The 136937-nt window shown below is 49.8% G+C and overlaps 5 protein-coding genes, 3 long non-coding RNA genes, 34 other non-coding genes and 1 pseudogene across 46 annotated transcripts; 16 read left to right on the forward strand and 27 right to left on the reverse strand.

Annotated features, from left to right (window-relative positions):
- Positions 1-2587: 2587 nt before the first annotated feature.
- Positions 2588-3526, forward strand: LOC137863222 (olfactory receptor 5V1-like; the record flags this gene model as incomplete). The annotated part of the gene is made up of 1 exon (XM_068696204.1): positions 2588-3526. A coding segment is annotated over one exon (939 nt), but the record flags the coding sequence as incomplete, so codon positions are not given.
- Positions 3527-4654: 1128 nt separating this feature from the next.
- On the forward strand, positions 4655-4726 carry TRNAQ-CUG (transfer RNA glutamine (anticodon CUG)). The gene has a single exon. It is a non-coding gene; the product is annotated as a tRNA-Gln (tRNA).
- Positions 4727-10098: 5372 nt separating this feature from the next.
- Positions 10099-10170, forward strand: TRNAQ-CUG (transfer RNA glutamine (anticodon CUG)). Its single transcript has one exon. It is a non-coding gene; the product is annotated as a tRNA-Gln (tRNA).
- Positions 10171-14860: 4690 nt separating this feature from the next.
- On the forward strand, positions 14861-14942 carry TRNAS-AGA (transfer RNA serine (anticodon AGA)). The gene has a single exon. It is a non-coding gene; the product is annotated as a tRNA-Ser (tRNA).
- Positions 14943-22998: 8056 nt separating this feature from the next.
- Positions 22999-23070, forward strand: TRNAQ-CUG (transfer RNA glutamine (anticodon CUG)). Its single transcript has one exon. It is a non-coding gene; the product is annotated as a tRNA-Gln (tRNA).
- Positions 23071-28124: 5054 nt separating this feature from the next.
- On the forward strand, positions 28125-28206 carry TRNAS-AGA (transfer RNA serine (anticodon AGA)). Its single transcript has one exon. It is a non-coding gene; the product is annotated as a tRNA-Ser (tRNA).
- Positions 28207-30062: 1856 nt separating this feature from the next.
- TRNAG-UCC (transfer RNA glycine (anticodon UCC)) lies at positions 30063-30134 on the forward strand. Its single transcript has one exon. It is a non-coding gene; the product is annotated as a tRNA-Gly (tRNA).
- Positions 30135-31222: 1088 nt separating this feature from the next.
- Positions 31223-31294, forward strand: TRNAQ-CUG (transfer RNA glutamine (anticodon CUG)). Its single transcript has one exon. It is a non-coding gene; the product is annotated as a tRNA-Gln (tRNA).
- A 4348-nt stretch (positions 31295-35642) lies between these two features.
- Positions 35643-35714, reverse strand: TRNAQ-CUG (transfer RNA glutamine (anticodon CUG)). Its single transcript has one exon. It is a non-coding gene; the product is annotated as a tRNA-Gln (tRNA).
- A 1088-nt stretch (positions 35715-36802) lies between these two features.
- TRNAG-UCC (transfer RNA glycine (anticodon UCC)) lies at positions 36803-36874 on the reverse strand. The gene has a single exon. It is a non-coding gene; the product is annotated as a tRNA-Gly (tRNA).
- A 338-nt stretch (positions 36875-37212) lies between these two features.
- On the reverse strand, positions 37213-37284 carry TRNAM-CAU (transfer RNA methionine (anticodon CAU)). The gene has a single exon. It is a non-coding gene; the product is annotated as a tRNA-Met (tRNA).
- A 1446-nt stretch (positions 37285-38730) lies between these two features.
- TRNAS-AGA (transfer RNA serine (anticodon AGA)) lies at positions 38731-38812 on the reverse strand. Its single transcript has one exon. It is a non-coding gene; the product is annotated as a tRNA-Ser (tRNA).
- Positions 38813-43854: 5042 nt separating this feature from the next.
- Positions 43855-43926, reverse strand: TRNAQ-CUG (transfer RNA glutamine (anticodon CUG)). Its single transcript has one exon. It is a non-coding gene; the product is annotated as a tRNA-Gln (tRNA).
- Positions 43927-50661: 6735 nt separating this feature from the next.
- TRNAG-UCC (transfer RNA glycine (anticodon UCC)) lies at positions 50662-50733 on the reverse strand. Its single transcript has one exon. It is a non-coding gene; the product is annotated as a tRNA-Gly (tRNA).
- A 323-nt stretch (positions 50734-51056) lies between these two features.
- On the reverse strand, positions 51057-51128 carry TRNAM-CAU (transfer RNA methionine (anticodon CAU)). Its single transcript has one exon. It is a non-coding gene; the product is annotated as a tRNA-Met (tRNA).
- A 1446-nt stretch (positions 51129-52574) lies between these two features.
- Positions 52575-52656, reverse strand: TRNAS-AGA (transfer RNA serine (anticodon AGA)). The gene has a single exon. It is a non-coding gene; the product is annotated as a tRNA-Ser (tRNA).
- Positions 52657-55645: 2989 nt separating this feature from the next.
- LOC137863322 (uncharacterized) lies at positions 55646-56689 on the forward strand. The gene is made up of 2 exons (XR_011100867.1): positions 55646-55836; positions 56204-56689. It is a non-coding gene; the product is annotated as an uncharacterized lncRNA (long non-coding RNA).
- A 344-nt stretch (positions 56690-57033) lies between these two features.
- Positions 57034-57105, reverse strand: TRNAQ-CUG (transfer RNA glutamine (anticodon CUG)). The gene has a single exon. It is a non-coding gene; the product is annotated as a tRNA-Gln (tRNA).
- Positions 57106-58193: 1088 nt separating this feature from the next.
- TRNAG-UCC (transfer RNA glycine (anticodon UCC)) lies at positions 58194-58265 on the reverse strand. Its single transcript has one exon. It is a non-coding gene; the product is annotated as a tRNA-Gly (tRNA).
- A 338-nt stretch (positions 58266-58603) lies between these two features.
- Positions 58604-58675, reverse strand: TRNAM-CAU (transfer RNA methionine (anticodon CAU)). The gene has a single exon. It is a non-coding gene; the product is annotated as a tRNA-Met (tRNA).
- A 2265-nt stretch (positions 58676-60940) lies between these two features.
- On the reverse strand, positions 60941-61022 carry TRNAS-AGA (transfer RNA serine (anticodon AGA)). Its single transcript has one exon. It is a non-coding gene; the product is annotated as a tRNA-Ser (tRNA).
- Positions 61023-64064: 3042 nt separating this feature from the next.
- On the forward strand, positions 64065-65055 carry LOC137863255 (uncharacterized). The gene is made up of 2 exons (XR_011100780.1): positions 64065-64202; positions 64570-65055. It is a non-coding gene; the product is annotated as an uncharacterized lncRNA (long non-coding RNA).
- A 344-nt stretch (positions 65056-65399) lies between these two features.
- Positions 65400-65471, reverse strand: TRNAQ-CUG (transfer RNA glutamine (anticodon CUG)). The gene has a single exon. It is a non-coding gene; the product is annotated as a tRNA-Gln (tRNA).
- Positions 65472-66559: 1088 nt separating this feature from the next.
- Positions 66560-66631, reverse strand: TRNAG-UCC (transfer RNA glycine (anticodon UCC)). The gene has a single exon. It is a non-coding gene; the product is annotated as a tRNA-Gly (tRNA).
- A 338-nt stretch (positions 66632-66969) lies between these two features.
- On the reverse strand, positions 66970-67041 carry TRNAM-CAU (transfer RNA methionine (anticodon CAU)). Its single transcript has one exon. It is a non-coding gene; the product is annotated as a tRNA-Met (tRNA).
- Positions 67042-68485: 1444 nt separating this feature from the next.
- TRNAS-AGA (transfer RNA serine (anticodon AGA)) lies at positions 68486-68567 on the reverse strand. The gene has a single exon. It is a non-coding gene; the product is annotated as a tRNA-Ser (tRNA).
- A 5051-nt stretch (positions 68568-73618) lies between these two features.
- Positions 73619-73690, reverse strand: TRNAQ-CUG (transfer RNA glutamine (anticodon CUG)). The gene has a single exon. It is a non-coding gene; the product is annotated as a tRNA-Gln (tRNA).
- A 6720-nt stretch (positions 73691-80410) lies between these two features.
- On the reverse strand, positions 80411-80482 carry TRNAG-UCC (transfer RNA glycine (anticodon UCC)). Its single transcript has one exon. It is a non-coding gene; the product is annotated as a tRNA-Gly (tRNA).
- Positions 80483-80820: 338 nt separating this feature from the next.
- On the reverse strand, positions 80821-80892 carry TRNAM-CAU (transfer RNA methionine (anticodon CAU)). Its single transcript has one exon. It is a non-coding gene; the product is annotated as a tRNA-Met (tRNA).
- A 1446-nt stretch (positions 80893-82338) lies between these two features.
- TRNAS-AGA (transfer RNA serine (anticodon AGA)) lies at positions 82339-82420 on the reverse strand. Its single transcript has one exon. It is a non-coding gene; the product is annotated as a tRNA-Ser (tRNA).
- Positions 82421-85432: 3012 nt separating this feature from the next.
- Positions 85433-86453, forward strand: LOC137863278 (uncharacterized). The gene is made up of 2 exons (XR_011100832.1): positions 85433-85600; positions 85968-86453. It is a non-coding gene; the product is annotated as an uncharacterized lncRNA (long non-coding RNA).
- Positions 86454-86797: 344 nt separating this feature from the next.
- Positions 86798-86869, reverse strand: TRNAQ-CUG (transfer RNA glutamine (anticodon CUG)). Its single transcript has one exon. It is a non-coding gene; the product is annotated as a tRNA-Gln (tRNA).
- A 1088-nt stretch (positions 86870-87957) lies between these two features.
- TRNAG-UCC (transfer RNA glycine (anticodon UCC)) lies at positions 87958-88029 on the reverse strand. The gene has a single exon. It is a non-coding gene; the product is annotated as a tRNA-Gly (tRNA).
- Positions 88030-88367: 338 nt separating this feature from the next.
- TRNAM-CAU (transfer RNA methionine (anticodon CAU)) lies at positions 88368-88439 on the reverse strand. Its single transcript has one exon. It is a non-coding gene; the product is annotated as a tRNA-Met (tRNA).
- An 825-nt stretch (positions 88440-89264) lies between these two features.
- TRNAS-AGA (transfer RNA serine (anticodon AGA)) lies at positions 89265-89346 on the reverse strand. Its single transcript has one exon. It is a non-coding gene; the product is annotated as a tRNA-Ser (tRNA).
- Positions 89347-95223: 5877 nt separating this feature from the next.
- Positions 95224-96198, forward strand: LOC137863223 (olfactory receptor 6B1-like). Its single transcript, XM_068696205.1, has one exon. The coding sequence runs from the start codon at positions 95224-95226 to the stop codon at positions 96196-96198; it is 975 nt and encodes a 324-aa protein (XP_068552306.1).
- Positions 96199-98570: 2372 nt separating this feature from the next.
- Positions 98571-103324, reverse strand: LOC137863220 (olfactory receptor 12D2-like). Of its 3 annotated transcripts, XM_068696200.1 has the most exons (3): positions 103142-103265; positions 102071-102216; positions 98571-101556 (listed from the first exon to the last, which is right to left on the reverse strand). In XM_068696200.1, exons 2-3 carry the CDS (start codon positions 102072-102074, stop codon positions 100586-100588), a joined length of 975 nt encoding a protein of 324 aa, XP_068552301.1. In that variant the 5' UTR covers positions 102075-102216; positions 103142-103265; the 3' UTR covers positions 98571-100585. The 3 variants fall into 3 exon arrangements, with proteins under 3 accessions (XP_068552301.1, XP_068552303.1, XP_068552302.1); XM_068696202.1 differs by lacking the exon at positions 102071-102216 and having other exon boundaries at positions 103251-103324; XM_068696201.1 differs by lacking the exon at positions 102071-102216 and having other exon boundaries at positions 103142-103276.
- Positions 103325-106678: 3354 nt separating this feature from the next.
- Positions 106679-107676, forward strand: LOC137862801 (olfactory receptor 10A7-like; annotated as a pseudogene).
- Positions 107677-118681: 11005 nt separating this feature from the next.
- On the forward strand, positions 118682-119644 carry LOC137863224 (olfactory receptor 10A7-like). The gene has a single exon (XM_068696206.1). It carries the CDS (start codon positions 118682-118684, stop codon positions 119642-119644), a length of 963 nt encoding a protein of 320 aa, XP_068552307.1.
- Positions 119645-124296: 4652 nt separating this feature from the next.
- On the forward strand, positions 124297-124368 carry TRNAM-CAU (transfer RNA methionine (anticodon CAU)). Its single transcript has one exon. It is a non-coding gene; the product is annotated as a tRNA-Met (tRNA).
- A 129-nt stretch (positions 124369-124497) lies between these two features.
- TRNAI-AAU (transfer RNA isoleucine (anticodon AAU)) lies at positions 124498-124571 on the forward strand. Its single transcript has one exon. It is a non-coding gene; the product is annotated as a tRNA-Ile (tRNA).
- A 271-nt stretch (positions 124572-124842) lies between these two features.
- On the reverse strand, positions 124843-124914 carry TRNAM-CAU (transfer RNA methionine (anticodon CAU)). The gene has a single exon. It is a non-coding gene; the product is annotated as a tRNA-Met (tRNA).
- Positions 124915-127176: 2262 nt separating this feature from the next.
- LOC137863379 (mitotic-spindle organizing protein 2B-like) lies at positions 127177-136719 on the reverse strand. Of its 3 annotated transcripts, none has more exons than XM_068696480.1 (3): positions 136533-136715; positions 136276-136421; positions 127177-127427 (listed from the first exon to the last, which is right to left on the reverse strand). In XM_068696480.1, exons 1-3 carry the CDS (start codon positions 136664-136666, stop codon positions 127270-127272), a joined length of 438 nt encoding a protein of 145 aa, XP_068552581.1. In that variant the 5' UTR covers positions 136667-136715; the 3' UTR covers positions 127177-127269. The 3 variants fall into 3 exon arrangements, with proteins under 3 accessions (XP_068552581.1, XP_068552582.1, XP_068552580.1); XM_068696481.1 differs by lacking the exon at positions 127177-127427 and adding an exon at positions 127434-132670 and having other exon boundaries at positions 136533-136718; XM_068696479.1 differs by lacking the exon at positions 127177-127427 and adding an exon at positions 135501-136200 and having other exon boundaries at positions 136533-136719.
- Positions 136720-136937: the final 218 nt, after the last annotated feature.

The following is a 136937-nucleotide window of genomic DNA, read 5'->3' on the forward strand; positions in this document are numbered from 1 at the left end:
TACATAACCAGGAGCCAGGAGAAGCATTTATTTTCCTGCGGTAAACTGTATTGCATGTTTTTAAGTACAATGTTAGACTTAAAGACACAGAGATTGACAGGGAAGTTGAAGACTAGATAAGTAGATCAGAGACAAGAGAGAGAACATCAAGATTTTTTGTATGTTGTCTTTTTGGAAACATTAACTTATAATTTCTGTCTAACAGTTCTATTAATATAAGAAGTAGTAAAGAGGAAGGAACTGTATCAGTTTAATGTATACTCTTTAGTTCAATCTCCCCAATTGTGTGTGTCTTTGTCAATCTGTCTACTCAGTTTTAATTTGTTCATGATTTTAATATTAGAGGTAGGTCAGTTCACTGTTATTTTTCTCTTTTCTATGGATTTAGGAATATACATGTATGGACATAATTTTATTATTATTCCATTATGGTATTTTGTACTGACCTACTCATTCTATACATTTTAATATACTTTGCAGGGAGAGGATACAAGAATTTGAAACAGGTAAAGAAATCCTAAGAAATTAGTTATTCCTTTGGTGTGTAAATAAATCCTAAAAGAAATAATTCAGTAAAGGTGCAATTTTTTTTTTTTTTTCCCAGTACCATGAGTCAGTGAAGGCTTCTGGGCAGGACAAAACACCACATAATCATGTCTCTGCATGTGTATGTAAAATAAAATAAAATAATAATAATCCAATGTAAGCCTGCTATGGCTCTGTACACTTAGCAAAGCTCTTTTCAGTTTAACTTTGCAGAAATTTTGAATGAGGATGCACACCATGCTTGTGACTCAAAGCAGCTCAGCATTCCACTACTGTTATTGCCACCAGTGAAAAACGAATAAAAAACCAGCAGTTTATATTCATTTTTAAGAGGTTTTTATTTGTTTATGGATAGTTTTTTTTTTAGATTTTTAGATTCTTTAGATTTAATGGACTGGTTTTATTGCCTTTTGTATTGAATAACAGTGTCAATCTATTAAAAATATAGTTAAAGAAAAAAAAAATCAGAAACTTTTGCTAAAATTTGAAGGTAGATATGGAATCAATTTTCTATGTGTCATCTGTTCATGTTCAGCATTTAGACTCTTTGTGTAGCCAAAGAAATCAGCCTGCCCATTCCAGGAGTGACTCAGAATGTATATCTGAGACAGGTGGAATGAATTTGCTATTAAAGGTGCTAGTGTCCACTTTCTTACCTACTGTCTGCTACAACTAAACTGCAGTATTCTTTTAAAATTCACAAAGAAAAAGATAAATTATCGTGGTACTATGATTTTTGTTCAAGTCTTATATAGATGTGGGAATAATATAAATGTAAAAGTAATGCTATTGCATCCAATATAACCCAAGTGAATAACACTACAAAATTTCTCCTAATGGGTTTCAAATGACAGTCTGCAAGTGTTTACTAGTATTGTCAATGTTGCAGAAGACTGAAAGGGTATAGACCATTGATATCAAATTGCAAAATCAATTTTACTCTGCTGACCTAACTCTCTCACTGTACCATTCTGTTTGTTTTTTTCATGTTAGCTTTCAAAATAGGAATGGTTGAGCAAAATATGGTTTTAATTTGACATACTGTGAAGCTCTTTGAGCTCAAAGAGCTTCACGGTATATAACACGTTCTACAACACAGCAGTGTTTTGTTTGTTTGTTTGTTTAAAAAAAACACTGTCAGGCATTCCAGAAAATGTCAAAATGTCAAAGTGTCATGATAGCTCTGGGATAAAGCTCACACTTTGATATAATATCCCTGAGTGCCAAAAGTATGGCTTAATTCTGCCTGAACTCAGGAGTAATCCATCTGTCTCTTTAGAGAGACAAACTAAAGGAAAGGACCGAGGTGGAAGAAGTGGGAACTCAGTCATAGAGTAGTTCTGCTTCTTCAGATGTTAAAGATGCAAAATGGATGAGGATACTTGGTTCTAAGAACTTGAGTCTGAACTCTACAAGTTACCAAAGATTTAGAGCTTAGTGATGTGGTTTAGTGGAGGACTTGTTAGTGTTAGGTCAGAGGTTGGACTAGGTGATCTTGGAGGTCTCTTCCAACCTAGATGATTCTGTGATTCTGTGAAAAAGAACTAAGAAGTGAAACAACCTTGCATAAAGTCTCTAGTTCAAAGTTAAGGTCATGAGTTGTGCAGAACAGACTGGTGCAACTGGTATCGCTGCTGTGTTTGGTCATGGGCAAATCTGGGATTTAAACCTGTTTGTCAAGAGGAAAACATACCGTAAGGAAGTGAGTGCATTGTAAGGACGTCCTCTTTCCCAGGTTTAGCTGTTAAGGCCTCCCCCTTGTGTGGAATCTGAAAGGCACTCTGAGCAGGAAATTCCTGTTGGACTCAGTGGGGAGGACAGCTTACATCAAAACCTGTCTGCATACCTCTGTTGGAAATTTTTCTTCTCAGCTAGGACTGAAACTGACTGCACCCCACCCACTGCTGCTAACACTCAAAACTGCACTGAGTTGTCTGTTTGCCTTTCTTTATTACCTGAGTGTCAATTAGTGTAACTTTAATCCTGATTCTGCTTGCTGACGTGATTATTTATTTCTGCTCTTACAGGCCACATACTGTGAATGGCAAACCAAACAAGTGCAAGTGAGTTTGTTCTATTGGGACTTACAAGTGACCCACATCTTCAAAGCCTCCTCTTCTTTGTCTTTTCCGTTATTTATTTTATTACTCTTTTTGGAAATATGTTGATCATGATTGTAATAAGTACTGATTCCCACCTTCACTGCCCTATGTACTTCTTCCTTTTTCACTTAGCCTTCATAGACATCTGTTATGCCACCACCACTGTTCCTAAGATGCTGGTGAATTTCCTAGTGAAGCAGAAAAGCATTGGATTCGGTGCCTGTATTACACAGATGTCCCTTATCCTTCTTTCAGCTGGTAGTGAAATTTTCATGCTCTCAGCAATGGCATATGACCGATTTGTTGCTGTCTGTAACCCGCTGCACTACCAAGAGGCTATGAACAAGCTTTTCTGTAACCAGCTGGTGGGGAGTGCATGGGCAATGGGATTCTTACATTCCATTATAAACACACTGCCAATGTTAAATGTACAATTCTGCAACTACACAGAAATTAAGCATTTCAGCTGTGAGTTGCCCCCTCTCCTCTCTGCAGCATGCTGTAGAACCACCCTCAATAAAGTTGTTCTTTTGTCTTCTGCGGTGATCTTTGGGTCAAGCTCCTTCCTGCTCACCCTCACCTCCTATATCTATATCATCTCTACTGTCCTGAAGATACAGTCTTCAAAGGGAAGGCAGAAAGCATTCTCCACTTGCAGCTCCCACCTCATCATAGTGGTTTTGCTATACACAACTGCTCTGTTCCAGTACACAAAATCCAGCTCAAGTTCTTCACTCATTCTAGATCAACTGTTTTCCATCCAGTACAGCATTTTAACTCCCATGTTAAATCCCATAATCTACAGCCTGAAAAATAATGATATGAAAACAGCTTTGGGCAGAATGTTAGGGAAAATTAAAGTTTCACAATCACTGTAACTACCTTTAAGCTATACATTCCAAATAAATGCACTTTTTAAAATGGAGCTATAAGGAAACAATCTGTCCTATATGTTAAAAGACGGTAAGAGCAGCCTTCACCTCCCACAGCTTTGGACCCAAGACTCCTTCCATCCCGGCTTCTGGAGCTCAGTCTGGTGCCCTTGGGATGTGGGGTCTCTACTTAGGGCAAGGAACACAGCTGTTGCTTTCCTGTTTGCAAGTGTAACTGGTAGCAAAGCTAACCGCTTATCTCAAAGAATATTGACACAGTCACACAGACTTCCGCAGGCAATGTTTGCCTCTCAAGTTTGTTTCTCTGTATAATTTATTTATCATTTCCCTCTTTTCCTTCATATTGCATTTGACAAGGTCCTCAATCACACCATCTCACTGAAAGTAGCATTTCTACATTTCCACAAATCTTTATGAATTAGCATGACCCACAATGTTTGTTCTTGTCATTGATTCTTATCACTGATATCATTTGTTGGCCAGGTTTGTGTCTGTATGTTCTTATTTATTTCTGCTTCCTTTTTTTATTACCCCTTTTTGAACTGAACAGGTCCTACAACTGATAGCCTTTAAAGGAGCAGGCATCCTGTTTCCACAATACCATTACACTGTAGAAATCAGTTGTGTCTGTAGTAGCAGATCACTTGTTTTTTCACTTCATGCATTTATTCACATATTGCCTTTACTGCATTCCTACTCTTGCTACTGGAATCTTTCCAGAGAGAAAAAACTAAGATGACAGATGAAATCTAGAACCAATTCAGTGCTCCATTTCTCTAAGAGTTCCCGTCTTTCTGTTGTGCACCTGTTTATGGTAGTTGTTATGGAATGAGGTCAGGGAAGTCCATATAGCCGTGGCAGCGCACCAAGCGTGGGGAATGACTGGCAGGCATGGGAGAGGGCAGGTTTTGCCTGCTGTGTTTCCAGTGGAAAGAGTTAGGATGTCAGGAGAGAGGGCACCTGAGTGCCATGAGAGGAAGAAGGCATTGCACGTTGTGCAACACATAGGAAGGTGTGTTGTGTGTTGTGTCATCGTGGCAGCTCTTTGTTTTGTTGAACCTCGTGCTATGCCCCATGCCTTGCTGAGGGCAGGGCCACAGCAGGTGTCCAGGAGGTCCCATGGTGTAATGGTGAGCACTCTGGACTCTGAATCCAGTGATCTGAGTTCAAATCTCAGTGGGACCTCTTCTCTGACTTTTATTCCAATCTTCCAAGTTCTTGCCTTCCTCCCTGCCCTGTGTTACCAGCCCCAGAGCACCGGTATCGGTGCCCCTCCTCCTACCCTGGGCCCCACTGCCCGCAGGGTCTTGCTTATGGAAACCCGTCACGTGCTCGGGTAGAGGAGACTGTTGAAACCCATGGCCCGTGGCAACTTGGTCATCTCCAAAGACTCCACAACATCCAAGAACGGTACATTGCCATTTTGACCACTCTCAGATCCGTAGTAGAGGGTTACTGTGCAATGCTTTCCTTGAGCAGTGAGGAGCTAATGGAGGCAGGAAGAGAACAGACCACCACGAGTCTCCAGCTGTGCTGCACAAGGTCTTTAATGAGAACGAGGAAAGGCAGTGGAGCAGTACAGAGACCAAGAAGATCGTTTGCAGGGTTCAGGGAGGCAGAGAGAACGGCCCATCCATCTCAGGGATGTCTGCCCCAGATGGGATGATCCATGTGCTTCAGCAGTTGAAGCGGCAGAGTGGGGAAGGCAGACACAGCCCTGACCCCCCCAGACCAAGGGAGCCCCCAGAAGAGATGGGAACCCCCCCACTGCTGAGGGAGCTGCCAACAGCAGCTGACAGAGAGGATCCCACGGCGGTGCTCTGAGGGAAGGAGGTGAGGATGGGGCCCGGCAGGGTCACCACGACCGGGGAGGGCTGGATGGCAACCGTTGAGTCAGCGCACCGGGCAACACACGGCTCACTGCAGCTGCTGGCAAGTGGGGTTGGGCCAGAGGCACCGCAGGAGGATGGGACACAGGGTCTGCAGCAAGACATCTCTCGTCGAGGGAGGCGAAGCTGAAACACAGAGTAGCAGGGAGGGGACACACCCCCCAAGGTCAGCCTTTGTCATCTCCAAAACAGAAATGGCTGCACTGAAGATTGGGCAGGATGCACCGGGCTATTTGCTAAGGGTCCATCTCTTTTCAGGCACTTAATTCTTGCAGAGAGATATCCCTGCAGCTGAGCCCCATCAATCTCCCTCTGCTAGAGAGGTCCCCACAGTCCCCAGCTCTCCAAATCCACCCCTTCAAAAGGGAGAAAAGTCACAGGCCCGAACCATCTGTATTGCAGTGCCAATCTGAGGCAGCCCAAGTACCAAACAGAGTCGCCAGCGTGACAGCAATGGGGCCCTCAGGGAGAGCTGGAGCGAGCGCAGGCTTACCTCGTTCCTCAAGGAAAGGGAGAGAGAAGAGAAGTGGATGCAGAGCCTGCAGCAGCATGGTCTTTTATACTGCATCCCAGAGCCCCACGGGAACAGAAGCATTCCTTGCTCATGAAGCATCAAAACACCTCATAGTTGCTTCCTTCAGAGGCCTTGGTGGTGGTTAAGAGCTTGCTTCTTTCATCTGCCAGCTTTTGTTCCTGCCTCATACCACCCAACACTGAAATGATGTATCTGTGTTCCCAGCTCCTAAGGCCAATTACAACAGAGGTCTTAGGTTGCCTGTGTGGGATTGTGTGTTTCCGTCATACAAACGTCCTTTGGACTATCATCCACTTTGTGGTGAGCATGGCCACCAGTCCTGGTGATACTCAGCCACAGAGGACACAAGGTGTCACCACACAAGGGCATTCAGTGCTGAGACTGGAGCTAATTCTGTGAGACATTTTTCCCTGTGGTTTGTCACAGATATGGAGGAGACCTTGGACTAAGGGCAGGTCAAGATGATCAAGACAGCACACGTGGAGGAGACATGGGCCATGTTTCCAAGACGTTTCAGTAAGGATGGAGTGTTCTGAAGTAGAGGAAGTCTCCAGACTGGAGAGGAGAGGACATCAAGTTCATTGCTGACACTCGTCATGCTCTGACAGAGCCCAAAGACAAAGTTCAATGAAAGCAGAGTCAAATGGAGGAAGGGTACACCTGAGGCCAATGCAGTTCTCTCTCAAGTCATCTCTCTGAAGCAGTGAGACCTTTCTCTGTGCCTTCACAGAAATGCAGCAGGTCAAGGCATAGGAATGCAATGCAAGAGATGCCCGCGTCCTTTCCTGAACTTGACGCACTCTCCAATTGACCTGATTTGCTCAACACATTTGTCCCACTGGCCAGACGTCTGCCTAGTCTGCTTTTGGGTTGAGGCTTGCGGCAAGGAGCCTTAACCTGAATTCATTTTCTCCTGGACCAGGGATGGAGCAGCCCCTTCCATGCATTTCCATGTATAAAGTGACTGGGATCTGCCTCCCAGCACACCTGACAGTCATCCTGATGTGGAAGAGCTGGGAAAATCCCTGAGCTGCAGGCAAACATGAGTCACCCAGCTGTGGACAGCAGTGGCCATGGCTTTTTGGCCTCAGGCGTGCCAGGAATAGCAGAGCTCTTAGCTTGACTCCTACCTACCTGCTGCTTTCCTCACCAAGGGAGTTTCCAAGGGGCTCTGTACCCTTCCTGAAACACCAGGTGCTTTTACGCATTCTTGTGCTGCTGCCTCCAAGGCATTCCCTCTGTGTGGTTGGTCTGGGGCCCATCTGATACAGAGCACGCCAGAGTACTCAGGGTCTTAAGGACCCTCTGGATCCTTTTGGCTGAAGATCTGGCCTCAGCTGGCCAAATATCCCATTTATCTCAGGGGTTTCTGGGCCTTATCTGGTTGCCATCTGAGCACTGCATCCCCCTCAGGTCGCAGGCTCTTGGTAGCTCTTCCAGGGCTCCACCATGCCCACTGTGACCTGTTTTCTCCAAAGGACAGCTGGCGATTTCCTTGTGGCAGCTTGTGAGCATTGCTTCTCTCTTTGCCCATGGTGATGTGACAGGAAGGGATCACGATGTGAGAGGGAGGGATAGGAAAATCACCCAGCTGGGGCTTAAGGCACTTTGAGCACTTGCAAATAGGGAAGGAAGTGCCTACAAGGCAGCATTATGAAGTCATCGCACATATCCTTTCTGGAAAATATGGGGTGCTTCTGTTAGAGGACCAGAATCCTGATGCACGCAGGATGGGGAATAAACAAGATGAGCTAGAGATGTGCGTGTGTAAGGTGTCTGGCTGTGCAGGAGTTAACTTTCCCCACAGCAGCCCATATAGCGTTGTGCTCGGCACTTGTAGCTAGAACAGCACTGATATGGCACCAGTGTTTTGTCGATTGCTGAGCAGTGCTTCCATGCCATCAGAACTCTCTCCAATCCACCCTAAGGCCAGTAGGCAGGGGGTTGGCAAGAGCTGGGGAGGCGGCCTTGGCAGAACAGCCGATCTGAAGTGACCAAAGGGATATTCCCTACCATATGATGTCAGACTCGGCAAGAAAAGCTGGGCAGGAAAGGAGAAGGCGGTGCTCACATTAGGAACACATCTGTCCACCCACGCGACCACTATGCATTTTGAGACCCCGCTTCCCAAGATGTGGCCCAACAGAACTTCCCGATGGGAAGTAGTGTATAATTGTTTTCTCTCTCTTTGCTTCCGCACAGCATTTGCTTGTTTTGTCTTCTGGGGTATGTTCTTGGTTGTTGTTGTGTTTAGTTTTGTTTTTGAAGCAGTGTGATCAAAGCGATGCCCACATTCTTCCCTATAAGTGACCCACAATCAAATGTCCGTGTGCTGCTCAGCAGCTTCATCCCATTGGCCAGAGGTCTGGCTGGGCTGCTTTTGAGGACAGGCTCATGGCATGAGGGCAAATCAGCCTCCCAGCGCACCTGGCAGTCATCCTGACGAGGAAGAGCTGGGAAAATCCCAGAACTGCAGGCAAACATGAGTCACCAAGCTGCAGACAGAGTAGACTTGGTGTCCTGGCCTCAGTCATGCCAGGAACAGGAGAGCTCCTACCCCATTCCACCCAAGTGCTTCTTTCTTCACCAAAGGCATTTCCAAGGGTCTTTCTACCATTCCTGAAACAACGTTTGCTTTTGCACATTCTGGAGCTGCTGACCTTCAGGGAACTACCTTTGTGCGGCTGGTCCATGGCTCATATGACTTGTGAGACTTAGACTTGAAAGGACCTTTGGATGTGAGCCACTCCAACCGCCTCCCCAGAGCATGGTGCTGCGTGGTTTCTCTCCCAGGGACGAGCACCCCCATGACGAAGGTGCTGAGAACTGCTGAAGCAGTTTGGTTCTGCAGCAGGTGGATGGCTGTCCTTTATGTCTCAAAGACTCCTAGGCCTGTCTGGGTGTTCTCAAGTCACACCAACTTGAGTGTATTTGCTCTCTTCGTCCTCCTCTATATGTGGCATCTCTGTGGTGCTGGATGATCTAAGGTGGGGTTTCCTCAGCTTCAGAGAGTATGCTGGTGTGTACAACGCCAGTGTTCGGAGCACAGCGTTCTTTCCTCTGAGGTTGGCTTTGAAATGCTCTTTTACACAATCGTAGCCAGGACTGCGCATCTCGGCATCCCTGTGTCCCCAGGCTGCGTGCAGAGCCACTGCCATACTACACTGAGACTCGGTCATTTTGGAGATGTTCTGAATATAACTGGAAGTGGATGCAACAAAGTTCCTGGGAAGAAGGAAGTGAGGTACACACTCCGCTCTCTGGAAACACTACTCTGCCACCTTTCCAGGCACATTCCTTTGAATCCAGATCCCCGACCTGTCCCTGTCCTTCCCCATCCACAAGATTACAGCAAAGAGTAGAAGCCATGCGTACGTGTCAGCGGTAGGATATAGGAGCTCATTTTGGAAGCCTGTGGAATCTGCTAGACACAGAAATAAAGTATCTAGTAGGAAAATGCAAGATAAGGTACAAGACAAGTAGCACAAGGTCAAAGAAGAAGTAACAATTGAGGAGTTGAGAAGACAACCAGCACGAGAGGTCCGCATGACAATAAATCAATGAGCAGAATAAGAACGTGATAGTTGCATGAACACTACTATAGCCACCAACGAGCGTGCTTCCCTGGTAGCATAACCAGCACGTGTAAAGATGCTAAGGGTATAAATGTAAGAATGTATACTCAATAAATGCTTCAGCTGCACACCAGCCTGGAGTTGTGTGATCAATTCCCTTCAGTAGGAGGGCTCCAACCTCACGTCCATCCTGCGATCACCAGGATGGAGACTCACTTCTCTAAGAAATTTCCACCTTTCTGTTATGCACCTGTTTATGCTAGTTGCTGTGGAATGAGGTCGGGGAAGTCCATATAGCCGTGGCAGCGCACCAAGCGTGGGGAATGACTGGCAGGCATGGGAGAGGGCAGGTTTTGCCTGCTGTGTTTCCAGTGGAAAGAGTTAGGATGTCAGGAGAGAGGGCACCTGAGTGCCATGAGAGGAAGAAGGCATTGCACGTTGTGCAACACATAGGAAGGTGTGTTGCTTGTTGTGTCATCGTGGCAGCTCTTTGTTTTGTTGAACCTCGTGCTATGCCCCATGCCTTGCTGAGGGCAGGGCCACAGCAGGTGTCCAGGAGGTCCCATGGTGTAATGGTGAGCACTCTGGACTCTGAATCCAGCGATCTGAGTTCAAATCTCAGTGGGACCTCTTCTCTGACTTTTATTCCAATCTTCCAAGTTCCTGCCTTCCTCCCTACCCTGTGTTACCAGCCCCAGAGCACCGGTATCGGTGCCCCTCCTCCTACCCTGGGCCCCACTGCCCGCAGGCTCTTGCTTATGGAAACCCGTCACGTGCTCGGGTAGAGGAGACTGTTGAAACCCATGGCCCGTGGCAACTTGGTCATCTCCAAAGACTCCACAACATCCAAGAACGGTACATTGCCATTTTGACCACTTTCAGATCCGTAGTAGAGGGTTACTGTGCAATGCTTTCCTTGAGCAGTGAGGAGCTAATGGAGGCAGGAAGAGAACAGAGCACCACGAGTCTCCAGCTGTGCTGCACAAGGTCTTTAATGAGAACGAGGAAAGGCAGTGGAGCAGTACAGAGACCAAGAAGATCGTTTGCAGGGTTCAGGGAGGCAATGAGAACGGCCCATCCATCTCAGGGATGTCTGCCTCAGATGGGATGATCCACGCGCTTCAGCAGTTGAAGCGGCAGAGTGGGGAAGGCAGACACAGCCCTGACCCCCCCAGACCAAGGGAGCCCCCAGAAGAGATGGGAACCCCCCCACTGCTGAGGGAGCTGCCAACAGCAGCTGACAGAGAGGATCCCACGGCGGTGCTCTGAGGGAAGGAGGTGAGGATGGGGCCCGGCAGGGTCACCACGACCGGTGAGGGCTGGATGGCAACCGTTGAGTCAGCGCACCGGGCGACACACGGCTCACTGCAGCTGCTGGCAAGTGGGGTTGGGCCAGAGGCACCGCAGGAGGATGGGACACAGGGTCTGCAGCAAGACATCTCTCGTCGAGGGAGGCGAAGCTGAAACACAGAGTAGCAGGGAGGGAATTCGCACCCGAAGATCAGCCTTTGTCATCTCCAAAACAGAAATGGCTGCACTGAAGATTGGGCAGGATGCACCGGGCTATTTGGTAAGGGTCCATCTCTTTTCAGGCACTTAATTCTTGCAGAGAGACATCCCTGCAGCTGAGCCCCATCAATCTCCCTCTGCTAGAGAGGTCCCCACAGTCCCCAGCTCTCCAAATCCACCCCTTCAAAAGGGAGAAAAGTCACAGGCCCGAACCATCTGTATTGCAGTGCCAATCTGAGGCAGCCCAAGTACCAAACGGAGTCGCCAGCGTGACAGCAATGGGGCCCTCAGGGAGAGCTGGAGCGAGCGCAGGCTTACCTCGTTCCTCAAGGAAAGGGAGAGAGAAGAGAAGTGGATGCAGAGCCTGCAGCAGCATGGTCTTTTATACTGCATCCCAGAGCCCCACGGGAACAGAAGCATTCCTTGCTCATGAAGCATCAAAACACCTCATAGTTGCTTCCTTCAGAGGCCTTGGTGGTGGTTAAGAGCTTGCTTCTTTCATCTGCCAGCTTTTGTTCCTGCCTCATACCACCCAACACTGAAATGATGTATCTGTGTTCCCAGCTCCTAAGGCCAATTACAACAGAGGTCTTCGGCTGCCTCTGCGGGATTGTGTGTTTCCGTCATACAAACGTCCTTTGGAGTATCATCCACTTTGTGGTGAGCATGGCCACCAGTCCTGGTGATACTCAGCTACAGAGGACACGAGGTGTCACCGTACAAGGGCATTCAGTGCCGAGATTCGAGCTAATTCTGTGAGACATTTCTCCCTGTGATTCATCACAGATATGAAGGAGACTTTGGACTAAGGGAAGGTAGAAGATCAAGACAGCACACGTGGAGGAGACATGGGCCATGTTTCCAAGACGTTTCAGTAAGGATGGAGTGTTCTGAAGTAGAGGAAGCATCCTGAATGGAGAGGAGAGGACAAGGTCATTGCTGACACTCGTCATGCTCTGACAGAGCCCAAAGACAAAGTTCAATGAAAGCAGAGTCAAATGGAGGAAGGGTACACCTGAGGCCAATGCAGTTCTCTCTCAAGTCATCTCTCTGAAGCAGTGAGACCTTTCTCTGTGCCTTCACAGAAATGCAGCAGGTCAAGGCATAGGAACGCAATGCAAGATGCCCGCGTCCTTTCCTGAACTTGACGCACTCTCCAATTGACCTGGTTTCCTCAACACATTTGTCCCACTGGCCAGAGGTCTGCCTGGCCTGCATTTGAGGCGAGGCTTGCGGCAAGGAGCCTAAACCGGAATTGTCTTTGTTCTGGGCCAGGGATGGAGCAGCCCCTTCCATGCATTTCCACGTATAAAGTGACTGGGATCTGCCTCCCAGCACACCTGACAGTCATCCTGATGTGGAAGAGCTGGGAAAATCCCTGAGCTGCAGGCAAACATGAGTCACCCAGCTGTGGACAGCAGTGGCCATGGCTTTTCAGCCTCTAATGTGCCAGAAATTACAGAGCTCCTCCCAACGTGCTGCTTTCCTCACCAAGGGTGTTTCCAAGGGGCTCTGTACCCTTCCTGTAACAAGATGTGCTTTTATGCATTCTTGTGCTGCTGCCTCCCAAGGCATTCTTGTGTTGGACTGTAAAGTACCTTTGGAGGTGAGCCACTCAAACCCCCTGTGATCTGCAGGCTCACCTAGATGAGGTTTCTCAGGTTTGAAGTGTATCTAGGGCCAGGACTCACCTGAGAACTCCTTGAGGTGGGCAAGATCTAGAAAGGGTGATGAGTCCTCAAGGAGCTCTCAGGTGAGTCCTGGCCCTAGATGCACTTCATTGGTACCTTAATTTCCCCTGCTGACTGGTTCAGCTGATGGCTGCTTTTATAAGGTAAGAGGCAGGAATCCACCAAAGAGGAACACTTTCACCTGAGAAGGGGCTGGCATGCTGGACCCCTCTGCCAGCCGGGGGATCTCCAAGCTGACTTTCCCGGCAAATAAGCTGGCAACCAGGAAGGAAGTGGCAGAGAGGATGCCAGCAGTGTTGAGCAGATCTCAGGGTCTGCAGATTGAGAGGAAATAAATACTGGAATTAAGCATGAAGCCTCCGTCCAGGATTGGCAGGAAACTCTGTGCTGGGACACACTTCCCCTCATCCTTTCAGCACTGCTGCACAGGAGACTTTTCTAGTCACTGGTAAGCAAGGAAAATTAGGGCAGATGGCGTTCAATGCATGTACAGAGCCCTCATGTTCTCTGTGGTGCCAATGAGCATGTTCAGACCCCGTGTCTCATGGAGATCAAACCTCAATTAGCTGTGGGCTTTCACACCCAGATGAAAGAACAAAAAAAGCTCACAAAAGCTCTTCAAACAACAGCCCCATCTCCTGTGTATAACCAACACCACCCAAAAAAAAACCAACAAACCAAGAAGCACAAGGACAATATTTGATCCCAGGCCCTACTTAGGAATTTTCCCAGGGAATCAAAGGCATGAGGGCATTTCCTGAGATGAGGCCCTACCCCAGGAGGTGGGACACCTTAGGTGTGGAAGCCCAACAGCACAGTCCTCAGAGGAGCATGTACAGGAGGACAGGCTTGGCCTGAGTGTACTCCCCTGGAGTTGGGCAAAGGGCAGAGGAAAGAAGCTGCTCGGGAGTGGGACTCGAACCCAAGAGTCCCTGGCACAGGGGCAGCACACTGCTAACGCTTCTTCCTAAGGCTGAGGCAATCCTGCACAGCGGCAACCAAAGGAGGTGCCAGCAAGTGATGGCTTTGCACATTCAACGTGCTGCCAAAGGGCTCTAGGCACACGTGTACTCTTCCCCTGACTCCCTGCATTGCCTCCAGAGCCTGTGGAAATGCAGAACCAACCACTCGGCCAACAGGGCTGTTTCATGGCCTGTTCATTGGCGGAGCAAGGGTGCTTCCTTCTGCCCTACGTGGGCCCCAGCCAGCTGGCTACAGAGGGCTCTATGACATAAAGCCCTGAGGGGAAGGCTGTGACAGTCTCATGGTGTCAGTGCACAGGAAAAGGCTTGGAGAGTCAGCGAGAAGTGAGAGGATATGGGCCGAGTGCTGAGCAATGACTGAGATCCAGTGTCACAGGGATGAGGCTCATTTGCAGCCCATGCAGCAGAAGAGGAGAAAGAAACAGTATCTTAGACTTGAGGATTCAAGTCTTTCTTTCTTCTTTCTTGCGGCTTTGCGGTGGAACAGGCTGTCCCCCTGCAGCCTGTGTAGCGGACCATGGTGGAGCAGGTAGATACGGCCCGAAGGACATTGCAGACCATTGTTAGCCATCAGAGGAGCAGACTCTGGGCCAGAACGGCAATCCCTGGAGAGGAGCTCCTGGTGGAGCAGGGTGTCTGGTGGGAGCTGCAGCCTGTGGGGGACCCAATCTGGGAGAGTCTGTTGCTGAAGGGCTGTACCCTGTTGTAAGGAGCATGTTGGAGTGGTTCTTGAAGAACTGCGTTCTGTTGGAAGGTCACATTGGATCAGTTTGGGAAAGACTGCATCCCATGGCTAATATCCCATCCCACAGCTTCCGCTGTCAGGGTCTGTCTCCACACAGGTTGTCTCCACGCTTTTTCCATGGAAGCAGCTGAGATGGCAGGTGAGCAGATACGATTCTGTGTGTCAGGATATGCCGTATGGCAGTGTGAGGCCAAGGTGCAGGAAGGTGCGTCCTTATCCGTGGGCTTTGAGCAGTCAAGGGGCCAGGAAGCGTGTCAGCAGGTGGCAATTTGGGCTGCTGGTGCAGGTCCCTTGTGCAGCGGCTTTGGGTGCAGCCTGTCGTTGAGAGTGGCAGGGAGCTGGTGGTCATTGCCCAGAGCACTTGATGATGCCATCAGAGCTGGCCGGAGCAGGTAGTTGTGGCCGAGTGGTGAAGGCGATGGACTAGAAATCCATTGGGGTTTCCCCGCGCAGGTTCGAATCCTGCCAACTACGGCATGCAGTCCCCTTTTGGTCTGCCTGCAGCGACCGTGCTGCTGCCATGGGATGCAGGCCCCCAGGGGCCCAGGCACAGCCGTGTTCCTCCAGCTGCACAGGGCCTTGCCAGGGAACACAGCAGCTCCCCCTTGCTCACTTTGAGTACTTGTCCTCGCCTCCGCCCCAAAAGTGCCTGGATGGGCAAGTAATGCTGATGCCATTTACCGGGCAGGCAAGAAGTGGACACAGAAAGAGCCACAGAAAGGGCCACTGATGTCCAGGGGCTGTAGAAGAAGTCCTTCTGTGAGCAGAGTGGCCTCACCCTGAAGGGAAGACACCTCCTAGCTCTGAGAGCAGTGGATCCTCGTGGATCTTGTCTAAAGGCCATGGGGTCCTAACAGCTGACCCTCTCTCTCTCCAGCCTTTGCACACACAGCAACAACCTTTCCCAGGGGTCTTTCCCAAATTTCCAAATGCAGGTACCTGGATTGTCCCCTGCAGTTGTCCCACTGACGGTCACAGATCAGCAAAGCTTGAAGGGTCAGCTCAAAGGCTCTGCCCTGAGCTATTCGCACTGCAGAAGGCAGGCAGTCTCCAGCAGCACTCTTTGACCTCCTATCTGCATGCCCAGCCATCTGTGTCCTTTTTGTTTGTTTGTTTGTTTGTTTTTTGTATGTCTGTCTGCTGTGTGCCAGGGCACGTGGACGGGCCGGAGAAGCAGTAGGCAAAGGCAGAAACATACAGGCCTGAGCATGGACACCTCAGCCCTTGTCTCCCATGACAGCGTCTACCTGCAGAGCCTGCCCAGCACCTTCCCGGGAGGGCTGGCAGCAGCTAAGGCTGGCCCTCAGGCAGGCTGGGTGGATGGCCCTGCCCTGCCCTGCCCTTCCCTGCCCTGCCCTTGGAGGCTGGGAGACACCACCCGACAGCAGAGCTGCAAGGGTCAGGCCTTGCTTCAGGGCTGGGGCAGAGGGCTTTCCGTGTGTGCCTGGCAGGCCCCAGCCCGGTGTTGGGCACAGCCCTGCAGCTGTCAGGGAGCAGCGAGGGCTGGGCTGCGTCAGGCGGTCGGAGGAGCCCTGCTCTGTGGGGGTGACTTGCGGAGAACGGGTTCCAGTCAGTAAGACTGTAAAGTAGCTATGTTTATTCAGCGCTGGGCAGCATGCGGGGTAGTCCCACCGAAGTCGTGTGCACCTGACACGGCAACTTGCCTTGGTTATATGCAGTAAAGGGTTTACATATACATGAAGTTTCACAATACGCCTATACATATTCATAAGCTGTCCCCGCTTCATATTAAAATTAGTTCCAATGAGTCATTTCCATAAATTCCTTCCATCTGTGCTTGTGCAGTGTATCCTGATGGTGGTCGTCGGGGGCCGAGGGGATGAAGGTTGGTGACTCTTCCTCGTCACCGCTAGCTACCTCTTGTCTTTGTGCAGACTCGGTTGCTCCGTGGCTCTTGTCCATCCACAGGACCAGCTTCTAGTAGCTTCTTAAGATAGGCTCACCCTCTTCTCAGGAGACTGACCTTGGTAAGGGACCCAAGGCTTCTTGCTTTAGTTAATTTGCACAATGCACCATAGTTAGCAAAGACACTAAGTAGCACTAAGTAGTTTAATGCCATCAGTGCCCTCGAATCATAGAATGTCCCGAGTTGGAAGGGACCCATAAGGATCATCAAGTCCATCTCCTGGCACCGCACAGGTCTATCCAGACGTTTAGACCATGTTACTAAGTGCACAGTCCAATCGCTTCTTAAATTCAGACAGGCTTGGTGCAGTGACTACATCCCTGGGCAGCCTGTTCCAGTGTGCAAGCACCCTCGCGGTGAAGAACCTCTTCCTGATGTCCAGCCTAAACTTCCCCTGCCTGCCTCAGCTTAAGACCGTTCCTGCGGGTCCTATCACTGGTGTTTACGGACAATAGGTCACCTGCCTCTCTGCTCCCCCTCGCGAGGAAGTTGTAGACCACGATGAGGTCCCCCCTCAGCCTCCTCTTCTCCGGGCTGAAGAGGCCCAGTGATTGCTCAGCTTCTCTTAAGTCCCTCTCTCAGGGGAGCGCAGCACAGGCAGGGGCAGGGCGCTGTCTGTGAGGGGAGTCACTTTCCTTGTGGAGTGAGGAGCTAATGGAGGCAGGAAGAGAACAGACCACCACGAGTCTCCAGCTGTGCTGCACAAGGTCTTTAATGAGAACGAGAAAATGCAGTGGAGCAGTACAGAGACCAAGAAGATCGTTTGCAGGGTTCAGGGAGGCAATGAGAACGGCCCATCCATCTCAGGGATGTCTGCCTCAGATGGGATGATCCACGCGCTTCAGCAGTTGAAGCGGCAGAGTGGGGAAGGCAGACACAGCCCTGACCCCCCCAGACCAAGGGAGCCCCCAGAAGAGATGGGAACCCCCCCACTGCTGAGGGAGCTGCCAACAGCAGCTGACAGAGAGGATCCCACGGCGGTGCTCTGAGGGAAGGAGGAGAGGATGGGGCCCGGCAGGGTCACCACGACCGGAGAGGCCTCAATGAACACCGTCGAGTCAGCGCACCGGGCGACACACGGCTCACTGCAGCTGCTGGCAAGTGGGGTTGGGCCAGAGGCACCGCAGGAGGATGGGACACAGGGTCTGAAGCAAGACATCTCTCGTCGAGGGAGGCGAAGCTGAAACACAGAGTAGCAGGGAGGGGACACACACCCCAAAGTCAGCCTTTGTCATCTCCAAAACAGAAATGGCTGCACTGAAGATTGGGCAGGATGCACCGGGCTATTTGGTAAGGGTCCATCTCTTTTCAGGCACTTAATTCTTGCAGAGAGACATCCCTGCAGCTGAGCCCCAACAATCTCCCTTTGCTAGAGAGGTCCCCACAGTCCCCAGCTCTCCAAATCCACCCCTTCAAAAGGGAAAGAAGTCACGGGCCAGAACCATCTGTATTGCAGTTCCAATCTGAGGCAGCCCAAGTACCAAACGGAGTCGCCAGCGTGACAGCAATGGGGCCCTCAGGGAGAGCTGGAGCGAGCGCAGGCTTACTTACCTCGTTCCTTAAGGAAAAGGAGAGAGAAGAGAAGTGGATGCAGAGCCTGCAGCAGCATGGTCTTTTATGCTGCATCCCAGAGCCCCACGGGAACAGAAACATTCCTTGCTCATGAAGCATCAAAACACCTCATAGTTGCTTCCTTCAGAGGCCTTGGTGGTGGTTAAGAGCTTGCTTCTTTCATCTGCCAGATTTTGTTCCTGCCTCATACCACCCAACACTGAAATGATGTATCTGTGTTCCCAGCTCCTAAGACCAATTACAACAGAGGTCACAAGGTGTCACCACACAAGGGCATTCAGTGCTGAGACTGGAGCTAATTCTGTGAGACATTTCTCCCTGTGGTTTGTCACAGATATGGAGGAGACCTTGGACTAAGGGCAGGTCAAGATGATCAAGACAGAACACGTGGAGGAGACATGGGCCATGTTTCCAAGACGTTTCAGTAAGGATGGAGTGTTCTGAACTAGAGGAAGCATCCTGAATGGAGAGGAGAGGACAAGGTCATTGCTGACACTCGTCATGCTCTGACAGAGCCCAAAGACAAAGTTCAATGAAAGCAGAGTCAAATGGAGGAAGGGTACACCTGAGGCCAATGCAGTTCTCTCTCAAGTCATCTCTCTGAAGCAGTGAGACCTTTCTCTGTGCCTTCACAGAAATGCAGCAGGTCAAGGCATAGGAACGCAATGCAAGAGATGCCCGCGTCCTTTCCTGAACTTGACGCACTCTCCAATTGACCTGATTTGCTCAACACATTTGTCCCACTGGCCAGACGTCTGCCTGGCCTGCTTTTGGGTTGAGGCTTGCGGCAAGGAGCCTTAACCTGAATTCATTTTCTCCTGGACCAGGGATGGAGCAGCCCCTTCCATGCATTTCCATGTATAAAGTGACTGGGATCTGCCTTCCAGCACACCTGACAGTCATCCTGATGTAGAAGAGCTGGGAAAATCCCTGAGCTGCAGGCAAACATGAGTCACCCAGCTGTGGACAGCAGTGGCCATGGCTTTTCGGCCTCAGGCGTGCCAGGAATAGCAGAGCTCTTAGCTTGACTCCTACCTACGTGCTGCTTTCCTCACCAAGGGAGTTTCCAAGGGGCTCTGTACCCTTCCTGAAACACCTGGTGCTTTTACGCATTCTTGTGCCGCTGCCTCCCAAGGCATTCCCTTTGTGTGGCTGCTCTGGGGCCCATCTGATACAGTACACGCCAGAGTACTCAGGGTCTGAAGGACCCTCTGGAAATCCTTTTGGCTGAAGTTCCGGCGTCAGCTGGCCAAATATCCCATTTATCTCAGGGGTTTCTGGGCCTTATGTGGCGTCCCCCAGGGCTCGGTGCTGGGGCCGGTCCTCTTTAACATCTTCATCAATGATCTGGACGAGGGCATTGAGTGCACCCTCAGTAAGTTTGCAGATGACACCAAGTTAGGTGCGTGTGTCGATCTGCTCGAGGGTAGGAAGGCTCTGCAGGAGGATCTGGATAGGCTGCACCGATGGGCTGAGGTCAACTGCATGAAGTTTAACAAGGCCAAGTGCCAGGTCCTGCACCTGGGGTGCAATAACCCCAAGCAGAGCTACAGGCTGGGAGATGAGTGGTTGGAGAGCTGCCAGGCAGAGAAGGACCTGGGAGTGATGGTAGACAGTCGGCTGAATATGAGCCAGCAGTGTGCTCAGGTGGCCAAGAAGGCCAACGGCATCCTGGCTTGTATCAGAAACAGTGTGACCAGCAGGGCTAGGGAGGTGATCGTCCCCCTGTACTCGGCTCTGGTGAGGCCGCACCTCGAGTACTGTGTTCAGTTTTGGGCCCCTCGCTACAAGAAGGACATCGAGGTGCTTGAGCGGGTCCAAAGAAGGGCGACGAAGCTGGTGAGGGGCCTGGAGAACAAGTCCTGCGAGGAGCGGCTGAGGGAGCTGGACTTGTTCAGCCTGGAGAAGAGGAGGCTCAGGGGCGACCTTATCGCCCTCTACAGATACCTTAAAGGAGGTTGTAGTGAGGTGGGGGTTGGCCTGTTCTCCCACGTGCCTGGTGACAGGACGAGGGGGAATGGGCTAAAGTTGCGCCAGGGGAGTTTTAGGTTAGATGTTAGAAAGAATTTCTTTACTGAAAGGGTTGTTAAGCACTGGAACAGGCTGCCCAGGGAGGTGGTGGAGTCCCCATCCCTGGAAGTCTTCAAAAGACGTTTAGATGTAGAGCTTAGGGATATGATTTAGTGGGGACTGTTAGTGTTAGGTTAGAGGTTGGACTCGATGATCTTGAGGTCTCATCCAACCTAGAAATTATGTGATTCTGTGATTCTGTGATTATCTGGTTGCCATCTGAGCACTGCATCCCCCTCAGGTCGCAGGCTCTTGGTAGCTCTTCCAGGGCTCCACCATGCCTACTGTGACCTGTTTTCTCCAAAGGACAGCTGGCGATTTTCTTGTGGCAGCTTGTGAGCACTGCTTCTCTCTTTGCCCATGGTGATGTGACAGGAAGGGATCACGATGTGAGAGGGAGGGATAGGAAAATCACCCAGCTGGGGCTTAAGGCACTTTGAGCACTTGCAAATAGGGAAGGAAGTGCCTACAAGGCAGCATTATGAAGTCATCGCACATATCCTTTCTGGAAAATATGGGGTGCTTCTGTTAGAGGACCAGAATTCTGATGCACGCAGGATGGGGAATAAACAAGATGAGCTAGAGATGTGCGTGTGTAAGGTGTCTGGCTGTGCAGGAGTTAACTTTCCCCACAGCAGCCCATATAGCGTTGTGCTCTGCACTTGTAGCTAGAACAGCACTGATATGGCACCAGTGTTTTGTCGATTGCTGAGCAGTGCTTCCATGCCATCAGAACTCTCTCCAATCCACCCTAAGGCCAGTAGGCAGGGGGTCGGCAAGAGCTGGGGAGGCGGCCTTGGCAGAACAGCCGATCTGAAGTGACCAAAGGGATATTCCCTACCATATGATGTCAGACTCGGCAAGAAAAGCTGGGCAGGAAAGGAGAAGGCGGCGCTCACATTAGGAACACATCTGTCCACCCACGCGACCACTATGCATTTTGAGACCCCGCTTCCCAAGATGTGGCCCAACAGAACTTCCCGATGGGAAGTAGTGTATAATTGTTTTCTCTCTCTTTGCTTCCGCACAGCATTTGCTTGTTTTGTCTTCTGGGGTATGTTCTTGGTTGTTGTTGTGTTTAGTTTTGTTTTTGAAGCAGTGTGATCAAAGCGATGCCCACATTCTTCCCTATAAGTGACCCACAATCAAATGTCCGTGTGCTGCTCAGCAGCTTCATCCCATTGGCCAGAGGTCTGGCTGGGCTGCTTTTGAGGACAGGCTCATGGCATGAGGGCAAATCAGCCTCCCAGCGCACCTGGCAGTCATCCTGACGAGGAAGAGCTGGGAAAATCCCAGAACTGCAGGCAAACATGAGTCACCAAGCTGCAGACAGAGTAGACTTGGTGTCCTGGCCTCAGTCATGCCAGGAACAGGAGAGCTCCTACCCCATTCCACCCAAGTGCTTCTTTCTTCACCAAAGGCATTTCCAAGGGTCTTTCTACCATTCCTGAAACAACGTTTGCTTTTGCACATTCTGGAGCTGCTGACCTTCAGGGAACTACCTTTGTGCGGCTGGTCCATGGCTCATATGACTTGTGAGACTTAGACTTGAAAGGACCTTTGGATGTGAGCCACTCCAACCGCCTCCCCAGAGCATGGTGCTGCGTGGTTTCTCTCCCAGGGACGAGCAGCCCCATGACGAGGGTGCTGAGAACTGCTGAAGCAGTTTGGTGCTGCAGCAGGTGGATGGCTGTCCTTTATGTCTCAAAGACTCATAGGCCTGTCTGGGTGTTCTCAAGTCACACCAACTCGAGTGTATTTGCTCTCTTCGTCCTCCTCTATATGTGGCATCTCTGTGGTGCTGGATGATCTAAGGTGGGGTTTCCTCAGCTTCAGAGAGTATGCTGGTGTGTACAACGCCAGTGTTCGGAGCACAGCGTTCTTTCCTCTGAGGTTGGCTTTGAAATGCTCTTTTACACAATCGTAGCCAGGACTGCGCATCTCGGCATCCCTGTGTCCCCAGGCTGCGTGCAGAGCCACTGCCATACTACACTGAGACTCGGTCATTTTGGAGATGTTCTGAATATAACTGGAAGTGGATGCAACAAAGTTCCTGGGAAGAAGGAAGTGAGGTACACACTCCGCTCTCTGGAAACACTACTCTGCCACCTTTCCAGGCACATTCCTTTGAATCCAGATCCCCGACCTGTCCCTGTCCTTCCCCATCCACAAGATTACAGCAAAGAGTAGAAGCCATGCGTACGTGTCAGCGGTAGGATATAGGAGCTCATTTTGGAAGCCTGTGGAATCTGCTAGACACAGAAATAAAGTATCTAGTAGGAAAATGCAAGATAAGGTACAAGACAAGTAGCACAAGGTCAAAGAAGAAGTAACAATTGAGGAGTTGAGAAGACAACCAGCACGAGAGGTCCGCATGACAATAAATCAATGAGCAGAATAAGAACGTGATAGTTGCATGAACACTACTATAGCCACCAACGAGCGTGCTTCCCTGGTAGCATAACCAGCACGTGTAAAGATGCTAAGGGTATAAATGTAAGAATGTATACTCAATAAATGCTTCAGCTGCACACCAGCCTGGAGTTGTGTGATCAATTCCCTTCAGTAGGAGGGCTCCAACCTCACGTCCATCCTGCGATCACCAGGATGGAGACTCACTTCTCTAAGAAATTTCCACCTTTCTGTTATGCACCTGTTTATGCTAGTTGCTGTGGAATGAGGTCGGGGAAGTCCATATAGCCGTGGCAGCGCACCAAGCGTGGGGAATGACTGGCAGGCATGGGAGAGGGCAGGTTTTGCCTGCTGTGTTTCCAGTGGAAAGAGTTAGGATGTCAGGAGAGAGGGCACCTGAGTGCCATGAGAGGAAGAAGGCATTGCACGTTGTGCAACACATAGGAAGGTGTGTTGCTTGTTGTGTCATCGTGGCAGCTCTTTGTTTTGTTGAACCTCGTGCTATGCCCCATGCCTTGCTGAGGGCAGGGCCACAGCAGGTGTCCAGGAGGTCCCATGGTGTAATGGTGAGCACTCTGGACTCTGAATCCAGCGATCTGAGTTCAAATCTCAGTGGGACCTCTTCTCTGACTTTTATTCCAATCTTCCAAGTTCCTGCCTTCCTCCCTACCCTGTGTTACCAGCCCCAGAGCACCGGTATCGGTGCCCCTCCTCCTACCCTGGGCCCCACTGCCCGCAGGCTCTTGCTTATGGAAACCCGTCACGTGCTCGGGTAGAGGAGACTGTTGAAACCCATGGCCCGTGGCAACTTGGTCATCTCCAAAGACTCCACAACATCCAAGAACGGTACATTGCCATTTTGACCACTTTCAGATCCGTAGTAGAGGGTTACTGTGCAATGCTTTCCTTGAGCAGTGAGGAGCTAATGGAGGCAGGAAGAGAACAGAGCACCACGAGTCTCCAGCTGTGCTGCACAAGGTCTTTAATGAGAACGAGGAAAGGCAGTGGAGCAGTACAGAGACCAAGAAGATCGTTTGCAGGGTTCAGGGAGGCAATGAGAACGGCCCATCCATCTCAGGGATGTCTGCCTCAGATGGGATGATCCACGCGCTTCAGCAGTTGAAGCGGCAGAGTGGGGAAGGCAGACACAGCCCTGACCCCCCCAGACCAAGGGAGCCCCCAGAAGAGATGGGAACCCCCCCACTGCTGAGGGAGCTGCCAACAGCAGCTGACAGAGAGGATCCCACGGCGGTGCTCTGAGGGAAGGAGGTGAGGATGGGGCCCGGCAGGGTCACCACGACCGGTGAGGGCTGGATGGCAACCGTTGAGTCAGCGCACCGGGCGACACACGGCTCACTGCAGCTGCTGGCAAGTGGGGTTGGGCCAGAGGCACCGCAGGAGGATGGGACACAGGGTCTGCAGCAAGACATCTCTCGTCGAGGGAGGCGAAGCTGAAACACAGAGTAGCAGGGAGGGAATTCGCACCCGAAGATCAGCCTTTGTCATCTCCAAAACAGAAATGGCTGCACTGAAGATTGGGCAGGATGCACCGGGCTATTTGGTAAGGGTCCATCTCTTTTCAGGCACTTAATTCTTGCAGAGAGACATCCCTGCAGCTGAGCCCCATCAATCTCCCTCTGCTAGAGAGGTCCCCACAGTCCCCAGCTCTCCAAATCCACCCCTTCAAAAGGGAGAAAAGTCACAGGCCCGAACCATCTGTATTGCAGTGCCAATCTGAGGCAGCCCAAGTACCAAACGGAGTCGCCAGCGTGACAGCAATGGGGCCCTCAGGGAGAGCTGGAGCGAGCGCAGGCTTACCTCGTTCCTCAAGGAAAGGGAGAGAGAAGAGAAGTGGATGCAGAGCCTGCAGCAGCATGGTCTTTTATACTGCATCCCAGAGCCCCACGGGAACAGAAGCATTCCTTGCTCATGAAGCATCAAAACACCTCATAGTTGCTTCCTTCAGAGGCCTTGGTGGTGGTTAAGAGCTTGCTTCTTTCATCTGCCAGCTTTTGTTCCTGCCTCATACCACCCAACACTGAAATGATGTATCTGTGTTCCCAGCTCCTAAGGCCAATTACAACAGAGGTCTTCGGCTGCCTCTGCGGGATTGTGTGTTTCCGTCATACAAACGTCCTTTGGAGTATCATCCACTTTGTGGTGAGCATGGCCACCAGTCCTGGTGATACTCAGCTACAGAGGACACGAGGTGTCACCGTACAAGGGCATTCAGTGCCGAGATTCGAGCTAATTCTGTGAGACATTTCTCCCTGTGATTCATCACAGATATGAAGGAGACTTTGGACTAAGGGAAGGTAGAAGATCAAGACAGCACACGTGGAGGAGACATGGGCCATGTTTCCAAGACGTTTCAGTAAGGATGGAGTGTTCTGAAGTAGAGGAAGCATCCTGAATGGAGAGGAGAGGACAAGGTCATTGCTGACACTCGTCATGCTCTGACAGAGCCCAAAGACAAAGTTCAATGAAAGCAGAGTCAAATGGAGGAAGGGTACACCTGAGGCCAATGCAGTTCTCTCTCAAGTCATCTCTCTGAAGCAGTGAGACCTTTCTCTGTGCCTTCACAGAAATGCAGCAGGTCAAGGCATAGGAACGCAATGCAAGATGCCCGCGTCCTTTCCTGAACTTGACGCACTCTCCAATTGACCTGGTTTCCTCAACACATTTGTCCCACTGGCCAGAGGTCTGCCTGGCCTGCATTTGAGGCGAGGCTTGCGGCAAGGAGCCTAAACCGGAATTGTCTTTGTTCTGGGCCAGGGATGGAGCAGCCCCTTCCATGCATTTCCACGTATAAAGTGACTGGGATCTGCCTCCCAGCACACCTGACAGTCATCCTGATGTGGAAGAGCTGGGAAAATCCCTGAGCTGCAGGCAAACATGAGTCACCCAGCTGTGGACAGCAGTGGACATGGCTTTTCAGCCTCTAATGTGCCAGAAATTACAGAGCTCCTCCCAACGTGCTGCTTTCCTCACCAAGGGTGTTTCCAAGGGGCTTTGTACCCTTCCAGAAATAACACTTGCTTTTATGCATTCCTGTGCTGCTGCCTCCCAAGGCATTGCCTTTGTGTGGCTGGTCCAGAGTCTGCATTACTCGTGTTGGACTGGAAATTACCTTTGGAGGTGAGCCACTCCAACCCCCTGTGCACTGCAGGCTCATCTAGATGAGGTTTCTCAGGTGGGACTCATCACCCTTTCTAGACCTTGCCCACCTCAAGGCGTTCTCAGATGAGTCCAGGCCCTAGATGCACTTCATTGGTACCTTAATTTCCCCTGCTGACTGGTTCAGCTGATGGCTGCTTTTATAAGATAAGAGGCAGGAATCCACCAAAGAGGAACACTTTCACCTGAGAAGGGGCTGGCATGCTGGACCCCTCTGCCAGCCGGGGGATCTCCAAGCTGACTTTCCCGGCAAATAAGCTGGCAACCAGGAAGGAAGTGGCAGAGAGGATGCCAGCAGTGTTGAGCAGATCTCAGGGTCTGGAGATGGAGAGGAAATAAATACTGGAATTAAGCATGAAGCCTCCGTCCAGGATTGGCAGGAAACTCTGTGCTGGGACACACTTCCCCTCATCCTTTCAGCACTGCTGCACAGGAGACTTTTCTAGTCACTGGTGAGCAAGGAAAATTAGGGCAGATGGCGTTCAATGCATGTACAGAGCCCTCATGTTCTCTGTGGTGCCAATGAGCATGTTCAGACCCCGTGTCTCATGGAGATCAAACCTCAATTAGCTGTGGGCTTTCACACCCAGATGAAAGAACAAAAAAAGCTCACAAAAGCTCTTCAAACAACAGCCCCATCTCCTGTGTATAACCAACACCACCCAAAAAAAACCCAACAAACCAAGAAGCACAAGGACAATATTTGATCCCAGGCCCTACTTAGGAATTTTCCCAGGGAATCAAAGGCATGAGGGCATTTCCTGAGATGAGGCCCTACCCCAGGAGGTGGGACACCTTAGGTGTGGAAGCCCAACAGCACAGTCCTCAGAGGAGCATGTACAGGAGGACAGGCTTGGCCTGAGTGTACTCCCCTGGAGTTGGGCAAAGGGCAGAGGAAAGAAGCTGCTCGGGAGTGGGACTCGAACCCAAGAGTCCCTGGCACAGGGGCAGCACACTGCTAACGCTTCTCCCTAAGGCTGAGGCAATCCTGCACAGCGGCAACCAAAGGAGGTGCCAGCAAGTGATGGCTTTGCACATTCAACGTGCTGCCAAGGGGCTCAAGGCAAAAGTGTACTCTTCCCCTGACTCCCTGCATTCCCTCCAGAGCCTGTGGAAATGCAGAACCAACCACTCGGCCAACAGGGCTGTTTCATGGCCTGTTCATTGGCGGAGCAAGGGTGCTTCCTTCTGCCCTACGTGGGCCCCAGCCAGCTGGCTACAGAGGGCTCTATGACATAAAGCCCTGAGGGGAAGGCTGTGACAGTCTCATGGTGTCAGTGCACAGGAAAAGGCTTGGAGAGTCAGCGAGAAGTGAGAGGATATGGGCCGAGTGCTGAGCAATGACTGAGATCCAGTGTCACAGGGATGAGGCTCATTTGCAGCCCATGCAGAAGAAGCAGGAGAGCACAACTCTGTTGGCCTTGCCGCTTGAAAACTTTTCTGGAATGTCGGGTTGACTCCTGATGCTGTGACACGATGTTGGACTGACTCCTAAAGTGTGTGACAGTTCATGGCAGAGAAACACCACCCCCTCTACACTGACAATCCAACACCATCTTCCCAATATTGCTGCTGCATAGCCAGTTTCAGACATCTCAGAAAGGGACCCACGACTGTCCAAAGCTGAGCCAATACGCAATGTTAGTTGTGCCTTTTTTATAGCATATATCAGAAAGGGGGGGAAAAAGAAAAACACTGTGCAACAGCATCTGGGAGAGAGGTGTGAGGAAAAGTAGAAAGTAGCAACCCTGCAGACACAAATTTCAATGAAGAAGGAATGGAAGGAGATGCTCAAGGTCTGGAGAAGAAGTTGCCCTGTGGCTCGCGTTGAGGACAGTGGAGGAGCAGGCTGTCCCCCTGCAGCCTGTGTAGCGGACCATGGTGGAGCAGGTAGATACGGCCCGAAGGACATTGCAGACCATTGTTAGCCATCAGAGGAGCAGACTCTGGGCCAGAACGGCAATCCCTGGAGAGGAGCTCCTGGTGGAGCAGGGTGTCTGGTGGGAGCTGCAGCCTGTGGGGGACCCAATCTGGGAGAGTCTGTTGCTGAAGGGCTGTACCCTGTTGTAAGGAGCATGTTGGAGTGGTTCTTGAAGAACTGCGTTCTGTTGGAAGGTCACATTGGATCAGTTTGGGAAAGACTGCATCCCATGGCTAATATCCCATCCCACAGCTTCCGCTGTCAGGGTCTGTCTCCACACAGGTTGTCTCCACGCTTTTTCCATGGAAGCAGCTGAGATGGCAGGTGAGCAGATACGATTCTGTGTGTCAGGATATGCCGTATGGCAGTGTGAGGCCAAGGTGCAGGAAGGTGCGTCCTTATCCGTGGGCTTTGAGCAGTCAAGGGGCCAGGAAGCGTGTCAGCAGGTGGCAATTTGGGCTGCTGGTGCAGGTCCCTTGTGCAGCGGCTTTGGGTGCAGCCTGTCGTTGAGAGTGGCAGGGAGCTGGTGGTCATTGCCCAGAGCACTTGATGATGCCATCAGAGCTGGCCGGAGCAGGTAGTTGTGGCCGAGTGGTGAAGGCGATGGACTAGAAATCCATTGGGGTTTCCCCGCGCAGGTTCGAATCCTGCCAACTACGGCATGCAGTCCCCTTTTGGTCTGCCTGCAGCGACCGTGCTGCTGCCACGGGATGCAGGCCCTCAGGGGCCCAGGCACAGCCGTGTTCCTCCAGCTGCATAGGGCCTTGCCAGGGAACACAGCAGCTCCCCCTTGCTCACTTTGAGTACTTGTCCTCGCCTCCGCCCCAAAAGTGCCTGGATGGGCAAGTAATGCTGATGCCATTTACCGGGCAGGCAAGAAGTGGACACAGAAAGAGCCACAGAAAGGGCCACTGATGTCCAGGGGCTGTAGAAGAAGTCCTTCTGTGAGCAGAGTGGCCTCACCCTGAAGGGAAGACACCTCCTAGCTCTGAGAGCAGTGGATCCTCGTGGATCTTGTCTAAAGGCCATGGGGTCCTAACAGCTGACCCTCTCTCTCCCCAGCCTTTGCACACACAGCAACAACCTTTCCCAGGGGTCTTTCCCAAATTTGGTGTAAAGCTGAGATGCTGAGGAGTGCGGAATATCCTGTGTGCTTCTCCTCTGAGGAGGAACAGCAAATGCTAAAGGACGTGTGGTGGGATCTTTGGCATCCATCAGACTACTCCCGTCTGTCTCAGGTGCTGACCCGTGTGCTAGAAAAGAGCAGGAGGCTTCAGAGAGGCCTTCTTTTGGTCCCATGGCCAGCTGCTCTGGCAGCAAAGGCCCTGGGAGGAAGAGGGGCTGATGCTGGTAGCCTGGCTGTGTTTGTGGAAGCGGGAAGGGATAGGACAAGGGATAATACCCTGAGGTATTATCACAAGGAGAGTGCCCCGAGAAGGAGAGTGTGTGACAGGCCCAGGCTGGTACCTGCCTTGTCCCCTGTAGTTGTCCCACTTACGGTCACAGAGCCGCAAAGGGCTAAGGGACAGCTCAAAGGCTCTGCCCTGAGCTATACCCAGTGCAGAAGGCAGGCAGACTCCAGCAGCACTCCTTCTGTGCCCAGCCCTGTGTGTTGTGTTTGACCTTTATCTCGTGTGCCTGCATGCTGTGTGCCGGGGCGTGTAGACGGGCCAGGGAAGCAGCAGGCAGAGGCAGAAACATGCAGGCCGGAGCATGGCCCCCTCAGCCCCCACAACAGACTTTCCCTGCGCTTCAGGGCTGGGGCAGACGGCCTTCCCTGTGTGCCTGTCAGGCCTCAGCCCAGCGGTGGGCAGAGCCCTGCAGCGGTCAGGCAGCAGCGAGGGCTGGGCTGCGACAGGCAGTCAGAGGAGCCCTGCTCTGCGGGGGAGCGCAGCACAGGCAGGGGCAGGGCGCTGTCTGTGAGGGGGCGCAGCCGCATCACGGGGCAGCGTGATTTGCGGGCATGGTGGCGGCCCTGGTGAGCTGTGTGGAGAGCAGGTGGTGGGAGCCTGCAAAGCAGGCAGGCAGGTGCCCCATTGCTGCGGGTTTGGCTCAGGGCACCGCAGGCAGGGCTGGGCGAGGTGGGGGCAGCAGGTCTGGGGGAGAGCAGAGTGGCGCAGCGGAAGCGTGCTGGGCCCATAACCCAGAGGTCGATGGATTGAAACCATCCTCTGCTACAGCCTTTACTTGCAGGCTCCTGTGCCAAGCTTTTGTGCCTCTGCTGCCGTTCGTTCGCTCCTCTCTCATGCCATGGCTGGGGCTGGTATGGCTGTTGCACTCCCTCGGCTCTGCACCCTTCCCCTTTGCTTTCTTGCCAGTCAGCACTCCAAAAGGGCCCCTGAGCAGCGCAGGCTGCTGTGCAGCAGCAGACACACCACAGCCTAACTCTTTCCACTGGAAACACAGCAGGCAAAACCTGCCCTCTCCCATGCCTGCCCGTGTGGGCAGGTGGCTGGAAGGAGGAGGCCCCTGAGGTGGTGAGCTGCAGGAGCCTCAGGGAGGCATGCAGCCAGATGCGTTGGTGGTATAGTGGTGAGCATAGCTGCCTTCCAAGCAGTTGACCCGGGTTCGATTCCCGGCCAACGCACACCAGCTTTTCTTCAGCCAGGCAGCAGCAGCAGCCGTGTGTCGGGCTCCAAAACCACCCAGTTTCTGTCCTGACATTTGAATGCAACATGCTTAGGGGCATGGTGCTGCTGGATTCCTCTCCCAGGGCACCCCCATGACCGAAGTGCTGAAGCAGTTTAGTGCTGCAGCAGATGGATGGCTGTCCTTTAAGGCTCAAAGGCCTGTCTGGCTGTCTGAAGTCACACCAACTTGACTGAATTTGCTCTCTTCATCCTGCTCTGTATTCGGCATCTCTGCAGAGCTGGCTGCTAAAAATGGTGTTTCTTGAGCTTCAGAGAGTATGCTGGTGTGTACAACGCCAGTGTTCGAAGCACAGTGTTCTTTCCTCTGAGGTCGCCTTTGAAATGCTCTTTTGCACAATCGTAGCCAGGACTGCGCATCTCGGCATCCCTGTGTCCCCAGGCTGCGTTCAGAGCCACTGCCATACTACACTGAGACTCGGTCATTTTGGAGACGTTCTGAATATAACTGGAAGTGGATGCAACAAAGTTCCTGGGAAGAAGGAAGTGAGGTACACACTCTGCTCTCTGGAGATACCACTCTGACGCCTTTCCAGGCACATTCCTTTGAATCCAGATCCCCGACCTGTCCCTGTCCTTCCCTGTCCACAGAAGTACAGCATGGAACAGAAGCCATGCGTACGTGTCTGCGGTAGGAGGGCTCCAACCTCACGTCCATCCTGTGATCACCATGATGGAGACTCACTTCTCTAAGAAATTTCCACCTTTCTGTTATGCACCTGTTTATGCTAGTTGCTGTGGAATGAGGTCGGGGAAGTCCATATAGCCGTGGCAGCGCACCAAGCGTGGGGAATGACTGGCAGGCATGGGAGAGGGCAGGTTTTGCCTGCTGTGTTTCCAGTGGAAAGAGTTAGGATGTCAGGAGAGAGGGCACCTGAGTGCCATGAGAGGAAGAAGGCATTGCACGTTGTGCAACACATAGGAAGGTGTGTTGCTTGTTGTGTCATCGTGACAGCTCTTTGTTTTGTTGAACCTCGTGCTATGCCCCATGCCTTGCTCAGGGCAGGGCCACAGCAGGTGTCCAGGAGGTCCCATGGTGTAATGGTGAGCACTCTGGACTCTGAATCCAGCGATCTGAGTTCAAATCTCAGTGGGACCTCTTCTCTGACTTTTATTCCAATCTTCCAAGTTCCTGCCTTCCTCCCTACCCTGTGTTACCAGCCCCAGAGCACCGGTATCGGTGCCCCTCCTCCTACCCTGGGCCCCACTGCCCGCAGGCTCTTGCTTATGGAAACCCGTCACGTGCTCGGGTAGAGGAGACTGTTGAAACCCATGGCCCGTGGCAACTTGGTCATCTCCAAAGACTCCACAACATCCAAGAACGGTACATTGCCATTTTGACCACTTTCAGATCCGTAGTAGAGGGTTACTGTGCAATGCTTTCCTTGAGCAGTGAGGAGCTAATGGAGGCAGGAAGAGAACAGAGCACCACGAGTCTCCAGCAGTGCTGCACAAGGTCTTTAATGAGAACGAGGAAAGGCAGTGGAGCAGTACAGAGACCAAGAAGATCGTTTGCAGGGTTCAGGGAGGCAGAGAGAACGGCCCATCCATCTCAGGGATGTCTGCCCCAAATGGGATGATCCACGTGCTTCAGCAGTTGAAGCGGCAGAGTGGGGAAGGCAGACACAGCCCTGACCCCCCCAGACCAAGGGAGCCCCCAGAAGAGATGGGAACCCCCCCACTGCTGAGGGAGCTGCCAACAGCAGCTGACAGAGAGGATCCCACGGCGGTGCTCTGTGGGAAGGAGGAGAGGATGGGGCCCGGCAGGGTCACCACAACCGGAGAGGCCTCAATGAACACCGTCGAGTCAGCGCACCGGGCGACACACGGCTCACTGCAGCTGCTGGCAAGTGGGGTTGGGCCAGAGGCACCGCAGGAGGATGGGACACAGGGTCTGAAGCAAGACATCTCTCGTCGAGGGAGGCGAAGCTGAAACACAGAGTAGCAGGGAGGGGACACACACCCCAAAGTCAGCCTTTGTCATCTCCAAAACAGAAATGGCTGCACTGAAGATTGGGCAGGATGCACCGGGCTATTTGCTAAGGGTCCATCTCTTTTCAGGCACTTAATTCTTGCAGAGAGACATCCCTGCAGCTGAGCCCCATCAATCTCCCTCTGCTAGAGAGGTCCCCACAGTCCCCAGCTCTCCAAATCCACCCCTTCAAAAGGGAGAAAAGTCACGGGCCCGAACCATCTGTATTGCAGTGCCAATCTGAGGCAGCCCAAGGACCAAACGGAGTCGCCAGCGTGACAGCAATGGGGCCCTCAGGGAGAGCTGGAGCGAGCGCAGGCTTACCTCGTTCCTCAAGGAAAGGGAGAGAGAAGAGAAGTGGATGCAGAGCCTGCAGCAGCATGGTCTTTTATACTGCATCCCAGAGCCCCACGGGAACAGAAACATTCCTTGCTCATGAAGCATCAAAACACCTCATAGTTGCTTCCTTCAGAGGCCTTGGTGGTGGTTAAGAGCTTGCTTCTTTCATCTGCCAGCTTTTGTTCCTGCCTCATACCACCCAACACTGAAATGATGTATCTGTGTTCCCAGCTCCTAAGGCCAATTACAACAGAGGTCTTCGGCTGCCTCTGCGGGATTGTGTGTTTCCGTCATACAAACGTCCTTTGGAGTATCATCCACTTTGTGGTGAGCATGGCCACCAGTCATGGTGATACTCAGCCACAGAGGACACAAGGTGTCACCACACAAGGGCATTCAGTGCTGAGACTGGAGCTAATTCTGTGAGAAATTTCTCCCTGTGGTTTATCACAGTAATACAGGAGACCATGCAGTATGGTCAGGTAGAAGATCAAGATACAACAGGTGGAGGAGACATGGGCCATGTTTCCAAGATGTTTCAGCAAGGATGGAGTGTTCTGAAGTAGGGGAGGTCTCCTGAAGGAAGAAACTAAGGTTTTTTCTGGGTGGTGACAGTTATTCAATGGATAGGGGACTGTTCTTTGCAAAGCTTTTCTGAGCCCTGTTCTTTCATCAGCACAAGCATGCGTAAAAGCACCTGGTATTTCAGGAAGGGTACAGAGCCCCTTCAAACAGTTTAGGTAAGGAAAACAGCACACAAGAGGCAGGGAGGAGTGAGGCTAGGAGTTCTGATATTCCTGGCACGCCTGAGGCCGAAAAGCCATGTCCACTGCTGTCCACAGCTGGGTGACTCATGTTTGCCTGCAGCTCAGGGATTTTCCCAGCTCTTCCACATCAGGATGACTGTCAGGTGTGATGGGAGGCAAATCCCCACTGACTTTGAACTTCAACTCATAGAAGGGCCTCCTCCCTCCCTGGTCCAGGAAAAAATGATTTCAGGTTAAGGCTCCTTGCCGCAAGCCTCAACCCAAAAGCAGGCCAGGCAGACCTCTGGCCAGTGGGACAAATGTGTTGAGGAAACCAGGTCAATTGGAGAGTGCGTCAAGTTCAGGAAAGGACGCGGGCATCTCTTGCATCACCTTCCTATGCCTTGACCTGCTGCATTTCTGTGAAGGCACAGAGAAAGGTCTCACTGCTTCAGAGAGATGACTTGAAAGAGAACTGCATTGGTCTCAGGTGTACCCTTCCTCCATTTGACTCTGCTTTCATTGAACTTTGTCTTTGGGCTCTGTCAGAGCATGACGAGTGTCAGCAATGAACTTGATGTCCTCTCCTCTACATTCTGGAGGCTTCCTCTACTTCAGAACACTCCATCCTTGCTGAAACATCTTGGAAACATGGCCCATGTCTCCTCCACCTGTTGTATCTTGATCTTCTACCTGACCATACTGCATGGTCTCCTGTATTACTGTGATAAACCACAGGGAGAAATGTCTCACAGAATTAGCTCCAGTCTCAGCACTGAATGCCCTTGTGTGGTGACACCTTGTGTCCTCTGTGGCTGAGTATCACCATGACTGGTGGCCATGCTCACCACAAAGTGGATGATAGTCCAAAGGACGTTTGTATGACGGAAACACACAATCCCGCAGAGGCAGCCGAAGACCTCTGTTGTAATTGGCCTTAGGAGCTGGGAACACAGATACATCATTTCAGTGTTGGGTGTATGAGGCAGGAACAAAAGCTGGCAGATGAAAGAAGCAAGCTCTTAACCACCACCAAGGCCTCTGAAGGAAGCAACTATGAGGTGTTTTGATGCTTCATGAGCAAGGAATGTTTCTGTTCCCGTGGGGCTCTGGGATGCAGCATAAAAGACCATGCTGCTGCAGGCTCTGCATCCACTTCTCTTCTCTCTCCCTTTCCTTGAGGAACGAGGTAAGTAAGCCTGCGCTCGCTCCAGCTCTCCCTGAGGGCCCCATTGCTGTCACGCTGGCGACTCCGTTTGGTCCTTGGGCTGCCTCAGATTGGCACTGCAATACAGATGGTTCGGGCCCGTGACTTTTCTCCCTTTTGAAGGGGTGGATTTGGAGAGCTGGGGACTGTGGGGACCTCTCTAGCAGAGGGAGATTGATGGGGCTCAGCTGCAGGGATGTCTCTCTGCAAGAATTAAGTGCCTGAAAAGAGATGGACCCTTAGCAAATAGCCCGGTGCATCCTGCCCAATCTTCAGTGCAGCCATATCTGTTTTGGAGATGACAAAGGCTGACCTTGGGGTGTGTGTCGCCTCCCTGCTACTCTGTGTTTCAGCTTCGCCTCCCTCGACGAGAGATGTCTTGCTTCAGACCCTGTGTCCCATCCTCCTGCGGTGCCTCTGGCCCAACCCCACTTGCCAGCAGCTGCAGTGAGCCGTGTGTCGCCCGGTGCGCTGACTCAACGGTGTTCATTGAGGCCTCTCCGGTTGTGGTGACCCTGCCGGGCCCCATCCTCTCCTCCTTCCCACAGAGCACCGCCGTGGGATCCTCTCTGTCAGCTGCTGTTGGCAGCTCCCTCAGCAGTGGGGGGGTTCCCATCTCTTCTGGGGGCTCCCTTGGTCTGGGGGGGTCAGGGCTGTGTCTGCCTTCCCCACTCTGCCGCTTCAACTGCTGAAGCGCGTGGATCATCCCATCTGGGGCAGACATCCCTGAGATGGATGGGCCGTTCTCTCTGCCTCCCTGAACCCTGCAAACGATCTTCTTGGTCTCTGTACTGCTCCACTGCCTTTCCTCGTTCTCATTAAAGACCTTGTGCAGCACAGCTGGAGACTCGTGGTGCTCTGTTCTCTTCCTGCCTCCATTAGCTCCTCACTGCTCAAGGAAAGCATTGCACAGTAACCCTCTACTACGGATCTGAGAGTGGTCAAAATGGCAATGTACCGTTCTTGGATGTTGTGGAGTCTTTGGAGATGACCAAGTTGCCACGGGCCATGGGTTTCAACAGTCTCCTCTACCCGAGCACGTGACGGGTTTCCATAAGCAAGAGCCTGCGGGCAGTGGGGCCCAGGGTAGGAGGAGGGGCACCGATACCGGTGCTCTGGGGCTGGTAACACAGGGTAGGGAGGAAGGCAGGAACTTGGAAGATTGGAATAAAAGTCAGAGAAGAGGTCCCACTGAGATTTGAACTCAGATCGCTGGATTCAGAGTCCAGAGTGCTCACCATTACACCATGGGACCTCCTGGACAGCTGCTGTGGCCCTGCCCTGAGCAAGGCATGGGGCATAGCACGAGGTTCAACAAAACAAAGAGCTGTCACGATGACACAACAAGCAACACACCTTCCTATGTGTTGCACAACGTGCAATGCCTTCTTCCTCTCATGGCACTCAGGTGCCCTCTCTCCTGACATCCTAACTCTTTCCACTGGAAACACAGCAGGCAAAACCTGCCCTCTCCCATGCCTGCCAGTCATTCCCCACGCTTGGTGCGCTGCCACGGCTATATGGACTTCCCCGACCTCATTCCACAGCAACTAGCATAAACAGGTGCATAACAGAAAGGTGGAAATTTCTTAGAGAAGTGAGTCTCCATCATGGTGATCACAGGATGGACGTGAGGTTGGAGCCCTCCTACCGCAGACACGTACGCATGGCTTCTGTTCCATGCTGGACTTCTGTGGACAGGGAAGGACAGGGACAGGTCGGGGATCTGGATTCAAAGGAATGTGCCTGGAAAGGCGTCAGAGTGGTATCTCCAGAGAGCAGAGTGTGTACCTCACTTCCTTCTTCCCAGGAACTTTGTTGCATCCACTTCCAGTTATATTCAGAACGTCTCCAAAATGACCGAGTCTCAGTGTAGTATGGCAGTGGCTCTGCACGCAGCCTGGGGACACAGGGATGCCGAGATGCGCAGTCCTGGCTACGATTGTGCAAAAGAGCATTTCAAAGGCGACCTCAGAGGAAAGAACACTGTGCTTCGAACACTGGCGTTGTACACACCAGCATACTCTCTGAAGCTCAAGAAACACCATTTTTAGCAGCCAGCTCTGCAGAGATGCTGAATACAGAGCAGGATGAAGAGAGCAAATTCAGTCAAGTTGGTGTGACTTCAGACAGCCAGACAGGCCTTTGAGCCTTAAAGGACAGCCATCCATCTGCTGCAGCACTAAACTGCTTCAGCACTTCGGTCATGGGGGTGCCCTGGGAGAGGAATCAAGCAGCACCATGCCCCTAAGCATGTTGCATTCAAATGTCAGGACAGAAACTGGGTGGTTTTGGAGCCCGACACACGGCTACTGCTGCTGCCTGGCTGAAGAAAAGCTGGTGTGCGTTGGCCGGGAATCGAACCCGGGTCAACTGCTTGGAAGGCAGCTATGCTCACCACTATACCACCAACGCATCTGGCTGCATGCCTCCCTGAGGCTCCTGCAGCTCACCACCTCAGGGGCCTCCTCCTTCCAGCCACCTGTCCACACGGGCAGGCATGGGAGAGGGCAGGTTTTGCCTGCTGTGTTTCCAGTGGAAAGAGTTAGGCTGTGGTGTGTCTGCTGCTGCACAGCAGCCTGCGCTGCTCAGGGGCCCTTTTGGAGTGCTGACTGGCAAGAAAGCAAAGGGGAAGGGTGCAGAGCCGAGGGAGTGCAACAGCCATACCAGCCCCAGCCATGGCATGAGAGAGGAGCGAACGAACGGCAGCAGAGGCACAAAAGCTTGGCACAGGAGCCTGCAAGTAAAGGCTGTAGCAGAGGATGGTTTCGATCCATCGACCTCTGGGTTATGGGCCCAGCACGCTTCCGCTGCGCCACTCTGCTCTCCCCCAGACCTGCTGCCCCCACCTCGCCCAGCCCTGCCTGCGGTGCCCTGAGCCAAACCCGCAGCAATGGGGCACCTGCCTGCCTGCTTTGCAGGCTCCCACCACCTGCTCTCCACACAGCTCACCAGGGCCGCCACCATGCCCGCAAATCACGCTGCCCCGTGATGCGGCTGCGCCCCCTCACAGACAGCGCCCTGCCCCTGCCTGTGCTGCGCTCCCCCGCAGAGCAGGGCTCCTCCGACTGCCTGTCGCAGCCCAGCCCTCGCTGCTGCCTGACCGCTGCAGGGCTCTGCCCACCGCTGGGCTGAGGCCTGACAGGCACACAGGGAAGGCCGTCTGCCCCAGCCCTGAAGCGCAGGGAAAGTCTGTTGTGGGGGCTGAGGGGGCCATGCTCCGGCCTGCATGTTTCTGCCTCTGCCTGCTGCTTCCCTGGCCCGTCTACACGCCCCGGCACACAGCATGCAGGCACACGAGATAAAGGTCAAACACAACACACAGGGCTGGGCACAGAAGGAGTGCTGCTGGAGTCTGCCTGCCTTCTGCACTGGGTATAGCTCAGGGCAGAGCCTTTGAGCTGTCCCTTAGCCCTTTGCGGCTCTGTGACCGTAAGTGGGACAACTACAGGGGACAAGGCAGGTACCAGCCTGGGCCTGTCACACACTCTCCTTCTCGGGGCACTCTCCTTGTGATAATACCTCAGGGTATTATCCCTTGTCCTATCCCTTCCCGCTTCCACAAACACAGCCAGGCTACCAGCATCAGCCCCTCTTCCTCCCAGGGCCTTTGCTGCCAGAGCAGCTGGCCATGGGACCAAAAGAAGGCCTCTCTGAAGCCTCCTGCTCTTTTCTAGCACACGGGTCAGCACCTGAGACAGACGGGAGTAGTCTGATGGATGCCAAAGATCCCACCACACGTCCTTTAGCATTTGCTGTTCCTCCTCAGAGGAGAAGCACACAGGATATTCCGCACTCCTCAGCATCTCAGCTTTACACCAAATTTGGGAAAGACCCCTGGGAAAGGTTGTTGCTGTGTGTGCAAAGGCTGGGGAGAGAGAGGGTCAGCTGTTAGGACCCCATGGCCTTTAGACAAGATCCACGAGGATCCACTGCTCTCAGAGCTAGGAGGTGTCTTCCCTTCAGGGTGAGGCCACTCTGCTCACAGAAGGACTTCTTCTACAGCTCCTGGACATCAGTGGCCCTTTCTGTGGCTCTTTCTGTGTCCACTTCTTGCCTGCCCGGTTAATGGCATCAGCATTACTTGCCCATCCAGGCACTTTTGGGGCGGAGGCGAGGACAAGTACTCAAAGTGAGCAAGGGGGAGCTGCTGTGTTCCCTGGCAAGGCCCTATGCAGCTGGAGGAACACGGCTGTGCCTGGGCCCCTGAGGGCCTGCATCCCGTGGCAGCAGCACGGTCGCTGCAGGCAGACCAAAAGGGGACTGCATGCCGTAGTTGGCAGGATTCGAACCTGCGCGGGGAAACCCCAATGGATTTCTAGTCCATCGCCTTCACCACTCGGCCACAACTACCTGCTCCGGCCAGCTCTGATGGCATCATCAAGTGCTCTGGGCAATGACCACCAGCTCCCTGCCACTCTCAACGACAGGCTGCACCCAAAGCCGCTGCACAAGGGACCTGCACCAGCAGCCCAAATTGCCACCTGCTGACACGCTTCCTGGCCCCTTGACTGCTCAAAGCCCACGGATAAGGACGCACCTTCCTGCACCTTGGCCTCACACTGCCATACGGCATATCCTGACACACAGAATCGTATCTGCTCACCTGCCATCTCAGCTGCTTCCATGGAAAAAGCGTGGAGACAACCTGTGTGGAGACAGACCCTGACAGCGGAAGCTGTGGGATGGGATATTAGCCATGGGATGCAGTCTTTCCCAAACTGATCCAATGTGACCTTCCAACAGAACGCAGTTCTTCAAGAACCACTCCAACATGCTCCTTACAACAGGGTACAGCCCTTCAGCAACAGACTCTCCCAGATTGGGTCCCCCACAGGCTGCAGCTCCCACCAGACACCCTGCTCCACCAGGAGCTCCTCTCCAGGGATTGCCGTTCTGGCCCAGAGTCTGCTCCTCTGATGGCTAACAATGGTCTGCAATGTCCTTCGGGCCGTATCTACCTGCTCCACCATGGTCCGCTACACAGGCTGCAGGGGGACAGCCTGCTCCTCCACTGTCCTCAACGCGAGCCACAGGGCAACTTCTTCTCCAGACCTTGAGCATCTCCTTCCATTCCTTCTTCATTGAAATTTGTGTCTGCAGGGTTGCTACTTTCTACTTTTCCTCACACCTCTCTCCCAGATGCTGTTGCACAGTGTTTTTCTTTTCCCCCCCCTTTCTGATATATGCTATAAAAAAGGCACAACTAACATTGCGTATTGGCTCAGCTTTGGACAGTCGTGGGTCCCTTTCTGAGATGTCTGAAACTGGCTATGCAGCAGCAATATTGGGAAGATGGTGTTGGATTGTCAGTGTAGAGGGGGTGGTGTTTCTCTGCCATGAACTGTCACACACTTTAGGAGTCAGTCCAACATCGTGTCACAGCATCAGGAGTCAACCCGACATTCCAGAAAAGTTTTCAAGCGGCAAGGCCAACAGAGTTGTGCTCTCCTGCTTCTTCTGCATGGGCTGCAAATGAGCCTCATCCCTGTGACACTGGATCTCAGTCATTGCTCAGCACTCGGCCCATATCCTCTCACTTCTCGCTGACTCTCCAAGCCTTTTCCTGTGCACTGACACCATGAGACTGTCACAGCCTTCCCCTCAGGGCTTTATGTCATAGAGCCCTCTGTAGCCAGCTGGCTGGGGCCCACGTAGGGCAGAAGGAAGCACCCTTGCTCCGCCAATGAACAGGCCATGAAACAGCCCTGTTGGCCGAGTGGTTGGTTCTGCATTTCCACAGGCTCTGGAGGGAATGCAGGGAGTCAGGGGAAGAGTACACTTTTGCCTTGAGCCCCTTGGCAGCACGTTGAATGTGCAAAGCCATCACTTGCTGGCACCTCCTTTGGTTGCCGCTGTGCAGGATTGCCTCAGCCTTAGGGAGAAGCGTTAGCAGTGTGCTGCCCCTGTGCCAGGGACTCTTGGGTTCGAGTCCCACTCCCGAGCAGCTTCTTTCCTCTGCCCTTTGCCCAACTCCAGGGGAGTACACTCAGGCCAAGCCTGTCCTCCTGTACATGCTCCTCTGAGGACTGTGCTGTTGGGCTTCCACACCTAAGGTGTCCCACCTCCTGGGGTAGGGCCTCATCTCAGGAAATGCCCTCATGCCTTTGATTCCCTGGGAAAATTCCTAAGTAGGGCCTGGGATCAAATATTGTCCTTGTGCTTCTTGGTTTGTTGGTTTTTTTTGGGTGGTGTTGGTTATACACAGGAGATGGGGCTGTTGTTTGAAGAGCTTTTGTGAGCTTTTTTTGTTCTTTCATCTGGGTGTGAAAGCCCACAGCTAATTCTAGGTTTGATCTCCATGAGACACGGGGTCTGAACATGCTCATTGGCACCACAGAGAACATGAGGGCTCTGTACGTGCATTGAACGCCATCTGCCCTAATTTTCCTTGCTCACCAGTGACTAGAAAAGTCTCCTGTGCAGCAGTGCTGAAAGGATGAGGGGAAGTGTGTCCCAGCACAGAGTTTCCTGCCAATCCTGGACGGAGGCTTCATGCTTAATTCCAGTATTTATTTCCTCTCCATCTCCAGACCCTGAGATCTGCTCAACACTGCTGGCATCCTCTCTGCCACTTCCTTCCTGGTTGCCAGCTTATTTGCCGGGAAAGTCAGCTTGGAGATCCCCCGGCTGGCAGAGGGGTCCAGCATGCCAGCCCCTTCTCAGGTGAAAGTGTTCCTCTTTGGTGGATTCCTGCCTCTTACCTTATAAAAGCAGCCATCAGCAGGGGAAATTAAGGTACCAATGAAGTGCATCTAGGGCCTGGACTCATCTGAGAACGCCTTGAGGTGGGCAAGGTCTAGAAAGGGTGATGAGTCCCACCTGAGAAACCTCATCTAGGTGAGCCTGCAGTGCACAGGGGGTTGGAGTGGCTCACCTCCAAAGGTAATTTCCAGTCCAACAGGAGTAATGCGGACTCTGGACCAGCCACACAAAGGCAATGCCTTGGGAGGCAGCAGCACGGGAATGCATAAAAGCAAGTGTTATTTCAGGAAGGGTACAAAGCCCCTTGGAAACACCCTTGGTGAGGAAAGCAGAACGTTGGGAGGAGCTCTGTAATTTCTGGCACATTAGAGGCTGAAAAGCCATGGCCACTGCTGTCCACAGCTGGGTGACTCATGTCTGCCTGCAGCTCAGGGATTTTCCCAGCTCTTCCACATCAGGATGACTGTCAGGTGTGCTGGGAGGCAGATCCCAGTCACTTTATACGTGGAAATGCATGGAAGGGGCTGCTCCATCCCTGGCCCAGAACAAAGACAATTCCGGTTTAGGCTCCTTGCCGCAAGCCTCGCCTCAAATGCAGGCCAGGCAGACCTCTGGCCAGTGGGACAAATGTGTTGAGGAAACCAGGTCAATTGGAGAGTGCGTCAGCTTCAGGGAAGGACGCGGGCATCTTGCATTGCGTTCCTATGCCTTGACCTGCTGCATTTCTGTGAAGGCACAGAGAAAGGTCTCACTGCTTCAGAGAGATGACTTGAGAGAGAACTGCATTGGCCTCAGGTGTACCCTTCCTCCATTTGACTCTGCTTTCATTGAACTTTGTCTTTGGGCTCTGTCAGAGCATGACGAGTGTCAGCAATGACCTTGTCCTCTCCTCTCCATTCAGGATGCTTCCTCTACTTCAGAACACTCCATCCTTACTGAAACGTCTTGGAAACATGGCCCATGTCTCCTCCACGTGTGCTGTCTTGATCTTCTACCTTCCCTTAGTCCAAGGTCTCCTCCATATCTGTGACAAACCACAGGGAGAAATGTCTCACAGAATTAGCTCCAGTCTCAGCACTGAATGCCCTTGTGTGGTGACACCTCGTGTCCTCTGTGGCTGAGTATCACCATGACTGGTGGCCATGCTCACCACAAAGTGGATGATAGTCCAAAGGACGTTTGTATGACGGAAACACACAATCCTGCAGAGGCAGCCGAAGACCTCTGTTGTAATTGGCCTTAGGAGCTGGGAACACAGATACATCATTTCAGTGTTGGGTGGTATGAGGCAGGAACAAAAGCTGGCAGATGAAAGAAGCAAGCTCTTAACCACCACCAAGGCCTCTGAAGGAAGCAACTATGAGGTGTTTTGATGCTTCATGAGCAAGGAATGTTTCTGTTCCCGTGGGGCTCTGGGATGCAGTATAAAAGACCATGCTGCTGCAGGCTCTGCATCCACTTCTCTTCTCTCTCCCTTTCCCTGAGGAACGAGGTAAGCCTGCGCTCGCTCCAGCTCTCCCTGAGGGCCCCATTGCTGTCATGCTGGCGACTCCGTTTGGTACTTGGGCTGCCTCAGATTGGCACTGCAATACAGATGGTTCGGGCCCGTGACTTTTCTCCCTTTTGAAGGGGTGGATTTGGAGAGCTGGGGACTGTGGGGACCTCTCTAGCAGAGGGAGATTGATGGGGCTCAGCTGCAGGGATATCTCTCTGCAAGACTTAAGTGCCTGAAAAGAGATGGACCCTTACCAAATAGCCCGGTGCATCCTGCCCAATCTTCAGTGCAGCCATTTCTGTTTTGGAGATGACAAAGGCTGACTTTGGGGTGTGTGTCCCCTCCCTGCTACTCTGTGTTTCAGCTTCGCCTCCCTCGACGAGAGATGTCTTGCTGCAGACCCTGTGTCCCATCCTCCTGCGGTGCCTCTGGCCCAACCCCACTTGCCAGCAGCTGCAGTGAGCCGTGTGTCGCCCGGTGCGCTGACTCAACGGTTGCCATCCAGCCCTCACCGGTCGTGGTGACCCTGCCAGGCCCCATCCTCACCTCCTTCCCTCAGAGCACCGCCGTGGGATCCTCTCTGTCAGCTGCTGTTGGCAGCTCCCTCAGCAGTGGGGGGGTTCCCATCTCTTCTGGGGGCTCCCTTGGTCTGGGGGGGTCAGGGCTGTGTCTGCCTTCCCCACTCTGCCGCTTCAACTGCTGAAGCGCGTGGATCATCCCATCTGGGGCAGACATCCCTGAGATGGATGGGCCGTTCTCTCTGCCTCCCTGAACCCTGCAAACTTTCTTCTTGGTCTCTGTACTGCTCCACTGCCTTTCCTCGTTCTCATTAAAGACCTTGTGCAGCACAGCTGGAGACTCGTGGTGGTCTGTTCTCTTCCTGCCTCCATTAGCTCCTCACTGCTCAAGGAAAGCATTGCACAGTAACCCTCTACTACGGATCTGAAAGTGGTCAAAGATGGCAATGTACCGTTCTTGGATGTTGTGGAGTCTTTGGAGATGACCAAGTTGCCATGGGCCATGGGTTTCAACAGTCTCCTCTACCCGAGCACGTGACGGGTTTCCATAAGCAAGAGCCTGCGGGCAGTGGGGCCCAGGGTAGGAGGAGGGGCACCGATACCGGTGCTCTGGGGCTAGTAACACAGGGTAGGGAGGAAGGCAAGAACTTGGAAGATTGGAATAAAAGTCAGAGAAGAGGTCCCACTGAGATTTGAACTCAGATCGCTGGATTCAGAGTCCAGAGTGCTCACCATTACACCATGGGACCTCCTGGACACCTGCTGTGGCCCTGCCCTGAGCAAGGCATGGGGCATAGCACGAGGTTCAACAAAACAAAGAGCTGCCACGATGACACAACACGCAACACACCTTCCTATGTGTTGCACAACGTGCAATGCCTTCTTCCTCTCATGGCACTCAGGTGCCCTCTCTCCTGACATCCTAACTCTTTCCACTGGAAACACAGCAGGCAAAACCTGCCCTCTCCCATGCCTGCCAGTCATTCCCCATGCTTGGTGCGCTGCCACGGCTATATGGACTTCCCCGACCTCATTCCACAGCACCTAGCATAAACAGGTGCATAACAGAAAGGTGGAAATTTCTTAGAGAAGTGAGTCTCCATCCTGGTGATCGCAGGATGGACGTGAGGTTGGAGCCCTCCTACTGAAGGGAATTGATCACACAACTCCAGGCTGGTGTGCAGCTGAAGCATTTATTGAGTATACATTCTTACATTTATACCCTTAGCATCTTTACACGTGCTGGTTATGCTACCAGGGAAGAACGCTCGTTGGTGGCTATAGTAGTGTTCATGCAACTATCACGTTCTTATTCTGCTCATTGATTTATTGTCATGCGGACCTCTCGTGCTGGTTGTCTTCTCAACTCCTCAATTGTTACTTCTTCTTTGACCTTGTGCTACTTGTCTTGTACCTTATCTTGCATTTTTCTACTAGATACTTTATTTCTGTGTCTAGCAGATTCCACAGGCTTCCAAAATGAGCTCCTATATCCTACCACTGACACGTACACATGGCTTCTACTCTTTGCTGTAATCTTGTGGATGGGGAAGGACAGGGACAGGTCGGGGATCTGGATTCAAAGGAATGTGCCTGGAAAGGTGGCAGAGTAGTGTCTCCAGAGAGCGGAGTGTGTACCTCACTTCCTTCTTCCCAGGAACTTTGTTGCATCCACTTCCAGTTATATTCAGAACGTCTCCAAAATGACCGAGTCTCAGTGTAGTATGGCAGTGGCTCTGCACGCAGCCTGGGGACACAGGGATGCCGAGATGCGCAGTCCTGGCTACGATTGTGCAAAAGAGCATTTCAAAGCCAACCTCAGAGGAAAGAACGCTGTGCTCCAAACACTGGCGTTGTACACACCAGCATAGTCTCTGAAGCTGAGGAAACCCCACCTTAGATCATCCAGCACCACAGAGATGCCACATATAGAGGAGGACGAAGAGAGCAAATACACTCGAGTTGGTGTGACTTGAGAACACCCAGACAGGCCTATGAGTCTTTGAGACATAAAGGACAGCCATCCACCTGCTGCAGCACCAAACTGCTTCAGCAGTTCTCAGCACCCTCGTCATGGGGCTGCTCGTCCCTGGGAGAGAAACCACGCAGCACCATGCTCTGGGGAGGCGGTTGGAGTGGCTCACATCCAAAGGTCCTTTCAAGTCTAAGTCTCACAAGTCATATGAGCCATGGACCAGCCGCACAAAGGTAGTTCCCTGAAGGTCAGCAGCTCCAGAATGTGCAAAAGCAAACGTTGTTTCAGGAATGGTAGAAAGACCCTTGGAAATGCCTTTGGTGAAGAAAGAAGCACTTGGGTGGAATGGGGTAGGAGCTCTCCTGTTCCTGGCATGACTGAGGCCAGGACACCAAGTCTACTCTGTCTGCAGCTTGGTGACTCATGTTTGCCTGCAGTTCTGGGATTTTCCCAGCTCTTCCTCGTCAGGATGACTGCCAGGTGCGCTGGGAGGCTGATTTGCCCTCATGCCATGAGCCTGTCCTCAAAAGCAGCCCAGCCAGACCTCTGGCCAATGGGATGAAGCTGCTGAGCAGCACACGGACATTTGATTGTGGGTCACTTATAGGGAAGAATGTGGGCATCGCTTTGATCACACTGCTTCAAAAACAAAACTAAACACAACAACAACCAAGAACATACCCCAGAAGACAAAACAAGCAAATGCTGTGCGGAAGCAAAGAGAGAGAAAACAATTATACACTACTTCCCATCGGGAAGTTCTGTTGGGCCACATCTTGGGAAGCGGGGTCTCAAAATGCATAGTGGTCGCGTGGGTGGACAGATGTGTTCCTAATGTGAGCACCGCCTTCTCCTTTCCTGCCCAGCTTTTCTTGCCGAGTCTGACATCATATGGTAGGGAATATCCCTTTGGTCACTTCAGATCGGCTGTTCTGCCAAGGCCGCCTCCCCAGCTCTTGCCGACCCCCTGCCTACTGGCCTTAGGGTGGATTAGAGAGAGTTCTGATGGCATGGAAGCACTGCTCAGCAATCGACAAAACACTGGTGCCATATCAGTGCTGTTCTAGCTACAAGTGCAGAGCACAACGCTATATGGGCTGCTGTGGGGAAAGTTAACTCCTGCACAGCCAGACACCTTACACACGCACATCTCTAGCTCATCTTGTTTATTCCCCATCCTGCGTGCATCAGGATTCTGGTCCTCTAACAGAAGCACCCCATATTTTCCAGAAAGGATACGTGCGATTTCTTCATAATGCTGCCTTGTAGGCACTTCCTTCCCTATTTGCAAGTGCTCAAAGTGCCTTAAGCCCCAGCTGGGTGATTTTCCTATCCCTCCCTCTCACATCATGATCCCTTCCTGTCACATCACCATGGGCAAAGAGAGAAGCAGTGCTCACAAGCTGCCACAAGAAAATCGCCAGCTGTCCTTTGGAGAAAACAGGTCACAGTGGGCATGGTGGAGCCCTGGAAGAGCTACCAAGAGCCTGCGACCTGAGGGGGATGCAGTGCTCAGATGGCAACCAGATAATCACAGAATCACAGAATCACAGAATCACAGAATCACATAATTTCTAGGTTGGATGAGACCTCAAGATCATTGAGTCCAACCTCTAACCTAACACTAACAGTCCCCACTAAATCATATCCCTAAGCTCTACATCTAAACGTCTTTTGAAGACTTCCAGGGATGGGGACTCCACCACCTCCCTGGGCAGCCTGTTCCAGTGCTTAACAACCCTTTCAGTAAAGAAATTCTTTCTAACATCTAACCTAAAACTCCCCTGGCGCAACTTTAGCCCATTCCCCCTCGTCCTGTCACCAGGCACGTGGGAGAACAGGCCAACCCCCACCTCACTACAACCTCCTTTAAGGTATCTGTAGAGAGCGATAAGGTCGCCCCTGAGCCTTCTCTTCTCCAGGCTGAACAAGTCCAGCTCCCTCAGCCGCTCCTCGCAGGACTTGTTCTCCAGGCCCCTCACCAGCTTCGTCGCCCTTCTTTGGACCCGCTCAAGCACCTCGATGTCCTTCTTGTAGCGAGGGGCCCAAAACTGAACACAATACTCGAGGTGCGGCCTCACCAGAGCCGAGTACAGGGGGACGATCACCTCCCTAGCCCTGCTGGTCACACTGTTTCTGATACAAGCCAGGATGCCGTTGGCCTTCTTGGCCACCTGAGCACACTGCTGGCTCATATTCAGCCGACTGTCCACCATCACTCCCAGGTCCTTCTCTGCCTGGCAGCTCTCCAACCACTCATCTCCCAGCCTGTAGCTCTGCTTGGGGTTATTGCGCCCCAGGTGCAGGACCTGGCACTTGGCCTTGTTAAACTTCATGCAGTTGACCTCAGCCCATCGGTGCAGCCTATCCAGATCCTCCTGCAGAGCCTTCCTACCCTCGAGCAGATCGACACACGCACCTAACTTGGTGTCATCTGCAAACTTACTGAGGGTGCACTCAATGCCCTCGTCCAGATCATTGATGAAGATGTTAAAGAGGACCGGCCCCAGCACCGAGCCCTGGGGGACGCCACATAAGGCCCAGAAACCCCTGAGATAAATGGGATATTTGGCCAGCTGACGCCGGAACTTCAGCCAAAAGGATTTCCAGAGGGTCCTTCAGACCCTGAGTACTCTGGCGTGTACTGTATCAGATGGGCCCCAGAGCAGCCACACAAAGCGAATGCCTTGGGAGGCAGCAGCACAAGAATGCGTAAAAGCACCTGGTGTTTCAGGAAGGGTACAGAGCCCCTTGGAAACTCCCTTGGTGAGGAAAGCAGCACGTAGGTAGGAGTGAAGCTAAGAGCTCTGCTATTCCTGGCACGCCTGAGGCCGAAAAGCCATGTCCACTGCTGTCCACAGCTGGGTGACTCATGTTTGCCTGCAGCTCAGGGATTTTCCCAGCTCTTCCACATCAGGATGACTGTCAGGTGTGCTGGAAGGCAGATCCCAGTCACTTTATACATGGAAATGCATGGAAGGGGCTGCTCCATCCCTGGCCCAGGAAAAAATGAATTCAGGTTAAGGCTCCTTGCCGCAAGCCTCAACCCAAAAGCAGGCCAGGCAGACGTCTGGCCAGTGGGACAAATGTGTTGAGCAAATCAGGTCAATTGGAGAGTGCGTCAAGTTCAGGAAAGGACGCGGGCATCTCTTGCATTGCGTTCCTATGCCTTGACCTGCTGCATTTCTGTGAAGGCACAGAGAAAGGTCTCACTGCTTCAGAGAGATGACTTGAGAGAGAACTGCATTGGCCTGAGGTGTACCCTTCCTCCATTTGACTCTGCTTTCATTGAACTTTGTCTTTGGGCTCTGTCAGAGCACGACAAGTGTCACCTTGATGTCCTCTCCTCTGCCTTCAGGATGCTTCCTCTACTTCAGAACACTCCATCCTTACTGAAACGTCTTGGAAACATGGCCCATGTCTCCTCCACGTGTTCTGTCTTGATCATCTTGACCTGCCCTTAGTCCAAGGTCTCCTGCATATCTGTGACAAACCACAGGGAGAAATGTCTCACAGAATTAGCTCCAGTCTCAGCACTGAATGCCCTTGTGTGGTGACACCTTGTGACCTCTGTTGTAATTGGTCTTAGGAGCTGGGAACACAGATACATCATTTCAGTGTTGGGTGGTATGAGGTAGGAACAAAATCTGGCAGATGAAAGAAGCAAGCTCTTAACCACCACCAAGGCCTCTGAAGGAAGCAACTATGAGGTGTTTTGATGCTTCATGAGCAAGGAATGTTTCTGTTCCCGTGGGGCTCTGGGATGCAGCATAAAAGACCATGCTGCTGCAGGCTCTGCATCCACTTCTCTTCTCTCTCCCTTTCCCTGAGGAACGAGGTAAGTAAGCCTGCGCTCGCTCCAGCTCTCCTTGAGGGCCCCATTGCTGTCACGCTGGCGACTCCGTTTGGTACTTGGGCTGCCTCAGATTGGAACTGCAATACAGATGGTTCTGGCCCGTGACTTCTTTCCCTTTTGAAGGGGTGGATTTGGAGAGCTGGGGACTGTGGGGACCTCTCTAGCAGAGGGAGATTGATGGGGCTCAGCTGCAGGGATGTCTCTCTGCAAGACTTAAGTGCCTGAAAAGAGATGGACCCTTACCAAATAGCCCGGTGCATCCTGCCCAATCTTCAGTGCAGCCATTTCTGTTTTGGAGATGACAAAGGCTGACTTTGGGGTGTGTGTCCCCTCCCTGCTACTCTGTGTTTCAGCTTCGCCTCCCTCGACGAGAGATGTCTTGCTTCAGACCCTGTGTCCCATCCTCCTGCGGTGCCTCTGGCCCAACCCCACTTGCCAGCAGCTGCAGTGAGCCGTGTGTCGCCCGGTGCGCTGACTCGACGGTGTTCATTGAGGCCTCTCCGGTCGTGGTGACCCTGCCGGGCCCCATCCTCTCCTCCTTCCCTCAGAGCACCGCCGTGGGATCCTCTCTGTCAGCTGCTGTTGGCAGCTCCCTCAGCAGTGGGGGGGTTCCCATCTCTTCTGGAGGCTCCCTTGGTCTGGGGGGGTCAGGGCTGTGTCTGCCTTCCCCACTCTGCCGCTTCAACTGCTGAAGCACATGGATCATCCCATTTGGGGCAGACATCCCTGAGATGGATGGGCCATTCTCTCTGCCTCCCTGAACCCTGCAAACTTTCTTCTTGGTCTCTGTACTGCTCCACTGCATTTTCTCATTCTCATTAAAGACCTTGTGCAGCACTGCTGGAGACTCGTGGTGGTCTGTTCTCTTCCTGCCTCCATTAGCTCCTCACTCCACAAGGAAAGCATTGCAAGGAAAGCTGGCCTGTTTCTACTGGAAAGAGAGGAGGGAGAAGCTGCCTTCACTCAGGGCAGTGAGTATGTCCCTGGGAAGAGACAGACACGATGTCCTGCGGACACCCTGCCAAGCTTAGCCATGCTGTGATTCTGTCATGACTGATGAAAGGGCAGGCTGTGGGAGCAGGGACTGCTTCACCTGCAGAAGAGAAGGCTCAGCGGGCTTCTTATCCATGTGTCTAAATATGTGGGGAAGGCAGGCTGGGCAGGTGCGATAAAGGAGAGAGAGCCAGCCTCTTTTCAGAGGTGTTCTCTCGAGGCAGCAGAATGCAGTGCACAACAGTGTAAATGCACTAAATGCCACACACAGTATCTTTCTATCGCTCAAAGGAAAGAACGCTTTGCTCTGAACACTGGTGTTGTACTCACCGAAGTGTACTCTCTGAAGTTGAGGAATCCCCACCTCTGACCAGCCAGCTCTGTAGAGATGCCAAATACAGAGCAGGATGAAGAGAGCAAATTCAGTCAAGTTGGTGTGACTTCAGACAGCCAGACAGGCCTTTGAGCCTTAAAGGACAGCCATCCATCTGCTGCAGCACTAAACTGCTTCAGCACTTCGGTCATGGGGGTGCCCTGGGAGAGGAATCCAGCAGCACCATGCCCCTAAGCATGTTGCATTCAAATGTCAGGACAGAAACTGGGTGGTTTTGGAGCCCGACACACGGCTGCTGCTGCTGCCTGGCTGAAGAAAAGCTGGTGTGCGTTGGCCGGGAATCGAACCCGGGTCAACTGCTTGGAAGGCAGCTATGCTCACCACTATACCACCAACGCATCTGGCTGCATGCCTCCCTGAGGCTCCTGCAGCTCACCACCTCAGGGGCCTCCTCCTTCCAGCCACCTGTCCACACGGGCAGGCATGGGAGAGGGCAGGTTTTGCCTGCTGTGTTTCCAGTGGAAAGAGTTAGGCTGTGGTGTGTCTGCTGCTGCACAGCAGCCTGCGCTGCTCAGGGGCCCTTTTGGAGTGCTGACTGGCAAGAAAGCAAAGGGGAAGGGTGCAGAGCCGAGGGAGTGCAACAGCCATACCATGAGAGAGGAGCGAACGAACGGCAGCAGAGGCACAAAAGCTTGGCACAGGAGCCTGCAAGTAAAGGCTGTAGCAGAGGATGGTTTCGATCCATCGACCTCTGGGTTATGGGCCCAGCACGCTTCCGCTGCGCCACTCTGCTCTCCCCCAGACCTGCTGCCCCCACCTCGCCCAGCCCTGCCTGCGGTGCCCTGAGCCAAACCCGCAGCAATGGGGCACCTGCCTGCCTGCTTTGCAGGCTCCCACCACCTGCTCTCCACACAGCTCACCAGGGCCGCCACCATGCCCGCAAATCACGCTGCCCCGTGATGCGGCTGCGCCCCCTCACAGACAGCGCCCTGCCCCTGCCTGTGCTGCGCTCCCCCGCAGAGCAGGGCTCCTCCGACTGCCTGTCGCAGCCCAGCCCTCGCTGCTGCCTGACCGCTGCAGGGCTCTGCCCACCGCTGGGCTGAGGCCTGACAGGCACACAGGGAAGGCCGTCTGCCCCAGCCCTGAAGCGCAGGGAAAGTCTGTTGTGGGGGCTGAGGGGGCCATGCTCCGGCCTGCATGTTTCTGCCTCTGCCTGCTGCTTCCCTGGCCCGTCTACACGCCCCGGCACACAGCATGCAGGCACACGAGATAAAGGTCAAACACAACACACAGGGCTGGGCACAGAAGGAGTGCTGCTGGAGTCTGCCTGCCTTCTGCACTGGGTATAGCTCAGGGCAGAGCCTTTGAGCTGTCCCTTAGCCCTTTGCGGCTCTGTGACCGTAAGTGGGACAACTACAGGGGACAAGGCAGGTACCAGCCTGGGCCTGTCACACACTCTCCTTCTCGGGACACTCTCCTTGTGATAATACCTCAGGGTATTATCCCTTGTCCTATCCCTTCCCGCTTCCGCAAACACAGCCAGGCTACCAGCATCAGCCCCTCTTCCTCCCAGGGCCTTTGCTGCCAGAGCAGCTGGCCATGGGACCAAAAGAAGGCCTCTCTGAAGCCTCCTGCTCTTTTCTAGCACACGGGTCAGCACCTGAGACAGACGGGAGTAGTCTGATGGATGCCAAAGATCCCACCACACGTCCTTTTGCATTTGCTGTTCCTCCTCAGAGGAGAAGCACACAGGATATTCCGCACTCCTCAGCATCTCAGCTTTACACCAAATTTGGGAAAGACCCCTGGGAAAGGTTGTTGCTGTGTGTGCAAAGGCTGGGGAGAGAGAGGGTCAGCTGTTAGGACCCCATGGCCTTTAGGCAAGATCCACGAGGATCCACTGCTCTCAGAGCTAGGAGGTGTCTTCCCTTCAGGGTGAGGCCACTCTGCTCACAGAAGGACTTCTTCTACAGCCCCTGGACATCAGTGGCCCTTTCTGTGGCTCTTTCTGTGTCCACTTCTTGCCTGCCCGGTAAATGGCATCAGCATTACTTGCCCATCCAGGCACTTTTGGGGCGGAGGCGAGGACAAGTACTCAAAGTGAGCAAGGGGGAGCTGCTGTGTTCCCTGGCAAGGCCCTGTGCAGCTGGAGGAACACGGCTGTGCCTGGGCCCCTGGGGGCCTGCATCCCGTGGCAGCTGCACGGTCGCTGCAGGCAGACCAAAAGGGGACTGCATGCCGTAGTTGGCAGGATTCGAACCTGCGCGGGGAAACCCCAATGGATTTCTAGTCCATCGCCTTCACCACTCGGCCACAACTACCTGCTCCGGCCAGCTCTGATGGCATCATCAAGTGCTCTGGGCAATGACCACCAGCTCCCTGCCACTCTCAACGACAGGCTGCACCCAAAGCCGCTGCACAAGGGACCTGCACCAGCAGCCCAAATTGCCACCTGCTGACACGCTTCCTGGCCCCTTGACTGCTCAAAGCCCACGGATAAGGACGCACCTTCCTGCACCTTGGCCTCACACTGCCATACGGCATATCCTGACACACAGAATCGTATCTGCTCACCTGCCATCTCAGCTGCTTCCACGGAAAAAGCGTGGAGACAACCTGTGTGGAGACAGACCCTGACAGCGGAAGCTGTGGGATGGGATATTAGCCATGGGATGCAGTCTTTCCCAAACTGATCCAATGTGACCTTCCAACAGAACGCAGTTCTTCAAGAACCACTCCAACATGCTCCTTACAACAGGGTACAGCCCTTCAGCAACAGACTCTCCCAGATTGGGTCCCCCACAGGCTGCAGCTCCCACCAGACACCCTGCTCCACCAGGAGCTCCTCTCCAGGGATTGCCGTTCTGGCCCAGAGTCTGCTCCTCTGATGGCTAACAATGGTCTGCAATGTCCTTCGGGCCGTATCTACCTGCTCCACCATGGTCCGCTACACAGGGTGCAGGGGGACAGCCTGTTCCACCGCAAAGCCGCAAGAAAGAAGAAAGAAAGACTTGAATCCTCAAGTCTAAGATAGTGTTTCTTTCTCCTCTTCTGCTGCATGGGCTGCAAATGAGCCTCATCCCTGTGACACTGGATCTCAGTCATTGCTCAGCACTCGGCCCATATCCTCTCACTTCTCGCTGACTCTCCAAGCCTTTTCCTGTGCACTGACACCATGAGACTGTCACAGCCTTCCCCTCAGGGCTTTATGTCATAGAGCCCTCTGTAGCCAGCTGGCTGGGGCCCACGTAGGGCAGAAGGAAGCACCCTTGCTCCGCCAATGAACAGGCCATGAAACAGCCCTGTTGGCCGAGTGGTTGGTTCTGCATTTCCACAGGCTCTGGAGGGAATGCAGGGAGTCAGGGGAAGAGTACATGTGTGCCTTGAGCCCCTTGGCAACACGTTGAATGTGCAAAGCCATCACTTGCTGGCACCTCCTTTGGTTGCTGCTGTGCAGGATTGCCTCAGCCTTAGGGAGAAGCGTTAGCAGTGTGCTGCCCCTGTGCCAGGGACTCTTGGGTTCGAGTCCCACTCCTGAGCAGCTTCTTTCCTCTGCCCTTTGCCCATCTCCAGGGGAGTACACCCAGGCCAAGCCTGTCCTCCTGTACATGCTCCTCTGAGGACTGTGCTGTTGGGCTTCCACACCTAAGGTGTCCCACCTCCTGGGGTAGGGCCTCATCTCAGGAAATGCCCTCATGCCTTTGATTCCCTGGGAAAATTCCTAAGTAGGGCCTGGGATCAAATATTGTCCTTGTGCTTCTTGGTTTGTTGTTTTTTTTTTGGGTGGTGTTGGTTATACACAGGAGATGGGGCTGTTGTTTGAAGAGCTTTTGTGAGCTTTTTTTGTTCTTTCATCTGGGTGTGAAAGCCCACAGCTAATTCTAGGTTTGATCTCCATGAGACACGGGGTCTGAACATGCTCATTGGCACCACAGAGAACATGAGGGCTCTGTACGTGCATTGAACGCCATCTGCCCTAATTTTCCTTGCTCACCAGTGACTAGAAAAGTCTCCTGTGCAGCAGTGCTGAAAGGATGAGGGGAAGTGTGTCCCGGCACAGAGTTTCCTGCCAATCCTGGACGGAGGCTTCATGCTTAATTCCAGTATTTATTTCCTCTCCATCTCCAGACCCTGAGATCTGCTCAACACTGCTGGCATCCTCTCTGCCACTTCCTTCCTGGTTGCCAGCTTATTTGCCGGGAAAGTCAGCTTGGAGATCCCCCGGCTGGCAGAGGGGTCCAGCATGCCAGCCCCTTCTCAGGTGAAAGTGTTCCTCTTTGGTGGATTCCTGCCTCTTACCTTATAAAAGCAGCCATCAGCTGAACCAGTCAGCAGGGGAAATTAAGGTACCAATGAAGTGCATCTAGGGCCTGGACTCACCTGAGAACGCCTTGAGGTGGGCAAGGTCTAGAAAGGGTGATGAATCCCACCTGAGAAACCTCATCTAGGTGAGCCTGCAGTGCACAGGGGGTTGGAGTGGCTCACCTCCAAAGGTAATTTCCAGTCCAACAGGAGTAATGCGGACTCTGGACCAGCCACACAAAGGCAATGCCTTGGGAGGCAGCAGCACGGGAATGCATAAAAGCAAGTGTTATTTCAGGAAGGGTACAAAGCCCCTTGGAAACACCCTTGGTGAGGAAAGCAGCACGTAGGTAGGAGTCAAGCTAAGAGCTCTGCTATTCCTGGCGTGCCTGAGGCCGAAAAGCCATGTCCACTGCTGTCCACAGCTGGGTGACTCATGTTTGCCTGCAGCTCAGGGATTTTCCCAGCTCTTCCACATCAGGGTGACTGTCAGGTGTGCTGGGAGGCAGATCCCAGTCACTTTATACGTGGAAATGCATGGAAGGGCCTACTCCATCCCTGGTCCAGGAGAAAATGAAATCAGGTTAAGGCTCTATGCCGCAAGCCTCACGTCAAAAGGAGGCCAGGCAGACCTCTGGCCAGTGCGACAAATGTGTTCAGCGAACCAGGTCTTGATCGTCTTTTGCTGTCTTGATAGTCTACCTGACCTTACTCAATGGTCTCCTGCATATCTGTGATAAACCACAGGGAGAAATGTCTCACAGAATTAGCTCCAGTCTCAGCACTGAATGCCCTTGCGTGGTGACTTCTCGTGTCCTCTGTGGTTGGGTATCACCGTGACTAGTGGCCATGCTCACCACAAAGTGGATGATAGTCCAAAGGACGTTTGTATGACGGAAACACACAATCCCGCAGGGGCAGCCGAAGACCTCTGTTGTAATTGGCCTTAGGAGCTGGGAACACAGATACATCATTTCAGTGTTGGGTGGTATGAGGCAGGAACAAAAGCTGGCAGATGAAAGAAGCAAGCTCTTAACCACCACCAAGGCCTCTGAAGGAAGCAACTATGAGGTGTTTTGATGCTTCATGAGCAAGGAATGTTTCTGTTCCCGTGGGGCTCTGGGATGCAGCATAAAAGACCATGCTGCTGCAGGCTCTGCATCCACTTCTCTTCTCTCTCCCTTTCCCTGAGGAACGAGGTAAGCCTGCGCTCGCTCCAGCTCTCCCTGAGGGCCCCATTGCTGTCATGCTGGCGACTCCGTTTGGTCCTTGGGCTGCCTCAGATTGGCACTGCAATACAGATGGTTCGGGCCCGTGACTTTTCTCCCTTTTGAAGGGGTGGATTTGGAGAGCTGGGGACTGTGGGGACCTCTCTAGCAGAGGGAGAATAATGAGGCTCAGCTGCAGGGATGTCTCTCTGCAAGAATTAAGTGCCTGAAAAGAGATGGACCCTTACCAAATAGCCCGGTGCATCCTGCCCAATCTTCAGTGCAGACATTTCTGTTTTGGAGATGACAAAGGCTGACCTTGGGGTGTGTGTCCCCTCCCTGCTACTCTGTGTTTCAGCTTCGCCTCCCTCGACGAGAGATGTCTTGCTGCAGACCCTGTGTCCCATCCTCCTGCGGTGCCTCTGGCCCAACCCCACTTGCCAGCAGCTGCAGTGAGCCGTGTGTCGCCCGGTGCGCTGACTCAACGGTTGCCATCCAGCCCTCTCCGGTCGTGGTGACCCTGCCGGGCCCCATCCTCACCTCCTTCCCTCAGAGCACCGCCGTGGGATCCTCTCTGTCAGCTGCTGTTGGCAGCTCCCTCAGCAGTGGGGGGGTTCCCATCTCTTCTGGGGGCTCCCTTGGTCTGGGGGGGTCAGGGCTGTGTCTGCCTTCCCCACTCTGCCGCTTCAAATGCTGAAGCACATGGATCATCCCATTTGGGGCAGACATCCCTGAGATGGATGGGCCGTTCTCTCTGCCTCCCTGAACCCTGCAAACGATCTTCTTGGTCTCTGTACTGCTCCACTGCCTTTCCTCGTTCTCATTAAAGACCTTGTGCAGCACAGCTGGAGACTCGTGGTGGTCTGTTCTCTTCCTGCCTCCATTAGCTCCTCACTGCTCAAGGAAAGCATTGCACAGTAACCCTCTACTACAGATCTGAGAGTGGTCAAAATGGCAATGTACCGTTCTTGGATGTTGTGGAGTCTTTGGAGATGACCAAGTTGCCACGGGCCATGGGTTTCAACAGTCTCCTCTACCCGAGCACGTGACAGGTTTCCATAAGCAAGAGCCTGCGGGCAGTGGGGCCCAGGGTAGGAGGAGGGGCACCGATACCGGTGCTCTGGGGCTGGTAACACAGGGCAGGGAGGAAGGCAAGAACTTGGAAGATTGGAATAAAAGTCAGAGAAGAGGTCCCACTGAGATTTGAACTCAGATCGCTGGATTCAGAGTCCAGAGTGCTCACCATTACACCATGGGACCTCCTGGACACCTGCTGTGGCCCTGCCCTGAGCAAGGCATGGGGCATAGCACGAGGTTCAACAAAACAAAGAGCTGCCACGATGACACAACACGCAACACACCTTCCTATGTGTTGCACAACGTGCAATGCCTTCTTCCTCTCATGGCACTCAGGTGCCCTCTCTCCTGACATCCTAACTCTTTCCACTGGAAACACAGCAGGCAAAACCTGCCCTCTCCCATGCCTGCCAGTCATTCCCCACGCTTGGTGCGCTGCCACGGCTATATGGACTTCCCCGACCTCATTCCACAGCAACTAGCATAAACAGGTGCATAACAGAAAGGTGGAAATTTCTTAGAGAAATGAGTCTCCATCATGGTGATCACAGGATGGACGTGAGGTTGGAGCCCTCCTACCGCAGACACGTACGCATGGCTTCTGTTCCATGCTGTACTTCTGTGGACGGGGAAGGACAGGGACAGGTCGGGGATCTGGATTCAAAGGAATGTGCCTGGAAAGGCGTCAGAGTGGTATCTCCAGAGAGCAGAGTGTGTACCTCACTTCCTTCTTTCCAGGAACTTTGTTGCATCCACTTCCAGTTATATTCAGAACGTCTCCAAAATGACCGAGTCTCAGTGTAGTATGGCAGTGGCTCTGCACGCAGCCTGGGGACACAGGGATGCCGAGATGCGCAGTCCTGGCTACGATTGTGCAAAAGAGCATTTCAAAGGCGACCTCAGAGGAAAGAACACTGTGCTTCGAACACTGGCGTTGTACACACCAGCATACTCTCTGAAGCTCAAGAAACACCATTTTTAGCAGCCAGCTCTGCAGAGATGCCGAATACAGAGCAGGATGAAGAGAGCAAATTCAGTCAAGTTGGTGTGACTTCAGACAGCCAGACAGGCCTTTGAGCCTTAAAGGACAGCCATCCATCTGCTGCAGCACTAAACTGCTTCAGCACTTCGGTCATGGGGGTGCCCTGGGAGAGGAATCCAGCAGCACCATGCCCCTAAGCATGTTGCATTCAAATGTCAGGACAGAAACTGGGTGGTTTTGGAGCCCGACACACGGCTGCTGCTGCTGCCTGGCTGAAGAAAAGCTGGTGTGCGTTGGCCGGGAATCGAACCCGGGTCAACTGCTTGGAAGGCAGCTATGCTCACCACTATACCACCAACGCATCTGGCTGCATGCCTCCCTGAGGCTCCTGCAGCTCACCACCTCAGGGGCCTCCTCCTTCCAGCCACCTGCCCACACGGGCAGGCATGGGAGAGGGCAGGTTTTGCCTGCTGTGTTTCCAGTGGAAAGAGTTAGGCTGTGGTGTGTCTGCTGCTGCACAGCAGCCTGCGCTGCTCAGGGGCCCTTTTGGAGTGCTGACTGGCAAGAAAGCAAAGGGGAAGGGTGCAGAGCCGAGGGAGTGCAACAGCCATACCAGCCCCAGCCATGGCATGAGAGAGGAGCGAACGAACGGCAGCAGAGGCACAAAAGCTTGGCACAGGAGCCTGCAAGTAAAGGCTGTAGCAGAGGATGGTTTCGATCCATCGACCTCTGGGTTATGGGCCCAGCACGCTTCCGCTGCGCCACTCTGCTCTCCCCCAGACCTGCTGCCCCCACCTCGCCCAGCCCTGCCTGCGGTGCCCTGAGCCAAACCCGCAGCAATGGGGCACCTGCCTGCCTGCTTTGCAGGCTCCCACCACCTGCTCTCCACACAGCTCACCAGGGCCGCCACCATGCCCGCAAATCACGCTGCCCCGTGATGCGGCTGCGCCCCCTCACAGACAGCGCCCTGCCCCTGCCTGTGCTGCGCTCCCCTGAGAGAGGGACTTAAGAGAAGCTGAGCAATCACTGGGCCTCTTCAGCCCGGAGAAGAGGAGGCTGAGGGGGGACCTCATCGTGGTCTACAACTTCCTCGCGAGGGGGAGCAGAGAGGCAGGTGACCTATTGTCCGTAAACACCAGTGATAGGACCCGCAGGAACGGTCTTAAGCTGAGGCAGGCAGGGGAAGTTTAGGCTGGACATCAGGAAGAGGTTCTTCACTGCGAGGGTGCTTGCACACTGGAACAGGCTGCCCAGGGAAGTAGTCACTGCACCAAGCCTGTCTGAATTTAAGAAGCGATTGGACTGTGCACTTAGTAACATGGTCTAAACGTCTGGATAGACCTGTGCGGTGCCAGGAGATGGACTTGATGATCCTTATGGGTCCCTTCCAACTCGGGACATTCTATGATTCGAGGGCACTGATGGCATTAAACTACTTAGTGCTACTTAGTGTCTTTGCTAACTATGGTGCATTGTGCAAATTAACTAAAGCAAGAAGCCTTGGGTCCCTTACCAAGGTCAGTCTCCTGAGAAGAGGGTGAGCCTATCTTAAGAAGCTACTAGAAGCTGGTCCGGTGGATGGACAAGAGCCACGGAGCAACCGAGTCTGCACAAAGACAAGAGGTAGCTAGCGGTGACGAGGAAGAGTCACCAACCTTCATCCCCTCGACCCCCGACGACCACCATCAGGATACACTGCACAAGCACAGATGGAAGGAATTTATGGAAATGACTCATTGGAACTAATTTTAATATGAAGCGGGGACAGCTTATGAATATGTATAGGCGTATTGTGAAACTTCATGTATATGTAAACCCTTTACTGCATATAACCAAGGCAAGTTGCCGTGTCAGGTGCACACGACTTCGGTGGGACTACCCCGCATGCTGCCCAGCGCTGAATAAACATAGCTACTTTACAGTCTTACTGACTGGAGCCCGTTCTCCGCAAGTCACCCCCACAGAGCAGGGCTCCTCCGACCGCCTGACGCAGCCCAGCCCTCGCTGCTCCCTGACAGCTGCAGGGCTGTGCCCAACACCGGGCTGGGGCCTGCCAGGCACACACGGAAAGCCCTCTGCCCCAGCCCTGAAGCAAGGCCTGACCCTTGCAGCTCTGCTGTTGGGTGGTGGCTCCCAGCCTCCAAGGGCAGGGCAGGGCAGGGCAGGGCAGGGCAGAGCAGGGCAGGGCCATCCACCCAGCCTGCCTGAGGGCCAGCCTTAGCTGCTGCCAGCCCTCCCGGGAAGGTGCTGGGCAGGCTCTGCAGGTAGACGCTGTCATGGGAGACAAGGGCTGAGGTGTCCATGCTCAGGCCTGTATGTTTCTGCCTTTGCCTACTGCTTCTCCGGCCCGTCCACGTGCCCTGGCACACAGCAGACAGACATACAAAAAACAAACAAACAAACAAAAAAAAAGGACACAGATGGCTGGGCATGCAGATAGGAGGTCAAAGAGTGCTGCTGGAGACTGCCTGCCTTCTGCAGTGCGTATAGCTCAGGGCAGAGCCTTTGAGCTGACCCTTCAAGCTTTGCTGATCTGTGACCGTCAGTGGGACAACTGCAGGGGACAATCCAGGTACCTGCATTTGGAAATTTGGGAAAGACCCCTGGGAAAGGTTGTTGCTGTGTGTGCAAAGGCTGGGGAGAGAGAGGGTCAGCTGTTAGGACCCCATGGCCTTTAGGCAAGATCCACGAGGATCCACTGCTCTCAGAGCTAGGAGGTGTCTTCCCTTCAGGGTGAGGCCACTCTGCTCACAGAAGGACTTCTTCTACAGCCCCTGGACATCAGTGGCCCTTTCTGTGGCTCTTTCTGTGTCCACTTCTTGCCTGCCCGGTAAATGGCATCAGCATTACTTGCCCATCCAGGCACTTTTGGGGCAGAGGCGAGGACAAGTACTCAAAGTGAGCAAGGGGAGCTGCTGTGTTCCCTGGCAAGGCCCTGTGCAGCTGGAGGAACACGGCTGTGCCTGGGCCCCTGGGGGCCTGCATCCCGTGGCAGCTGCACGGTCGCTGCAGGCAGACCAAAAGGGGACTGCATGCCGTAGTTGGCAGGATTCGAACCTGCGCGGGGAAACCCCAATGGATTTCTAGTCCATCGCCTTCACCACTCGGCCACAACTACCTGCTCCGGCCAGCTCTGATGGCATCATCAAGTGCTCTGGGCAATGACCACCAGCTCCCTGCCACTCTCAACGACAGGCTGCACCCAAAGCCGCTGCACAAGGGACCTGCACCAGCAGCCCAAATTGCCACCTGCTGACACGCTTCCTGGCCCCTTGACTGCTCAAAGCCCACGGATAAGGACGCACCTTCCTGCACCTTGGCCTCACACTGCCACACGGCATATCCTGACACACAGAATCGTATCTGCTCACCTGCCATCTCAGCTGCTTCCATGGAAAAAGCGTGGAGACAACCTGTGTGGAGACAGACCCTGACAGCGGAAGCTGTGGGATGGGATATTAGCCATGGGATGCAGTCTTTCCCAAACTGATCCAATGTGACCTTCCAACAGAACGCAGTTCTTCAAGAACCACTCCAACATGCTCCTTACAACAGGGTACAGCCCTTCAGCAACAGACTCTCCCAGATTGGGTCCCCCACAGGCTGCAGCTCCCACCAGACACCCTGCTCCACCAGGAGCTCCTCTCCAGGGATTGCCGTTCTGGCCCAGAGTCTGCTCCTCTGATGGCTAACAATGGTCTGCAATGTCCTTTGGGCCGTATCTACCTGCTCCACCATGGTCCGCTACACAGGCTGCAGGGGGACAGCCTGTTCCACCGCAAAGCCGCAAGAAAGAAGAAAGAAAGACTTGAATCCTCAAGTCTAAGATAGTGTTTCTTTCTCCTCTTCTGCTGCATGGGCTGCAAATGAGCCTCATCCCTGTGACACTGGATCTCAGTCATTGCTCAGCACTCGGCCCATATCCTCTCACTTCTCGCTGACTCTCCAAGCCTTTTCCTGTGCACTGACACCATGAGACTGTCACAGCCTTCCCCTCAGGGCTTTATGTCATAGAGCCCTCTGTAGCCAGCTGGCTGGGGCCCACGTAGGGCAGAAGGAAGCACCCTTGCTCGGCCAATGAACAGGCCATGAAACAGCCCTGTTGGCCGAGTGGTTGGTTCTGCATTTCCACAGGCTCTGGAGGGAATGCAGGGAGTCAGGGGAAGAGTACACTTTTGCCTTGAGCCCCTTGGCAACACGTTGAATGTGCAAAGCCATCACTTGCTGGCACCTCCTTTGGTTGCCGCTGTGCAGGATTGCCTCAGCCTTAGGGAGAAGCGTTAGCAGTGTGCTGCCCCTGTGCCAGGGACTCTTGGGTTCGAGTCCCACTCCCGAGCAGCTTCTTTCCTCTGCCCTTTGCCCAACTCCAGGGGAGTACACTCAGACCAAGCCTGTCCTCCTGTACATGCTCCTCTGAGGACTGTGCTGTTGGGCTTCCACACCTAAGGTGTCCCACCTCCTGGGGTAGGGCCTCATCTCAGGAAATGCCCTCATGCCTTTGATTCCCTGGGAAAATTCCTAAGTAGGGCCTGGGATCAAATATTGTCCTTGTGCTTCTTGGTTTGTTGTTTTTTTTTTGGGTGGTGTTGGTTATACACAGGAGATGGGGCTGTTGTTTGAAGAGCTTTTGTGAGCTTTTTTTGTTCTTTCATCTGGGTGTGAAAGCCCACAGCTAATTCTAGGTTTGATCTCCATGAGACACGGGGTCTGAACATGCTCATTGGCACCACAGAGAACATGAGGGCTCTGTATGTGCATTGAACGCCATCTGCCCTAATTTTCCTTGCTTACCAGTGACTAGAAAAGTCTCCTGTGCAGCAGTGCTGAAAGGATGAGGGGAAGTGTGTCCCGGCACAGAGTTTCCTGCCAATCCTGGACGGAGGCTTCATGCTTAATTCCAGTATTTATTTCCTCTCCATCTCCAGACCCTGAGATCTGCTCAACACTGCTGGCATCCTCTCTGCCACTTCCTTCCTGGTTGCCAGCTTATTTGCCGGGAAAGTCAGCTTGGAGATCCCCCGGCTGGCAGAGGGGTCCAGCATGCCAGCCCCTTCTCAGGTGAAAGTGTTCCTCTTTGGTGGATTCCTGCCTCTTACCTTATAAAAGCAGCCATCAGCTGAACCAGTCAGCAGGGGAAATTAAGGTACCAATGAAGTGCATCTAGGGCCTGGACTCACCTGAGAACGCCTTGAGGTGGGCAAGGTCTAGAAAGGGTGATGAATCCCACCTGAGAAACCTCATCTAGGTGAGCCTGCAGTGCACAGGGGGTTGGAGTGGTTCACCTCCAAAGGTAATTTCCAGTCCAACACAAGTAATGCAGACTCTGGACCAGCCACACAAAGGCAATGCCTTGGGAGGCAGCAGCACGGGAATGCATAAAAGGAAGTGTTATTTCTGGAAGGGTACAAAGCCCCTTGGAAACACCCTTGGTGAGGAAAGCAGCACGTAGGTAGGAGTCAAGCTAAGAGCTCTGCTATTCCTGGCGTGCCTGAGGCCAAAAAGCCATGTCCACTGCTGTCCACAGCTGGGTGACTCATGTTTGCCTGCAGCTCAGGGATTTTCCCAGCTCTTCCACATCAGGATGACTGTCGGTTGTGCTGGGAGGCAGATCCCAGTCACTTTATACGTGGAAATGCATGGAAGGGCCTACTCCATCCCTGGTCCAGGAGAAAATGAAATCAGGTTAAGGCTCTATGCCGCAAGCCTCACGTCAAAAGGAGGCCAGGCAGACCTCTGGCCAGTGCGACAAATGTGTTCAGCGAACCAGGTCTTGATCGTCTTTTGCTGTCTTGATCGTCTACCTGACCTTACTCAATGGTCTCCTGCATATCTGTGATAAACCACAGGGAGAAATGTCTCACAGAATTAGCTCCAGTCTCAGCACTGAATGCCCTTGCGTGGTGACTTCTCGTGTCCTCTGTGGTTGGGTATCACCGTGACTAGTGGCCATGCTCACCACAAAGTGGATGATAGTCCAAAGGACGTTTGTATGACGGAAACACACAATCCCACACAGGCAGCCGAAGACCTCTGTTGTAATTGGCCTTAGGAGCTGGGAACACAGATACATCATTTCAGTGTTGGGTGGTATGAGGCAGGAACAAAAGCTGGCAGATGAAAGAAGCAAGCTCTTAACCACCACCAAGGCATCTGAAGGAAGCAACTATGAGGTGTTTTGATGCTTCATGAGCAAGGAATGTTTCTGTTCCCGTGGGGCTCTGGGATGCAGCATAAAAGACCATGCTGCTGCAGGCTCTGCATCCACTTCTCTTCTCTCTCCCTTTCCCTGAGGAACGAGGTAAGCCTGCGCTCGCTCCAGCTCTCCCTGAGGGCCCCATTGCTGTCATGCTGGCGACTCCGTTTGGTCCTTGGGCTGCCTCAGATTGGCACTGCAATACAGATGGTTCGGGCCCGTGACTTTTCTCCCTTTTGAAGGGGTGGATTTGGAGAGCTGGGGACTGTGGGGACCTCTCTAGCAGAGGGAGAATAATGGGGCTCAACTGCAGGGATGTCTCTCTGCAAGAATTAAGTGCCTGAAAAGAGATGGACCCTTACCAAATAGCCCGGTGCATCCTGCCCAATCTTCAGTGCAGCCATTTCTGTTTTGGAGATGACAAAGGCTGACTTTGGGGTGTGTGTCCCCTCCCTGCTACTCTGTGTTTCAGCTTCGCCTCCCTCGACGAGAGATGTCTTGCTGCAGACCCTGTGTCCCATCCTCCTGCGGTGCCTCTGGCCCAACCCCACTTGCCAGCAGCTGCAGTGAGCCGTGTGTCGCCCGGTGCGCTGACTCAACGGTGTTCATTGAGGCCTCTCCGGTCGTGGTGACCCTGCCGGGCCCCATCCTCACCTCCTTCCCTCAGAGCACCGCCGTGGGATCCTCTCTGTCAGCTGCTGTTGGCAGCTCCCTCAGCAGTGGGGGGGTTCCCATCTCTTCTGGGGGCTCCCTTGGTCTGGGGGGGTCAGGGCTGTGTCTGCCTTCCCCACTCTGCCGCTTCAAATGCTGAAGCACATGGATCATCCCATTTGGGGCAGACATCCCTGAGATGGATGGGCCGTTCTCTCTGCCTCCCTGAACCCTGCAAACTTTCTTCTTGGTCTCTGTACTGCTCCACTGCATTTTCTCGTTCTCATTAAAGACCTTGTGCAGCACAGCTGGAGACTCGTGGTGGTCTGTTCTCTTCCTGCCTCCATTAGCTCCTCACTGCTCAAGGAAAGCATTGCACAGTAACCCTCTACTACAGATCTGAAAGTGGTCAAAATGGCAATGTACCGTTCTTGGATGTTGTGGAGTCTTTGGAGATGACCAAGTTGCCACGGGCCATGGGTTTCAACAGTCTCCTCTACCCGAGCACGTGACAGGTTTCCATAAGCAAGAGCCTGCGGGCAGTGGGGCCCAGGGTAGGAGGAGGGGCACCGATACCGGTGCTCTGGGGCTGGTAACACAGGGCAGGGAGGAAGGCAAGAACTTGGAAGATTGGAATAAAAGTCAGAGAAGAGGTCCCACTGAGATTTGAACTCAGATCGCTGGATTCAGAGTCCAGAGTGCTCACCATTACACCATGGGACCTCCTGGACACCTGCTGTGACCCTGCCCTGAGCAAGGCATGGGGCATAGCACGAGGTTCAACAAAACAAAGAGCTGCCACGATGACACAACACGCAACACACCTTCCTATGTGTTGCACAACGTGCAATGCCTTCTTCCTCTCATGGCACTCAGGTGCCCTCTCTCCTGACATCCTAACTCTTTCCACTGGAAACACAGCAGGCAAAACCTGCCCTCTCCCATGCCTGCCAGTCATTCCCCACGCTTGGTGCGCTGCCACGGCTATATGGACTTCCCCGACCTCATTCCACAGCACCTAGCATAAACAGGTGCATAACAGAAAGGTGGAAATTTCTTAGAGAAATGAGTCTCCATCCTGGTGATCGCAGGATGGACGTGAGGTTGGAGCCCTCCTACCGCAGACACGTACGCATGGCTTCTGTTCCATGCTGTACTTCTGTGGACGGGGAAGGACAGGGACAGGTCGGGGATCTGGGTTCAAAGGAATGTGCCTGGAAAGGTGGCAGAGTAGTGTCTCCAGAGAGCAGAGTGTGTACCTCACTTCCTTCTTCCCAGGAACTTTGTTGCATCCACTTCCAGTTATATTCAGAACGTCTCCAAAATGACCGAGTCTCAGTGTAGTATGGCAGTGGCTCTGCACGCAGCCTGGGGACACAGGGATGCCGAGATGCGCAGTCCTGGCTACGATTGTGCAAAAGAGCATTTCAAAGGCGACCTCAGAGGAAAGAACACTGTGCTTCGAACACTGGCGTTGTACACACCAGCATACTCTCTGAAGCTCAAGAAACACCATTTTTAGCAGCCAACTCTGCAGAGATGCCGAATACAGAGGAGGATGAAGAGAGCAAATTCAGTCAAGTTGGTGTGACTTCAGACAGCCAGACAGGCCTTTGAGCCTTAAAGGACAGCCATCCATCTGCTGCAGCACTAAACTGCTTCAGCACTTCGGTCATGGGGGTGCCCTGGGAGAGGAATCCAGCAGCACCATGCCCCTAAGCATGTTGCATTCAAATGTCAGGACAGAAACTGGGTGGTTTTGGAGCCCGACACACGGCTGCTGCTGCTGCCTGGCTGAAGAAAAGCTGGTGTGCGTTGGCCGGGAATCGAACCCGGGTCAACTGCTTGGAAGGCAGCTATGCTCACCACTATACCACCAACGCATCTGGCTGCATGCCTCCCTGAGGCTCCTGCAGCTCACCACCTCAGGGGCCTCCTCCTTCCAGCCACCTGCCCACACGGGCAGGCATGGGAGAGGGCAGGTTTTGCCTGCTGTGTTTCCAGTGGAAAGAGTTAGGCTGTGGTGTGTCTGCTGCTGCACAGCAGCCTGCGCTGCTCAGGGGCCCTTTTGGAGTGCTGACTGGCAAGAAAGCAAAGGGGAAGGGTGCAGAGCCGAGGGAGTGCAACAGCCATACCAGCCCCAACCATGGCATGAGAGAGGAGCGAACGAACGGCAGCAGAGGCACAAAAGCTTGGCACAGGAGCCTGCAAGTAAAGGCTGTAGCAGAGGATGGTTTCGATCCATCGACCTCTGGGTTATGGGCCCAGCACGCTTCCGCTGCGCCACTCTGCTCTCCCCCAGACCTGCTGCCCCCACCTCGCCCAGCCCTGCCTGCGGTGCCCTGAGCCAAACCCGCAGCAATGGGGCACCTGCCTGCCTGCTTTGCAGGCTCCCACCACCTGCTCTCCACACAGCTCACCAGGGCCGCCACCATGCCCGCAAATCACGCTGCCCCGTGATGCGGCTGCGCCCCCTCACAGACAGCGCCCTGCCCCTGCCTGTGCTGCGCTCCCCCGCAGAGCAGGGCTCCTCCGACTGCCTGTCGCAGCCCAGCCCTCGCTGCTGCCTGACCGCTGCAGGGCTCTGCCCACCGCCGGGCTGAGGCCTGACAGGCACACAGGGAAGGCCGTCTGCCCCAGCCCTGAAGCGCAGGGAAAGTCTGTTGTGGGGGCTGAGAGGGCCATGCTCCGGCCTGCATGTTTCTGCCTCTGCCTGCTGCTTCCCTGGCCTGTCTACACGCCCCGGCACACAGCATGCAGGCACACGAGATAAAGGTCAAACACAACACACAGGGCTGGGCACAGAAGGAGTGCTGCTGGAGTCTGCCTGCCTTCTGCACTGGGTATAGCTCAGGGCAGAGCCTTTGAGCTGTCCCTTAGCCCTTTGCGGCTCTGTGACCGTAAGTGGGACAACTGCAGGGGACAAGGCAGGTACCAGCCTGGGCCTGTCACACACTCTCCTTCTCGGGGCACTCTCCTTGTGATAATACCTCAGGGTATTATCCCTTGTCTTATCCCTTCCCGCTTCCGCAAACACAGCCAGGCTACCAGCATCAGCCCCTCTTCCGCCCAGGGCCTTTGCTGCCAGAGCAGCTGGCCATGGGACCAAAAGAAGGCCTCTCTGAAGCCTCCTGCTCTTTTCTAGCACACGGGTCAGCACCTGAGACAGACGGGAGTAGTCTGATGGATGCCAAAGATCCCACCACACGTCCTTTTGCATTTGCTGTTCCTCCTCAGAGGAGAAGCACACAGGATATTCCGCACTCCTCAGCATCTCAGCTTTACACCAAATTTGGGAAAGACCCCTGGGAAAGGTTGTTGCTGTGTGTGCAAAGGCTGGGGAGAGAGAGGGTCAGCTGTTAGGACCCCATGGCCTTTAGGCAAGATCCACGAGGATCCACTGCTCTCAGAGCTAGGAGGTGTCTTCCCTTCAGGGTGAGGCCACTCTGCTCACAGAAGGACTTCTTCTACAGCCCCTGGACATCAGTGGCCCTTTCTGTGGCTCTTTCTGTGTCCACTTCTTGCCTGCCCGGTAAATGGCATCAGCATTACTTGCCCATCCAGGCACTTTTGGGCGGAGGCAAGGACAAGTACTCAAAGTGAGCAAGGGGAGCTGCTGTGTTCCCTGGCAAGGCCCTGTGCAGCTGGAGGAACACGGCTGTGCCTGGGCCCCTGGGGGCCTGCATCCCGTGGCAGCTGCACGGTCGCTGCAGGCAGACCAAAAGGGGACTGCATGCCGTAGTTGGCAGGATTCGAACCTGCGCGGGGAAACCCCAATGGATTTCTAGTCCATCGCCTTCACCACTCGGCCACAACTACCTGCTCCGGCCAGCTCTGATGGCATCATCAAGTGCTCTGGGCAATGACCACCAGCTCCCTGCCACTCTCAACGACAGGCTGCACCCAAAGCCGCTGCACAAGGGACCTGCACCAGCAGCCCAAATTGCCACCTGCTGACACGTGTCCTGGCCCCTTGACTGCTCAAAGCCCACGGATAAGGACGCACCTTCCTGCACCTTGGCCTCACACTGCCACACGGCATATCCTGACACACAGAATCGTATCTGCTCACCTGCCATCTCAGCTGCTTCCATGGAAAAAGCGTGGAGACAACCTGTGTGGAGACAGACCCTGACAGCGGAAGCTGTGGGATGGGATATTAGCCATGGGATGCAATCTTTCCCAAACTGATCCAATGTGACCTTCCAACAGAACGCAGTTCTTCAAGAACCACTCCAACATGCTCCTTACAACAGGGTACAGCCCTTCAGCAACAGACTCTCCCAGATTGGGTCCCCCACAGGCTGCAGCTCCCACCAGACACCCTGCTCCACCAGGAGCTCCTCTCCAGGGATTGCCGTTCTGGCCCAGAGTCTGCTCCTCTGATGGCTAACAATGGTCTGCAATGTCCTTCGGGCCGTATCTACCTGCTCCACCATGGTCCGCTACACAGGCTGCAGGGGGACAGCCTGCTCCTCCACTGTCCTCAACGCGAGCCACAGGGCAACTTCTTCTCCAGACCTTGAGCATCTCCTTCCATTCCTTCTTCATTGAAATTTGTGTCTGCAGGGTTGCTACTTTCTACTTTTCCTCACACCTCTCTCCCAGATGCTGTTGCACAGTGTTTTTCTTTCCCCCCCCCTTTCTTATATATGCTATAAAAAAGGCACAACTAACATTGCGTATTGGCTCAGCTTTGGACAGTCGTGGGTCCCTTTCTGAGATGTCTGAAACTGGCTATGCAGCAGCAATATTGGGAAGATGGTGTTGGATTGTCAGTGTAGAGGGGGTGGTGTTTCTCTGCCATGAACTGTCACACACTTTAGGAGTCAGTCCAACATCGTGTCACAGCATCAGGAGTCAACCCGACATTCCAGAAAAGTTTTCAAGCGGCAAGGCCAACAGAGTTGTGCTCTCCTGCTTCTTCTGCATGGGCTGCAAATGAGCCTCATCCCTGTGACACTGGATCTCAGTCATTGCTCAGCACTCGGCCCATATCCTCTCACTTCTTGCTGACTCTCCAAGCCTTTTCCTGTGCACTGACACCATGAGACTGTCACAGCCTTCCCCTCAGGGCTTTATGTCATAGAGCCCTCTGTAGCCAGCTGGCTGGGGCCCACGTAGGGCAGAAGGAAGCACCCTTGCTCCGCCAATGAACAGGCCATGAAACAGCACTGTTGGCCGAGTGGTTGGTTCTGCATTTCCACAGGCTCTGGAGGGAATGCAGGGAGTCAGGGGAAGAGTACACTTTTGCCTTGAGCCCTTTGGCAGCACGTTGAATGTGCAAAGCCATCACTTGCTGGCACTTCCTTTGGTTGCCGCTGTGCAGGATTGCCTCAGCCTTAGGGAGAAGCGTTAGCAGTGTGCTGCCCCTGTGCCAGGGACTCTTGGGTTCGAGTCCCACTCCCGAGCAGCTTCTTTCCTCTGCCCTTTGCCCAACTCCAGGGGAGTACACTCAGGCCAAGCCTGTCCTCCTGTACATGCTCCTCTGAGGACTGTGCTGTTGGGCTTCCACACCTAAGGTGTCCCACCTCCTGGGGTAGGGCCTCATCTCAGGAAATGCCCTCATGCCTTTGATTCCCTGGGAAAATTCCTAAGTAGGGCCTGGGATCAAATATTGTCCTTGTGCTTCTTGGTTTGTTGGTTTTTTTTGGGTGGTGTTGGTTATACACAGGAGATGGGGCTGTTGTTTGAAGAGCTTTTGTGAGCTTTTTTTGTTCTTTCATCTGGGTGTGAAAGCCCACAGCTAATTCTAGGTTTGATCTCCATGAGACACGGGGTCTGAACATGCTCATTGGCACCACAGAGAACATGAGGGCTCTGTACGTGCATTGAACGCCATCTGCCCTAATTTTCCTTGCTCACCAGTGACTAGAAAAGTCTCCTGTGCAGCAGTGCTGAAAGGATGAGGGGAAGTGTGTCCCAGCACAGAGTTTCCTGCCAATCCTGGACGGAGGCTTCATGCTTAATTCCAGTATTTATTTCCTCTCCATCTCCAGACCCTGAGATCTGCTCAACACTGCTGGCATCCTCTCTGCCACTTCCTTCCTGGTATGCCAGCCGGGAAAGTCAGCTTGGAGATCCCCCGGCTGGCAGAGGGGTCCAGCATGCCAGCCCCTTCTCAGGTGAAAGTGTTCCTCTTTGGTGGATTCCTGCCTCTTACCTTATAAAAGCAGCCATCAGCTGAACCAGTCAGCAGGGGAAATTAAGGTACCAATGAAGTGCATCTAGGGCCTGGACTCACCTGAGAACGCCTTGAGGTGGGCAAGGTCTAGAAAGGGTGATGAGTCCCACCTGAGAAACCTCATCTCGGTGAGCCTGCAGTGCAGAGGGGGTTGGAGTGGCTCACCTCCAAAGGTAATTTCCAGTCCAACACAAGTAATGCAGACTCTGGACCAGCCACACAAAGGCAATGCCTTGGGAGGCAGCAGCACGGGAATGCATAAAAGCAAGTGTTATTTCTGGAAGGGTACAAAGCCCCTTGGAAACACCCTTGGTGAGGAAAGCAGAACGTTGGGAGGAGCTCTGTAATTTCTGGCACATTAGAGGCTGAAAAGCCATGTCCACTGCTGTCCACAGCTGGGTGACTCATGTTTGCCTGCAGCTCAGGGATTTTCCCAGCTCTTCCACATCAGGATGACTGTCGGTTGTGCTGGGAGGCAGATCCCAGTCACTTTATACGTGGAAATGCATGGAAGGGCCTACTCCATCCCTGGTCCAGAACAAAGACAATTCCGGTTTAGGCTCCTTGCCGCAAGCCTCGCCTCAAATGCAGGCCAGGCAGACCTCTGGCCAGTGGGACAAATGTGTTGAGGAAACCAGGTCAATTGGAGAGTGCGTCAGCTTCAGGGAAGGACGCGGGCATCTTGCATTGCGTTCCTATGCCTTGACCTGCTGCATTTCTGTGAAGGCACAGAGAAAGGTCTCACTGCTTCAGAGAGATGACTTGAGAGAGAACTGCATTGGCCTCAGGTGTACCCTTCCTCCATTTGACTCTGCTTTCATTGAACTTTGTCTTTGGGCTCTGTCAGAGCATGACGAGTGTCAGCAATGACCTTGTCCTCTCCTCTCCATTCAGGATGCTTCCTCTACTTCAGAACACTCCATCCTTACTGAAACGTCTTGGAAACATGGCCCATGTCTCCTCCACGTGTGCTGTCTTGATCTTCTACCTTCCCTTAGTCCAAAGTCTCCTGCATATCTGTGACAAACCACAGGGAGAAATGTCTCACAGAATTAGCTCGAATCTCGGCACTGAATGCACTTGTGTGGTGACACCTCGTGTCCTCTGTAGCTGAGTATCACCATGACTGGTGGCCATGCTCACCACAAAGTGGATGATACTCCAAAGGACGTTTGTATGACGGAAACACACAATCCCGCAGAGGCAGCCGAAGACCTCTGTTGTAATTGGCCTTAGGAGCTAGGAACACAGATACATCATTTCAGTGTTGGGTGGTATGAGGCAGGAACAAAAGCTGGCAGATGAAAGAAGCAAGCTCTTAACCACCACCAAGGCCTCTGAAGGAAGCAACTATGAGGTGTTTTGATGCTTCATGAGCAAGGAATGTTTCTGTTCCCGTGGGGCTCTGGGATGCAGTATAAAAGACCATGCTGCTGCAGGCTCTGCATCCACTTCTCTTCTCTCTCCCTTTCCCTGAGGAACGAGGTAAGTAAGCCTGCGCTCACTCCAGCTCTCCCTGAGGGCCCCATTGCTGTCATGCTGGCGACTCCGTTTGGTCCTTGGGCTGCCTCAGATTGGCACTGCAATACAGATGGTTCTGGCCTGTGACTTTTCTCCCTTTTGAAGGGGTGGATTTGGAGAGCTGGGGACTGTGGGGACCTCTCTAGCAGAGGGAGATTGATGGGGCTCAGCTGCAGGGATATCTCTCTGCAAGAATTAAGTGCCTGAAAAGAGATGGACCCTTACCAAATAGCCCGGTGCATCCTGCCCAATCTTCAGTGCAGCCATTTCTGTTTTGGAGATGACAAAGGCTGACTTTGGGGTGTGTGTCCCCTCCCTGCTACTCTGTGTTTCAGCTTCGCCTCCCTCGACGAGAGATGTCTTGCTGCAGACCCTGTGTCCCATCCTCCTGCGGTGCCTCTGGCCCAACCCCACTTGCCAGCAGCTGCAGCGAGCCGTGTGTCGCCCGGTGCGCTGACTCAACGGTTGCCATCCAGCCCTCACCGGTCGTGGTGACCCTGCCGGGCCCCATCCTCACCTCCTTCCCTCAGAGCACCGCCGTGGGATCCTCTCTGTCAGCTGCTGTTGGCAGCTCCCTCAGCAGTGGGGGGGTTCCCATCTCTTCTGGGGGCTCCCTTGGTCTGGGGGGGTCAGGGCTGTGTCTGCCTTCCCCACTCTGCCGCTTCAACTGCTGAAGTGCGTGGATCATCCCATCTGGGGCAGACATCCCTGAGATGGATGGGCCGTTCTCTCTGCCTCCCTGAACCCTGCAAACTTTCTTCTTGGTCTCTATACTGCTCCACTGCCTTTCCTCGTTCTCATTAAAGACCTTGTGCAGCACAGCTGGAGACTCGTGGTGGTCTGTTCTCTTCCTGCCTCCATTAGCTCCTCACTGCTCAAGGAAAGCATTGCACAGTAACCCTCTACTATGGATCTGAGAGTGGTCAAAATGGCAATGTACCGTTCTTGGATGTTGTGGAGTCTTTGGAGATGACCAAGTTGCCACGGGCCATGGGTTTCAACAGTCTCCTCTACCCGAGCACGTGACAGGTTTCCATAAGCAAGAGCCTGCGGGCAGTGGGGCCCAGGGTAGGAGGAGGGGCACCGATACCGGTGCTCTGGGGCTGGTAACACAGGGCAGGGAGGAAGGCAAGAACTTGGAAGATTGGAATAAAAGTCAGAGAAGAGGTCCCACTGAGATTTGAACTCAGATCGCTGGATTCAGAGTCCAGAGTGCTCACCATTACACCATGGGACCTCCTGGACACCTGCTGTGGCCCTGCCCTGAGCAAGGCATGGGGCATAGCACGAGGTTCAACAAAACAAAGAGCTGCCACGATGACACAACACGCAACACACCTTCCTATGTGTTGCACAACGTGCAATGCCTTCTTCCTCTCATGGCACTCAGGTGCCCTCTCTCCTGACATCCTAACTCTTTCCACTGGAAACACAGCAGGCAAAACCTGCCCTCTCCCATGCCTGCCAGTCATTCCCCACGCTTGGTGCGCTGCCACGGCTATATGGACTTCCCTGACCTCATTCCACAGCACCTAGCATAAACAGGTGCATAACAGAAAGGTGGAAATTTCTTAGAGAAGTGAGTCTCCATCCTGGTGATCGCAGGATGGACGTGAGGTTGGAGCCCTCCTACTGAAGGGAATTGATCACACAACTCCAGGCTGGTGTGCAGCTGAAGCATTTATTGAGTATACATTCTTACATTTATACCCTTAGCATCTTTACACGTGCTGGTTATGCTACCAGGGAAGCACGCTCGTTGGTGGCTATAGTAGTGTTCATGCGACTATCACGTTCTTATTCTGCTCATTGATTTATTGTCATGCGGACCTCTCGTGCTGGTTGTCTTCTCAACTCCTCAATTGTTACTTCTTCTTTGACCTTGTGCTACTTGTCTTGTACCTTATCTTGCATTTTTCTACTAGATACTTTATTTCTGTGTCTAGCAGATTCCACAGGCTTCCAAAATGAGCTCCTATATCCTACCGCTGACACGTACACATGGCTTCTACTCTTTGCTGTAATCTTGTGGATGGGGAAGGACAGGGACAGGTCGGGGATCTGGATTCAAAGGAATGTGCCTGGAAAGGTGGCAGAGTAGTGTCTCCAGAGAGCGGAGTGTGTACCTCACTTCCTTCTTCCCAGGAACTTTGTTGCATCCACTTCCAGTTATATTCAGAACGTCTCCAAAATGACCGAGTCTCAGTGTAGTATGGCAGTGGCTCTGCACGCAGCCTGGGGACACAGGGATGCCGAGATGCGCAGTCCTGGCTACGATTGTGCAAAAGAGCATTTCAAAGCCAACCTCAGAGGAAAGAACGCTGTGCTCCAAACACTGGCGTTGTACACACCAGCATAGTCTCTGAAGCTGAGGAAACCCCACCTTAGATCATCCAGCACCACAGAGATGCCACATATAGAGGAGGACGAAGAGAGCAAATACACTCGAGTTGGTGTGACTTGAGAACACCCAGACAGGCCTATGAGTCTTTGAGACATAAAGGACAGCCATCCACCTGCTGCAGCACCAAACTGCTTCAGCAGTTCTCAGCACCCTCGTCATGGGGCTGCTCGTCCCTGGGAGAGAAACCACGCAGCACCATGCTCTGGGGAGGCGGTTGGAGTGGCTCACATCCAAAGGTCCTTTCAAGTCTAAGTCTCACAAGTCATATGAGCCATGGACCAGCCGCACAAAGGTAGTTCCCTGAAGGTCAGCAGCTCCAGAATGTGCAAAAGCAAACGTTGTTTCAGGAATGGTAGAAAGACCCTTGGAAATGCCTTTGGTGAAGAAAGAAGCACTTGGGTGGAATGGGGTAGGAGCTCTCCTGTTCCTGGCATGACTGAGGCCAGGACACCAAGTCTACTCTGTCTGCAGCTTGGTGACTCATGTTTGCCTGCAGTTCTGGGATTTTCCCAGCTCTTCCTCGTCAGGATGACTGCCAGGTGCGCTGGGAGGCTGATTTGCCCTCATGCCATGAGCCTGTCCTCAAAAGCAGCCCAGCCAGACCTCTGGCCAATGGGATGAAGCTGCTGAGCAGCACACGGACATTTGATTGTGGGTCACTTATAGGGAAGAATGTGGGCATCGCTTTGATCACACTGCTTCAAAAACAAAACTAAACACAACAACAACCAAGAACATACCCCAGAAGACAAAACAAGCAAATGCTGTGCGGAAGCAAAGAGAGAGAAAACAATTATACACTACTTCCCATCGGGAAGTTCTGTTGGGCCACATCTTGGGAAGCGGGGTCTCAAAATGCATAGTGGTCGCGTGGGTGGACAGATGTGTTCCTAATGTGAGCACCGCCTTCTCCTTTCCTGCCCAGCTTTTCTTGCCGAGTCTGACATCATATGGTAGGGAATATCCCTTTGGTCACTTCAGATCGGCTGTTCTGCCAAGGCCGCCTCCCCAGCTCTTGCCGACCCCCTGCCTACTGGCCTTAGGGTGGATTGGAGAGAGTTCTGATGGCATGGAAGCACTGCTCAGCAATCGACAAAACACTGGTGCCATATCAGTGCTGTTCTAGCTACAAGTGCAGAGCACAACGCTATATGGGCTGCTGTGGGGAAAGTTAACTCCTGCACAGCCAGACACCTTACACACGCACATCTCTAGCTCATCTTGTTTATTCCCCATCCTGCGTGCATCAGAATTCTGGTCCTCTAACAGAAGCACCCCATATTTTCCAGAAAGGATATGTGCGATGACTTCATAATGCTGCCTTGTAGGCACTTCCTTCCCTATTTGCAAGTGCTCAAAGTGCCTTAAGCCCCAGCTGGGTGATTTTCCTATCCCTCCCTCTCACATCGTGATCCCTTCCTGTCACATCACCATGGGCAAAGAGAGAAGCAGTGCTCACAAGCTGCCACAAGAAAATCGCCAGCTGTCCTTTGGAGAAAACAGGTCACAGTAGGCATGGTGGAGCCCTGGAAGAGCTACCAAGAGCCTGCGACCTGAGGGGGATGCAGTGCTCAGATGGCAACCAGATAATCACAGAATCACAGAATCACATAATTTCTAGGTTGGATGAGACCTCAAGATCATCGAGTCCAACCTCCAACCTAACACTAACAGTCCCCACTAAACCATATCCCTAAGCTCTACATCTAAACGTCTTTTGAAGACTTCCAGGGATGGGGACTCCACCACCTCCCTGGGCAGCCTGTTCCAGTGCTTAACAACCCTTTCAGTAAAGAAGTTCTTCCTAAGATCCAACCTACAACTCCCCTGGCGCAACTTTAGCCCATTCCCCCTCGTCCTGTCACCAGGCACGTGGGAGAACAGGCCAACCCCCACCTCACTACAACCTCCTTTAAGGTATCTGTAGAGAGCGATAAGGTCGCCCCTGAGCCTCCTCTTCTCCAGGCTGAACAAGCCCAGCTCCCTCAGCCGCTCCTCGCAGGACTTGTTCTCCAGGCCCCTCTCCAGCTTCGTCGCCCTTCTTTGGACCCGCTCAAGCACCTCGATGTCCTTCTTGTAGCGAGGGGCCCAAAACTGAACACAGTACTCGAGGTGCGGCCTCACCAGAGCCGAGTACAGGGGGACGATCACCTCCCTAGCCCTGCTGGTCACACTGTTTCTGATACAAGCCAGGATGCCGTTGGCCTTCTTGGCCACCTGAGCACACTGCTGTCTCATATTCAGCCGACTGTCCACCATCACTCCCAGGTCCTTCTCTGCCTGGCAGCTCTCCAACCACTCATCTCCCAGCCTGTAGCTCTGCTTGGGGTTATTGCGCCCCAGGTGCAGGACCCGGCACTTGGCCTTGTTAAACTTCATGCAGTTGACCTCAGCCCATCGGTGCAGCCTATCCAGATCCTCCTGCAGAGCCTTCCTACCCTCGAGCAGATCGACACACGCACCTAACTTGGTGTCATCTGCAAACTTACTGAGGGTGCACTCAATGCCCTCATCCAGATCATTGATGAAGATGTTAAAGAGGACCGGCCCCAGCACCGAGCCCTGGGGGACGCCACATAAGGCCCAGAAACCCCTGAGATAAATGGGATATTTGGCCAGCTGACGCCGGAACTTCAGCCAAAAGGATTTCCAGAGGGTCCTTCAGACCCTGAGTACTCTGGCGTGTACTGTATCAGATGGGCCCCAGAGCAGCCACACAAAGGGAATGCCTTGGGAGGCAGCAGCACAAGAATGCGTAAAAGCACCTGGTGTTTCAGGAAGGGTACAGAGCCCCTTGGAAACTCCCTTGGTGAGGAAAGCAGCACGTAGGTAGGAGTGAAGCTAAGAGCTCTGCTATTCCTGGCACGCCTGAGGCCGAAAAGCCATGGCCACTGCTGTCCACAGCTGGGTGACTCATGTTTGCCTGCAGCTCAGGGATTTTCCCAGCTCTTCCACATCAGGATGACTGTCAGGTGTGATGGGAGGCAGATCCCCAGTCACTTTATACGTGGAAATGCATGGAAGGGGCTGCTCCATCCCTGGTCCAGGAGAAAATGAATTCAGGTTAAGGCTCCTTGCCGCAAGCCTCAACCCAAAAGCAGGCCAGGCAGACGTCTGGCCAGTGGGACAAATGTGTTGAGGAAACCAGGTCAATTGCAGAGTGCGTCTAGTTCAGGAAAGGACGCGGGCATCTCTTGCATAGCGTTCCTATGCCTTGACCTGCTGCATTTCTGTGAAGGCACAGAGAAAGGTCTCACTGCTTCAGAGAGATGACTTGAGAGAGAACTGCATTGGCCTCAGGTGTACCCTTCCTCCATTTGACTCTGCTTTCATTGAACTTTGTCTTTGGGCTCTGTCAGAGCATGACGAGTGTCAGCAATGACCTTGTCCTCTCCTCTCCATTCAGGATGCTTCCTCTACTTCAGAACACTCCATCCTTACTGAAACGTCTTGGAAACATGGCCCATGTCTCCTCCACGTGTTCTGTCTTGATCATCTTGACCTGCCCTTAGTCCAAGGTCTCCTGCATATCTGTGACAAACCACAGGGAGAAATGTCTCACAGAATTAGCTCAAGTCTCAGCACTGAATGCCCTTGTGTGGTGACACCTTGTGACCTCTGTTGTAATTGGTCTTAGGAGCTGGGAACACAGATACATCATTTCAGTGTTGGGTGGTATGAGGCAGGAACAAAATCTGGCAGATGAAAGAAGCAAGCTCTTAACCACCACCAAGGCATCTGAAGGAAGCAACTATGAGGTGTTTTGATGCTTCATGAGCAAGGAATGTTTCTGTTCCCGTGGGGCTCTGGGATGCAGCATAAAAGACCATGCTGCTGCAGGCTCTGCATCCACTTCTCTTCTCTCTCCTTTTCCTTAAGGAACGAGGTAAGCCTGCGCTCGCTCCAGCTCTCCTTGAGGGCCCCATTGCTGTCACGCTGGCGACTCCATTTGGTACTTGGGCTGCCTCAGATTGGCACTGCAATACAGATGGTTCGGGCCCGTGACTTTTCTCCCTTTTGAAGGGGTGGATTTGGAGAGCTGGGGACTGTGGGGACCTCTCTAGCAGAGGGAGATTGATGGGGCTCAGCTGCAGGGATATCTCTCTGCAAGAATTAAGTGCCTGAAAAGAGATGGACCCTTACCAAATAGCCCGGTGCATCCTGCCCAATCTTCAGTGCAGCCATTTCTGTTTTGGAGATGACAAAGGCTGACCTTGGGGTGTGTGTCCCCTCCCTGCTACTCTGTGTTTCAGCTTCGCCTCCCTCGACGAGAGATGTCTTGCTTCAGACCCTGTGTCCCATCCTCCTGCGGTGCCTCTGGCCCAACCCCACTTGCCAGCAGCTGCAGTGAGCCGTGTGTCGCCCGGTGCGCTGACTCGACGGTGTTCATTGAGGCCTCTCCGGTCGTGGTGACCCTGCCGGGCCCCATCCTCTCCTCCTTCCCTCAGAGCACCGCCGTGGGATCCTCTCTGTCAGCTGCTGTTGGCAGCTCCCTCAGCAGTGGGGGGGTTCCCATCTCTTCTGGAGGCTCCCTTGGTCTGGGGGGGTCAGGGCTGTGTCTGCCTTCCCCACTCTGCCGCTTCAACTGCTGAAGCACATGGATCATCCCATCTGGGACAGACATCCCTGAGATGGATGGGCCGTTCTCTCTGCCTCCCTGAACCCTGCAAACTTTCTTCTTGGTCTCTGTACTGCTCCACTGCATTTTCTCGTTCTCATTAAAGACCTTGTGCAGCACAGCTGGAGACTCGTGGTGGTCTGTTCTCTTCCTGCCTCCATTAGCTCCTCACTCCACAAGGAAAGCATTGCAAGGAAAGCTGGCCTGTTTCTACTGGAAAGAGAGGAGGGAGAAGCTGCCTTCACTCAGGGCAGTGAGTATGTCCCTGGGAAGAGACAGACACGATGTCCTGCGGACACCCTGCCAAGCTTAGCCATGCTCTGATTCTGTCATGACTGATGAAAGGGCAGGCTGTGGGAGCAGGGACTGCTTCACCTGCAGAAGAGAAGGCTCAGCGGGCTTCTTATCCATGTGTCTAAATATGTGGGGAAGGCAGGCTGGGCAGGTGCGATAAAGGAGAGAGAGCCAGCCTCTTTTCAGAGGTGTTCTCTCGAGGCAGCAGAATGCAGTGCACAACAGTGTAAATGCACTAAATGCCACACACAGTATCTTTCTATCACTCAAAGGAAAGAACGCTTTGCTCTGAACACTGGTGTTGTACTCACCGAAGTGTACTCTCTGAAGTTGAGGAATCCCCACCTTTGACCAGCCAGCTCTGTAGAGATGCCAAATACAGAGCAGGATGAAGAGAGCAAATTCAGTCAAGTTGGTGTGACTTCAGACAGCCAGACAGGCCTTTGAGCCTTAAAGGACAGCCATCCATCTGCTGCAGCACTAAACTGCTTCAGCACTTCGGTCATGGGGGTGCCCTGGGAGAGGAATCCAGCAGCACCATGCCCCTAAGCATGTTGCATTCAAATGTCAGGACAGAAACTGGGTGGTTTTGGAGCCTGACACACGGCTGCTGCTGCTGCCTGGCTGAAGAAAAGCTGGTGTGCGTTGGCCGGGAATCGAACCCGGGTCAACTGCTTGGAAGGCAGCTATGCTCACCACTATACCACCAACGCATCTGGCTGCATGCCTCCCTGAGGCTCCTGCAGCTCACCACCTCAGGGGCCTCCTCCTTCCAGCCACCTGTCCACACGGGCAGGCATGGGAGAGGGCAGGTTTTGCCTGCTGTGTTTCCAGTGGAAAGAGTTAGGCTGTGGTGTGTCTGCTGCTGCACAGCAGCCTGCGCTGCTCAGGGGCCCTTTTGGAGTGCTGACTGGCAAGAAAGCAAAGGGGAAGGGTGCAGAGCCGAGGGAGTGCAACAGCCATACCAGCCCCAGCCATGGCATGAGAGAGGAGCGAACGAACGGCAGCAGAGGCACAAAAGCTTGGCACAGGAGCCTGCAAGTAAAGGCTGTAGCAGAGGATGGTTTCGATCCATCGACCTCTGGGTTATGGGCCCAGCACGCTTCCGCTGCGCCACTCTGCTCTCCCCCAGACCTGCTGCCCCCACCTCGCCCAGCCCTGCCTGCGGTGCCCTGAGCCAAACCCGCAGCAATGGGGCACCTGCCTGCCTGCTTTGCAGGCTCCCACCACCTGCTCTCCACACAGCTCACCAGGGCCGCCACCATGCCCGCAAATCACGCTGCCCCGTGATGCGGCTGCGCCCCCTCACAGACAGCGCCCTGCCCCTGCCTGTGCTGCGCTCCCCCGCAGAGCAGGGCTCCTCCGACTGCCTGTCGCAGCCCAGCCCTCGCTGCTGCCTGACCGCTGCAGGGCTCTGCCCACCGCTGGGCTGAGGCCTGACAGGCACACAGGGAAGGCCGTCTGCCCCAGCCCTGAAGCGCAGGGAAAGTCTGTTGTGGGGGCTGAGGGGGCCATGCTCCGGCCTGCATGTTTCTGCCTCTGCCTGCTGCTTCCCTGGCCCGTCTACACGCCCCGGCACACAGCATGCAGGCACACGAGATAAAGGTCAAACACAACACACAGGGCTGGGCACAGAAGGAGTGCTGCTGGAGTCTGCCTGCCTTCTGCACTGGGTATAGCTCAGGGCAGAGCCTTTGAGCTGTCCCTTAGCCCTTTGCGGCTCTGTGACCGTAAGTGGGACAACTACAGGGGACAAGGCAGGTACCAGCCTGGGCCTGTCACACACTCTCCTTCTCGGGACACTCTCCTTGTGATAATACCTCAGGGTATTATCCCTTGTCCTATCCCTTCCCGCTTCCGCAAACACAGCCAGGCTACCAGCATCAGCCCCTCTTCCTCCCAGGGCCTTTGCTGCCAGAGCAGCTGGCCATGGGACCAAAAGAAGGCCTCTCTGAAGCCTCCTGCTCTTTTCTAGCACACGGGTCAGCACCTGAGACAGACGGGAGTAGTCTGATGGATGCCAAAGATCCCACCACACGTCCTTTTGCATTTGCTGTTCCTCCTCAGAGGAGAAGCACACAGGATATTCCGCACTCCTCAGCATCTCAGCTTTACACCAAATTTGGGAAAGACCCCTGGGAAAGGTTGTTGCTGTGTGTGCAAAGGCTGGGGAGAGAGAGGGTCAGCTGTTAGGACCCCATGGCCTTTAGGCAAGATCCACGAGGATCCACTGCTCTCAGAGCTAGGAGGTGTCTTCCCTTCAGGGTGAGGCCACTCTGCTCACAGAAGGACTTCTTCTACAGCCCCTGGACATCAGTGGCCCTTTCTGTGGCTCTTTCTGTGTCCACTTCTTGCCTGCCCGGTTAATGGCATCAGCATTACTTGCCCATCCAGGCACTTTTGGGGCGGAGGCGAGGACAAGTACTCAAAGTGAGCAAGGGGGAGCTGCTGTGTTCCCTGGCAAGGCCCTGTGCAGCTGGAGGAACACGGCTGTGCCTGGGCCCCTGGGGGCCTGCATCCCGTGGCAGCTGCACGGTCGCTGCAGGCAGACCAAAAGGGGACTGCATGCCGTAGTTGGCAGGATTCGAACCTGCGCGGGGAAACCCCAATGGATTTCTAGTCCATCGCCTTCACCACTCGGCCACAACTACCTGCTCCGGCCAGCTCTGATGGCATCATCAAGTGCTCTGGGCAATGACCACCAGCTCCCTGCCACTCTCAACGACAGGCTGCACCCAAAGCCGCTGCACAAGGGACCTGCACCAGCAGCCCAAATTGCCACCTGCTGACACGCTTCCTGGCCCCTTGACTGCTCAAAGCCCACGGATAAGGACGCACCTTCCTGCACCTTGGCCTCACACTGCCATACGGCATATCCTGACACACAGAATCGTATCTGCTCACCTGCCATCTCAGCTGCTTCCACGGAAAAAGCGTGGAGACAACCTGTGTGGAGACAGACCCTGACAGCGGAAGCTGTGGGATGGGATATTAGCCATGGGATGCAGTCTTTCCCAAACTGATCCAATGTGACCTTCCAACAGAACGCAGTTCTTCAAGAACCACTCCAACATGCTCCTTACAACAGGGTACAGCCCTTCAGCAACAGACTCTCCCAGATTGGGTCCCCCACAGGCTGCAGCTCCCACCAGACACCCTGCTCCACCAGGAGCTCCTCTCCAGGGATTGCCGTTCTGGCCCAGAGTCTGCTCCTCTGATGGCTAACAATGGTCTGCAATGTCCTTCGGGCCGTATCTACCTGCTCCACCATGGTCCGCTACACAGGGTGCAGGGGGACAGCCTGTTCCACCGCAAAGCCGCAAGAAAGAAGAAAGAAAGACTTGAATCCTCAAGTCTAAGATAGTGTTTCTTTCTCCTCTTCTGCTGCATGGGCTGCAAATGAGCCTCATCCCTGTGACACTGGATCTCAGTCATTGCTCAGCACTCGGCCCATATCCTCTCACTTCTCGCTGACTCTCCAAGCCTTTTCCTGTGCACTGACACCATGAGACTGTCACAGCCTTCCCCTCAGGGCTTTATGTCATAGAGCCCTCTGTAGCCAGCTGGCTGGGGCCCACGTAGGGCAGAAGGAAGCACCCTTGCTCCGCCAATGAACAGGCCATGAAACAGCCCTGTTGGCCGAGTGGTTGGTTCTGCATTTCCACAGGCTCTGGAGGGAATGCAGGGAGTCAGGGGAAGAGTACATGTGTGCCTTGAGCCCCTTGGCAACACGTTGAATGTGCAAAGCCATCACTTGCTGGCACCTCCTTTGGTTGCTGCTGTGCAGGATTGCCTCAGCCTTAGGGAGAAGCGTTAGCAGTGTGCTGCCCCTGTGCCAGGGACTCTTGGGTTCGAGTCCCACTCCTGAGCAGCTTCTTTCCTCTGCCCTTTGCCCATCTCCAGGGGAGTACACCCAGGCCAAGCCTGTCCTCCTGTACATGCTCCTCTGAGGACTGTGCTGTTGGGCTTCCACACCTAAGGTGTCCCACCTCCTGGGGTAGGGCCTCATCTCAGGAAATGCCCTCATGCCTTTGATTCCCTGGGAAAATTCCTAAGTAGGGCCTGGGATCAAATATTGTCCTTGTGCTTCTTGGTTTGTTGTTTTTTTTTTGGGTGGTGTTGGTTATACACAGGAGATGGGGCTGTTGTTTGAAGAGCTTTTGTGAGCTTTTTTTGTTCTTTCATCTGGGTGTGAAAGCCCACAGCTAATTCTAGGTTTGATCTCCATGAGACACGGGGTCTGAACATGCTCATTGGCACCACAGAGAACATGAGGGCTCTGTACGTGCATTGAACGCCATCTGCCCTAATTTTCCTTGCTCACCAGTGACTAGAAAAGTCTCCTGTGCAGCAGTGCTGAAAGGATGAGGGGAAGTGTGTCCCGGCACAGAGTTTCCTGCCAATCCTGGACGGAGGCTTCATGCTTAATTCCAGTATTTATTTCCTCTCCATCTCCAGACCCTGAGATCTGCTCAACACTGCTGGCATCCTCTCTGCCACTTCCTTCCTGGTTGCCAGCTTATTTGCCGGGAAAGTCAGCTTGGAGATCCCCCGGCTGGCAGAGGGGTCCAGCATGCCAGCCCCTTCTCAGGTGAAAGTGTTCCTCTTTGGTGGATTCCTGCCTCTTACCTTATAAAAGCAGCCATCAGCTGAACCAGTCAGCAGGGGAAATTAAGGTACCAATGAAGTGCATCTAGGGCCTGGACTCACCTGAGAACGCCTTGAGGTGGGCAAGGTCTAGAAAGGGTGATGAATCCCACCTGAGAAACCTCATCTAGGTGAGCCTGCAGTGCACAGGGGGTTGGAGTGGCTCACCTCCAAAGGTAATTTCCAGTCCAACAGGAGTAATGCGGACTCTGGACCAGCCACACAAAGGCAATGCCTTGGGAGGCAGCAGCACGGGAATGCATAAAAGCAAGTGTTATTTCAGGAAGGGTACAAAGCCCCTTGGAAACACCCTTGGTGAGGAAAGCAGCACGTAGGTAGGAGTCAAGCTAAGAGCTCTGCTATTCCTGGCGTGCCTGAGGCCGAAAAGCCATGTCCACTGCTGTCCACAGCTGGGTGACTCATGTTTGCCTGCAGCTCAGGGATTTTCCCAGCTCTTCCACATCAGGGTGACTGTCAGGTGTGCTGGGAGGCAGATCCCAGTCACTTTATACGTGGAAATGCATGGAAGGGCCTACTCCATCCCTGGTCCAGGAGAAAATGAAATCAGGTTAAGGCTCTATGCCGCAAGCCTCACGTCAAAAGGAGGCCAGGCAGACCTCTGGCCAGTGCGACAAATGTGTTCAGCGAACCAGGTCTTGATCGTCTTTTGCTGTCTTGATAGTCTACCTGACCTTACTCAATGGTCTCCTGCATATCTGTGATAAACCACAGGGAGAAATGTCTCACAGAATTAGCTCCAGTCTCAGCACTGAATGCCCTTGCGTGGTGACTTCTCGTGTCCTCTGTGGTTGGGTATCACCGTGACTAGTGGCCATGCTCACCACAAAGTGGATGATAGTCCAAAGGACGTTTGTATGACGGAAACACACAATCCCGCAGGGGCAGCCGAAGACCTCTGTTGTAATTGGCCTTAGGAGCTGGGAACACAGATACATCATTTCAGTGTTGGGTGGTATGAGGCAGGAACAAAAGCTGGCAGATGAAAGAAGCAAGCTCTTAACCACCACCAAGGCCTCTGAAGGAAGCAACTATGAGGTGTTTTGATGCTTCATGAGCAAGGAATGTTTCTGTTCCCGTGGGGCTCTGGGATGCAGCATAAAAGACCATGCTGCTGCAGGCTCTGCATCCACTTCTCTTCTCTCTCCCTTTCCCTGAGGAACGAGGTAAGCCTGCGCTCGCTCCAGCTCTCCCTGAGGGCCCCATTGCTGTCATGCTGGCGACTCCGTTTGGTCCTTGGGCTGCCTCAGATTGGCACTGCAATACAGATGGTTTGGGCCCGTGACTTTTCTCCCTTTTGAAGGGGTGGATTTGGAGAGCTGGGGACTGTGGGGACCTCTCTAGCAGAGGGAGAATAATGAGGCTCAGCTGCAGGGATGTCTCTCTGCAAGAATTAAGTGCCTGAAAAGAGATGGACCCTTACCAAATAGCCCGGTGCATCCTGCCCAATCTTCAGTGCAGACATTTCTGTTTTGGAGATGACAAAGGCTGACCTTGGGGTGTGTGTCCCCTCCCTGCTACTCTGTGTTTCAGCTTCGCCTCCCTCGACGAGAGATGTCTTGCTGCAGACCCTGTGTCCCATCCTCCTGCGGTGCCTCTGGCCCAACCCCACTTGCCAGCAGCTGCAGTGAGCCGTGTGTCGCCCGGTGCGCTGACTCAACGGTGTTCATTGAGGCCTCTCCGGTCGTGGTGACCCTGCCGGGCCCCATCCTCACCTCCTTCCCTCAGAGCACCGCCGTGGGATCCTCTCTGTCAGCTGCTGTTGGCAGCTCCCTCAGCAGTGGGGGGGTTCCCATCTCTTCTGGGGGCTCCCTTGGTCTGGGGGGGTCAGGGCTGTGTCTGCCTTCCCCACTCTGCCGCTTCAAATGCTGAAGCACATGGATCATCCCATTTGGGGCAGACATCCCTGAGATGGATGGGCCGTTCTCTCTGCCTCCCTGAACCCTGCAAACGATCTTCTTGGTCTCTGTACTGCTCCACTGCCTTTCCTCGTTCTCATTAAAGACCTTGTGCAGCACAGCTGGAGACTCGTGGTGGTCTGTTCTCTTCCTGCCTCCATTAGCTCCTCACTGCTCAAGGAAAGCATTGCACAGTAACCCTCTACTACAGATCTGAGAGTGGTCAAAATGGCAATGTACCGTTCTTGGATGTTGTGGAGTCTTTGGAGATGACCAAGTTGCCACGGGCCATGGGTTTCAACAGTCTCCTCTACCCGAGCACGTGACAGGTTTCCATAAGCAAGAGCCTGCGGGCAGTGGGGCCCAGGGTAGGAGGAGGGGCACCGATACCGGTGCTCTGGGGCTGGTAACACAGGGCAGGGAGGAAGGCAAGAACTTGGAAGATTGGAATAAAAGTCAGAGAAGAGGTCCCACTGAGATTTGAACTCAGATCGCTGGATTCAGAGTCCAGAGTGCTCACCATTACACCATGGGACCTCCTGGACACCTGCTGTGACCCTGCCCTGAGCAAGGCATGGGGCATAGCACGAGGTTCAACAAAACAAAGAGCTGCCACGATGACACAACAAGCAACACACCTTCCTATGTGTTGCACAACGTGCAATGCCTTCTTCCTCTCATGGCACTCAGGTGCCCTCTCTCCTGACATCCTAACTCTTTCCACTGGAAACACAGCAGGCAAAACCTGCCCTCTCCCATGCCTGCCAGTCATTCCCCACGCTTGGTGCGCTGCCACGGCTATATGGACTTCCCCGACCTCATTCCACAGCAACTAGCATAAACAGGTGCATAACAGAAAGGTGGAAATTTCTTAGAGAAATGAGTCTCCATCATGGTGATCACAGGATGGACGTGAGGTTGGAGCCCTCCTACCGCAGACACGTACGCATGGCTTCTGTTCCATGCTGTACTTCTGTGGACGGGGAAGGACAGGGACAGGTCGGGGATCTGGATTCAAAGGAATGTGCCTGGAAAGGCGTCAGAGTGGTATCTCCAGAGAGCAGAGTGTGTACCTCACTTCCTTCTTTCCAGGAACTTTGTTGCATCCACTTCCAGTTATATTCAGAACGTCTCCAAAATGACCGAGTCTCAGTGTAGTATGGCAGTGGCTCTGCACGCAGCCTGGGGACACAGGGATGCCGAGATGCGCAGTCCTGGCTACGATTGTGCAAAAGAGCATTTCAAAGGCGACCTCAGAGGAAAGAACACTGTGCTTCGAACACTGGCGTTGTACACACCAGCATACTCTCTGAAGCTCAAGAAACACCATTTTTAGCAGCCAGCTCTGCAGAGATGCCGAATACAGAGCAGGATGAAGAGAGCAAATTCAGTCAAGTTGGTGTGACTTCAGACAGCCAGACAGGCCTTTGAGCCTTAAAGGACAGCCATCCATCTGCTGCAGCACTAAACTGCTTCAGCACTTCGGTCATGGGGGTGCCCTGGGAGAGGAATCCAGCAGCACCATGCCCCTAAGCATGTTGCATTCAAATGTCAGGACAGAAACTGGGTGGTTTTGGAGCCCGACACACGGCTGCTGCTGCTGCCTGGCTGAAGAAAAGCTGGTGTGCGTTGGCCGGGAATCGAACCCGGGTCAACTGCTTGGAAGGCAGCTATGCTCACCACTATACCACCAACGCATCTGGCTGCATGCCTCCCTGAGGCTCCTGCAGCTCACCACCTCAGGGGCCTCCTCCTTCCAGCCACCTGCCCACACGGGCAGGCATGGGAGAGGGCAGGTTTTGCCTGCTGTGTTTCCAGTGGAAAGAGTTAGGCTGTGGTGTGTCTGCTGCTGCACAGCAGCCTGCGCTGCTCAGGGGCCCTTTTGGAGTGCTGACTGGCAAGAAAGCAAAGGGGAAGGGTGCAGAGCCGAGGGAGTGCAACAGCCATACCAGCCCCAGCCATGGCATGAGAGAGGAGCGAACGAACGGCAGCAGAGGCACAAAAGCTTGGCACAGGAGCCTGCAAGTAAAGGCTGTAGCAGAGGATGGTTTCGATCCATCGACCTCTGGGTTATGGGCCCAGCACGCTTCCGCTGCGCCACTCTGCTCTCCCCCAGACCTGCTGCCCCCACCTCGCCCAGCCCTGCCTGCGGTGCCCTGAGCCAAACCCGCAGCAATGGGGCACCTGCCTGCCTGCTTTGCAGGCTCCCACCACCTGCTCTCCACACAGCTCACCAGGGCCGCCACCATGCCCGCAAATCACGCTGCCCCGTGATGCGGCTGCGCCCCCTCACAGACAGCGCCCTGCCCCTGCCTGTGCTGCGCTCCCCTGAGAGAGGGACTTAAGAGAAGCTGAGCAATCACTGGGCCTCTTCAGCCCGGAGAAGAGGAGGCTGAGGGGGGACCTCATCGTGGTCTACAACTTCCTCGCGAGGGGGAGCAGAGAGGCAGGTGACCTATTGTCCGTAAACACCAGTGATAGGACCCGCAGGAACGGTCTTAAGCTGAGGCAGGCAGGGGAAGTTTAGGCTGGACATCAGGAAGAGGTTCTTCACTGCGAGGGTGCTTGCACACTGGAACAGGCTGCCCAGGGAAGTAGTCACTGCACCAAGCCTGTCTGAATTTAAGAAGCGATTGGACTGTGCACTTAGTAACATGGTCTAAACGTCTGGATAGACCTGTGCGGTGCCAGGAGATGGACTTGATGATCCTTATGGGTCCCTTCCAACTCGGGACATTCTATGATTCGAGGGCACTGATGGCATTAAACTACTTAGTGCTACTTAGTGTCTTTGCTAACTATGGTGCATTGTGCAAATTAACTAAAGCAAGAAGCCTTGGGTCCCTTACCAAGGTCAGTCTCCTGAGAAGAGGGTGAGCCTATCTTAAGAAGCTACTAGAAACAGCAGGCAGACCAAAAGGGGACTGCATGCCGTAGTTGGCAGGATTCGAACCTGCGCGGGGAAACCCCAATGGATTTCTAGTCCATCGCCTTCACCACTCGGCCACAACTACCTGCTCCGGCCAGCTCTGATGGCATCATCAAGTGCTCTGGGCAATGACCACCAGCTCCCTGCCACTCTCAACGACAGGCTGCACCCAAAGCCGCTGCACAAGGGACCTGCACCAGCAGCCCAAATTGCCACCTGCTGACACGCTTCCTGGCCCCTTGACTGCTCAAAGCCCACGGATAAGGACGCACCTTCCTGCACCTTGGCCTCACACTGCCATACGGCATATCCTGACACACAGAATCGTATCTGCTCACCTGCCATCTCAGCTGCTTCCATGGAAAAAGCGTGGAGACAACCTGTGTGGAGACAGACCCTGACAGCGGAAGCTGTGGGATGGGATATTAGCCATGGGATGCAGTCTTTCCCAAACTGATCCAATGTGACCTTCCAACAGAACGCAGTTCTTCAAGAACCACTCCAACATGCTCCTTACAACAGGGTGCAGCCCTTCAGGAATGCTCCACCAGGAGCTCCTCTCCAGGGATTGCCGTTCTGGCCCAGAGTCTGCTCCTCTGATGGCTAACAATGGTCTGCAATGTCCTTCGGGCCGTATCTACCTGCTCCACTGAGGTCTTTTACATGGGCTGCAGGGGGACAGCCTGTTCCTCCACTGTCCACTGGGCTACAGGGCAAGTTCTTCTCCAGATCTGGAGTATCTCCTTCCCTTCCCTATTCATTGAGCTTGATGTCTGCAGGGTTGCTACTTTCTACTTTTCTTCACTCCTCTCTCCCAGATGTTGTTGCACAGTGTTTTTTTCCTCCTTTCTTAATTATGCTATCACAGAGGCACAATTAACATCACGTATTGGCTCAGCTTTGGACAGCGGTGGGTCCATTTTTGAGATTTTTAACAGAAAGGGTCTCGTTGGTGAAATGGTGATTGGTGGCTATCTTGTCCATAGTGGCCATGAAGTAGTCAAATTTAAAATGTTAGGTGATAGGAGGAAAACTACCACCAAATCTTCAACCCTGGATATAGGGAGAGCAGGCTTGCGGTTGCTCAGGGAACTAGTTAGTATGGTCCCCTGGGAATTTGCTTTTGAAGGTGCTGGGATCTATCAGCACAGGTCACTTTTAAAGTACTACATCATAAGAGTACAGGAAAAGAGGACTCCAAAATGTCAGAAGTCAAGCAGGTAGGACAGAATGCCAGGTTGGCTGAGCAAGGATCTTCTAGAGTTTTGATGGAAAAAGACAGCATATGGCCACAGTAAATGAGGTCAGGTGACATGAGAGGATTACAACATTGCTGCTCACTACTGTAGGGAAATAATTTGTGCAGCCAAAGCTCAACTAGAGTTGAAGCTGACCAACAAAAAGGACTTTTTGAAGTATGTTAACTGCAAAAGGAGGACCAGAGAGAATATTGCTCCATTATTTGATGAGGGTATTCACCTCAGAAGTAGGGATATAGACAAAGCAGACATTCAATGCCTTCTTTACCTATGTCTTCAACAGCAATGATGAGCCCTGGGACCCAGACAGCCCTGATATGGAGGACTGACTGCAGGAACAATAAACTCCCAGCCAACTCCAGACATGTATGGGATTTGCTGCTCCAGCTGGATGCATGTAAGTCTATGGGGTCAGATGGAATTCAGCCCAGGGTGCTCAAAGAGCTGATTGATATCATCATGAGACCTCTATCAATTATTTTTCAACAGTCTTGGGAATCTAGAGAAGTCCTAGTTGACTGGAAGCTGGCAAATGTTGCCCTAATTTTCAAGAAGGGCGAGAAAGAAGACCCTGGTAATTACTGGTCTGTCAGTCTCACTTCAGTGCCTGGTAAAATTACAGAGAAGATTATGCTGGGAGTTATTGAAAAACACTTAAAGACAACACAGTCATTGGTCATTGCCAACTCAAGATCACTAGGGGAAAGTGCTATTTAGCTAACTCAATTTTTGTTTTATGTAACAGTGTTTACCAAGGGAAACCAAGGGAAACCAGTTGATACAATCTTTTCTTTTTTTTTTTTTTTCAGTAAAACTTTTGATACTGTTTCTCGTAGTATTCTTCTGGACAAAATGTCCATCATACAACTTGATAAATACATAATATGAAGGGTGCACAGTTGGCTGACAGGTCAGGCTCAAAAGGTTATAGGAAATGGAGTTGCATCAGGATGGTGGCCAATCAATAGTGGGGTTCTTCAGGGCTCCATCTTGGGGCCAGTTCTCTTCATTATTCTTATAAATGATCTGGATGCAAAAAATCAAATGTGTACTAAGTAAGAGTGCAGACATTAAACTGCAAGGAGCTGTTGACTCCATCAAGAGTAGAGAGGTCTTGCAGAGACATCTTGACATTTTAGAGGGCTGAGCAATAACCAACCACATGAAGTTTCACAAGAGAAGTGCTGGATTCTGCACCTGGGACAGGGCAACCCTGGATATATGTACAAACTGATGGACAAGAGGCTGGAAAGCAGCCTCACAGAAAGAGATTGGGAGTTCTGGTTAGTGGCAAGCTGTATATGAATCACAAATGTGCCCTGGCAGCCAAAAAGGCCAACCATATCCTGGGGTGCATCAGGCACAGCATTGCTAGCCAGCTGAGGAAGTGATTGTCTGACCCTACTCTACACTGATGCATCCTTACCTCGACTACTGTGTGCAGTTTTAGGCACCATGATATAAGAAGCACATAAAACGATTAGAAAATGTCCAAAGGAGGGCAACAAGGATGATGACAGGTCTAGAGGAGAAGACATACGAGGACTGATTGAAGTAAATTGGATTGTTCAGCCTCAAGAAGAGACTGAGGGGAGACCTCATCACATCTTACAGCATTCTCATGATGAGAGTGGAGGGGCAGGCACTGATTTCTTCTCTCTGATGACCAGTGACAAGATCTGAGGAAACAGCTGGTGGTCAGGCACTGAAACAGGCTCCCCGTAAAAGTGACACCAAGCCTGCTTCAAGAAACATTTGGACAAGGCTCTCAGATATACGGTTTGATATTTGGGTGCTCCTGTGTGGAGTCAGGAGCTGGACTCAATGATCCTTGTGGATGTCCTCCAATTTAGGATATTCTGTGATTCTCTGATTCTATGAGATCTAGACAAAACTGTCAGTGGGCCCTAGGGAGTGATTCAGGCCACACCAGAGCTTGCTTACTTACTTCAGAGGTCTTAGTTAAGGTCCTTATACTAGTAAAGACTAGTAAAATTCAGATGCTTTAGGTCTCCATAAAAGGGCAAAATATTCTCACATATCCTGTATTATATGTCAGTCCTGTGCAGCTGTCCCAGAAGTGCATTGTGGCAAGATGTTAGGCATAGATGCATGGAAAGCCCAATGATACCTACAGCTTTGGTCAGCTACACTGTAACTGGAACTGCATTCACCACATTAGAAAATCTGTATTCTACATTCTGTGAATTCAGACACTGAAGTCTTGTTCCGTGGGATCTGTTTTCCTCTCATCTTTGTTCCCAGTGCTTTTCTCCTTTCTTAGATACAAGAGAAGAAGTAGCAATAACAGTTGTCGGAGTTTACACTGGGTTTGGATTTTGAGCCAGAGCGTCCATCCTGCTTCTGCACAGCGCAAGAAATCTGTGCAGGCCTTGTGAGAGAGTTTATTCTTGTTGGTTGGATACCATCATTCTCTGGCCCTTACTGCCTCCCTCAAGCACATATGAAGCCCTTGTTATCTATCTGCAACTCAGATAATGTGATCACATTTTGAAAGAAATGTAAAGCAATACAGGGATCTGATGTTCATGGCCCATCATTGATCCAAGATTATTCTTTTCCAGCCCATGCAACAATTTCTCGGCCACTTGAAATTACTTAAAGACATGAAAGAAGTGTTTAACATGGCTGGGGAGAAAAAAGAAAAAAAAAAAAAGAAAAAAAAGAAAAATCAACAACCTGCAGTCATCTATCCAGAGACAGAATCATTTGGGAATGATCTGAAAACTTTCTGACAAGGTCTCAAAGGCCACTGTGTACAAAATGCTCCTGTATACAAAAAGCAGTCACAGCCAGGTCTAAACTGTCAGAAATTCACTTAAATTTATAGAACCATGGCTACTTAAAGACACTTCTGATTTCTCCTCCATACATGACTTCAAGGACCCATGTTCTCTGTGACTAAAAGGGAACACAAAATCTGGAGATGCATTAAACAATGGGACCGCTTTGCAGTTGATTGTCTGATTTTCAGCCTCAAATTTTGGTCTTCAGTCTTATTTGTGAACATCCTCAAGTCTCAGTCTTGTAAGTTTTTGTACCCAGTGAGTTAATTTTGGAGAAGTGGTGTATATATATTCATACCAGGCTTAAGTAAGGCAAGTTGTATTGGTGATCATCTTTACAGAAAAATGCTAGGTCCTGTTTTGTGATTTTTATACATACAAGTTACGTTTTTATATATATTTATACTGTATTTATATTCAATCAAAACTGTGAACTGAAAAGAGCAATAATATCAATGCTTTAATTTTAATAATAATGAAGTAGTGCTTTGAAACAATTATAAATCATATTTATAAATTTATTACTTATATAAGTCATTAATTTATAAGTCAATAGCAATTATTTCACTTCAGGTTTTAGTGCCAAATACATTCTTTCAGCAGTTTTTGACTTAACAGGGTCCAGGTGATGCTCTGAACTTTCAAAGCATAAATTGATGACAATAAAATGACTACAGCTGCTTATAAGATTATTGTTCTTGAGTTCTTTTTAAAGGCAATTGGCTTGATCTGAAAAGTGTAACTATCTAAATTTTAGCTGATCATTGAGAAATCATACAATTCAGTAAATGGGGAGAAAAATCAGCTTTTAAAATGAATTAAATGGATCCAAAATTAGACACAAAAGATGCATCTATCACAACATAAAGTGTTACATGTTCTGTGGGTTTATATAGATTACAATGGTGGGTTTGCAGGATAAAGTCTGATAGGGTTTTGTGATTCAGACCTGTAAACTAGTGAGAGATTTTAATTCAAATTATTTTAGCCATTTTTTTCTTTTTAATTAGCAAAAAATGTCCTTCATCAAAATTATTTTTCCTCAAGCATCTCAAAGACTCATAACGAAAGTTCTCATAAAAAAAAAAAAATAAGAAAATAAAATTTAAAAAATGTGGTTACTATCCACAAACTAAAATTTCTGTATCCTCTTTATTTTTTTTTTTCTTCTAGAGATGAAATAAACTCTTTTGAATTTCTTACTTTCCCAGGAAATGTTCCATCAATATATTTTCAACATTATCTTATAGAAATGTGCCAATTCTTCTGTCTTCATATTTCAAAAAAAAATAAGTATTCTACATGCAAACTGTTTTAATAGGAAAAAATAATGATATGGGATGACTAGCTCTTTTGTTCCAGTAACTTCAAGATCACAATTCTGAGATGACTGAATACAATTGGCAAGATGATTAATTTATCTATCTCTCATTAATGCTTTTGAAAATTTGAATAATTTTTTTTCATAAAATAGAATTAAAATGAATTCAGGAATTAGGGGCAAGATTCATCAGAATGTACTTTAAATGGTTTCTGCATGGATGCTTACAGCTGGACTAGTCATCTACATTTTCCTTGTTATTACTGAACCTGCACTTTTGATGAGGTTTATCTTATCCTAAGGTCAGATAAGCTGCCTGTTTCTTTTCATTGACTGAAAGAGAAACCTACACAGCAGTCATCTAAAGCTTAATCACACAAATCCTATCTAGGGATAAGAATATTTTTTAATTTTTTTTCAGAAATAAGCATTTAATTTTCAAGCCTCTTTTCCATATTCTACTCTTTTTTTTTTCTTTTTTTCTTTTTTTTTTTTTTTGCCTTATTTTATTTATTTATTTTTTTCCTTTCCTGTTCTGTATTTGATCTCCAAGGCTCAGCTCTGCACTTCTCTTTATGGAAGAGAATTCTACCCAGATCAACATGTTCCTCTTGCTAGGATTCCCAGCCCTAATGGACTTGAAGGTATTGTTCTTCATAGTACTACTACTGACATACATTTTAACTGTTATGGAGAATGTGGTCATCATTTTGTTAATCAAAACAAACCATGAGCTCTACAAACCCATGTATTTTTTTCTTGGTCATCTCTCCTTCATTGAGGTCTGGTACATCTCAGTTATTATCCCCAAACTCTTGGCAAATTTCATTGCTGAAGACAGAAGTATTTCCTTTGTGGGATGCATGACCCAGATCTTTTTCTTCAGCTCCTTCATGTGCACTGAATGTGTCCTTCTCTCTGCCATGGCATATGATCGCTATGTGGCTATCTGTCAACCATTGCGCTACCTGGTCATCATGACATACCAAATGTGCATATACCTGATAGCTCTCTCCTGGTTCAGTGGGTTCACTGTATCTTTGATCAAGATCTCCTTCATCTCTCAGTTGGAGTTTTGTGGTCCCCAGGTAATTAACCATTTTTTCTGTGATATCAGCCCAGTGCTAAACCTCGCCTGCACTGATATGTCGGTGGCAGAGACAGTGGACTTTGTGTTGGCTTTATTCATCCTGCTTGTTCCTCTCTCCGTCACTATTGTCTCCTACCTATTAATTATCATGACAATTCTGCATATCCCCACCACCCAAAGTAAGAAGAAAGCTTTCTCCACGTGTGCTTCCCACCTAACTGTGGTCACCATTTTCTTCTCAGCTGCCCTCTTTATGTATGCTCGGCCCAAGAAGATCGATCCTTATGACTTGAATAAGCTTGTGTCAGCTGTGTATACTATTGTCACTCCCATCTTAAACCCCTTCATTTACTGTCTGAGGAATCAGGAACTGAAGAAAGCATTCAAAAAAGTTCTCTCTGAAAAAATCAGTATCTATAAGGTCTCCAGATCCATCACTTCTCTCCAAATGCAAGGATAAACTATGTATAAACTGAAGCTGATAAGTACACAATAAGGATATCTGGCTAATGTCTGTTCACAACAGAGACAGACTGTGATCAGAGGAACAATGACAGGGTGGAGAATGCTGACAACCTGATCTTTCTGAATCAGTCATGCCTAATACTATCAAAGGTGAATGACTGAGTCATAGTCCCAGGAACTTTCCTAAGTGCTATGCAAAATAAAGGGGACTATAGCATAAGGGAATATAGAATTTGGAAAGCCTGGGGATGGATGGAAAGTCTGGAATTAAAAGAATTGGGGATATTACAGGATTTATTACAGTTTGTTTAGGGAAACGCCCAAAGGAAGGTAAAGGGAGATAAACACAGGAAAATGAGCAAATAAAAGGTCATGTGCACTTGTCTGGTCAACCACTGTACACAGTTACCACAGTCTGTCCTGCCTTTTTATTAAACTGCTTTCCTTTCACAGAATTACAGAATTGTCAAGTTTAGAAGGGATCTCTGAAGGTCACCTGGTCCAACCCCCGTACTCAAGAAGGACCAACTAGAGCCAGTTGCCCAGGACCATAGGCAGATGGCTTTTGAATGTCTCCAAGGAGGGAGACTCCACAACTTCTCTGGGCAACCTGTTCCATTGCTCAGTCACACACACAGTAAAGAAGATTTCCTTAATGTTCAGACAGAGCCTCCTGTGTTTCAGTTTATGCCAATTGCCTATTGTCCTGTCACTGGGCATCACTAGAAAGAGCCTGGCTCCAACCTCCTTGCACAATGTCCTGCCTTGAGACAAATTGTCTATGTCTTGCCTCAAGTTTTTCTTTTTTACGTGTGCATACGCATATGTGTGAGTGATTTGGTAGTAAACATAAAGACATTGATCAGGACAAGAGACCTGAAAAAACAGATTCTGGAGAGACAGAATATTACAGGTCTAAAACTAGAGGGACCAAGGTCAGAAAACAAGACGTGGAAAGCCCATTAGTCCAAAGTCCAGCTGCCAAAGGGACTGTGGCTCTGGATGCCAGACATCGAAAACATCAAGGGCCTGAGAGAACAAAACTGGAGAGAGCAAAGGTCTAGTATACAGATAAACTCATGAAGGGGATATTCTATTAGTAGACATCCACATTCATGCTCTCTGTGTTATGTGGAGACTTATAAAATATAGTCTCCTTCTACCCGTATTGATCCATTTGTGGCTCTGTGTGTGTACATGCACCTATTGGGAACTCATGTTCAGGCTCACTACTAGCAGGGCATGGGAACAGGGATATGTATTTGGTTTATATGGCAAGGGCTTAGTAGCAGGGGGGCTGGAGGAGCAGCTAGTGGCCTTTGTGAGAAGAATATGGAAGCTGCCCTGTGTTAGATGCCGGTTCCAGGCAGCTCAAAAAGAGATTTTTGAGTTGCTGGACATAGTCGAGCCAGTAAGCAATGTTGGTTACACCTTTGTGAGAGCAGATTTAGGAAAGGGAAAAAGAAAACTGCTGTGCAATAGCAGCTGAGAGAGAGTAGTGAGAAACAGCTCTCTATACACCAAGGTCTGTGCAGAAGGAGGGCAGGAGGTGCTCCAGGCACAGAGCAGAAGTTCCACTGTGGCCTGTAGAGAGGCCCCTGGTGGAGCAGGCTGTCTCCCTGCAGCCCATGGGTACCACAGCAGAGCAGTTCTCCATGCTGCAGCCTATGGAGGACCCCATGGTGCAGCAGGTGGATGTGGCCTGAAGGAGGCTGCAGCCCATGAAGAACCCCTGCAGGAGCAGGCTCCAGAACAGAGCTGCAGCCTGTGGAGAGGAGCTGCCACCCTTGGGAGACCCATGTTGGAGCAGCTTGCTCCTGATGGACAGACCCTGTAGTACAGACCCATACTGGAACATTTCTTGAAGAGATGCAGCCTGCAGGGAGCCCACACAGGATCAGTTTGTGAAGGATGGCATCCTGTGGGAAGGACCCCACATTGGAGCAGAGGAAGAGAGCAACCATGGAGCGACAGAGATGAAGTGTTACAGGCTGACTGCAGCCCCCCTTCCCCTGCACCACTCAGGGGGAGGACGTAGGAGACAGCGGATGGGGGGAAGGTTTTTTCATTTGCTTTGATTTATACACTGTTCTAGTCTGCTAGTTATAGGCAATAAATTATATTAATATCCCTATGCTGAATCCGTTTTGTCTGTGATGGTAATTGATGGGTGGTCTCCCAATTATGTCAACCCTTAAGCTCTTTTCATTGTATTTTCTCCCCTTTTTTCCTTCAAGAAGGAGGAGTGAGAGTAGTTGTGGTGGGGTTTAGCTGCCCAGCAGGGCAAAACTACCACAGGATAAAGAGCAATCATTCCACTCACCTGTCCAGGACTGCAGGAATACGCTGGATGCAGCTACTCTTAACACACACTTGACAACAGCTCTAAGAATCTCTTTAAATTCATCAAATTTGAAGTTGGCTACATGAGATACAGCAGATAAATCAATATCCATTGATTATAATGCAACAGTGTTCTCATTTGTTCTTGTCATTGACCAATGTTTGGGTACCATTCTACGATTATACAATTCTAAGTCCATGGGCATTCAGTGTGGACTTTTGTAAAGGTTTGGGTAGTCTTCTAGTCTCAACACAATAGCAATAATCACAGGCTCAGTTTGGTGATGAAGATTCATATAGTTTGTTTGTAAGATGCAGTTGAAATTCAGTTTTCCAAATGCTTTAGCATGAGTATATACTCATTACATACCATCAGCAAAAACAAAATAGAAAGTTCCAGTAGGTGAAAACTAGTCCATGAAAAAAATATATGGTTCCAAACTTCACTTTTGTTCCTCTACCCTTTTGCAAAAAGAAGAATAGACTACCTTACACTGTATCACTCTTTAATTCCATTCCTATCACAGGGCACTGAGTTCTTACATAACCAGTAAGAATCTCCCACATTTCTTTTCAACAGCATTATCAAACACCTGTCCTTTCTTCATGCTACCTCCAGGGACACAGGGCAGAGATAACAGCCAAAACAAAATAAACAAGCAAAACTCCCTTTTTTGAACTGAAAATTTTAAATAAGAACATCAACATTTTTGGGGTTGTGCTAAATGGCTGCATACAAGACAGGACCCAAAAGAGATCTAACCATATGCCATGTGATTACAGGCAGTTCATTCCGTGAGGTGCAAACTACCATTTTTAGGGCAAATGCCAGTTTGCACACCAAGTTGGTAGCAGAGATCTCTCTCTGGTTTGTTCTCAAAGACAGCACACATATACCCTTTGCAAGCTCAGTGTAGATTTACAGTTTCTTTCTGCACCAGTGCAGAACTGAACACCAGGTAGGTCTTGCAGGGAGATAAACAATTCCTTTGCAACATTCTAGCTAAAAAATTAAATAAATAAATAAAAATTAAAAAAAAATAAAAATTAAAAAAAATAATAGATTCAGTCTGAGTGCTGGTGTTAGCTGTATACCTGATTCCCGCTCATTCCTATTCACCCTGCATTGCAGTAAAGCTGGTGTTGAAATTTATCTTGTATCTTCCTACATACATTGTCACAAAACATTATGCCACAACATATCATTTCTTCGGAGTGTATATAAAAAGCTTGTCAAATCTTCTGTCTGCCTTAGGCGCAGTTGTTCTTAAAGTCCAAGAGTGCTAGAAGGAGCATCTGAGTGCTCAGAGTGGGTGCGGAATTCCAAGCTGACTGTTCAGTGTGATGTGTTCAGTGTTATGACAGCAAGAATGTCTGCCTTGTTCATGATGCCTTTTTTAGAAGTTGGGGGTCAGCATCTTCAGAAATCTTGACAAAAGTATTTAGCACAGTCAGGAGTAAGTAAGATGGGCAGAAGAGTAGAAGATAGCCAGGAGGGTGGAATTCAGATGAAAGGTCTTGATGTAGTTGTCTAAAAATATACACTTCATCTTCATCTCCATTTTTAAGCATACATTTAACTACAAGTTCATTAGTAAGGCTCCCCTTATACTTAATGAAAAGATAAGGACCCCCAAAACTGACTCGAGTCAAAGTTCTCAGGCTATGCAACATCCAGAATGTAACACATACTAGCTCTCTAGGGATATACAGAGTATGAGCTTCCTAATCAGAGCCATCAAGTAATACTATAATATTTTGTGTTTTCCAGGACTACTGAATGGGACTGTCAGCTTTGGCTCATATCCTGCAAGAGACAAACATGCTTCTGTATTGGATGCTGGAGACTAGATGGGCTACAATAAAAGACACCTACACTGACAGAACAAACACCAAGGCCTTGAATATCTCCACTGATTTACATCTAAGCAATTAAATTGTAATGTGCTGAACTACATGAGATAATGAGTGATTTTTTAGCCTCTTGTAATACAGCATCCTCTTGATCTCTTCTCTTGTAAATATGAATGGTGGAGTAACTACATTCTGAATTTTGTTCCTCTTTTGGTCACTTTCCACCAGGAGAGTTTTCTCCCTAATGTTTTATTCAGGGCAGATCTCACCTCCTGGTTCCTAAGAGTGTAGATCAAGGGGTTCATAGCTGGGGTGATAGCACTGTACATGACAGACACCTGCATGTCTGTTATAGAGGAGCTGCTCAAGGATGGAGGTGTATAATTGAAGAATAGTGGTATGTACAGTAGTGCCACAACAGTAAGGTGAGAGGCACAGGTGGAGAAGGGCTTCCACCTTCCTTCCTGAGACTGGACTTTCTGGAAGAGGAAGGAGATGATGTATAGGTAGGAAAGGACTATGAGAATGAATGGGCCTAGAGCAATAGATGTGGTGACAACATTAAGGAGGATCATGTTGAGGCTGGTACTACTACAAGCCAAATACAACAGTGGCTTGATATCACAGAAAAAGTGATGAATTTGGTTATGCCCACAGAAACTCAGTTGAGAGGTCATAACTGAATGCATCATGGCATGTACAAAACCAATGGACCAGCTGACCACAGCCAGCAGCAGACAAGTCCTTTGACTCATGACAAGGGTGTAGCACAGTGGGTTGCAAATGGCCACATAGCGGTCATAAGCCATGGTGGCCAGGAGCACAGCCTCAGTACTGCCCAGAAAGTGGAAGAAGTAGAGCTGGGCTAAGCACTCAGCAAAAGAAATAGGCTGATGCCCAAAGAGAAAACCAGTCAGCATCTTGGGAACAGTAACTGTAGAGTAAAAAATGTCCAGGCAGGAAAGGTTCCCCAAGAAGAAGTACATTGGTGTGTGGAGCCGTGGCTCAGATATCACCATGGTCACAATGACACCATTTCCCAGAAGACTAGTTAGGTAGAGCAACAGGAAGGAGATGAAGAAAAAGTATTGTAGACCTTGGATATCGGTGAGGCCCAAAAGGATGAACTCACTGACCTCTGTGCGGTTCAGCATTGCTAGAAAAATAGGAAGCAAAAACAAAATGTCAAGGTTTCACAGTGTGAGAAATGCTGTATTACAATACTTATCTGTTTCTGTACTATTTTAATACAAGCAAATGCAGGAAAGAACAAAACATTGTATATGTATATGCAACCAAACATAAAAGCTGAATACAAACACAAGGATTTAACACAAACAAAAGTAACTATAGTGCAGTCTTCTAATTTCTGTCTAGAACAAAAACAAAGAAGAGTGAAAATTTTACAGAGATTAAATATTAAAATAAAAACTTCCATCTGTGCATAATATGGAAGAATATGTAAGGACAATATGTAAAATATGAAACATTGCTGCTTCTTCACCTTCAGCCACATTAATATTTCAGTTCTGCCCGTCTGTAACTCCCTGCTATAACCTTTAATCTCATCAATAAAACTTCGTAATTCATAAAGATTCACAACGTGAATCACTCTTGATGCTTTCTTTTTACTATTGTGCCTACATTTCTTTAAGCCAATTTTAACTTACCCATTTCTAATGGTTACTATTTCTTCCAGATAGTTCTTTGGTCTTTAAAAATGTGCAATTTCAATTTATTTTTTTTAAAATCAAAAATGGACAACAGAAGGTGCTCCAAGGTTCCATACAGTGAGCAACATTTCTTTTGTACATTGCTGTCAATAAAAGAAGATGATGCCTTAGCATGTGATCACAAGCTGTTTCTGTTATTGAATTTTATATTTTGTCTGAACAATTTCTTTTCATTGAGTAGCAGCACATGAATGGAACAAAAGCCAGCAACTAATCTCCTACAATACTGTGGTGGAGCAACAGTGAGTTTGTAGGAACCAAATTAGCTAGTGCAAGTTCTTAGCCAAATTTGCTCGTCACACTGAAAGCTGATCATACTGGCCCACTAAGACATTAATGATCGGTATAGTCAGTATCTCTAGTCTTTTAAAATACAAGTGAGCAAGCAAATACTCTCACTTTTTTCTGTCTCAAGTAAGTTTGCTTAGCACTATGGATAATTCCTTCACATATAGAATAAAAAGCAAAGTCCCAAAATTATTTTGCTGGGGCAGATAGGCACAAGAATTTCTAACTTAAAGTACAGACTGCAAATTCTGCAAGCTGAGAATTTTTCTCTGTGTATTGAATGTAGCATGATTAATACTGATGAATATAAACAATGGAAAAATTATTACTTCCAAAATATTTCTTGTAAAGGTTACAACACATATAGATACATTTCATACCCTTTCTTGGTTATTCCACTACATACTTTTACTGAAAATAAGTAGTTGTTAGAAGTCATTATGATATATCTCCAACCCAGTCACTCTCTTTCTCATACTATTTTACATGTAGCTTACTCTTTTAGCATGAAAACCATAAACTAACAAAACACTTTTAAAACAATTTCATAATAAAAGAATGTGAGCATGTAGCCTAAGGTAATTTCTGCATATATGCACCCACTCTAAAAAAATGATCATATTTGGCTAAAAATATGTTTAGCATTATCTTTTGAATAATATATATTTGAAACATTGCATTTAATACTATTCTAGATTTATCAAAATGTTAGTCAGTTACCTGCATTTGAAGAGTAAGAGGTGTTATTCTATATGAAATACAAACGCTTCAATTTCTTAAACGTTATTTGCTGCTTTTAAGCATAGAAGGGTTTCTCACTGAAACCCACCTGGGGAAAAACATCACTCCTTTAAGGCGTGTCCCACAATGCCCTCTGATTCTGTGTGTTATTCTCAGTTAACTACAGGTGATCTAATCGCTTTCTTCTACTCCTTTTTCTACTCCTTTAATGATATTTTTTTCGGCTATGTCTAACATTTTCCTTCTGTGTCACAGATGCTGACTAATCTTTTCTCCAGTGAACGGAGAAACACATCTAGTCAAAGGAAAACAGATGTCCCAAATTTTTGTTTGTTTTGTTTTCCAGGGTGGAGTAAGTCCCAAAGATCTTTGTTTGTTTGTTTGTTTTTTATTTTTGTTTTTTCAGGCATGGGGGGAAGACACTTGCTCAAATATAAATGCAAATAAAAGTCTTTGCATGCTGAAGCTTGCCTATTTTTCCAACTGTATAAATTGCTTTTTTTTTTTTTTTTTTCTGCACAAGCCTCACATCACCACCAACCAGTATTTTTCTGATTGTAGTAGAGCCCTCCAACCATGAGGGAATGGGAAAGCCAGAAAACAAAGCTGAGGACAAAACAACTTATTCTGAATTCAAAGACTAAGAATTTCTGTCCTGCTATTTTATTTCATACCTTATTTTTCTAGATGAGAGTGTAGCCATGATGAAAAAGACTTCCATACATTAAAGTAAGACACAAGGAGGAAGCTTTGTAAAATTACTAGAAATGTCTGATGAGGAAAAACAAACAAACAAAAAGTGTTTTTGTTGTTGTTTGTTTGGCTTTTTTTTTTTTTATCATTTTCAGAATGTACAAAATACCCATCATGGGGGAAATACATTTCCTACTGCTTTCATCAGTCTCTTGAGATTAGCTTTGTGATTCCGTGCTGAGTTGCAGAACAAAGAACTAAATATTCCCTGAACAGAATGCATATATGAGTCACCTGCAAAACTAAAGAAAAAAAATGGAAGCAGATGACAACCTCAGCTGGTTACAGTGTTTGGGCCACTGCATTTCCTAAATCTCCTTCAAATATTGAAATTTGTGAAATCAAGTATGTGTTCTATTTGTTATGATCTATAAGGATTTTTGATGTTTTATTTTTATTGTAATTTCACAGAGAAGAAGGAGTTTTTAGCCACATAGTTAAAAAAAAATAAAATTCACATCTTAAGCTTAATTTTCAATCTTATGGAAAAGTTTCAGCTGCTTACAAAAATAACATGTTCAATTCTAGTTCAAGAAGTTCAAATGTGGGAGTGTAAATCCTACGGGAACTTTTAAATCACAAAGAGGCATCTTTCTAGGAATGTGGCTTTTACATTTCCTTTATAAAGCTCCTGGCAGCTCAGCTCCAGATTGGTCTTGGGTTTTAAAACCCAGTATGTTCAGAGTAGTTTTGTAGACACGTAGAACCTCTGCAAGCTTACTCTCCTTCCCCTGATCAAAACAAGCCAAATGCACTGTGTCTTGTCCAGTAAAGTTTTCAACAATTTCAAGGACATTTAAGCAAACTCTCTGGGCAACTAGTTCAGTTGTCCAAAAACCCTAAAGGTGGAGACATATTCTCTAGTATCCAGTTCAAATTTCCCAGTTTTGACTTGCATAGATCACCTCTCATCTTATCACTGTGCTCCTCTGAGAAGTATTGGCCTCCATTTTCTCTACACCTATGCCACACCACATAGTAGTAGACAGCAACAAGATCCGTGAGACTTCCTTTCCTAAGGATGAAAGAAAACAGTCTTCCAGCCTCTCCTTGTCCTCCAGGTGTGTCCGACCACTAATCACCCTGGTGTTCTTGTGTTCTTCCACTGGACTTTCTCCACTATAGCGGTCTACAGCTTCCTTATGAGGGGGAGTGGAGGGGCAGGTGTTGATCCATTCTCCTTAATTGCCAGTGATAGGACCCATGGGAATGGTGTCAAGCTGAGGCAGGGGAAGTTTAGGCTAGACACCAGGAAGAGGTTCTTCACCGATAGGGTAGTCGCACACTGGAACAGTGTGTCAATCTGCTCAAGGGTAGGAAGGCTCTGCAGGAGGATCTGGATAGGCTGCACCGATGGGCTGAGGCCAACTGTATCAAGTTCAACAAGGCAAGTGCTGGGTCCTGCAACTGGGGCACAACAACCCCAAGCAGCACTACAGGCTGGGAGATGAGTGGTTAGAAAGCTGCCTGGCAGAGAAGCACCTGGGAGTATCGGTTGATAGTTGGCTGAATGAGCCAGCAGTGTGCTCAGGTGGCCAAGAAGGCCAACAGCATCCTGGCTTGTATAAGAAACAGCGTGGCCATCAGGACTAGGGAAGTGGTTGTCCCCTTGTACTTGGCTCTGGTGAGGCCATGCCTCGAGTACTGTGTTCAGTTTTGGGCCCCTCGCTACAGGAAGAACATGGAGGTGCTCGAAAGAGTCCAGAGAAGGGCAATGAAGCTGGTGAGGGGTCTGGAGAACAAGTCTTACGAGGAGTGGCTGAGGGAGCTGGGTTTGTTCAGCTTGTTTGTTCAGGAGAAGAGGAGGCTCAGGGGTGACCTTATCGCACTCTACGGGTACCTTAAAGGAGGCTGTAGTGAGGTGCAGGTTGGTCTGTTCTCCCACGTGCCTGGTGACAGGACAAGGAGAAATGGCCTAAAGTTGTGCCAGGGGAGGTTTAGGTTGGATATTAGGAAAAACTTCTTTACCAAAAGGGTTTTTAGGCACTGGAATGGGTTGTCCAGGGAAGTGGTTGAGTCACCATCCCTGGAGGTTTTTAAAAGACTTAGATGTAGAGCTTAGTGATATGGTTTAGTGGAGGACTTGTTAGTGTTAGGTCAGAGGTAGGACTAGGTGATCTTGAAGGTCTCTTCCAACCTAGATGATTCTGTGATTCTGTGAACATTTTTATAAATTTAAACTTGACTTGATTTATTCTGTATTCATCTTACAAATAAATTGTGTTTCTGTATTATGCTATATTTCTCTTCATCAAATATAAATTGTTTTTAAGTTGACTGGTTCACATTTAGGTGACTCTAGACATTTAGACACTGAAGTTAATGAAGAGACATCCAGCCCATCCAAAGGTGAAATTCTGGCTAATCACAGATGTCACTCGTATGATAAGATGACCTGCACTTTGGAGGTTTCTACTTCTTTCTGTATAAAATAAATTCCAAATGGTTATTAGAAATGTGTATGTCTCTTTTGTCTTTACCTAATTTAGAGACAATTCTCAGGCTGTGACTGATAAAGATGTTCTTGTACATGTTTCCCAAATGATCTCTTTTACTCTGGAGTCACTGTCATATCCAATCTTAAGCCCCATCTCATGTTTTAAGCCTCATCTTACTTGCAACTGTAGCTATTTCCAAGACCATGTCTGTTCTAAGCTACTAATCTTTTAGTAGTGTGTGTGGTATTTTTTGTTGTTGTTGTTGTTTTGTTTCTCGTTTGTTTGTTTTGTTTTGTTTGTTTGTTTGTTGCTTTTTTCTTTTAGGATGGGTCTTGTTGAGGAAATGAAGCCAGGAAACCAAACCATTGTCACTCACTTCTTACTTCTGGGGTTTGCCCTACATGGCAAGATGCATCTCCTATTTTTCATAGTGATTTCCATCATGTTCCTGTACATAGTTATAGGTAACTCTCTAATAGCGGAGATCACAACCATTGACTCTGTCCTACGCAATTCCATGTACTACATCCTAAAGAATCTTGCCTTGACAGAAATCTGCTACAGCTTGAGCACTGTGCCCAAAGTGCTATTGATTCTGCTGATGGAGAGAAAAATTACTTCCTTCACAGCCTGTGCCCTGCAACTCAGTTGTGCTATACTTTTTGTCGCTTGCGAGTGTTTCGTCTTAGGTGCAATGGCTTAGGATCGGCAAGTGGCAATATGCCAGCCTCTGCATTAATTCACCACGATGAACAGGGATCTCTGCTTCAAGATGGCTGTTGGGTCTTGGCTTACTGGTGTACCTGTTGCTCTGGTCTTCACCACATGGTTGTTTACCTTACCCTTCTATGGGACAAACAACATAGAACATTTCTTTTCTGATGTTTCTCCTGTGTTGAAGCTGGTGTGTGCAGATACAGCCTTGTTTAAACTACTGATTTTTATTGCTACTGTCATGATAGTGATGGTTTCCTTTTCACTGATAGTTAATTCTTACCTTCACATTATCTGTGCTGTTCTACAGATACCCTCAGCTCTGAGCCAGAGGCAGGCCTTTTCCACCCGTGCAGCTCACCTGTTGGTAGTAACTCTTCTACAGCACAGCTGGCATCATTCACCTGCGACCTAAATCCAGCCTCTCACCCAATATGAAGAAAATGGTTGCCCTGTCTTACACAGTTGTCACCCCCATGCTTAACCCCATCATCTACAGCTTGGGGAATCAGAATGTTAAGCAAAGCCTGAGAAGATGCATTGACAAAAGGCTGCTTAGGAAGCAAACAGCCATCTTTTCTCCGTCCAGGTGATGCATTCTTTGTATCTGTGCAGCAAATAAGTGTTTCCCTAGGAAAAATTCTTAAGGCATTTTTAGTTTACTTAAATGCCTTTCAAAAAGATCTGTGTTATTTTAGCAATACTTTACTGTTAAATCCATTCAATATCAAACCTTTTTTACTCAGCATATCAAAATAAATTATTATGATTGTACCTCTGGTCTTGTAAACAACTAAGTAAACCTGACTAAGAACAGGAATATTCAGAAAGTGGATATCTTCATTATAAAGTTATAATCATCCCCCATCATTATAATTTATGTCCATAAATATGAAAAGTCACTACCTTAGAAAAAAAAAAGTTTTCCTCCCCAGTCAAAGGAAAAGTGATAGCCTGGAACTTTTTCCCATTAAAATAAAAGAAAAAAAGGGGGAGGTGAAATGAGTTGCGAAACGAGTTAGTACCTTATGATTGCAAGACAGAAACTGTCTCCTGGAATTCTCCTTCCCACTGATTGGAGAGACTGGGTTCAAGTCTAGACTTGATTTGATTTTCTTTCTCTCAAAACAAAGTTCTCTTTTGCAACTAGCAAGTAACTTGCCATGTTTAAAACAGAAATGATAAATTGAAACATTGCCAGCCATCTGCAGTAGCTGTGTTTTAAATATTTCCCTTTTCACGTAGGCTGAAAGAAAGTTATGTGAGGGGATTGTTTAACTCATTGAACTTGATACTTTCTGTCTGAAACTTGTTCTGGCTTGCCAGAAGGAGTGTTCATTAAAGTGAAATATGGTTTGTGCTTTTGTTTTCTCTCTGCTTATTTATAAGTTCAACACAAATTCTGGTGTTGCTTGTATCTGAGCAGCATGGTCTCCTTCAATTTGTGTGATTAGTACATAATTTACATCTATTTTTCTTTGACTTAGAGGAAGCGTGAACAAAAATGAATAGTTCATCATCTACTCATAGCCAAGCCCCAACAGGCAAGGCAGTCCTTCTCCCTTAACTGTGATTGCAGAGAACACAGCTGCACAGCATAATGCCACCCACATAGTCTCTTTTCAGCTCCCCTTCTTTCCACACCATTGAATTATAAGTAAACAGTACTTTATTCATTGATTATATTACAATTTAATGCTTAAAATTTCTACCGTATGGCAAAAGACAAGAAAGGAAATCAATAATGCATGACAGAATTAATTGTCTTGGGATTGGGGAATGTATCTGAACTGTTCATTCCTCTTTTCCTATTGCATTTATTAACTTATATGATGACCATGACTAGAAATGTCCTCACCACTGTTCTGGTTGTGTTATACTCTCATTCACTGGGAATCTTGACTTAGTTCTTGAAGACCTGCTCTAGTTCTCTACCATCCTGCCCAAGGCTTGATCACTGCAGACATCCCATTGTATTTTCCTCTCAGTTCAGGCAAGACAAGTCCTTTAAGTCACATATTCATCCTCAGGTCAGAAGAAGAACATAAGAAGAAGAAAATATTTCAATCCTCCTGAAAATACCAGGAAAATCTCTAATTTCAACTAGCAGTAATACAAGCTTATAAAAGTTCCCTTGTGTGGGCTACAGTTATAGCCATGCTAGAGAAAACAGCTTGGCAATGACCTTAAGGGGTTATCTAGTCTATCCACCTGTTCATTTTTGTGTCTCTTGACAAGGCAGATCATTCCCCATTTTAATTTGGGCTATGATCACTTGCTGTCAGTCATCCTGAAACAAAGTGTTATGGCTTGTTCATATCCATTTAATATTTTAAAATTAACCTTTTATTTAAAATACACATATCGGCTCACACCTAAAAGAAAAAAATATGTTTGGAAATTAAAAATATTAAAAAATAATGAACATCAGTATCTCTCTTGAAATTTAATCCATTAATTTTATTGCCCAGAATGATTTTCTCAAATTTACCCGAATCTTACAAATATTCGCTATGCTTCTATAATTATATTTTTCATTTGTTGAAAGAAAAATGTCTCTGTGTACATGATATGTTTGTATTCTTAATACTTTATCTGGCTAAATATCAACTGATTTTTCTTTTGCATTTTTCTCTATTTATACAAATGTCTATTTACCTACCTGTCTACCTATTAAACACTTTTTTCCATCATATTGATATTTGTACTACCTAATATTTGTCTGTTTAATTCTTGTGCATGTATCATTACTAATTCCCCTCTCTAATCTTCTCTCTGTCATACTAGGGTGTTCATATCTATGTATTGATTCATGTGTCTTCTGTCTAGCAATGCAGACAGAGTTCATTTTGTTCATATATCTTACAATCAATGTTGTAAAATAGTATCCCATTTTAATAATTTTATAGTAATCATGAGTTTTGGTACAGAAAAGTATTTTTCATCTCAACTGAGTGTGCAGGTGAGATGAAACAGCACTGGAGGGAATTGGAGCTGTTACAGACTTTGCAATGTAGTGTTGTTTCTGCTATGGAAGGAGATGTCAACAGGGACCTCCCTGATAACATCGTGTCTTCTGAGAGATACAGCTGAAGGAACACAGTCCACAAGATGCTTGACCACAAATATAATGTTAAGGTTAATTTTGACAGTGTCAGCCCCTGCTGGAAATGGACATTTATTAAGTTCATTTGGAACCTTATAATTCAATGACATTAGGCTTGTTTTATAACAAGAAATGTGCTATTGTGTCATGTGCCTATTGAAAACCTCAAGTCTAGAAAAACTCTTCCTCAAATATGATTTTTCCTATTAACTCCCTAATGATAGTACAGAAAGTTGAGGAGGGGTAGGGGGAAACTTATTATTTGCTTAGTTTAATAAGCCATTAGGTAATATTTACAGAGTGTGAAGGGCAAACACAGGAGTAAAGTTTCTTGAAGTTTTAATGGGGCCTTCTGAGGTTATTAGAAATAAAGCTGTTATGGGAAATCCAAATGGCCCTCCGGGGAGGAGCTGATTAGAGCAGAAAAACAGAGCATGGTTACAGGCAAAGAAAGGAAGGAAAAAATGCTTTCATGAAGCAGCCCCTGTGACGTGTCCTGCCAAAAGAAAGGAGCAAGGATGCTCAACCTTTGCAGCCCTTGCCTGCCTGAGGTTTCTTTCTTTCAGCATGGAGCATGAAGAGGAGATTGCCTCTGCACTCCCAGGATCCTGGAGGGTGCAAAGGCAGCACAGTAAAGGTGTCTGAGCAAAGGTCTCTTCCTGCTTGCCCTGCAGGAAAAAGTAGCCAAGGGTCCGTGAAAGGGACAGACCTCCCTGTCACAGTATGGCCCAATGATACTCCTCTTCAACTACAATCACTGTGACTCCTGTCCCATATCTCCTACACCCACCCATCTGGTATCTGTCTGGCCTACACATCACTGCTATCCCAGCTGTGGGACTACCCTCTTCCCCTATGCTCCTCAGCCTCAAACAGAGCCCTCAGACTCAGTTTTCCTGCTACACCTCTGGCCTAACCTGCAGGCCCCCAGCAGTCCAGCCTCACAGAGATGGTAGCCAGCTTCTCCACATAGACCTTTGCCTGCCCCAGACCAGTTTCCCACCTCACCAGACCCCAGTATTTCAGTGGTGCTTTGTAGACTGCCCCTGTAACCCCTAAACTTCCACTTGCCACAGACCATTCCCCTAGCTTTCCAGAAATGGATGGCTAGACCATCTTCTCCCAGGTGATGTGGTATTACCCTATAACAACTTGCAGGTCCCAGTTGTCCCAGTCCTACCACCCAGCTCCACTAAGCTCCCATTTTGCATCATATCCTCTCCCCCATCCCAAAGCCTTGACCAATTCCCTGAAGTACTGCCCACCCAGATCCACCCACCTCAGAGGTGCCCAGCTCACCCAATGTTCCTCAATGAACTGCCATGACAATTCTACATGGGTCCCCAACGGGATGTTCAATTCACCTCTGGAAATGACTCTTTCAAGGGGCCATTGTAAACATTTTATTTGTCTGAGACCGGGTTATGAGTTCCACTCCACTAGAGAGTGTAGTTTTCAGAGCAAAATGCATACATGTTATGATGTGGGTGCTCAAAAACTGCCGTTCCAGGCCTCTGTCACTGTCTAGAAGTAGGGAGAAATGTCTGTCCACAATGTCCTTGGGCCTGCATTCACAAATCTTAGGGATGCATGCATCAAATAACAACTTCTGAGACAAGTGAAATCTGATCTATTTCACCACAGAATGACAGGGGAGGTTCAGGTTGGATATCAGGAGAAGATTCTTCACCAAGAGTGCAGTCGGGCAATGGAACAGGCTCCCCAGGGCAGTGGTCATGGCCCAGAGCCTACCAGAATTCAATAAATATTTGGACAATGCTCTCAGACACATGATCTGATTTATTTATTTTTTGATGGCCCTTTGGGGACCAGATGTTGGACTCAATAATTCTTGTGGGTACATTCCAACTCTGATATTCTATGATTCTATAAAGGCACAGCTTGCAAATCATAAACAGAACGGAAGATGGAACATTTCAAGTTAGGCTGATTTGTAACTCATCTTTTACAGACAATAAGTATGTCTTAGCTGAGAAAGCTCAGAATCTGCAGACAGTTCAGAAAAGACATCTCAGGCCAGTATTAAATCTCTGGTGGGAGATGGAAGGGAGGGAGGGAGGGAGGGAGGGAGGGAGGAAGGAAGGAAGGAAGGAAGGAAGGAAGGAAGGAAGGAAGGAAGGAAGGAAGGAAGGAAGGAAGGAAGGAAGGAAGGAAGGAAGGAAGGAAGGAAGGTTGGCTTTCCAGCCCTCTGATCATCTTCATGGTCCTCTTTTGGATGTTCTTCAGTCTGTCTGCATCTTTTCTGAATTGTGGGAACCAGAACGAGATGCAGCACTCCCAGTGCAGCCTGACACTTGCTGAGTGGAATGACAGCATTTCTGTCTCTGCAAGCAATGCCCCTTTGGATGCAGCCCAGGATCTAATTTGCCTTTGCTGCTGGAGCAGCACACTGCTGACTCGTACACAGCTTGTTGTCCATCAGGACCCCCAGGTCCCTTTCAGAAAAGGCATACGGGGCTCTTTGGTCATGTTATCCCAGGTGCAGGGTCTTGCACATGTCTTTGTTAAAATTCTAACAATGTTCCACCAGAAGATGTTGGGTGTCTGATATGTGAATATCCTCCAGGAACACTTTCCATTGGCTTCTAGACAGCCAGCTTACCCCAAGGACAACATTCCTGCCTTGTTAATGAACATGCTAGGCCAAGCAGACAGGACACTGTTTTCTAGAACCATCTATCCCATACTGTTAGCAATTCCCTTCGGACCATCTTCTTCAGGAAACAGGATAACCTGGTCTCTGACTACTCATCTGATATCTTTATCCTGATTGCAAATGCTTGGGCTACTCCAAAGTCCTCACCAACCCACCTAAGACACATCATTATGGATATTTTTCTAAAACTTTTCCATGACATCAATTATTTTTCTTTACTTCTTCTTTCCTTCTTCTTCTTTTTATTTATGTATTTTTTTTTATTTCCTTGTTTAGAAAGTTTCACAATATCCAGATTTCAGCAGGAAACAGCCCTCTCCCCTATAAAAAAGAACTCTTAAGATGTAGATTTCAATTTTCCAGCACATACAGTAAAATTACAGCTCTCTATTTCATCAGTTCCATTCATATTTCTGAAGTTAAATAGGAGTATCAATTCACATTGCATGACCATTAAATTCCACAATAAATATTTCAGTTAAACAATTTCTGATTTTGCTATTTATACCTTGATTAGTACTTCTGTCTCTGTTTTCAGAGGAAAACATTTCAGAAAAGTGAGAAAGAAATATGTCACATTCGTAGGATATTAGCTTCTCTCCCATCTAAAATCCAAATTGTATCTTCCCAGGTTAAAGCTTTGTTAGAAAAACATACTATTCTGGCATCTATAATTATTCCCAAAACACACGTGGTTGAAGGGGGAGATAAGCAGAAGGAGTGGGATTCTAAAGCAATGTACAGAATATATTGGATTATATGAAAGAAATTTTAGCAAATGAAATAAGGATGTTATTATTAGAGAAGATTATTTCAGATTTCTACTTAAGGATGGGATGAATCACACCTAAGAAGTGAGAATGCCTTGGTATAAAGGGAGTCTTTGTATCTGCACTTATTTACACTGGAGAACTCCAGGGTTAGCCATACCCTTCTGCCCAAGCTGTGTTTGCCACCATTTGCATAAGGCTGCCTAGTGTAGATGAAAGCGCAGTAGCTCCTATGCCTTTGCCATGAGATTGACCCTGCCCTTTATCTTCTGTGGAATGAATAACAGTTCTGAAGATCCCTGCACACTTATGAGGTTTTATCATAGCAGAAGAAGCTAACATGAGACGAACCAAGATGTAGTCAATGTTATTTCAGTAAACTGCAAAATTCAGAGAGGTCTACTTACAGAAGCTGCTACTGAAGGTGATGCCAGATTCTGAATTTCAGCATCCACCAAAACAACAAAGTCTGCACCCTCAGCAAATTTGCACATCCCTGTCCAAGGCAAAGGGGTTGAAACTAGATGATTTTTGAGGTCCCTTCCAACCCAGGCCATTGTCTGATTCTATGATTCTGTGATATCTTCTCATCAGCCTGCTTGTCTTTTTTTTTTTTTTTTTCATTTGATACAGATAAAATTCCGTTCATAATAAGATGAAACTCAATTTATAGTGGATTAGTGGATTGACCAGTTGTTTACTAATGTTATGTTCTAGATTACTCTTATTTCTTATATCTGTGGTGTAGATGTCTATATCCAAGATAGTTGTCTGGTCTTCCTCAATTACAAATGAAGAAAATGAGAAAAAAATGTATGAAAGTCGTTCATCTGATCTATTTTATATGTCTGGTTTATATGTCTGGGTAATATATATCATCAGAGTTCCTAACTCAAGAACTCAGAGACATCTAGCTGTCACATAGATAGGTCAAATTAACCAGGGCCAGAAATGTCTATATCACTTCATTTACTATAGTGTCTATCCAGAAAGCTAATTAATATTTATACATCTGTAACAAAAAGTCAGGTCAAGGAAGTACAGGCACTCCAGCTGCTGGAGCGAGTGAGGATGCCTCAGCAGCAGTCACTGGTTGGACTTGTGTGTGTGTGTGTGTGTGCAAGTGGAATTGGTGCCATCTGCTGGAGCAAGTGGGGATCCTAACATCAGGAATTGGAAGGGCCAGAGCAATCTGTATCTGAAAGGGTCCTACAGACTTTGAGCCTGGAGTGCCAGCTGCTGGGAGGGACCAGTGTGAGTGGACTGGCTACCAGCAACTGGAGCCACACAAGGGGCACCTTTGCCCTGTGGTGCCCGCTGCTGGAGTGACCGAGGTCCTAGCATCAGCAGTTGGAGTGAATGTGAGTCTTTTACTCCCAGCCATGGGGCAGGAGTGGTGTTTGTCCCCAAAGCAGCTACTCAGGGCACTGGTGTGAGCACGGACTTCTCACTAGTGGCTGGAACAGGGCCACAGGTCATAGCCTGTGTGCCTGCTGCTGGCAGACTGTGTCTGTATCATCCCCAACCTGGTATGCACGGGCTGTGTGTGTGTATTCACCAGCAAATTTTAAGCTAGACCAGCCAGCAATTAGGAGGGGCCTTGGGTCTGGGTAGGGGTCTGTGCCGGCACTCAGGAACATGGTGTGCCTGAGGGACGGCTGTGTGAGTGTGTGCATCTGCAGTGAACTTCAGGCGGGACTGGCCATCAAAAAGGTGACCTGTGAAAGGGGTAAAGGGGCCCAGGGGTCTAGGCAGGGGTGCTGGGTGGACAGAGGGGCTGTGCCAGGTACTCATTTACAGATCTGTAAATGCATGTGTGCTTGTGAACTTGGAGAGTGCTCTGTGTGTGCCTTCACTAGTGAACTTCTATCTCTACCAGGCAGAGGAGGAAGGGTCTTGACTCTTGGTGTCTACATTTACAAGAGTCCTTTTTGCTGTTGAAGGCAGCCCTTGACAAGGGCAGCTATTCTGGCCTGTCATGTCAGTGTCCTGTGTCTATCTGGGTGTTTCTGTGTGGATCTGTGGCACAACATTCAGCTTTGCTACCAGCTGAACCTGAAAAGGGGAAAGTGGCAGCCACATCCCCCAGCCTGGGCAGAGAGCTCAGGGTGTCCGGGCACCAGGCTGGGCATCAGGGGCTGGGCAGAACACGTCCTGGGACAGGACAGCTGGAGGAGTCGGCCATCTTCAAATTGCTCTGTATCTCCCTTAACAAACTTACTGCTTCTGTGCATTTAAAATTAAAAAATAATAACTTTCATTAATTTAAATTGTTCTTTGTCAGCTGCGATACCAAGGGAGGTGTTTTGTCTTCTGAGTATACTTGGTAATGAATCCAGAGAGGAGTTGCGACCTCAGAAAGCAATATAAGATAAAATGTAGTTCAAAACAGTGAAACCTCACTGTCTCTTCAGGATCCTACATGAAACTGTTTACAGACTTGAAGTGTTGCCCAAAAGGCAGAAGAAGGTATCCCAGTATCTGAACTCATGAACAAAGGCATCATATCACAAGCTCTAGATGGCTTCTCATGAAAATTGAGGTATATTGATATTTTCTGGACTTTTTGGTAACAAACTGTCAACAAAATTTGTATTAATATAGATGGCTCAAGAAAAAATAATTTGTTTTTAAAGGGCAGAATAGCATGCATCTAAAAACTCTAGATATTTGCAATGCATACAATGTCTGAGCCATATTTATTATATATATATAACTAAATATTTTTATATTTACATATTATTTAAGACTGACTGAGATGTAAGAGAGATATTACGTCCAAAGCATGAACAAAAAGAACATCTGAGAGTTCTCTTTCCTATTCGTAGATTATAAGGGAAATTTAAATGGGTTTCTCAGCTGCTGTTTTGTCATATAGATGTTTGCAGAAATAACACAAGAGTTTTTCTTGATCATCCAGTAAAATACCTTGTAAGAAAACAGAATTTTTTTCTCTGAAAAATAATATTTTTTAAAGTAACAAAGTAGTTGCACAATTTGGAAAAGGGAGGTGCTACCCATAGCAGAGGACAATCAGGTTACAGAGTACTTCAGTAAGCTGAACCCATCGAAGTTCATGGGACTGGATGCAGTGGAGGATGCTGAGGGAAGTGTCTGATGTCATTACCAGATTACTACTTGTCGTCTTTGACAGGTCAAGGTCACTGGGGAGTTTCCCAGTGACAGAAAAATAAATAAATAAATAAATAAAGTGTCCATCTTCAAGTAAGCCAAGAAGCCAAGAAGGAAGATCTGAGGAATGTCAGTTTCACCTCAGGCCCAAGGGAAGAATATGGAGCAAATCTTCCTGGAAGCCATGTCCAAGAAAATGAAGGGAAAGCAGGGATTTGTAACTGCACAGATTTACCAAAAATAAGTCATGCCTGACCATCACACTGAGATGACTGGCGCAGAGTGGGTGTGATAGTGATGAGATGACTGACCACAGGGGAAAGTGGTGGATGTCATTTAATGACTTCAACAATTCTTGACGCTATAGCCTTGTAGCCAAATTGGGAAGATAGAAACTGGATGAAAAAACTAATAGGTGAGTGAAAAAAAAAAAAAAAAAGAAACCTGTCTGGACAAGCTTTCACAGGTACGTTCAACAATATGAGTCTAGGTGGTAATTGGCTGTAAGAGGCATTCTTCATGGACTGATACTGAGACTAACGTTTCTTCACATCTCCGTCAGTGACTGGGAAGATGTGATGGAGGAGAACATCCTGGGGAGTTCCAGATGCCAGCAGTTTTGGAATAGGAGAAAAGGTTCATACACAGGAATGTCATGAAGATAAATGCCAAGTCATGGCTCTGGCACAAGAGATGAATCAGATTGGCACTGACAGTCTGGGGAGTAGTTCTGCAGAAAGAGATGTGTGAGTCCAGATGTATGGCAAGCTGAACATCAGCCAGCAGGGTATCCCTGCAGTGGAGAGGAATAACCACCTATCCACCTGTGTTAGCAAGAGCCAGCCAGCTGGTCGAGGGAAGCACACATTCCCCTCTGCCTTGCATGTGTGAGGCCACCTGTGGAAAAGGAAGTCCCATTTTGGAGTCCCTCAGTACATGAAAGACATGGATAATTTGAAGAGAGTTCAAAATAGGGCCACTAAAATGATCAGAGGGAACACAGGTCAAGATGGTAACATCCTGAAAGGGACTGTTGTATAAGAATGCAGATTTATAACTCCATTTTACTGTGAAGAAACCTAAGAAGATCAAACAGTGCTGATGATCAAAGTGCATGTCAGACAGTGCCTTAAGTTCAAGCTGTCAGGTAGGATCTTTCTCAGATAATATTGCTTTCTGCAGTTCCTGTAGCTGCTGCTGAAACAGGAGCTGAACTGAACTGAAACAGGAAAGTATCTTAGAATACTGAATTCATAAACAATTGATAGTACAGCTGAATAAAGAGCAATGATAGATTTTTTTGTTGTTGTTGTTTAAAAAAAAAAAAAGTTAGCAGGTCATTGTTTTATATTTTAGCAGTGATGAGACGAAAAGTATACATTCTGTCAAATTTTCAAGCTATCAAAAGTATGGCTGTACCATCAACAATTTTATTGTCCTTTATTTATTTGAAATGTAGTTATGCATATGTATGTATTTATGTGTGAAAATAAGGGAAAATATTTTTTTCCAAAAGTAAAGCAGAGAATTTAATTAGATTGTAGTTCAGTAGGAAATAAACTCACATTTCACAAGCAGAAAATAAAATACATGAACTACTGATGAAAACATGTTTGAGAAAGTACTGGTTGAATTGATGTAGATGTGGCAATATTTTAGCTTAATTAAAAAGGAAAGTAGGAAAACAGTAATGAAAATCCTAGCTCTTCTGCACTTAAGCTCACTGTTTTTCTTATTACCTTACTTTTATGATATTTTACTTTTTTTAGTGTGCTTCTCAAAATGTTATATGCCCATCTGTATTTGTTCATCCCACTTAGTTTATGGAACAGGTTTCAGACACACTCACTATTTTATCTTCATCCCTATAAAGATTTTTCTTCTTCATGTCTTTTTTATTGGCTGATACAGGCTGGGTTGTTCTTTCACATGGAAGCAGACGAAGAACTGGGTCTCAAAAACCAGACATACTTCACCTTGCAGGGGTTCTCGCACCTTGCCACTCTTCAGGTCTTCCTCTTTGAGGGAATCCTCCTGATGTTCCTAATCACAATGACAGGGAACTTTCTCATCATTTTGGTTGCAACCACCGACCCTGCCTTGCATACCCCCATGTACTATTTTCTCAAAAACTTGGCTTTAATTGAAATTTGCTTTACATTAAACATAGTACCCAAGATGCTTGTGGATTTGCTGTTGGAGAGAAAGGTCATCTCCTTTTCTGCTTGTGCCCTGCAACTTTACTTTGTCATATTCTTTGTCACTTCTGAGTGTTTCCTCTTAGGTGCCATGGCATATGATCGATATGTGGCTATATGCCATCCCTTGCACTACACCACCGCAATGAACAGGAGAGTGTGTCTTCATATGGTCATAGCATGCTGGGTTGCTGGTATTCCACTTTCTGTGGGACTCACTGGCTGGCTATTTAGCTACCCCTTTTGTGGCTCAAAGGAGATTAAGCATTTCTTTTGCGATATTGCTCCTGTTCTAGATCTGGTCTGTTCAGACACATACTTATTTGAGCTTCTTGTGTTCATTGCCACTGTTTTAATTGTTTTGATCCCATTTGTCTTGATAGCAGCGTCTTACATCCAGATAATCCATGCCATCCTCCAAATGCCATCTTCTGAAGGAAGGCGCAAGGCTTTCTTCACCTGCATTGCTCACCTGGTGGTGGTGACACTGTTCTACTGCACAACTGGCTTGATACATTTAAAGCCAAAGTCCAGACTCTTGGTAAAGAGCAGGAAACTGGTGGCTCTTTCTTACACAGTAGTAACTCCTATGCTGAATCCAATCATCTACAGCTTACGAAACAAAGAGGTAAAGCATGCTCTGAGGAAGACGTTTGGAAAGAGACAGTTCAGCAAGATGAATCTGCCCAGATAGACGCACTTATTTTCTAAAAATTGTTTGCACTTGAAAGAATAAAATCAAAGAATGAATGTTTTCCTCAAAGTCTATAAGGAGTTTGGACATTTTATCTTTTTTTTTTTTTTTTTTTTAATAACTAGGAAATGTACATTCTCTATGTACTGAATAAATGCTATGTTTAATGTAACTGTTCAAAACATTACAGAGACTACAGAAATAAGCCATAAATTCAGTATATTAATTACAGTATGTTTAGGTCTATTGCCCTTTTTCTACACGCTGTTCAGCTTAAAATATGTATAAAATAAATCCCTGTCATAAGAACACATGACTCCAAGATACATAAAACTAATGGGTAGCATAGTACCATCAAAGTCAGAAAACAAAATTGCATGTTTTTAGGAAGAATATGCCAAAAGATTGCTTGTCCCATGGACATAATTTCCTTCCAACAGAGAGTAAAAATGAAATAGAGAGATTCAGATGACTGGATATATGTCTGGGATTCAGATCAAGATTATGATATTTGACCGTAAATATCTATAGGTAAGTCAGCACCCACACCCCCATCAAAGTCAATGACAATCTAATCAGCACAGTCATCAGCATTTAAGGAGTGATTTGGTTGAACAGCTGAAATAAACTTGATTTGGTTGCTTGAAGACAAATATCTAGCAGTGCTATAAAAGTCCTACATCATCCTGTTTTGCTTCTAGTGCAGAACAGTGTGACTTTCCCATAAGTCTGTGATATATCTGCCAGACTAATGGAGCAGATAACCCTGTGGATTTCAGGCAGCCAAGGAGGTTTCAGATCATGCCTATATTGCAGCATAGTTAAGGAATATTTAAGCACTGTGGTGTAACCCAAAAGGACTCCAGCTATTACTCCAGAAGAGTGTCAGGAAATTGAATCCAGTGTCCGTGGCCCTGTAGCCCTCTGGGGGGTTAGGGGGAGGATGACACACGACTGTGGTATTATCTGACTGCGTGGGAGGTGGTTAGGGATCCTGCTGCATGAGATCTTGGAATCACTCAGTGGCTGAGGTCGGAAGGGACCTCTTAAGGTCATCTGATTCAACCCACCTGCTTAAGCAGGGTCACCTGTAGCTGCTTGCCCAGAACCATGTCCAGATGGCTTTTGAAAATCCCCATGGTGAGCCCCACAGGCAATCAGAAGTGAGTATTGCTGTGTCACAGAGTTGCAAACCAATGCCAGGGAGAATTACTCCAGAACAGCTCACAACCATATCAGAGAGCAAACGATGGTGCAACTCCAGCCCCATCCGTGCAGTGTGGGAATATGGTTATGAAGGAAAACAGCATTTTGGGGTGCAGCAGTGGAGTGATAAAGCAGAGGCACCTCCAGGAAGACTTGTCTTAAAAAGGACCCCTTGAGAAGGAGGACTTCCCTGTGCTGTTAGGCTGTGCAATGGGAGGGACAAGGCTGTAGATGCAAGGGTGTCTGCAGATGACTTGCCTGTGTGTCAAAATATTGGAGGAACACCATGGCAAAGTGATTGGTGGAAGATACACTGGACAGGGCCTCACCATGGCTTAGAACTTGCACTTGAGGCAAGAATTGTGGTTTCCTGTGGGCCTTTAAGAGACCATCTCCCACAAGGGCTTTAACAGCTCTGACATCAGGCCCTGCCATTGGGAAGGCACTGCAGAGGGTTGAAGGACTGCTGACAGTGGACACGTGGGTTGCAAATGTGAGTTCATACCTCTTTTCTGTATCCTTGTTTCCATGTTGCCTGGACTCAACAGTCTGAGGGTAAAGGAGCAGAAGGAGTATTAGGAAATGCCCAAAGAGAGCAAGCAAGCTTAGGAGAACAGACATTGTCTATGGAGGTGTCTGCATGGGTAAGCAGGCATCAGGATGTGTCCTACAAAACATTATTTTCTCTGAATTTGAGAGATACAGATTTGAAGGGTGGACCGTTTGGTGGATAAGAAACTGGCTGGATGGCCACTTCCAGAGAGTTGTGGTCAATGGCTTTGTGTCCAAGTGGAGGTCAGTGATGAATGGTGTTCCTCAGAGATCTGTACTGGGTCTTGTGCTGTTTAATATCATTATTAGTGACATAGACAATGGGATCAAGGGCACCCCTCAGCATGTTTGCGGACAACACCAAAATGAGTGTTGCAGTTGACATGATAGAAGGAAGGGAGGCCATCCAGAGGGACCTGGACAGGCTTGAGAAGTGGGCCCCTGTGAACCTCAACAAGTTTAACAAGTCAAAGTGCAAGGTGCTACACCTGGGTTAGGCAATCCCAAACATCAGTACAGACTGAAAGACGAATGGATTGAGAGCATACTAGCAAAAAGCCAATGGTATCCTGGGCTGCATAAAAACAAGCATGGCCAGAGGGTCAAAGGAGGTGATTCTCCCTTATTGGTCTGCTCTTGTGACACGCCACCTGGAGTACTGCACTCAGCTCTGGGGTCCCCAGCACAAGAAAGACATGAACCTGTTCAAGCACGTCCAGAGAAAGGCCACAAAAATAATCAGGAGGATGGGGCTCCTCTCCTGCCAAAAAAAAAAAAAAAAAAAAAAAAAAGGCTGAGAGAGTTGGGGTTGTTCAACTCGGAGAAGAGAAGGCTCTGGGGAGACTATTCAATACTTAAAGGGGGGCTGTAAGAAAGATGGGGAGAGACTTTTTACAAGGGCATGTAGTGATAGAACAAGGGATAAGAATTATTAAGCTAAAAGGGGGTAGATTTAGATCAGATGTTAGGAAGAAATTCTTCACTCAGAGGGTGGTGAGGCACAATAGGTTGTCCAGGTAGATGCCCCATCCCTGGAAGCATTCAAGACCAGGTTGGATGGAGCTTTGGGCAGCCTGATGTAGGGAAACATGTCCCTGCCAATGGCAGAGGGATGGACTCTTTAAATGATCTTTAGATGATCTTTAAAGGTCCCTTCCCACCCAAAGAGTTCTACGATTCTGTACTTCTTTGTGCTGAACAGCCACATGTTTGAGCAGGGACATTTGGGGAGAAATGAGTTTTAGATATGGAACTGGCATGGGTGTATGGGGAGGGGGTGGACTGGAGAGAGGAGAAATTACATTAAAAGGGTGGAAATTTCCCACATTTTAATCAGGAAATACAGGTCCTTTCACTTCACCAAGTGTTTTTCCATGTGTGTCCATCTTCTGTCAATCTTGAACAGAAAAAAATGCAAACATCTGCTATATAGTGACCCAAATCTAAGATGAGGGATGCTGCTCCAGCAAGCAGAGGAGTGTGGAGAATGCAGGCACTTTCTCATGGGGAAGAGGCAGAGCAAACAGTGTGGCTCAAAGGGAAGGGCTCCAGGAGCCAGCAGGCTCCCCCATGAGTGAGAAGAGCATATAGACACAGGTTGAGACAGAATAGCCCCTAGATGAGTGGAGGGACTCCAGGAGCTTTAAAGTCCCATCTCGTCCTCAAAGCAGGGTCAGCTCTTTGGATGAGACCACTTTATTCTTGGATTCATCCAGATCCTGAAAGGAGAGGCACTACACTACCTTCCTGCAAAACCTGCTCCCTGGTTGACTGTCTGTACCTGATTCTCCGGTGACCCAGGTCTTGGACTTAGACATGACACAGACATGAGAGGTCCCACTCTCTGAGCATGGCCCTGGTGCATAGCCAGTACTTACACTCACCCACAGGGACAAGGTCCGGAGTCTCACCAGCCACGCAGCAAGTGCCCCATGAGCCAGAGTTGCTAGTACACATATCAAGTGCTTGGTTGGCCTCCTTGGGTAATACAGGCGAAGCATTTGTGAGATGGTACATGGCAGCTGGTTGGCCCGGAGCCCTTCTAGTCTTTCTAGGTCCTGCACACCCAGCCAGTTTAAGCAGGCAGGCGCACAGGACGTAGATGTGGCTTGTGAAGGGTCTATCTTTGGCTCCAGAAAAAAGGTCTGTTACCCCACTGACCCAATGCTAGCAACCAAGTCCAGCAGTGAAATTTCACAAGATGCCTGAAGCATAGATCATCTTGATAAGGTCGGCAACTTCTGTGTCTGTCATCCCAGGAGACAAAAAGAGGAAATGGATTAAGCAGAAGATCTGTGTACCACAGATGTTGTATAACATTAACCCCTCACAAGGTCCCCCCCCGCTTCCTTGCACACATTGGAAGTGACCTGTGAGAGCAGGGAGGGAGGAAGCTTTTTTAATTATTTTTTTTGCTAAAAACCTACCACAAGGCCAAACAGGCTTCATACCAGGGGAGCCATACCAGGGGGCAACAGTCCCAGCTTCTCCTTCAGGATGAGGAGCCAAACTGCAGCACTGTTGAGGTGTCTTCCTTCTGCACACATGGAGCTGTTGTGAATACACTGAGGTGCTTTAAGGTGGATACAAGGTGTGTGATGTGCTGAGTAGTCCAGGTTTGTTGTTCCCTTTGTATGTGTGTGGTGGTTTGTTTGTTGTTTTTTTTTTGGGGGGGGGGGAGGGTGGAAGGTTGTTGTTGTTGTTTTTCCAAAAGCAATTAAACGGGTAACTCTTCAAACTGCTATTTCTGCAAAACCAAAATTTATGAGCAACTTTGAGCAACCTGGTCTAGTGGAAAGTATCCCTGCCCCTGGCAGAGCCCCCTGGGCTGTGCAGTGAGAGTAGCAGCTACCACAGGAAGGTGGAGGTGCAACTACACCTTGTAACAATATGGGAGCAGAGTGGCGCAGCGGAAGCGTGCTGGGCCCATAACCCAGAGGTCGATGGATCGAAACCATCCTCTGCTAGGCGTTTTGTTTCCTTGTTTTAATTGCCAGGACGACAGAGGCGGCTGTCCCCCACCCAGCAGCATCCCGTGCAGAGGCAGCGCCTGGAAAAGGACTGAAAGTGGCGCCTAAAAGCACCCATCCCAACAGGGCCGGTTAGCTCAGTTGGTTAGAGCGTGGTGCTAATAACGCCAAGGTCGCGGGTTCGATCCCCGTACGGGCCAGAGGTTGATTTTCTTTCTCCCTTTTGTTTTCCTTCTTCCTCTCCCGGTCTCGTCTGCCCTCAGCCGGCAGCTGACGGAGATAGAGAACGCCCTGGAAGGGCCAGCACCGTGCAACCCAGGGTGGGTGGGGAAAGCAGCTCAGGGTGACAGTTCTAAATACATAAATAAATAAAAGAAAAACACACACACACAAATCCACCACTCAACAGAAAAAATCGTATAATAACGAAAGAAAAAATCTAATAAGGAAACAAAGGGGAAAAAAAGGCATTAGCAGAGGATGGTTTCGATCCATCGACCTCTGGGTTATGGGCCCAGCACGCTTCCGCTGCGCCACTCTGCTCCATGATAAAAAGCTTTTCCCCAGTTCTTTATATAGGGACTGATAAGTCCTGATTTTTTTTTTTTTTTTTTTTTCTCCATATGAATTCTTCCTTGTTCTTTTCAGCCTTTGAGGATGTCCTTACGTTCCCCGGGAGAACTTTGTCCCTCATTTTCACTCAGGTCCCTCACTATCCTTCCTCTGAAGGTTTTCACTCATATTTGAAAAAGACAATGTTGACAATGTTTGCTGCATACTAAAGCCAACAGCGCTCATACAGGCAGGGGAAAAATGCCAAAAATCGCTTTGCACAGAAACTCAGTGACTAATCAGTGCGCAACACATACACCTGATTAAGTACTGAATACTGTCAAAATGGAAAAAAGCGATAGTGACTCTGAAAAATATATGATCACCATCACCATGTCATCATCACAGCCTGCTGCACTGGAGGTAAGACCTAGGCAACTGCAGTGCTTCTTATTATATATAAGTGGCCTCTTATTATATATGTTTCCCTTCCCAAGTCAATAGGGTCAGGTGAGCTTTAGTAGTTCCTCCAAAACATCCCAGGTCTGGGTCTCCAGCAAGCAGCACGCTCCCCCAGACAACAGGTCCCCCACAGCAGGGAGTCACTGTGCCTCACCTTTGCAAAAGATTTGAAGAAACAGGATATAAAGGAATGCACTGCACTCTTTATTCAGCTTGATAGCATGGAAAGGAGAACAGGAGGGTCTACTCAGGAAAAATGGACATCAGGAAAGGAAAAGTGATGATCCACAAGACTGAGGAGAATGCAGTAGGAGGATGTTGTAGAAGCCTAGAAGCAGGTGGGTAGGAACAACACAGGAGGTACCCTGAGCTGCAGCAGGATAAATAGAAAAAATGCAGACATGGAACTAAAGAGAGAGGAGGCAGTGATCATGCAGGCAAAACCGCTGTTGTTAGGTACTGTTTATTCTCAAAGAAGGTCAACGTACTTCACAGAGTTTGAGTCACATCTCAAGCCTGCTCATTCATATTCCAGGGAAAAAGCAGCCCTTCATCTGCTCTCTTTTACCAGCAAATTCAATTAGGATAACTAATGCATTTGCCTCTACTAGGCAGCGTGGTTGTTTCAGATGTTTTTTCTTGGAGGTGTGAGGGTTGGAATAGGTGCACTTTCTTGCCAGATCACAGCAGGAAATACCCAGACCTTGCCAGCGATGAAAAAGCTCATAAACTCTCACTTGGATGTCCTTCAAAGTGTATTACTGCAAGATATTAACTAATTCACTCCCATTTCTAACTCCTACCCTTTAAAAGTTCTGATCTCCATAGATGGGTTGCAGACTCACGACTTCCACAGCTAGTTCTCCAACAGGGTTTTTCACACATATACCAACACTAGCAAAACCCCTTAACTGTGCTGGACTGACAGATACTCCAAAACATTCATGAGATCTCCATGACTCTTGGAAACGTTATCCATCCCCCACCAAGAATGGAGACACTTTCTCCTAATTAGGGAAATGGATTTCACTAACAGCTCCTGAGCTACTTAGGCCATAGCAAGTACACCCACTGCCTGGATAGGCCCTAGAATGATGAATGACAACACTTAACACTAACAAATCCACTTACCTGTTTTAGCTACTTGCATGTATCTTACTGTAAAGTGATGAAGCTATTCTCTCCCTTTGTCTAGCACAATGCCCTCATTTAACCTGGCTCATTAGGCAAAGGGTTCTGTAACTTAAAAAAATCACTTTACTATCATTACAGAAACTAAATGTTACATGATTACACTACATGAGGGGTCAAAGTGCTTTTTAGATTAAGATGCTAAAACTCACCTGAGCATGCACATGGAGTGAATTGGAATGAATCAGTTAAAGAACAAGAACATACCCCCATCAGACAGTGAGGTTTCCAGTGCAAGCTACAATCATTGTAAGGCTCTTCCTTTGACAATATATGACCTAGCTCAGTACTTAATTCTCATCTCTTAAATCAGCCAAACATGGGTACTGATTGGTACTGATGGGTACTGATTGGTAAGTGCGTGGTGAACAACCATATCATGCAGCACTTGTTTTGTACATATTATTTATTTTCTGTCCTATTAAACTGTCTTTATTTCAACCACAAGATTTTTACTACCCCCCTGCCTCTTATTCTCTCCCCCCATCCCACTGCAGGTGGGAGAAGGGTGAGCAAATGGCTGTGTAGTGCTGTGCTGCCTGCTGGGTCAAACCACAGCAGTTGTCAGCAGAATTTCTGGAAATAAGAAACACCACCACATTCCATGTGTTACAAATCATGTTTGTAATGATTAATACACACAACACAATTTTTATACATCTTCAAGCATCAAAATACATCAGTGCCAAGGTCCTAGTTACTGTTGCCTCCACTGCTCTTTCCAGGTGCTCCTGATTTCTGCAGCCGGCTTGCACTTGGTTGCCGAGGCATCCTCTGGGCAGATCCTTCCCTGCTGCTCCTTTCTGCTATCACCTGGGTCCCACTGACAGCAGAACTGGTTTTATTTCTCCCTGAATGAATGAAATACATACATTAGTGTCAGTCCTGTATCACCCATACAGCGTTTAAGCTGCAAATGTTTAAGAAATCATGCTAAAGGCAAAATTGTATTAGATGTCGCAAGTGTATCCAGCATCCAACACAGAAAGCAAGTTTGTGAAATCAGGGCCACAAGAACAAAATAAGTTGCAGTAGGAGCATTATTAGTTTTAACATACAAAGTAACCAGCCACTTTGTTCTTTAAATACCTGCTTTCATTTGGCACAGGAATACCAGCACTGCAAACAGCAATTCAAAAACATGAAGAGCACCTAACACCTCTGGGCTGGGATAAGTGAACTGATGCGCCACTGCCCACCTCTTTCTAAAGCCTGCAGTCAGTGTCAGATCAGAAAACCTCCTACTCATGTCACCTGTGATGTGACGAGCAAGTTTGGGTTTCCTATAATTTTCTGTGGTATCCAGGAATTCAGATGCCTACACGAAATCAGTTACTCTCAGATTTTCTTACCGGGTTCAGAAGATAACAGAGCTGCCTTTCTGTAGGTGCGACTGACCATCTCTACAGTGCAATATGACAGCAGAGACGACAATGGGTAGAAAGATACAAGTTGAATGAAGCAAGGGGCATACAGTCCACCCTGCCAGATTCAGCCACAGGAGAAAGACTGACAGACTAAGATGTGCTACAAACAAGTGACTGCAAGGGAAAAGTGAGGAAGACTGATGCTTCCTGGCAGAGAGGATTACTTCAGATGAGAAGTAATATTTGCATTAGGAAAGAAAAAATAAAGAACAAAGAAATTATGTAGAAGGGCTCAAGATAGTCACGGTTTTTATTAAAGATAGCAAGCACCAAGAAGCACTGCTAAACATGAACATAGTAAGGCGCAAACAAAACACAAGAAATCCAGTGAGCTGTTTTTCCCTGAGTATCTATAATTACACGCATGCAATTAAAATGGAGAGCGACATCTTAGTAATCACGACAGAGCAAATTGCAGAATGCCAATAGCTACTCCTCACACGAGAGCCTCCATGGCCATCTGGATCACCTTGAATCTGTGCTGCCAACAGGGCACACACTGGAGATGTGTCTGTTTTACTTACCAAACTGACCTGTCTCTCCTTGGAGTAACTGTCTGAAAACAGCACTCCCATCAATACTACAAATTCATGCCTCACAGTACTGGAAGGACAACCTGTGAACTTCTCGGTAAGAGTATGTGGCCCCTTCACATCTGTAAAATTTGATAAACTAGGTTAGAAAAATAAATACATTCACTTATCCCAGCCAAATCAGGTGTTCTTAAAAAAAAAAATAACCTATTATTGTAAACCACGCTAGTGATCTGCCAAGTCATCAGCCCAAGCCAGCCAACCAGCCTTGCAGATTTTCTTTGTAAAGCTCAAGCTTGTAAGCACTTCAGCAGTTTTACTAATGCAAGTATTGTCTATGAAAACAAACAAATTGCACAAAGGCAATACACGATCTCACAGTATTTAAGAGAAAAGTCTCTTAACATCTCAAACAAAGCTTTAGAGTTCACCATGATGCTTTTAGCAGTCCAGTACGTCTCTATATGGGTGTTCTCCTCTTCCTCACATGCATATACCAACTGAGAGTGCAGGTTCCCAGCCTGTGTATGATAGCTCTAACCATGTGCACATACAGACAACTGTACCATTACGTGCTACCAGGAGTCAGGTCCTTGATCTTCTGACCTAGCTGAAATGACTTGGGGAGAAAGATTCACTCTGTAAAGAAAAGCTATGCTCAGATAAAACATGCCCTCCATCCTCATAGCCTTGACATCACACTAAAACAAACCAGTTACTTCCCACACCATAAAAGTCACCTGTAGTTTTGGAAGCATCATCTCTAGACCTGCGCACTGGACAAGAGCAGCTCATCAAGCGTGCAGCAACAGACATGGTTTGTGAACTTCCACTATCAGGAATATAAGGGTCCACTAGTGCAAAGCACAAGAAGTTTACCCTCTGCAATTCAAGCAGTACGGACTAGCAGAAGGATTCCACTGCTATTTACCTCGCTGACACAAGATGCTCTGGTCTTAGAGCTGTCTGGCTGTCCCAGAACAACTGTAGCCCAAGCAGTTACAGATACAAGAGTCAAGTCAAAAGAGGGATTTCTCTCTGCCCAAAGATGACCCCAGAAGCAGCGGTTACATCTGCACCTCCTCAAGAACCTTACATAGTTTGAGACGAATGGATGTGTGTGCATGGCCTACCTCTGACCGCTAGCGCCAGTGCAAGTTGTGCATAGGCTGCTCACTGAACACATTAATGCCAAACACCTCTAACAAAAATCCAGTAAAAAATGCTACAGCTACCTCTAGGAGACCACCACCACTCCAAACCTTTACCAGATACCAAGAGAGGAGCCTGCAGGGCAGGAAGAGACAGTTTTAAGAGGCAGAGAGAAGAAACACTATCTTTGATTATCACAAGGCAAGCAAAGACCAAACAAACTTAGGAAAGGAACCCCAAATACGCTTTCAGAATTGGAAATATAAAGTTCTTCTCCTACAGCCTACTCTCTCCTCAATCTTCTACCTTCCTCAGGGGGTCCTCTCCCACTTCTGAGCAGTAACTGCAAAATTTCTTCCGTCTGGCATGAAAAAGAAGGAGAAGCCATCAGCTGCTGCAAGTACCTTTATTTGTAACGCAGTCCAGGAGGATTAGTATGTCAGGGCTGCAACAACCTCTAACACCTTTACAGCGTATGGGCAATGACTATGGGCTAGAGTAGATTTAAATTCTCCACAATCCTGCTCCTGTTTCTGTCTCTCAGTAGGGCTTACATTAGGCACAATAAGCCAGCTGGCCTTCCAAGATGAACAAAGACTCAAGTCTGGATGAAAAGAACAGCTTGTAAGATTGGAATCTTGCAATCATGACATGGTTACCAGGAGGACTAAACTTTTGCCCACCCACTGGTGGCTGGCACAGCGATGGGACTTTTTTCATGATTAGGAAGTGATGAAATTTGAAATAAAATCTCAGTTGCAGCTAGACCTCACTCTTCAAAGCACTTGTGGCTCTCAGTCCTTCACCACACAAACTGGCAGGTTCTCAAGGCCTCCAAAGCTGTCAAGGTACTTGTAACAGCTCATACACAACGAGGCACGCTGGCTAAAACATCATCCCAGCTAAAGCAGCCTCCCTGAGAAGACACAGTCAGGAAGCCAGGTACAACTGGCAAAAGGTGCTTCAACAAATCCATCCAACTAGTTCTGAAACAGAGGAAGAGGAAAAATAAGTTTTCAAATGCAGAAAAGTCATTTTCTAAGACCTTCGGTATGCATTAAGGCAAATGGAGCAGTGGATCATTATTTGAACACACGCTTTCTCTCTTTCACACCTACATGTGAAAGTACACGGTTCCACACTTACCTGACAAGGTGAATGTGTAGAAAGAAGAGAACACAAAATAATCTGCAACCTACACAGGCCCCCAAATCACCTGCACAGAACTTACAGCCTCTCTTCTCTAACATGCCTGTTCACTTGAATCAGGTTAGGTATTCAACTTCATTACTCAGTACCGCATGCTGAGTTGCAGCATCCAGAACAGATTTTTCCCACCCACAAGATTCAATAAAATGAGAAATATAAAGTCTACACTTGTTTTGAGAGCACGTTATTTCCACAAAAATATTTTGCTCTACGTAACAAAGCCACCTATTGTTTCAAGACTAGGTCTACATCAGGTTTAGAGTGTTGTAGCCAACAGGCTAGACTTTCTGTAAGTTACTTGCAGGACAAGGAAAAGAAAATAAAAGCTGTGTGTTCTGTTTCTGCCACTAAGGATAACCACTTCACTATCATCTGCATTTTGGTCATGCGAAGATTTGGTAACTCCCTGGCAGAGAATGGGAACTACATTTTTTAACCAGCCAAGAAAGCAAAAAGCTGAGAAGTTTCTTAATCACTTGTTAATCAGGAAAGCACTCTATCTCCTGCGCAGACTAGGAGATTGCACTGGTGCCATGCAAAAATCCATAAACCAGGCGAGAACCCAATGAAAAGCAAGCTTAACAAATCATTTGGTACAAAAAATTAGTTGGGGCAAAGCCCTGGAAAGGAACTTCACACAAGGCATTTGGGCTGGAGAGTGAGAAAATGTGGAAAAGATATTGGAAGTGAAAAGAGGAGGACTGTCAAAGAACATTGACTTGTCTAGGAAAAAAAAAAAAAAAGAGCAGGGCATTGGCAAATGTAGGGTAATAGAGGGGTAGAAAACTGCACACAAATCACCAGTGGCTTGAGGGTGAGGTGGGCTGACAGGAAAAGCAAGCATGGAACCAATACATAAAGCCATATTTAAGTGCACAACAGCAAATTATACAAATGCCTAGTCTAAACTAAACCCAACACCACTGTCCTAATGGGTGTGCACAACTCTCCCTTGCATTTATGGGAAGAAATTGCCCAAAGAACACCCCTTCCTTTTAAAATAAGCTCTTCCTCTCCCAGATCAATTATCGCGACAACCACTTTGGAATGCAGCTTGCATGAAGCTGTCTCTAGCTAAGCATGCCAGATGGCTGGTCGAATAGTCAGACAGTAATTCTGAGGCAGTTATGAGTTGTTACCAACAAACAACTCTGTGCAGAACACCACTGCTATATTCTATGGAAAACACAATATAAAGTCATTTCTATGATTCCCTGCTGCTTAAGAGCTTTAGCTGTATAAGAAGCTGAAATAACTACAGGGGTGAGGAGAGGAAAGTGATGTGCTTTCCTACCCCTGCTCCCAGCAATGCTTATCAGAGTAACAGTCTTTTTTTAACTGCTTTAAAAAACCTCCCTGCATCACGATGAGCTGAGAAGCTTTAGCTGATATCTCACTGTTACTGATGAAACTTGAAGAAAGCAGACTCAGCTAATGTTTAGTGAGACCTGGATTACTTCAGCCACTTGTCTGTCTTCTGACAAAGGAGGAAGCACAGGAGAAAGAGCAGATATGCAGAGCTGAACGACACTGTGCAAAGCAGCTTGGCAAGCTTGTGTACAACAATCGCTGCTCTCTGCATCAGCGCAAGGAGCTCTGGCTGCGTCAGCAGACAAGTCCCAGCTATGCAGAGGGGGCATCTCCCATCTCCAAACGCCTTGTCCTGCGCAGAAGCCACGCCATCCTCTTCTCAAAAATAAGCAGCATCTTCCAACAAGAGATGGCAGGGCCAACAGCAGATACAGCTTTGGTTCCCCTTCCCCACGGCAGCTCCTGAAGGGAAAGAAGGCAAGGCAAACCAAAAACCCCTGCAGAACGGATGCAGCCCAGAGGACACCCCCAGTCACCCTGTTAACACTTACCCCAACTCCTGAACTGATGATGGACTGTGTTCAGAACCAGAGAGTTCAATGAATGAGTAAGCCTGATTCCTCCTCCTCTTCAGTTTGAGCTAACTACTTGCTTCTCCAATTTAAGGAGAGAAAATTAGCCTGAAGACTCATTGATTTTAATGAGATTTGTATGTCAGCAACACACTTTCCCCTAAGAGCTTCAGTACAACAAGCTGCTGCCTTGACATGCAGATAGTTCACACCCTAATACAGCCTGGTGTGGTCAAGGGAAACACAGACAAGGCTGGCACTGATGGTCCCGTTCTGCTTTACTGCGTTACCAGCTCCCACAAACAGAGACCTCTCTCTGGAAATCTGTTTTCATGACCTTCAACCAAGAACCCCACACATCTTCCTCCAGCACTCCATGCACATTGCTCCAGGTGCCTACACTGCACTGTGATATCAGACCTAAGATAGGCAGAGTTCTGCAGTTATGGTGGCACAAGACTGTTAGCTTGCACTTGAGGACCATCTTCAGTCAGGCTACGCATTCCACTAACACAGCCCCTCCTTGACTCAGTCACAGAAAGCACAAACATCTCCCATCTGAGAGGGGACAGAAGTAAATCCTCACAAGGAGGTCTAGGAAAAAAACCACGTGCTCTTCTCAGTGTTAATGAGATCTCACTAGCACTTCTTATACTCACAGAAGTGAGGATGCAGGACTAAGATTGTGATAAAACACTATCAGATGCAAAGTTCTGCCCAAAGAATGTCCAGAGAACGTGTTGTGAGAGGAGGCCAAAGCTCACCTCTACCACCAGTACTAAGAACCAGCTCAGTGAAAATCCGAGGCCAGCATTGGACTGATACACTCTGCAGGTACCTGGGCGAACATTAAAATTGTGGCTTAACGGGAGTGATCCTCCTGTCTCAGTAAACCACATATGATCCAGTGATCAGAGTGCATTATGTAGCCCTGAAGACCTGTGTTAGACTCATGAAATAAAGCAGAAATGTGAAATAAAGCAGCATTAAGTTATACAAAAGCCCAAGGACTGGCAGCAGCGGGGGCCTGAGGCAAGAATGCAGTCAGGCTTGGGCATGTCTTGGACCAGGAGACGCTCTGCTTAAAGATGCAGAGTGAACATCCTGGATTGATGAAAGGAAAACTGATTTAAGACCCCAAGACTGATGTTAAGTCCTAGAAACTCAGGCTCTTTAACATGTTTGCACTACCTCTAGTGGTAGGAGGCAACTGCTGAGGGCAGATCAACTCTACCATAGGGTTTCTGACTTCCTCTTGAGGAATTTAATGCTTGTTAAGAGAAGAGTCACCACCTAACCATTTCAAACTGGAGCTGGCCTACAACTAGCTAGAAGTAGCTTGTGGCAGTGGCCCAGTATTAGAAGAAACTGGTTGTTTTGTTCATTTTTTTATGGAAAGTACTATGTAAACAGCATTACAAGGGAAGAAAAGATACTCCAGATTAACAGACAAACAAGAACAAACACATCACCCAAAGTTCCTTCATAGTTTGCAGGGCCCACCACACCTGAAGCACCAAACAAGAACAAGAGAGCAGGATTTAAAGCATCGTTTGTTCAGAATTGCTACTCTCTTATTTTGAGACATTTCCTCTCAATGTGGCAAGGAACAGCAAACTGGGGCTTTCTTAAAATATCCAAGTGCTGTGCCCCTCTCACTTTGCTCAAGAAAAATAGCCAGGTGTCTTTTTCCTCTGTGCATAATTAAAAATCTCATACGCGAGTCTGTTCTCTTTACCATTCATATCCTCTCACCAGTAAACTTTTAATCAAGAACACCTCTTTCAGCAAGTAAGAGGAACCATCAGGTGCTGGGAGTCCAGGACATTACCTGCACACCCAAATTCCGGTTAAGGCTTCAGTAAACTTCCTCAGCCTCCATGCTACCCCCAGCTGCTCAATGAGGCGAACTGCATCCATTTACCATGTGGAAATACACATTAGAAGTAGCAGGCTCTGCTACTGTGAAGGTGCATAACCAATCTTACCCTGAAACCGACTGCTTGAAGATATTCAAGTGAATCTTGCCTTTCGGATCTGCTCTCTGTAGGACATGCCATCAGATACACAGGCCTGCAAGCACAGCCAGCTGCTGTACAGAATAAGCACTCCCTATCATCCAGGCAGTCTCAGCAGTGAGACTAGACCAAGCTGCAGTACGATATCATGACAGGAGAAGAACCTTACTTGCCCTCAAGCCTTACTCATCACCTACACTGACAGACAAGATTTTCTTTTTTCCATCACTCTGTGTTCCCAAAACAGTGGCTGCTGGCAAAAGTTTTCTTTTTCAGTTTTACTACAGAATTCTTCACGGGTCAACATGTCCTCATCAGCTACAGTGGAGTTTTCACCCTGAAACACTGGGAGGAAGGGAGAACAGAACACAATAAAATTCAGCTTGACCTCATCTATTTCCACACTCCCACTCAGCAACCATCAAACCCCCGTTAGAGGCACTGCAATCCTGAGGTGTGAAGCAAACCTATCTTTCAGCATACAGTTTTGTTCTTGTCAACCGTGCCAAAAATCCATGAAACCACTCTGTTTTGGCCACTGCCCCCTTTTACTACATTCCTAAGCTCAAAAGAAGTGAGAGCTCTCCTGCACGACAAATTTAAGCTTAGTGACAGCAGACTTATTTTAGTTAGCCCTTTTGAACCTTTCGGAAGTAACCCACAGATGTGTCACGCTACCAGCCAAAAGCCACTTCAGGAAAGTAGAGGGAATCAAGTTTTATTAGAACTGGCTTGGAAAGCACATGGCACAGCTTCGGGGCTACATTTATTGCTGACCTCTGAGGTCAGAGCAGTAAGAATGATTATATTCCAAAGCAGTCGCTGCTATAGGTGACAGCTCCACGCAGCCTCCCAATTCCACTTCGCACCCCCACTTATAAAAAACATTAATTTGGGGGCACGGGAACCAGCACGAGCTGCGGTGCTGCTACACGTGGATGGAGCAGCCGAAGCAGCACAGCTCCTGCTCCCAGCGCTTCCTAGCACACCAGGCCCCTTCTCCTGACACCCACTCCGGATCGCTCCCCGGAGGGAGCCCGGCCAGGGGCCAAACCCCGGGGGGCTGCGGCAGCTCGGGCCCCGCCGCCTCACACGGAGCGGGCTCCGCGAGCCTCCCGCGTTGGAGGCGGCCCCCGGGGCCCGGCCCCGCCGCCGGGCCGCGCCGCCAGCAGCAACCTCGGGCCCTGCCGCCCGGCCCTCACCCCTCGCCCAGGGGCTGCCGAAAGCCCGAGGGGCCGAGCCCCCGGCGCCGAGCCCGCGGCGCGGCCGGCGGGCGGCGCGGAGAGGCAGCGGGGCAGCGGGCGGCAGCAGGAGGAGGAGGAGGAGACAGAGGGCGGGCGGACACCGGAGGGCCGCGGCAGCCGCAGGGCGGAGGCGAAGGCGAGCGGGTCCTGCGGGGGCTCTGTGCGGGAGAGACGCAGAGAGGTCAGGGCCCGCCGCCGCCCCCCTGCCCGCTGCCCGCTCCCCGCTGCTTTACCTCGGCTGTCGGCGGGGAGCGGCGCCGGCGCGGCGGGGGCTCCGCTCTCGCTGGCCGCCGGCAGCCGCTGCCCGGCGCACATGGACTTGAGCACCTGGAAGACGGCGAGCGGAGCCACGTTCATGCGCAGCAGGTCCAGCAGCACCCTGCGGGGCGGCCGTCAGCGCGGGGCACCGGGGGGAGCACCGCACCGCACCCGGCGGGGGGATGCTCCGCCGTGCTCCGCCGTGCCCCGCGCTGCCCGCCCCGCCGCTCACTTGAACACCTCCGGGTCCAGCCCGCTGCCCGCCGCCTGCGCCAGCTCGAACAGCTCCGCCTCCTCCGCGCTCAGCACCTTCCTCCGCGGCCTCGCCGCTGCCGCCGCCGCTTTGCCCAGCGCCGCTCCCGACATGGCGGCCTCGTGCAGCCGCCTCTGGCCCCGGCCCGCCCCGCGGCACCGCCCGCCCGCGGCCGCCAGGGGGCAGCAGTGCCTCAGCCCGCGGCCTCCCCGCCCGCGCAGCCGCAGGGCTGGGTAGACGAGGCGACCAAAAGTGTGACCCCCTGTGAGGCAGCCCCACTGTGCCCCAATTTCTTCCTGTTTGTTTTTTTCTTGAGGCACCCGCTGGTTTTGCTTCCCCTCACCCCGGACAATAGCTGCCCCAGGGGGCTGAGTATCCATCGCT

This window comes from Anas acuta, chromosome 12 (genome assembly GCF_963932015.1).
Source record: "Anas acuta chromosome 12, bAnaAcu1.1, whole genome shotgun sequence".
NCBI classification, from domain to species: Eukaryota; Metazoa; Chordata; class Aves; order Anseriformes; family Anatidae; genus Anas; species Anas acuta.

What these genes read in the sequence shown, in the direction of transcription:
- LOC137863223 (XM_068696205.1), top strand. Translation starts at nt 95,224, where the DNA reads ATGGAAGAGAATTCTACCCAGATCAACATGTTCCTCTTGCTAGGATTC.
- LOC137863224 (XM_068696206.1), top strand. Translation starts at nt 118,682, where the DNA reads ATGGAAGCAGACGAAGAACTGGGTCTCAAAAACCAGACATACTTCACC.
- LOC137863379 (XM_068696479.1), bottom strand. Translation starts at nt 136,666, where the DNA reads ATGTCGGGAGCGGCGCTGGGCAAAGCGGCGGCGGCAGCGGCGAGGCCG. An exon ending in CTGGACCCGGAGGTGTTCAA is followed by an intron (nt 136,422 to 136,532) that starts GTGAGCGGCGGG and finishes GCCGCCCCGCAG; the next exon opens with GGTGCTGCTGGACCTGCTGC. An exon ending in GCTCCCCGCCGACAGCCGAG is followed by an intron (nt 136,201 to 136,275) that starts GTAAAGCAGCGG and finishes TCTCCCGCACAG; the next exon opens with AGCCCCCGCAGGACCCGCTC.